General features: G+C 44.6%; 1 long non-coding RNA gene across 1 annotated transcript; it reads left to right on the top strand.

The window, feature by feature from the left end:
* The first annotated feature begins 48,791 nt into the window (after nt 1–48,791).
* Nucleotides 48,792–83,331, top strand: LOC144827415 (uncharacterized). Its single transcript, XR_013610176.1, has 3 exons — nt 48,792–49,432; nt 78,887–78,969; nt 81,777–83,331. It is a non-coding gene; the product is annotated as an uncharacterized LOC144827415 (long non-coding RNA).
* The last annotated feature ends 60,848 nt before the right edge of the window (nt 83,332–144,179 follow it).

Consider the following 144,179-nt stretch of genomic DNA (forward strand, 5'->3'; position numbering starts at 1 on the left):
TTTCATTTTTGGTATGGTGTGATGACCTCTCCTCTCTTCTTGTCCAATTAAAATTAGGGATCCTTACACTTGCAACATTGGGGGGTGGTACACTGACCTGGAAAATAGTATAACTAGGGTAGGCTTAGTTAGCTAATTTGTCCGACTTGTTCGAATAGCTGACCTGTCACTGACTCAACGCACTAAATAGGTAATCGGGAGCAGAGGTGCTGGCGGAGCACTCTGTCAGAAGGTTCGAAACCCATATCGGGGTTTGCAAGCTGAAGTGCTGGCGAAACACTTTGTCGGAGAAATTGATAATTCTTACCAGGTTCTGGCTGTTAGCTGCAGAGAGGGAGTAACGCAGGCGTTGCAACTTTAACTGCGGGTGCCGGTCTTAGCCTGTGGTGGTCCTGTCCTGATCCAATTTGGCTTTACCCGTCCTGATTCTGATCTGCACCTGCCTGCCTTTATGGTGCCTGCAATTTCGGGGTTCTGTCCTTTATACTGACCCGTGGCCAGGGTTAGTTCTTCACACCCTTCTAGGTAAATATTCTATGTGGGTATGTCATTGTTCAGACTCCTTCTCTCTTCCCACCCTAATGTTAAATGATAAAGGTTTTGCATATTGTCGTATGTCCTTGCTCTGATTCCTTCTCTTTCCCTACCCTAAATGACAAATACGTAGAGACTGTCTCATAAAATCTATACATATTTTTATTCTAATCGATATTTTCCTGATTGAGAATGTTCTATTGCTTAATGCTTGGATTAAGACATTTAAAGAATTTTAGAAACACAGTTTAAACATTTCCCGAGTTTGTGGTTATTATATGAGTACAAATGTTAATGTTACCTATTCTCTTTCTAACTCCCTCATCCAATAGGACTTTAGGTACAGGTGACAAGGATTGGTAAGTCAATGGTATAGGTCCTAAATTAAATTTATAAATCACTGATTCATGGGCCCAGGTGAGTATGGTAAACCGAATTGGGTGATCTGCGCGCACTATCAGGAGAAAGAGTTATGAAGTGTAATCAAAACTAGACACACATACTATTCAACTACCACAGTACGTGGGAGCGCTTGCATAAGACACTTAAAAAATGTGAGACCCAACAATTAGGGGCATATTCACAAGAAGCTATCGCCGAATTAACACCACTTTATCGCAGCCAAAATTGTTATAAATGTACCTCCCCATTCACAAGCTGGTGTTAACAGCTCACAGCACCAGTTAACCTACGATAGCAGCCGCAAAAAACATCGCCATGGGGGGTGTGGCTTGGTGGGCCAGCATGGCGGACATGAGCTGAGCGCGCTCCGTCCAGCCTCACCATAATCCTCAATTTATCCTGCCTCTCTGTATGGTCCCTGGTCTGTCTCGCCACCGCCGATTGCTGAGGGCTGCCCTCGGAGCCGGTTGTGGGCGCTGCAGACGGTTTACCGGCGGAGGTGCGGCGGCTGACATATGCGGCCTGCCTGTGATGCAGCCCCATCCTGAGCTGCGGTGTCGCGTAGCTGCTTGCTGCATTGCCTGGCCGCCACGGCGGCGACAGAGGAGGCATGTCTCGTGTGGGCGGCGATGCGGGCCGCGGCCGAGATGTGCTGAGCGGGGCTCACCCTGAAACATTGGTGGTCGCGACGCTGCAACAGAAAGTATCGTCCCTAGAGACTACACAATGGGGACTGGCATCTAGAGTGGAGGACGCGGAGGGGAGTGCGCAACGCAATAATCTGCGTTTTGCTCGTTTCCTGGAAGATTGCGAAAAGGGGAACATGGAGCGATTTCTTACAGACTGGCTTGGGGGCTGACTCCCCCCTAGAGAATTGTCGGCTTGCTTTGTGGTGGAGCGTGCTCATAGGGCCCTGATGCAGAAGCCCCCCCCCCGGGGACCCGACTGAGGCCTATCATCGCCAAGCTCCTTAATTATCACGACAGGGACACAATCCTGAAACAGGCCTGGGCTAGGGAACCACTACTGTTCGACAACTCATGCATCTTAATCTTTCCGGACTACACTAAGCTAGTACAGCAGCGGCAACAGTCCTAGCCGCTAAGGCCCACCTCTGTGAATTTAAGCTCCCCTACACGTTGCTTTATCTGGCCAGGCTGCGGGTGGTGTATCGGTCCCGCACCCACTTCTTTGATACACAAGAGGAGGTATTCCACTGGATGGATGAAAGTGTGCGGCTGCGTCCTCACTCTTCCCCGGTAAGGGAATCCGACTCCTCTTCGGGTGGGCCTGCCCAAAATCAGCACAGGCCCAGGTGGAGAGGGAGAAGGCACTCAAAGTCTAGGTGTCCCTCACAGTCTGCGGGTGCGATGGCTTGGGAGGGGTCCGTTTCTTTGTCTCGTGTATCGGCAGACTGAACCCGGATGATCATGTACCTTTCCAAACCTGAACGATCTGTATAGACTGGAGAAGCATGTGTACTGGCCGGTCTCTCCGTGGGGCTCCACAGAAGGAGAGGAGGCCAATAGATAATGGGCTGTGTTTTGGGGATCCTTTGGCGGGTGAGGGGTGGGACATCCTGTTGGGGTCAGTCTGCTCTGCCTGCCGCAACAGGTACTTCACTGTTTTGGAGGTACAGGGTGGGGGGGTGTTGCTGGGGTGAGTTTTGGGGGGGTGTTTGTGGGGTTGATGCACTGTCTATCAGGGGTTCTGGACTCTGATGTGTTATGCGCAAGATTATTGATGCTGCCATTGTACTGTATAGAACCTGCCTGGCATAGGAATGTCGGTTAACACTTGGGAGGCCTCTGGTCTTATGAGTCCTTAGCTGGAATGTTAGAGGGGCACTCGACAAGATCAAATGAGGGCCATCCTGAAGTCGGCCAAGCGCGCTCACGTAGATGTACTGTTGTTGCAGGAGACCCACCTCATGGGGACTAGGCATTATGTTTCCAGCGCTTTGGATTTACACAGGTCTTTCACTTCGGATTTGTGAGGGGTTCCAGAGGGGTTGCTATTTTAATACACCGTAGAGTTGCATACAGACATGTTAATACCTGGGGGGATATTCAGGGCAGGTATGTGTTTGTGCAGGGCACGGTGGGTGGTGAGACCTTGGTTCTGGGGAGTGTCTATGTGCCCCGCCTCTTTCCTGGGGCTGGCAGAAAATATTATGTCCTTGTGGGTGGATATACCAGAGGGCCTGGCCATTGTTGGAGGGGACTGGACCAATGTGATGGATGTGGCCAGGGACAGACGGAAGTCGGGGGTCTGTCTGAGGCCGCCACCCTACTAAATTATACTCCTTAGTGATGAGTCTCGACTGGATCGACCCCTGGTGCAGGATACATGGTAACACACAGGGCTACATGTATCTCTTGGCAGTTCATGGTTCTTTTTCCTGCCTGGATTATCTGTTTATTCCACGGATCTTTGACAGCAGGGTGGTAGGGGCGGATATCCTCCTGCTGGGAATTTCCGACCACTTCCCGGTGGCACTTACTATACGAGTGGGGGTCCTGTGGGCCGTTCCCATGGCACTTATCTGTCTGGAACCGCCAGAAGGAGGACTCTAGGGAACGACTGGAGGATGCCATTGATCAATATTTGGCTATTAATTTCGGTTCGGTCTCAGAGGCGGAGACTCTTTGGGAGGCTTTGAAGCCCACCATTTGAGGGGTGGACATCTCATTTTGAGATGCTGCCCGAAGACTGCGTAGAGAGGCCCTGGTTCATGCAGAAGCAACTATTCTCGAGTTGGAGACGCGCGGTGGGAAGAGGGGGGGGGCGGCTGGCTTGACATCAGTTATTGTTAGCGCAGCAGGAATACTCACATATCCTCTTAGACAACGCAGGCCAGACGTGGATGGCTACTTGTAGTAGGATCTACCAGTCGGCCAACAAATCTGGTAAAATGTTACATCGAATTTGTCAGTGCTCGCTTCGCCCCCAGGTCCTCCCGGGTGTTCTGTGTTCAGATGGGCTCCCTTTGTCTGGCGTGTCGGCTATTGCATGCAGCTTTGCAGAGTATTACGCTCAATTATATGCCCCCATGGAATGCCTCTCGCCGGAAGTCATTGACCGTTTTTTGCCCGATCTCCCGCCGAAGGCATTGCCGGATGAAGTTAGGGAAGAACTGGAGGGTCCACTTACTGAAGAGGAGCTGGGGGCGGCCCTAGGAGATCTGAACACGGGCAGGGCACCGGGCCCTAATGGCTTTCCGTGCAAATTTGAAAAAAAATATTTTCTTCAGTTGGGGCCCCACTAACGTAGGGTGGTGTAGGAGGCCAGGGCCGGGGGTATCTGCCCAGTGACTGGAGACATGTGGAAATAGTGGTTTTTCATAAGCCCGGTAGAACTCCGGAACAGCACGCATCGTATCGCCCTATCTCCCTCCTGAACATGGAGGCCAAGATCTTAGCTAAGGCATTGGCGAACCGCCTCCACCCCCACATAACCTTATTGGTTCATCCGGACTAGGCAGGGTTTATGCCCCAGCGTGCAACACATCATATTATTAGGTGGGCACATGTGGCTGTCGCGACGGTTCAGGGGTTGGGAGGACGGGCCGCGCTCTTGCTTGCGGATATGGATAGGGCATTTGATTCCTTGAGTTGGGTCTATCTATTCATGCTCCTGTGGCGGTTAAACCTCGGACCATGTTTCTTGTCCTACCTGACCCTGTTATACACTGACCTGACGGCATCGGTACGGGTCGAGGGCTTCGTCTCTTCCGCATTCTCTTTCGGACAGGGCACCAGGCAGGGGTGTCCTCTGTCCCCATATCTTTTCGCTCTAGCAATGGAATCCTTGGCTGGTTGGGTGCGGATGGGCGCTCAGGTGTCCGGTTTTGAATGGGTGCACGGTCTCTCCGATTGCATTGCCCTTCATGCAGATGATGTTTTGTTTTTTCTTACGAACTTGGAGCAAACGGGCCCTCGGTTGTTGTGTATCATGCAGATCTTTGGGGAAACATCAGGTCTTATATAAACCCTCGGAAATCAACCCTGTGGGTATTGGAAAGTCAGGGTGAGCTTGGTTCTTGGGCGCTATCGGTACAGGTAGTAAGTGGGGGCATGAAATATTTGGGGGTCTATTTGTCCGATACCCCCCACAGCTTGGGAGCGGAACCTTGCTCCTGTATGGGAGCGGGTGCGTGAAGATATTAAGACCTCGTCCCACATGCCCCTGTCCATCTACGGCCAGTCGGCCATCTTTAAGATGGTAGCGCTCCTGTGAGTGTTGTAGTAATGACAAAATCATCCCTACCCGATTCCCCCGCGGTGGTTCCGGCAGGTGAGTTCTATCCTGGGACAGTTCCTTTGGAATGGCGGCACGGTGAGGGTGGTGATCTGGAAATTTTTCTTATCCACGTATTGTGGGGGGCTGGCAACCTCCGATATTTGGTCTTTATATGTAGCATCACATCTACTTGTCTTAAACGAGTGGTGGTATGGGGACAGAGTGGACCCGGTGTATGCAGTGGAATGGCGCTCCATGGGTGACTGGTCCCTCCATACTCTTCTCTACTCTGCTCTGTTAAGGCGTCCCCTTAAATCTGCCACGCGGAGGTAGACGTTATGGAGGATGGGCTGGTGGAATAAATTGATTTGATAGACCCCATTATGGCACAACTGCCGCATTCCGCAATTGCTGAATCTCTCTGGGTTTCGCGATCGGGACTACATTAAAATATTTACTCTAGGAGATGTTATGCGAGGCACAATTTTAAAATCCTTTCAAGACATCCAGAAGGATTACCAGATGCCAAAGACGCAATTTTTAATATATCTGCAATTTAGGCATGCTATCTCCCCCAGCTTGGAGGGCCTGGACTAGCTGCCGGAGTTCAGCCCAGTAGAGGCGAAGGTATTTATGGGGGACCTCCTGGACCATAAGATCTCTAACATCTATCAGTCCTTGGTCACGCATTGTTCCCCCTCGTCGCAGAATTTGCAGGAGGTCTGGGAGGGAGATGTGGGTCAGATGGAGGAAGAGGACTGGACAGAAGCCTTGGCTTCCCCGCGAGGGGCGGCTATTGCAATGAGCCTGCGGTTGATTCAATTCAAAACCTCCACCGGGTCTATTTCACCATGGTTAGGCTCTGGGGGGCGGGCTTGGTGGCTTCCTCGGTGTGCCTCTGTTGTGGGCACAAGGAGGGGACTCTGTTACACACCATATGGCCCTGCTCAGAGCTCGCACGATACTGGAGGGGAGTTTTGGCTTGTCTCTCTGAGGTATTGGGATGGGGCTCCCTAGCTCGTCGAAGCTTGTCCTCCTACATGTCATGGAAGGGATTGGGGGTAATATCTATAAGCGTCATCTCATGTTCCTAGGCTTAACTTTAGCGAAGAGGGATATAGCTAGAGCCTGGAAGGACGGTTGTTGCCCCTTCAGTTTCGATTTAGAAAAATGAGCTGGACTTCTGTATGGGCCTCGAACTCCCCATCTTTGAAGCTAGAGGGTGCCCCCGGAAAGACTATAAGATCTGGAGGTGCTGGGCTGATTATCAGGGTCTTGAGCTGGAGCCGCCGCAGGGGGGCCGGCGCTGAGACCCAGAGTAACTTGTTGGCCTCTCCCCTACCTTACATTATTTCCCTGTACTGCTGGCAGTTCCTCGGTGAGAAAGGGTATCGTGAACGTTAAGCTCTTGTGTAGATCAATGGCAGTCCGAGTCTGTGATATATTGTTCCGGAATAAGGAGACGGTGCACTGGGAGGAAGGGAGGGAGGGGGGATGTTGGTTGTTTTACAGAGATTGATTTTATTTTTATTGCCTTTCATAGTCTCCTGTTCATTAATGTGAAAAATCGTCAAAGTCAATTTTTGTATCTTATATGCAGCAGCTGTCTCTGGGACTCAGAGATCTGCATTGTATGTGTTACTCTGACAAACAAAACCTGTTTTGCCAAAAAAAGCATCACCACAGAGGACCTCCGCAACTATCGCTAATGAGATGCAGAGTAGGCATTCATGTGCAAAAGCAGCGAAAACACGACACCTCAACATTCACAACGACCAGCCAGATGTGCGATAAGAACACAAAACATGCTATAGGGCATGTTAGTAGCAGGAAATTAACACCTGCTCTGACCTGGTGTAAAGTCGGAAGGCAGCGTGCACCACAAAAGGGAGCCCAACCCAGGGCGAAATCAGAAGGGACACAGATGCCATGGAGCCACTCATCATTTTTATTTATTTCCTTATTTGTTTATTTATTTATTTGAAAAGTGTTATAAAGCACTGGCTACACCCAGAGGTATCAGAGCGCTTTACATGAGTGGGTAGGATTGCTTTAAAACATAGTCACATAATAACAACAGTTTCAGGTAGGTAGTTACTGGGGATACATGAGTGACAAAGGTATGGATCAGGTGTGGGGAAAAAAACAACAGTCAGGGGAGAGAGAGATTTAGGGGAGGGAGGGATGGAATAGAAGAGGAAGAATGAAAAGTGAGGGAGGGGGAAGGGAACACTACAGGGTGACAAGAAAAGAAACAGTGTCTGACGATCAGGAGGGTAGGTGCCAGCCAGGGGGGGGAACCAAAGCCAAACTCCTCAATAGTTGCGTAGGGCAACTCCACCGGTCATCGGCCAAAGGTTGCTCGGTCGCCGAGGTACATCAGAGGGTTGACTTATCAGCCTCGGGGAGGTCATCAAAAAGATTTCAAAGAGAGCGCCTATCATGGTGTGCGGTGCTGAGTTACCAGCGATAATGGGAACAATCTCAAACCCGTGCTCTGTGTGAAGCCCTTAACACTGTGGACCCTCTCAGAGGGGAATCTGAGACTCAAAGGCATAAATGCAGCCCAGACACCCAAGAGGGCCACAGCACCCACCCAGCAACCCCCCCGGACCACCATAGAGGCAGCACAGAGAAAGACAGCGGCCCCCCAGGAAACGCACCTGCCTCATAGGCCCATCATCTGACAATGTCACTGTCCACTACAGGCTGAAAGGGACAACCATCACATGCATCCTGACCATCATCGCCTAACAGGCCAACGGCACCAACACTGCGGGCAACCAACATCCCACCCCTCACCAAGCTGCTGGCTGTGCTGCACCTGTTGGCCCCTGTCACACCCCAACCAACAACCACCAGAGTCGGAGGAGTTTCACAGCCAGCCACATCCAAGTCCCCCACACCTGTCCTGGACATCACCATCACCCTGGCACCCCAGTCCCCATACGTCCAACACAATGAGCAGGAACTACTGGAGACCAAGCAAGGATCATACGTCATAACCGAAAGCATGCACGTGTTGGGGGCAATCCACTGCACACATGTCCCACCTGTGCCCCCTGGTGACACAGCATACAATCACGGCAACAGGAAGCACACGTCACACATCAATGTGCAGGTAACATCAGAACACCATGGGACCTTCACCAATGTCGCCTCCAAATACACAACCAGTGTGCATGATCCCTCACCCTCTGATAGTCCATCAGCAACCAGTGTTCCCAGGATGGCACCAAGGGAAATGCACAGCCTCTTGGCAAGTTCCAAATTAACACCCCACTCACCTCAAATTCACAACCATGCAATCCACAACTTTGGCAATGCACATGTCACAAAATCACAATCAACATGCACAACAACATGCCAACCCACCAGGCACGGTACAAAAAAGGGTGGTGATGGACGGAGCATCTGAACCAATCAAACACTCACACCCAGTCAAAAGATCTGGGTTTGATCCATCACCGTTCTTTAGCCCACTCTGCCACCCCAGTTCAGACATGGCTATATGCAAATCAGTCTGAACCTGTGCCTCATGGGAACAGTCCAGCCCGAACTGCCAAGCCATGCCTTCCCTGGACCGGAAACACGCTTCCGAGGACCGGTTTCTGGCATTCCAGCCGTCTTCAGCCCGGCTTGCTTGAATCCAGTGGCAAAGTGAGCAAGGGACTCACGTCTGAGCATACCCTGCCACACTTATGGCAGCCAAAAGTGGTACAAAAGGGGGTGGTGATGGACGGAGCATCTGAACCAATCAAACACTCACACCCAGTCAAAAGATCTGGGTTTGATCCATCACCGTTCTTTAGCCCACTCTGCCACCCCAGTTCAGACATGGCTATATGCAAATCAGTCTGACCCTGTGCCTCATGGGAACAGTCCAGCCCGAACTGCCAAGCCATGCCTTCCCTGGACCGGAAACAAGCTTCCGAGGTCCGGTTTCTGGCATTCCAGCCGTCTTCAGCCCGGCTTGCTTGAATCCAGTGGAAAAGTGAGCAAGGGACTCATGTCTGAGCATACCCTTCCACACTTATGGCGGCAAAAAGCGGTACAAAAGGGGGTGGTGATGGACGGAGCATCTTAACCAATCAAACACTCACACCCTGTCAAAAGATCTGGGTTTGATCCATCACCGTTCTTTAGCCCACTCTGCCACCCCAGTTCAGACATGGCTATATGCAAATCAGTCTGACCCTGTGCCTCATGGGAACAGTCCAGCCCGAACTGCCAAGCCATGCCTTCCCTGGGAGAAACAAGCTTCGAGGACCGGTTTCTGGCATTCCAGCCGTCTTTAGCCCGGCTTGCTTGAATCCAGTGGCAAAGTGAGCAAGGGACTCACGTCTGAGCATACCCTGCCACACTTATGGCGGCCAAAAGCGGTACAAAAGGGGGTGGTGATGGACGGAGCATCTGAACCAATCAAACACTCACACCCAGTCAAAAGATCTGGGTTTGATCCATCACCGTTCTTTAGCCCACTCTGCCACCCCAGTTCAGACATGGCTATATGCAAATCAGTCTGACCCTCTGGAACTCAAGAGCTCCAAGAAGAACTGCCGAGCCCTCGAGAAAGTCTGGAGAAGGGAACCTACACCGGACAACAGGACCACCCTCAAGCTGGCCACCCGGAAGCACCACCAGCTGATCCGCGCCGCCAAGAAAACCGCATTTAAGGACCGGTTGGACAACAACGCACACAACTGCAAGGAACTCTTCAACATCGTGAAAGAGCTATCCAACCCCAGCGCAGGAAACAACGACATCACCCCATCGCAAGACCTCTGCAACTCCCTCGCTACATACTTCCACAACAAGATCGCAGACATACACAACAGCTTCAACAACCAACCAACGCACACCAGGACCGAACAACCACCCCCCACCACCACCCTCCACGCCTGGACCCCGATCAGCACCGAAGACACCATCCAAACGATGAACTCCATCCACTCCGGATCTCCGACAGACCCCTGCCCTCACTACGTCTTCAATAAGGCCGACGCTGTCATCGCACCCCACCTGCGAGACATCATCAACACATCCTTCGACACCGCCACCTTCCCTGAGTGCTGGAAGCACGCCGAACTCAGCGCTCTACTCAAGAAACCCACAGCGAACCCCACCGAACTCAAGAATTACCGCCCCATCTCGCTCCTCCCATTTCCAGCCAAAGTCATCGAGAAGACCGTCAACAAGCAGATGGCCGCCTTCCTCGAGACGAATGGATCCCTCGACCCCTCACAGACCGGCTTCCGCGCCAATCACAGCACCGAGACCGCCCTCATCGCCGCCACCGATGACATCCGAACCCTGATGGACAACGGAGAAACAGCGGCCCTCATCCTCCTAGACCTCTCCGCGGCATTCGACACTGTCTGCCACCGCACCCTAGTACAGCGCCTCAGCAACGTCGGAATCCAGGACAAGGCGCTGGAATGGATCATCTCCTTCCTCGACGGAAGAACACAGAGAGTCCGCCTCCCACCGTACAAGTCAGAGGCATCCGAAGTCATCTGCGGCGTCCCTCAAGGATCCTCTCTGAGCCCCACCCTCTTCAACGTCTACATGAGCCCACTCGCGGCCATCGCACGCCAACACAACCTCAGCATAATCTCCTACGCCGACGACACCCAGCTGATCCTCTCCCTGACCAACGACCCAGCCGCCGCCAGAGCCGACCTGCACGAAGGGATGAAAGAGGTAGCCGAGTGGATGACGACCAGCCGCCTGAAACTGAACTCCGACAAGACGGAGGTCCTCATCCTGGGCTCTTCACCCTCCGCCTGGGACGACTCCTGGTGGCCTCCCGCCCTGGGCACCGCACCCAAACCGACAGACCATGCACGCAACCTGGGCTTCATCCTGGACTCCTCCCTCTCCATGACCAGGCAAGTCAACAACGTCTCCTCGGCGTGCTTCAACATCCTACGCATGCTACGGAAGATCTTCTGGTGGATCCCCACCGAGACCAGGAAGACCGTCACCCAGGCCCTCGTCACTAGCCGACTGGACTACGGCAACGCCCTCTACGCCGGTACCACCGCCAAACTCCAGAAAAGACTCCAGCGGATCCAGAACGCCTCTGCCAGACTCAATCTCGACATCCCACGAACCAGCCACATCTCCGGACACCTGAGAGACCTTCACTGGCTCCCCGTCAACAAAAGAATCACCTTCCGCCTCCTCACCCACGCACACAAAGCCCTACACGACCAAGGCCCGAGCTACCTCAACAGCCGAATCAACTTCTACGCTCCCAAACGCCACCTCCGATCAGCCAACCACGCCCTCGCCGCCGTCCCCCGCATCCGAAGAGCGACTACAGGAGGAAGGTCCTTCTCCTACCTGGCCGCCAAGACCTGGAACTCCCTCCCAACCGACCTGCGCCTGACCCAAGACCACCTCTCCTTCAGGAAGAAGCTGAAGACCTGGCTGTTCGAGCAGTAGCGGCACCCCCCCTCCCCCAGCGCCTTGAGACCCTACGGGTATGTAGTGCGCTCTATAAATGTCACTGATTGATTGATTGATTGACCCTGTGCCTCATGGGAACAGTCCAGCCCGAACTGCCAAGCCATGCCTTCCCTGGACCGGAAACATCCATCACCGTTCTTTAGCCCACTCTGCCACCCCAGTTCAGACATGGCTATATGCAAATCAGTCTGACCCTGTGCCTCATGGGAACAGTCCAGCCAGAACTGCCAAGCCATGCCTTCCCTGGGAGAAACAAGCTTCGAGGACCGGTTTCTGGCATTCCAGCCGTCTTTAGCCCAGCTTGCTTGAATCCAGTGGCAAAGTGAGCAAGGGACTCACGTCTGAGCATACCCTGCCACACTTATGGCGGCCAAAAGCGGTACAAAAGGGGGTGGTGATGGATGGAGCATCTAAACCAATCAAACACTCACACCCAGTCAAAAGATCTGGGTTTGATCCATCACCGTTCTTTAGCCCACTCTGCCACCCCAGTTCAGACATGGCTATATGCAAATCAGTCTAACCCTGTGCCTCATGGGAACAGTCCAGCCCGAACTGCCAAGCCATGCCTTCCCTGGACCGGAAACAAGCTTCCGAGGACCGGTTTCTGGCATTCCAGCCGTCTTCAGCCTGGCTTGCTTAAATCCAGTGGCAAAGTGAGCAAGGGACTCACGTCTGAGCATACCCTGCCACACTTATGGCGGCCAAAAGCGATACAAAAGGGGGTGGTGATGGACGGAGCATCTGAACCAATCAAACACTCACACCCAGTCAAAAGATCTGGGTTTGATCCATCACCGTTCTTTAGCCCACTCTGCCACCCCAGTTCAGACATGGCTATATGCAAATCAGTCTGACCCTGTGCCTCATGGGAACAGTCCAGCCCGAACTGCCAAGCCATGCCTTCCCTGGACCGGAAACAAGCTTCCGAGGACGGGTTTCTGGCATTCCAGCCGTCTTCAGCCCGGCTTGCTTTTATACAGTGGCAAAGTGAGCAAGGGACTCACGTCTGAGCATACCCTTCCACACTTATGGCGGCCAAAAGCGGTACAAAAGGGGGTGGTGATGGACGGAGCATCTGAACTAATCAAACACTCACACCCAGTCAAAAGACCTGGGTTTGATCCATCACCGTTCTTTAGCCCACTCTGCCACCCCAGTTCAGACATGGCTATATGCAAATCAGTCTGACCCTGTGCCTCATGGGAACAGTCCAGCCCGAACTGCCAAGTAATGCCTTCCCTGGACCGGACACAAGCTTCCAAGGACCGGTTTCTGGCATTCCAGCCGTCTTCAGCCCGGCTTGCTTGAATCCAGTGGCAAAGTGAGCAAGGGACTCACGTCTGAGCATACCCTGCCACACTTATGGCGGCCAAAAGCGGTACAAAAGGGGGTGGTGATGGACGGAGCATCTGAACCAATCAAACACTCACACCCAGTCAAAAGATCTGGGTTTGATCCATCACCGTTCTGTAGCCCACTCTGCCACCCCAGTTCAGACATGGCTATATGCAAATCAGTCTGACCCTGTGCCTCATGGGAACAGTCCAGCCCGAACTGCCAAGTAATGCCTTCCCTGGACCGGACACAAGCTTCCAAGGACCGGTTTCTGGCATTCCAGCCGTCTTCAGCCCGGCTTGCTTGAATCCAGTGGCAAAGTGAGCATGGGACTCACGTCTGAGCATACCCTGCCACACTTATGGCGGCCAAAAGCGGTACAAAAGGGGGTGGTGATGGACGGAGCATCTGAACCAATCAAACACTCACACCCAGTCAAAAGATCTGGGTTTGATCCATCACCGTTCTGTAGCCCACTCTGCCACCCCAGTTCAGACATGGCTATATGCAAATCAGTCTGACCCTGTGCCTCATAGGAACAGTCCAGCCCGAACTGCCAAGCCATGCCTTCCCTGGACAGGAAACAAGCTTCCGAGGACCAGAAGGCTTTGCCACTGGATTCAAGCAAGCCGGGCTGAAGACGGCTGGAATGCCAGAAACCGGTCCTCGGAAGCTTGTTTCTGGTCCAGGGAAGGCATGGCTTGGCAGTTCGGGCTGGACTGTTCCCATGAGGCACAGGGTCAGACTGATTTGCATATAGCCATGTCTGAACTGGGGTGGCAGAGTGGGATAAAGTACGGTGATGGATTAAACCCAGATCCTTTGACTGGGTGTGAGTGTTTGATTGATTCAGATGCTCCGTCCATCACCACCCCCTTTTGTACCGCTTTTGGCCGCCATAAGTGTGGTAGGGTATGCTCAGACGTGAGTCCCTTGCTCATTTTGCCACTGGATTCAAGCAAGCCGGGCTGAAGACGGCTAGAATGCCAGAAACCGGTCCTCGGAAGCTTGTTTCTGGTCCAGGGAAGGCATGGCTTGGCAGTTCGGGCTGGACTGTTCCCATGAGGCACAGGGTCAGACTGACTTGCATATAGCCATGTCTGAACTTGGGTGGCAGAGTGGGCTAAAGAACGGTGATGGATTAAACCCAGATCCTTTGACTGGGTGTGAGTGTTTGATTGATTCAGATGCTCCGTCCATCACCACCCCCTTTTGTACCGCTTTTGGCCGCCATAAGTGTGGCAGGGTATGCTCAGACGTGAGTCCCTTGCTCACTTTGCCACTGGATTTAAGCAAGCCGGGCTGAAGACGGCTGGAATGCCAGAAACCGTTCCACGGAAGCTTGTTTCCGGTCCAGGGAAGGCACGGCTTGGCAGTTCGGGCTGGACTGTTCCCATGAGGCACAGGGTCAGACTGATTTGCATATAGCCATGTCTGAACTGGGTTGGCAGAGTGGGCTTAAGAACGGTGATGGATTAAACCCAGATCCTTTGACTGTGTGTGAGTGTTTGATTGATTCAGATGCTCCGTCCATCACCACCCCCTTTTGTACCGCTTTTGGCCGCCATAAGTGTGGCAGGGTAGGCTCAGACGTGAGTCCCTTGCTCACTTTGCCACTGGATTCAAGCAAGCTGGGCTGCAGACGGCTGGAATGCCAGAAACCGGTCCTCGGAAGCTTGTTTCCGGTCCAGGGAAGGCATGGCTTGGCAGTTCGGGCTGGACTGTTCCCATGAGGCACAGGGTCAGACTGATTTGCATATAGCCATGTCTGAACTGGGGTGGCAGAGTGGGCTAAAGAACGGTGATGGATTAAACCCAGATCCTTTGACTGGGTGTGAGTGTTCAATTGATTCAGATGCTCCGTCCATCACCACCCCATTTTGTACCGCTTTTGGCCGCCATAAGTGTGGCAGGGTATGCTCAGAGGTGAGTCCCTTGCTCACTTTGTCACTGGATTCAAGCAAGCCGGGCTGAAGACGGCTGGAATGCCAGAAACCGGTCCTCGGAAGCTTGTTTCCGGTCCAGGGATGGCATGGCCTGGCAGTTCGGGCTGGACTGTTCCCATGAGGCACAGGGTCAGACTGATTTGCATATAGCCATGTCTGAACTGGGGTGGCAGAGTGGGCTAAAGAACGGTGATGGATTAAACCCAGATCCTTTGACTGGGTGTGAGTGTTTGATTGATTCAGATGCTCCGTCCATCACCACCCCCTTTTGTACCGCTTTTGGCCGCCATAAGTGTGGCGGGGTATGCTCAGACGTGAGTCCCTTGCTCACTTTGCCACTGGATTGAAGCAAGCCGGGCTGAAGACGGCTGGAATGCCAGAAACCGGTCCTCGGAAGCTTGTTTCCGGTCCAGGGAAGGCATGGCTTGGCAGTTCGGGCTGGACTGTTCCCATGAGGCACAGGGTCAGACTGATTTGCATATAGCCAAGTCTGAACTGGGGTGGCAGAGTGGGCTAAAGAACGGTGATGGATTAAACCCAGATCCTTTGACTGGGTGTGAGTGTTTGATTGATTCAGATGCTCCGTCCATCACCACCCCCTTTTGTACCGCTTTTGGCCGCCATAAGTGTGGCAGGGTATGCTCAGACGTGAGTCCCTTGCTCACTTTGCCACTGGATTGAAGCAAGCCGGGCTGAAGACGGCTGGAATGCCAGAAACCGGTCCTCGGAAGCTTGTTTCCGGTCCAGGGAAGGCATGGCTTGGCAGTTCGGGCTGGACTGTTCCCATGAGGCACAGGGTCAGACTGATTTGCATATAGCCAAGTCTGAACTGGGGTGGCAGAGTGGGCTAAAGAACGGTGATGGATTAAACCCATATCCTTTGACTGGGTGTGAGTGTTTGAATCAGATGCTCCGTCCATCACCACCCCCTTTTGTACCGCTTTTGGCCACCATATGTGTAGCAGGGTATGCTCAGACGTGAGTCCCTTGCTCACTTTGCCACTGGATTCAAGCAAGCCGGGCTGAAGACGGCTGGAATGCCAGAAACCGGTCCTCGGAAGCTTTTTCCGGTCCAGGGAAGGCATGGCTTGGCAGTTCGGGCTGGACTGTTCCCATGAGGCACAGGGGCAGACTGATTTGCATATAGCCATGTCTGAACTGGGGTGGCAGAGTGGGCTAAAGAACGGTGATGGATTAAACCCAGATCCTTTGACTGGGTGTGAGTGTTTGATTGATTCAGATGCTCCGTCCATCACCACCCCCTTTTGTACCGCTTTTGGCCGCCATAAGTGTGGCAGGGTATGCTCAGACGTGAGTCCCTTGCTCACTTTGCCACTGGATTGAAGCAAGCCGGGCTGAAGACGGCTGGAATGCCAGAAACCGGTCCTCGGAAGCTTGTTTCCGGTCCAGGGAAGGCATGGCTTGGCAGTTCGGGCTGGACTGTTCCCATGAGGCACAGGGTCAGACTGATTTGCATATAGCCAAGTCTGAACTGGGGTGGCAGAGTGGGCTAAAGAACGGTGATGGATTAAACCCAGATCCTTTGACTGGGTGTGAGTGTTTGATTGATTCAGATGCTCCGTCCATCACCACCCCCTTTTGTACCGCTTTTGGCCGCCATAAGTGTGGCAGGGTATGCTCAGACGTGAGTCCCTTGCTCACTTTGCCACTGGATTGAAGCAAGCCGGGCTGAAGACGGCTGGAATGCCAGAAACCGGTCCTCGGAAGCTTGTTTCCGGTCCAGGGAAGGCATGGCTTGGCAGTTCGGGCTGGACTGTTCCCATGAGGCACAGGGTCAGACTGATTTGCATATAGCCAAGTCTGAACTGGGGTGGCAGAGTGGGCTAAAGAACGGTGATGGATTAAACCCATATCCTTTGACTGGGTGTGAGTGTTTGAATCAGATGCTCCGTCCATCACCACCCCCTTTTGTACCGCTTTTGGCCACCATATGTGTGGCAGGGTATGCTCAGACGTGAGTCCCTTGCTCACTTTGCCACTGGATTCAAGCAAGCCGGGCTGAAGACGGCTGGAATGCCAGAAACCGGTCCTCGGAAGCTTTTTCCGGTCCAGGGAAGGCATGGCTTGGCAGTTCGGGCTGGACTGTTCCCATGAGGCACAGGGGCAGACTGATTTGCATATAGCCATGTCTGAACTGGGGTGGCAGAGTGGGCTAAAGAACGGTGATGGATTAAACCCAGATCCTTTGACTGGGTGTGAGTGTTTGATTGATTCAGATGCTCCGTCCATCACCACCCCCTTTTGTACCGCAACCCACCAGGCACAACAGAACAATTCACAATGGTAACCTGGGCAAGCCGTGAACATGACCAATCAAAGGCATGGTACCTCAACCACACAATAGCCGAATGTGGGGAGAAGTGGCAACCAGGCATGTGTGAAGGATGCAGTAGAACAATGATTGGGAAAGTACACAATGCCAAGAGTGGCGGTGATGTGCTGGACAGACCGCAGTATTCAGAACACACCCATATCCATGGCGACATACACCTCTGGTGTATGGAGTGTAGTGGGCAGTGGACGGAACCATGTCATACAGACAGTGGGGATTCTCGTGGAAATGTTGCCTGTTACGCCCCCTGTAAGCATGAGCAGAGTGGGATGTAGGGGTGTGAATAAAAAGCACGTAGCCTTGGGTGTGGTCCTCTTCCGGAAAGCCCAACGTCCCTGCCAGGGCGGCGCCTCCCACCCCGCCACGAGGCCGACGCCATCCCCTTCAGCAGAGTTGCCTGCAATCCTGTGTGCCTGCCGTACCCTGGCCCACTAGACAACAAACCCATCAGGCCCGACCCTGCTCAACCAGGCCAAACTGATCACCTGCCTACAGGGGCGTGTGTCAAGGAGGCCCCACCACATGCCTGTGTAAGCTCCAAGCCAGAGGCCCCCGACCAAGCCAGCCTCTCAGACCATCGCTGCCCCCTGACGCTGGCCCACATTACTCCTTCCTCATTTACATACTCCACCGGCGTCCTCTGCGGCCCAGTAGGTCCCATATGTGAAACTGTGTCCTGGCTCCTAAATGTCAGTGACCCTAAATCTGGGCCAGCGGCCACAGCACCAGACCCCCTGATCCGTGAGGCATAGTTTCATATGGGCATCTTGCGACACGTGGTGCCACAAACCCTGTTCAACGCCAGCCGGTGACATGTGGTGCCACAAACCATGTTCAACGCCAGCCGGCGACATGTGCTGCCACAAACCCTGTTCAACGCCAGCCGGTTACATGTGGTGCCACAAACCCAGTTCAATGCCAGCTGGCGACACGTGTTGCCACAAACCCTGTTCAATGCCAGCCGCGACACGTGGTGCCACAAACCCTGATCAACGCCAGCTGGCAACATGGCTGTGGGCCACTGCTGACCGCTGCCCCGGACTGCACTGTGGTCTATTATGTCACAATGTCTTGATTCTGCAATGGCGGAGTTCATATCAGTGTACCGGCATCATTGCAGACTGCATCCCCTCTCTGCCCCGGTGCCACTAAGTCTGTTTCCCAACATTCATGGACACTCTCTGTTCGAACTTTGGTGGTGTCTGAGTCCATGGTGTAGGGGGCAGTTTTCATCCTCATGTAGCTGATACCAAATTGGTGGTGGCAACAAGGCTGTAGCATTCCACACCTCCATTATCTGCTTCTGGATAAAATCAAACATTCCGCATCATGCCCTGGAGGACACCTTCCACTGTCGCCTGCAACCTTCCGCAACATACACCTCGGACATTGATGAGGACCCACTCAGGTTACATGGCCCATCTGACTGCACCGCAAGTCACCGTTCCATGGCTGGAAGCCTGTGCGGGCCGCAGTGCATCCGGGGCCACTAACTCTGTGCTGGTCAGGGCAGGGACCCCTTCTCCTGAGATATTGGATGGCCCCTGAAGCATTGGCCTTGGGGTCATCAACGCCATTTCTCTGTGGCCTTGTGCTGTATGCAGCCTCCAGGCCCAAATGCATCCCACCAGGGCTCACACACCAGAGCAAGTCCAGACCGGCCCGGACGTCGTATCACCGCAGGGGGCACACTCCACCACTGCAAAGACCACCTCCAATCGCCATCTGCCAGAGTCGAAACGGTGGTCCTGACAGACTTACGGAAGTTCTCAGACCTGTCGTGGATGCCATCATCAGCCTGATAACCTGCGCCGCAGACCTCCAAGTGCCAGTGACTCAATGCATCGCAGGCCATTGTCCGTTGCTGATTGTGTTTTGTGCTGTGGAGCGGTTGCGCAGCTATGTCACCGCAAACAGTGTGGGGCTCCTGAGACGTTGATGGGGAAGATGATGCAGGTCTTAAACACCCCACTGCATCTGCATCAGGAATGTATCGAAGGGACACAACCTGAGACTTTTTCTTCACATGAGCGAGCACATCTCAAGTGTCTCAACCCCAGCGAACTGCAACGCACAGGCACTTCTGTTTGCATGTTAGCTGTCCTCTAGACTTTCTCCGGCTCACTCCATGTTGCTCAGCAGTTGACTCTGTGATGCATGTGCTTTCTGTTTTCGTTGCACTGGTGTTCAATGTTCAAGTGGTTCCCAGCACCAGACATTCCGTGCGGAATGGCTTACACTCACCCCACACACATCCAGCAGAGGAGTCACTGTACCTGTGGCCCTGCCAATAAAGGGGCTGGGCGCATGTGCCCATAGCCCGTTCAACATGATATATGCGTGTATCCCTGTGGTCTTGTATGTATGAGGGCCCTGGGCCCTACTACATTACATTGTGCTGTGTACATCGGATGCAGACATGTCACCGAAGGCAGCGGGTTGGAGCTTAGACATGTAGCTTTGTCGTCATCCACTCAATTCGTGAGGGGAGTAACCAGGGCCGTCGTACGCGGAGCCACCATGCGTGTGTGACTTCTATTTGAGTGCCCCTGGGCGTGGTTCTGTACTGTGAATGTGCATCTGCATGTGTCTCTATGGCAGTGTGGGTCTCCTTAGTGGGGTATGGGTGGGCCCTGAAGGGTGATAGACACCTACCTATGTGTCCTGGTTCACATTCCATGGGTTCGGCCCCCACCGACACCTGTTCTGCCACCTCCCTTTGGCGTGCTGACACATGGCATTGGGGTGCCATGTGTGGGTGGGTGAAGTGTCGTGAGCCAGCTGTGCTTGCGGTGCTTCCTGCTGTGTGGTCTATTGCAGGCTCGGTGTTCTCCTCTGAGTTGTTTGGCTGGCCGGGTCCTGGTGCTGGGTTGCATGGGTCCGCTCCGGCATCACAGAAGTGTTGTATTCTGTGGTCTGCTGAAGGTGTTGTGCGCCCCTATGCGATGTGAAGGGGAGATGCATGTTGACTTTGTGTTGACATGTATGTTGGCGCATTGTGCTGGTTTGCATGCAGACTGTATGGCAATGTACATTGTGACTGTTTGGGGGTGCTGAATTCTTCTGCGGGACAGTGTACATTTGGACTACATGATGGATGTGAGGTCGTACGTGTACATTTCCACTTCACAGTTTCCGGCTCCATCAGATGTAGTAGGCATGTTTCTGTGCATGTGCGGAGCCAGTTGTGTCCTCTGTTCTGCAGTGTCGGCTATGCGCATTGTACCACGTTGTCATCAATGTGGGTGTGCTGTTCTTGCTATGTCTGTGTGCTGCAGTGTGCCAAGGGGGTCTGGGACATGATCCTGGGTGATTGTGGGTGTGCAGTGTGCTACACCTCGTTGTGCATGTATGCCATTGTGCCCATCTCCCCTGTCCCCACAGTCCCTGTTCGTTGCACTCCCTGTTGATGTTGTGTCAGGTCCTCTCAAGCTGTGATCGGACTCCCTACCACTTGCACCTTCCCCACACTGATGACCGTGACCTGGGTTTCCTCCAGCTCCTCCGATGGCACTGGCCTGCCACCTCATGTCGCCGTTGCTGCCTTCCTGTTGGCAGCGGGTTGGTGTCTGGTTTAGGTTGCCACATCATGCCGGCGCCTATTGGCCTCCTCGGCACGCCAACTGCAATCCAGGTGGTCTGCTAGTGGGTCAGTTGCTGGTAGTGTTCTGTCACCTCCGTGACGCTGGTCTTGTTTTCCTGCGGTCTGCACCCAACCTTCCTCTCCCTCTTCTCCTTGGCCTTCCCCGACCCAGTTGTTCCTTGCTGGTAGTCTGTGAGGTTTTGGGGTACGAGTTGGCCTCTGCGCTAGGTCAGAGTGCATCCATGTTGCTACGTGCTTTGGCTTGCTTCTGGTGTATTTTGTTTCTGATTTTTATGGTGCATTGTCCCGCCAGGCTCGTGGGATTTGCAGGCCTGTGGCTGGTTTTCACTACTTTTTGGACCGCGGTTGGCCTCATTGCATCTTTTTTTGCGTTCACGTATAACATTTTTGCTGACATTTGACGCGCTATCTGGTGTCTATTGCATGCTACTGCTGCGTTGCGAATTCCACATTGACATGGGGTTATTTTCCTGCGATAGGCTGCGATAGGCTGCGATGTTGAATGTTGTGTTAAGCTACTCTTGCAGTAGTTATCACACGTTCTTGTGAATATACCCCCTAGTCTTTCACTAATTTAGCTCTGGCCAGGAGAACCAAAGTCAAGTCCGACTAAAACACACCCATGATTCACAACAGAAGAAACGCTTATTGTAAATATGCATTATGTTAATGTTCTGCACTAGACCTTAACCTATATCAAGATATTGTGCCTGACACAAAAACGAAATATTACTTAATGAAAATCAATATTACTTAATCATGAATTCATTTATAAGCCTATTTATTTACGACAGACAAGTTAAGATAAGTTGAAGCACTTTTACATGAAGAGAATTGAACAATAACTGTAAGAAGAACATAACATGGGAAGGACCATTACTGTGTTAATATTTGTGTTATAAAAAGGTGGGCCTTGGGATTATCGTGAAAATAATATGTCACTGACCATGTAATGAGTGATGTAATATGTGACGTCATCAGCAGTGCATTGCACGCGCAAGTTATAGTGAGTCCAACTAACTATAACGTGGGAATTTCAATGGTTTTATGCGAGTAAAATTTCCAGCTAACTATAACTGGCGTGAAACCTATGGTTTTTTCAGTGAATTTAATAGGTTTTTTAAATGCTAATTCCTAACTATAACTGGTGTGAAACCTATGGTTTTTTCAGTGAATTTCATAGGTTTTTTAATAGCAAATCTTTATAGGTATAGAAAGTGATTTTTTTTTAATTTTTAACCCGGGGGCGCTCCCGAGGCGCGTACCGGTGAACGCACAGGTAAGCGCAATGTTACGGTGCGCCCTGGGGCACGTACCGGGGAGCGTCCCGGGAGCGCTATTGCCGCGAATGAAAACAACATCGTGACGTATCGCGTACACGCATGATGCGTCATATGACGCACAGCGTAATCGCAACCGAAAGCACGCGATCGCATACGATCGCGAAACGTCCTGACGCGCTTACGCTACGCACCCGCGGGCGCGCCCTGGAGCGCGACTACGGGCACGCCCCGGAGCGCGGCTACGGGCGCGCCCGGGGCGCGTAGCGTAAGCGCGTTGGGTCATGTGACTTGAAAATAACACTTTCTATTGGTGCACAACAGTTTTGGTTTCTAAATGAGTAATGCCTGGGTCTTGTGACCAGCCTGGGTCTTGTGACCTGAAAATAACACTTTCTATTGGTGCAGAACAGTTTTGGTTTCCAAATGAGTAAAGCCTTGGTCTTGTGACCTGAAAATAACACTTCTGATTGGTTCAGCACAGTTTTGTTTTCCAAATGAGAAAAAAAAACACCTTTCTTCCTTACTCTGACTTTGTCCTTTGACTGAGGAAGACCTGTTTGATCTACAGAGACAATTCTTTTCTACTTTGAAATGGCTACTGTAGCAGCAACTGCTGGAGCATCTGTACCACCACCACCACCACCACCACCACCACCACCACCAAGAGGACCACCACAACAATACATTGGTGGTGAAGAAGTGGAGGAGGAGGAAGATGAAGATGAGGAGGGGAGCAGATGGCTGCCTGAAGAAAATAACCCATACAAGCCAAAAGAACACATTGTATGGGAGTTTTTTTCACTTCCAGAGGGGAAGAAAAAAGTTAATGCGGCAAAGGTAACATGTCGAATCTGTGGTGCAGAACTCTCAAGGGGCAATCCAGATAAAAAATATTCATTTGGTAATCATACCATGATTCGGCATATGACCCGGAAACATCCTGCTAACTATTCTCGTGCAGAGATCAGGGAACTGGCCAGTCACCTCCCCCAGTGTTCAAGGACCAGCTCCAAAAGAAAGGAACCCAGTCAATCTGGACCAGAAACATTAGAGATGATGCCTTGTATCCAGGAACGATTTGGTGATTTTAAAGTCACTTGTACTGCATGTGGCAAGCTTATGTCCTATGGGGAAAAGAGTATGAAGCTCATTGTCCTTGCTGGTGACAATCACGATTGCCCCAAAAAAAAAGAAGTAATTTTTTCAGTTTTTTGTTTTTTGCTCCAGTTGAGCCATTTTCAATTCTCTTTCTCTTTGTTTCTTCCCATAAAAAATACAAAAAAAATATAAAACTGTTTTGAAAAGCCAAAAAAAGTACAAAATGTTCAAAAAACAATAAAAAAATTATAAAACAACAAAAAGAAGAAAAAAAACAGTTCTTTTTAGAACTACCTTTCATATATAAAATTAAACCTATATTTTTAATGAATCTCTGTCAATTTTTTTTTCTTAGGGTACGCGTACCAGGGCGCCCACCCCCAAAAATAGAAAAAATAATTAATGAAGGAGTTAGCATGAGGGAAGAACACAAAGAGAGTAATGTTAAGAGAAAGAGAGCTACAGGATGAACACAGAGTGATTGTTTATTACATAGTAAACAATTGAGAAGGTGTAATTGGGTGAAAGTGAGAAAAGTAAAATGACTAAAGGTGCGAAAGAAAGGAAGAGAGAGGAACAACACTAAAGTAGAGATAGTGGGAGAATGTGACTGGCTGTTGAAAAAAAAAAAGAAAGGACAGTAAAAAATGGGGAATAAAGGGTAGTGGCGGAACCGGGATAAATGAAGAACGATGAGGGAAAGTGAGAAAAGACCAGGTAGTATAAGTAAAGAGGGGTGAAAGAGGGGGAAAAATTGAATTAGGATAAGACATGGGGAGTGAGAAAGTGTGTGTGGGGGGAGGTGTGTGTGTGGGATGTGTGAGGTGTGTCTGTGAGGTATCTGTGTGTGCATGTGTGTGTGTTGGGGGGGTGAGGTGTGTATGTGAGTGTGTGTGTGTGTGGGATGTGTGGGTGTGGGTGTGGATGTGTAAGGTGTCGGTGTGGGGGTATGGGGTGTTTGGGTGTGGGTGGAGGTGTGCGTGTGTGAGGTGTGTGTGGGGAGTGTGTAGGTGTGGGGTGTGGGGTTGTGTGCGTGTGGGTGTGTGTGGGACAAACTCCTAGGTACCTAAAACAGTGTGGGTGTGGTGTGTGTGTGTGGGGTGTATGTTAGAGGTGTGTGTATGTGTTGGAAGGAGGATGAGGTGTATGTGTAGGAGTAAGGTAATAATTAAGAAAAAGAGAATGAGTGAAGAAGCAAAGGAAGGGACAGAGGGTAAGTGAACTAAAGAATAGGGATTGAAAGAAGTTGAATATGAGAAGGGAAATAGGGAAATTGGAGTAAACATGGAGAATAAGAATAAGTGGGTAAGCAGAATAAAGACACAGGAGTGAGGTTGGTTGAGAAAATATTAGTAAGCTTAAACACAGGGTGATGACAAAGTAAATTTTTTAGTCATACTTACCATATAATAAATGTAACTTTAAATATTTTTTCTACTGCACTTTGTATCTGTGAAAGAGAGAAGAAAAAATAAGTTATAATTAGTAAAATGTGTATTTTAAATTAAAATATACAAATGAAGAGGTTAAAATCATAACAGTGTATCTAGAAATAAAGTAAGAGTGAAGGACACAGAAAGAGAAATAAAGTAGGGTGGAATGATAAAAAGAGAAAAAAAATAGAATGAGAGCAAATTACTAAGAGTAAGGCATATAGATTCACTGACAGAGAGGAAGAGAAGAACAGAGAAATGAACTAAAGGTAAGAAAGATACTAAAACAATGTGAGTTAGCAAAACTAAATCAGGAAACAGTAGTAAGTAAAAAGATAATAACTGAGACGGAAAACATAAACACAAGTGAACATAACACAAGGAGAGTAGGGCACTGAGGACATAGAAGTAGTGAACGAAAAATAGAGAGAAGAGGTCAAAAGTAAGGAGCAAACAAACATAAGCGAGGGAGAGTGGGTGATTTATAGTGATAGAGTGCGATAATACTGCTGAGTGAGTAAACAGGAATTACTAAAAGAGCAAAGGAGGAAAATACAGAAAAGGGAAGTAAAGCAGACAGACTGAAAGCTGAAAAGTTATGCAAGGGAGAGAGGGCATGCAGACAGTTGAAATGAGAATGAGGGGTTGTCAAAGTAGTGGAGTAAAGGAACGGGGGTTACAGAGAGTGAGAGAAAGACATTATAAGTGAGTAAAAAGAGGTGAAAGAGGATGGAAAAAGGAAAGTGAGTGTCAGAGAATGGGAATACAATTTAATTTACACAATCCAAACTATAGAATAACTTCTACAACATGTTACATAGTTTATTTTTGCTGTTCTCAGAATATATTGAATTTCACTTAAAACAGTGAGTTCAAACTACTCATCATATCACAGCGGGGAAAAAAAAACACAATCTAAAAGATTGTGTTTTAAAAAAAACTTAGATACTGACAAATGACAAATGTACGCTAATCTTTGATTGACTTACTTTTCCTTGAGGCCAAATAGTATATCATGGAGGTCCTTTTCTTGTTGCAAAGTACTTTGCTGTTCACTTAAAAATCCATTTCATCAACTTTCTACAAGAAAAGCTCCAAGAACATCTGAAATATTTTCAATATTTTCATATACTCCTTTTTTTCAGTCATGACTCTTTACTCATTCTTGCACCTTTCCATTTGGCCAAATAGTGTCAGATGTATGAGTATATATATGAGTACTCCTCCCGTCTTCATAGGCCAATTACCTTTACCTAAATTTTGGCTGTAAAAACACTAGGTATGAATTTATAAAGCCAAAAGGCAAACGTTGTTTGAAAGTCAAATGAGTGTTGTTACATTGGGTCCAACCTTTAGAAGTTTTTAAATAGCATGTGTAATGCCCTGATGTTGTAGAAGGACCGGCATGAAAAATAATAGCTACAGTTGTAAAGGTTCTTCCTGATATCGCTAACTGAGAACCCACAAAATTTTTAATAGAAGTTGTCAATTTAGTTCCATCAGGTCTACATCGTTGGAACATTAAAATGACATAGTGACCATAATTTTGTAGAAATAATGTGGACAGCTCCGAGGCTCCAGGGCTCCGAGGCTCCAGGGCTCCAGGGCTCCAGGGCTTCAGGGCTCCAGGGCTCCAGGGCTCCAGGGCTCCAGGGCTCCAGGGCTTCAGGGCTCCAGGGCTCCAGGGCTCCAGGGCTCCAGGGCTCCAGGACTCCAGGGCTCCAGGGCTCGGGGGCTGCAGTGCTCAGGGGGCTGCAGGGCTGCGGGGCTCTGGGGTTGCAGGGCTCAGGAACCATGGAGCCCTTCCCGGGTACTTTCCCACGCCGCGTGCCGGAGGAGGGAGCCCCGGACGCCTGGGAGGTGTTGCCCGGGAACACAGCCCATCTGGTCCCCGGCAGGGAACCGTCAGCCCGGGAGGGGTCCCAGAGTACCTTGTCCCTAGTAATCCGGAGGAAGGCTACCCCTCTTTCTGGGAACAAGTGCGCACCGCACGGCTCAGGGGACCCTAGGCGCAAACGTGCCCGACCTCCTGGTGCCCTGGCTGGGATCCGGGAGGTGAATGGCACCTCATCGGGACTTCAAGGGAAGCCCGGCCATCTGGTCGCCCCATAGGAAAGCATTGCGGCGACCAGATGGCCGAGGGGAGAGGGGCGACCAGATGGCTGGGACCGAAATGACGCCAATCTGCCTGCCCTGAGCCTCCGCGGGAGGGCTCCGGGGCCGCAAGGCTCTGAGGCTCCAGGGCTCCGAGGCTCCAGGGCTCCGAGGCTCCAGGGCTCCAGGGCTCCAGGGCTCCAGGGCTCCGAGGCTCCGAGGCTCCAGGGCTCCAGGGCTCTAGTGCTCCAGGACTCCAGGGCTCGGGGCTGCAGGCTCCGGGGGCGGCAGGGCTGCGGGGCTCCGGGGTTGCAGGGCCCAGGGCCTATGGAGCCCTTCCCGGGTACTTTCCCACGCCGCGGGCCGGAGGAGGGAGCCCCGGACGCCTGGGAGGTGTTGCCCGGGAACACAGCCCATCTGGACCCCGGCAAGGAACCGCCCTCCTGGGAGGGTGTCCCCGCATACCCTTGCCCCTAGTAATCCGGAGGAAAATTACCCCCCTTTCTTGTAATCCGTGCACTCAAGGTGACAGTGGGGTCCCAGGGCGCAAACGTGCCCGACCTCCTGGAGCCCTGCCTTGGATCGGGGATGCGAATGGCACCTCATCTGGACTTCCAGGGAAGCCCGGCCATCTGGTTGCCCCATAGGAAAGCATTGGTCGCGACCATATGTCCGAGGCGAGAGGGGCGACCAGATGGCCGGGACCGAAATGACGCCAATTTGCCTGCCCCGAGCCTCTGCGGGAGGGCTCCAGCCTGCCCTTGCAGGGCTCCGGGGCTCCGGGGCTCGGGACTGCAGTGCTCCGGGGCTACAGGGCTGCAGGGCTGCAGGGGTCCGGGGCTCGGGGACTGCAGGGCTCCGGGGGCTGCAGGGCTCCAGGGCTCGGGAGCTGCAGGGCCCCGGGGGCTTCAGGGCTCCGGGGCTGCAGGGCTCTGGGGCTCCGGGGCTCCAGGGCTCGGGGACTGCAGGGCTCGGGCTGCAGGGCTCTGGGGCTCCGGGGCTGCAGGGCTCCCAGGCTCCAACCAGGCCGGGGAGATCAGGGAATCTGCCCAGGCATGAGGGACCCCTGTCCCGGGCACACGGTCCCTCAGGACGCGCCCCCGTTTTCCACAATTCTTTTTCCAAAATGTTGCATAATGTGCGTAGTGGCACTACGCAAACTACGCCCAGCCCTATTAAAAATCCTCCGGGTGTACCGGGAGCAGCCGAAAAGCTGAATGGATGTCACATTTTGCCATGAGGGCGTCTGTCCCCACCGTCGTGACAAGTCACCATGCCTCATCCACGGAAGTGCCCCTCCGGCAACGACAGATGCTGAATCAGGTGATACTGGCCAGGCTCTTTCTTCGGCACCACTCCTATGGGGGAAATGATCAGGTCCGGAATAGGGCTCTCCCGAAAAGGCCTAGCCATCTGCCCTTCTCTGACCTCCTTGCCGAGTTTGTCCTGGACCACCGCCTTGTGTGTATTGGCAGATTTCAAATCTTCAGCCCACCTTGCAGCTCTTGGACCTTTGTACCCCAGCCAGAAACCCTCCTGAAACCCCTGACGCAGCCAGCAACCCCGTGTCATCAGTCCGTGGATAAGACGCCAAGAAGGTTTCCCGCCGGTCCTGCTTAACCGGTGTATGAGCCCTTTCCCAGAGACCCCTGTCCTCCCCTATCTCCCCTACCCCCGGCTGCTGCTCCGCCGGCGCGTACTGCTGACCCTGACCGCCGCCTCCCATCCCCCAATAATTGTACCACAGGGTGGTGTCCCTCACATTTAGAGCATTCGTGGGGCCGCAACATGTCCGTGCAGCCCACGTCTTTCAAAAGGCGAATTGCCTCGAGCACACGCGGATCCTCTGTGCTCACCATACTCATCATTGTCAGGCTGCTCCTTAGTCCACACTGAAGCTCCCTTTCCTGCCATCACTATACCGTGAGCCCACACGACAACACCGCTCCGGGGACAACACTGAAGCGACTAAATACACCACCACAACACAGAACTGCGACACAAATGAGAGAGTGCATGATCCGCATGCATCAGAAAGAGAAAAGACGAGTGTCCTACAACAACCATTAATTAATTCATTCATTGTACGGTGCTCGCACAAGCAACTTCGACTCCGTCTACCGGACATGGGAACTTTTAAACACAGGGACTGAAGGAATTCTGTGCGCTGCCTACAGGAATGCTAACCTTGAACGTCTCTCTGTAATAAAGTAAGATTATGGAAAGCGTGCACACTGCACGGTGTATGCTGATTTGGTTGTTGCTGCGTACGGTTTGCGTTATTGGGGCTACCCAAGTGCACAAATCGTAATCAGATACATTTTAGAAAGATCCATTTGCTATGCACACAATGCGAGGTGAAATGAGAAACGCTGTGTTTTTTCTGCTAAAGTCAATGAGCATGTTCATGACCATTTTCTGCATGTTCAATGTGCATAACTATAAACAGAAATATCTTCATAGAAAACTCTAAATTGCGCATGAAATTATACACTGCATTTACTGCCGGAATCTGCAATATTGTCTCGCACAAGCTCCCTTGTTGTAATCCCAGCACGCTCCCAACGTGGCTCCGCCAGTGTTTCCTGCTTGCCCCACCCCACCATGGGTGGGCAGGTTTGAAAGGGGCGAGGCGCCAGCGGAAGCTCGCTGGCCGTGTGGATCGTTTTGCTGAACTTTGCCCCTCCCATAGTCTGCTGGTGGAGATCCGAATCGATCTCCCACCATATCGCTTCCAGGTCCCATGCCAAATGCGCCCTGAACTCCTCGTCATAGTGCGAACAAGTGTAACCCCCATAGGGGACCTGCACCTGCCGTATCACATCCACGTATTTAAAGAGCGCATCAGACCTGTCAGGGTACTTCTCACAGTACACACTGGCAAAGATCAAGAAACCCGACGACCAATTCTCAATGTTCACGGACTCCAACTCCTCCTCTTTGACCCCTCTTTCGCCGTGAGCTCGTGATGCAGCAGCTTCAATATATCCACGTACTCGCTCTTCCATATCTTCTCCTAAGTTGCCAAAGGCTTCGTAATGCCCATATATGGCAGCTTGCGCACCGTGACATCGTGGCTCTCCTTACCCTCTTTACCCTCCTTGCCCTTCTTGGAAATCCGCACCGTCGTCCATCCCTCCCAAGACCCCACTCGTGCCTGGACCCACCTCCTCAGTCCCCACCCTGTGTCCCACATGTACGTCCTTTTACTCAAAAGCACCCACGTCCCCCATCTTGCCTCCGTGACAACCGAGACCTTGGGCCGTGGGGCCCCACCCACCTCACTCTCCACTATGTGCCGTGCCTTACCTGACGTCAAGGTCGGCGTCCGCACTGGATCCCGCCGCCTAACCAGTTGTGCTGGTGGAGCTGTCACTTTATCTGCCTTGGATCCTCGATGCACGCCCTGTAACATACTAGGAACAGGATTACTGCAACCCCCCGTCCCGACCTTCCCCCGCCCTTGGTCCACCAATGCCCCATCTTCCACACTCTCCTCATCCTAATCCAATTGAAATGCCTCCCCCCCCTTGGGCTCCAGCCCTGTCAACCCCATGCGTTCCTGCCATAGGCCGCCCTCCGCGGGCTCCAGCATTCTCAATCCTGCCCGCTCCCTGCAGGTGTGGAGCAGGTCTCTCAAGTCCACACTCCCTCTCCTCTTTCCTGCACGTCACTCCTGTGAGTCCTGCTCCGTACTTTCAAACCTCCGTCCCATCCCCTAGTGGCCGCATCAACCTGTCGGGGAGGGACTGGTGGGGACTACTGCGTGGCCTGCCCCTTGGCGGCCTTCAGGCCATAACTGCGGCTACGACGCCACTAGCTGCCCCAGGGGGGGGCCTCACCTACACGTTGGCCCGCAACATGTCCCTGCAGCCCACATCTTTCAAAAGGCGAATCGCCTCGAGCACACGCGGATCCTCTGTGCTCGCCATACTCATCATTGTCAGGCTGCTCCTTAGTCCGCACTGAAGCTCCCTTTCCTGCCATCACTATACCGGAGCCCACACGACAACACTGCTCCGGGGACAACACTGAGGCGACTAAATACACCACCACAACACAGAACTGCTACACAAAAACTGGCTACCCACGATTCTCCCCCACCGGCTGTGGTGTCACGAACCACCAAAATGGTGGTCCGTGACACAAAATGGCCAGCTACATACCCCAACAGCCCAAAGTAGCCCAACCCAAGCCCAAAAAAGGCCAAACATAGCCCAAAAAGCCCAACCGGCCCACTTGGCTCCGGCTGCCCCCCGGCCCAAAAACCCCGGGAGGGGCAGGCCTCCCGATGGTCGGCTGCCCCTCCCAAAGCCCTATTCTTCGTCACAGAGGAGCGTGATAAGAATACAAGAAGATTTCATCCAGAACAGGGACCCCCAGCTCGGCAACATCAGCCATCTCCCAGGCATACAGCAGCTGCCACTGTGTTGCTTAGATGTTCTGGCACCCATAACGTTTCTCACCAAAATGAACAACACTAATAGCATTCGACCCTCACACCACACACACGCCTCAACGGGTCGGGCCAAACCTGACTACTTAACTTGAAAATGGTCACGTCCCAGGGAGGACTACTATACAAAAAACACAACACAAGTCAAGAATCAGGAGAAACATTGAAAATGCTCCTCTGGTAAATCATTGGAAATTGAAAGGACACTCAGAAAGAGATTTGAAATGGACGGTAATATCTAAGGCTGAGGTAGATGCATGTAGAGGTGACACCAATGCCAGGCTTTCCCAACGTGAGGCTCTACTAATCATGAAATTCAACACAGCCATCTATAGACTTAATGAAGTCTCGGAACTATTCAAACTGCAATAGGATATGTCCCGTGTGAATTTGCTGGTCCTAATGCGGGGGCCAAGTTATGTCTACCTTGCCCATAGAGATGACACCGATGCCCGGTTGCCCCAATGTGTGACCCTACTAATGATTCAATTAAAAAAAATTTACCTTTGGATTCTATGAAGTCTTTGCTCCAAACTGTAAGAGGGTATGTCCCGTTTATGTTGCTGGTCATAATACGGGGGCCAGTGTATAATTTGCTTGCTGATGACCTATCATTAGGCACCATAGAGGATGATGTGTCATACAGGGATGACATTCAGCGTTCTGGCTATTTGCCAACATTTATTTGTGTTTGCGTCGTGACGGGGGGCCCGAGCAGTCAGTAGTGATAAATGGCCAAAGTAGAGATAGGGTCTTGGATGCCCTTTTATTCCACAGAGTATGTTAAGTTTGCGCACTGTAATATTGACTCCAGTTCTAGTTTAAGTTACATTTTGCTAATACACATCTAGTTTAGTTGCAGCATTATAGCTTTAGATACATGTTTGTTGCCATCGTTGCAACGTGATCGTCGTGTTTTAATAAAGTTGGTTGTGAAACAGCGGAGAGTTTGCGCACTGTAATAGTGACTCCGGTTTTAGTCTAGGCTACATTTCGCTTTAAGAAACATGTCTGTTACCACTGTTGCAACATCGATTGTCGGGTCTTTATAAAGTTTGTTGTGAAATAGCAGAGAGTTTTTAAGACTTCACTTCCCAGCTGCCCTAGCTATCCCAGAAAGCCTTGTGACGCGCCGCTTCAGATGCCGGAGTTGTGGATGGGCAGACGGGCGAGTAACGATTTCTTCAATTCCAAATATTTAGGTGAGTGCGGCATTGCGATGTTGCCAAATATACAATGGACATTGTGTAGCCTTGACGTTTGACGAGTCAGCAACTGGAATTAAGAGACATTTTTGTTCGTTTACAGTATTGTTGAAATTCCGGATACAAGGAAAACAGCCCTTGGTGATCGTTTTGTTCACTTCGTGGACACCTAGTGAAAAAGGTATGCCCAACCGCTTTTCACATAAGTATGTGTGTTTAATGTAATTGGAGCATGAGCAAGTCCTAAAAACGCATGTACTTGCCTGGCAGGTGTTACGGATTTCATTTTGGCAATCCTGCATACAAGTAGTGACGGGAAGACCTCTTGGAGACACTCTGCAAGTCTCTGCAATGGCTAACTAAAAGTATACATTTTGTGACAGTATAAGATGGACGTTTTTTGAAAGACTGTTGTGTTGTCAATATGCTTTCTTTTAGACACTCCCTTTTTACGTCGTTCCTAGCATAGCAGACTTGGTCTCCCGCTTGACTAAGGTAGGCTGAGTGCACCGTGGTTGGTGTTTCTTTACCGATGGATAAATAGTTACTGTCCAACTGAATAAGAGTATGTGTTTCTCTCTCTATTTTAGATTTTGTGGTCCTGATGAGAACCCTGTTAACTGTTGGGTTCGAAACTTGTCGACCTTTGCATTGTGTTTTGTCAAACAAACCTGTTGTAAATTAGGTTATCCACTGGCGCACTGTAAATAATTGTTGTATGTTGTGATATTTGGAAGTTTTGATTTGGGTGTGTGCCATTGTGAGATTGTGGTCTAATCTTTTGGTTGCTTGCCTTTTTTGTATAGTAGTCCTCCCTGGGATGTGGCCATTTTCAAGTTAAGTAGTCAGGTTTGGCCCGACCCGGTGAGGCGTGTTTGTGGTGTGAGGGTTGAATGCTATTAGTGTTGTGAATGATTGGGGGAATGAATGAAGGGATGCTTTGAGTGGTTGTAGGTGTCTCTGTGGTGAAGTGTTTTCATTAAGTATATTTTTCATATCTTTTCTGTAATTAGAATTTTGTATGTGTTTAGAGCGTTTTCATAAGCAATTTAAAAAAGCTTGTTGCCAAATAAAATGAAAAACGGCACTTTGAATAGTGTGGACCTGTTGGTTTAGTTTCATGGGTCTAGATATCAAATGATTTAGTAAATGGTACGCAGTACTGGCATTTTGTTATGTTTTGTTGAAACTTCAATAGAGTCATCAATGCATTGCAGGTGTTCCTGACCTAATGATTTGTGCAACCTACATAAAAAAGACACATAGGTGTTAATGTTTACAAAGAGATGATGGAGCACGGAGCTGTGGTAAATTTTGTAGTGCCACACTCTACCATTTCCAAAACGCAGGGATGCACTGTATTTTCAACAATATGGCACACCCTGTGTTTTCCCTAGCACTGGTGCTAAAATTAGCTGCCTGGCCCCAAAACAGACACCCTTGCGCCATAGTGAAAGGGTGCCTTCAATACTGGGAATGATTGTTTATGTTCAGGAAGCTGTCCCTTCCTGCACTTAGAGAATCAATAACGACTATTTTTTACTTCCATTTTACTTGCATTCTGCAGCACACATAGAAGAAGCAAATTAACATTACTTAATGATTGTTTATGTGAAGGAAGAGACACCTACCTGCACATAAACAATCATTACTGGCATTTTACTCTTTCTTCAGAATGCAGCACACATTTTCAACACACTTTTTTATTGAGTTTCAATTTGCAAATATGCATACACATTCAGTAAATTATTGAACACATGGCATAATAACATCTAGATGCACCATTACATAAGGGTATATCTGTCCTTGCTCGCACAGGACCATCAGAGCAAGAAGTGAAACTCAAGTTTTCTTTATAAGTGAACCACATAACATAAAAAGCCAGTCAGTCAGTCAAAAATTCTTTATTCGATAAAATTAATATCATAAAAGACATGGTACAATCATTTTAAATAGCAAAAAAAACATTTACAGAAATAACCAATAAAGTTAAAACAATTCATGGTCATTATTAAGAAATACAGTACATTAAAAAATACAGTAAATTAAAAAAAAAATGTTATAACACCATAAGATTGGTACCTTTAAAATCCTTTAAGACTACAAACCTTAGTACGCAAGTATATTACATAATTTTGCAAAGTATATCACTCAAAGCAACTTTGAATCTGCGGTAAGCTAGTATTGTTTTTCCTTACATGAATGGCTGCCGTCAAAAAACTAGTTACAGAGAACATAATGTAAGGGCTACCCAGTTGCATTAAGTATACTAAAGCTGGTCTGACCTGAACAAAGCCCGCCTTCTTCAAGAGTGGTAACAAATATTTCCTTCTGCACTGTTCATAATATGTACAGAACATTACAAAATGTAGTGTGTTTTGTGATGAAAAATAATCACAGGAACAAGGGTCTGCTTTATCCGGGGTACACCAAGTACGGTAAGAGCCCAGGGTGTAATGAATCAAATTTAGGCGAAATCTTGTCAGGAGGTATCGATGGTACCGGTTATTTACCACTGATAGGTATGGTTCAGGGCCTGAGCAGCTAACCAGCCCATAATTAGCTCTTACAAGAGGTTTTCTCAGCTCGATCTCCTCCCGTTCTAGTGTTAAGAGATCCATTAGAGCGTTTTTTGTTAGGGCGATGTCTTTTTTGGTTATTGTGTCGGGGGAGTAAAACAGGGCTGGACGGCCTATCTTCTGGAAACCCTTTTTGATATAGGTCAACCAGGCAATATTAGCAACCATCTCCAGATGTAAACAGTCTTTGATAATAGTGTGATTTAAGGTAATTTCCTCGTTAAGCCAGATTTTTAACCAGTATAATAGGGGTGTTATTTTAATTTGGTCTGAGACGTATCTGATCCCCACTTCAGTGTGTGTGGTAAAAGTGGGGGTTGACTGGGGGACTGAGAGGAGCCCTCTTAAGAATTTATTTTCCACCAGTTGGATTTTATTAGTCAGGGTATGGCCCCATATTTGGGATCCATATGAGGCCACGGCCAAACACTTTGCTTTATAAACCTTAATAATGGCTTCAACTGGTCTACCTCCCAGTTTTTTGGCAAACCCCATGAGGCCCGAAACACTCCTACTAAAAGCCACACTACAGCTTGTGTTTTGAGGGCGCCATGTGCCCTTTTCGTCGAATACTACCCCAAGATAGGGAAACGAGGAGACCCTACATACTACTTCATTATTACAATAAAAACTTTTTGATTTCCCCTTATTTTTACCCCTCCCTGCAATTAAGACCTGGGACTTTTTTGCGTTTACCTTGAGGTCAAGGTTGCCCATGAAGGTACCAAAGGCATTCAACAATTTTTGGAGGCCCACCCCGGTACGAGCCATGAGTACAGCATCATCCGCGTATAGGAGAACTGGTATAACCTGTTCCCCTATACGCGGAATATCCAGGGAAACCTCCCCCAGCTCTGTCTCAAGGGCGTTTATGTAGAGGGTAAACAACAGGGGTGCCAAAATGCACCCCTGTCTTACCCCTCTTTCAGATCTAAATGGCCTAGTGCAACGCCCCTCAGTATTCACTCTAATTTTTGTGGAGAGATTCGTGTGTAGGTTTGCCAAGAAATGTACTAAAGGAGGATCAAGACCTAACTCAAGGAGCCTTATCCAAAGCTTTGACCTATTAACTAGGTCAAACGCCGAGGATAAGTCCATGAAACCCATATATAGGTTGCCTTCCTTGGCCACCGTATACTTGCTAACTAAAAGGTGCAAGTTTAAACATTGGTCAATGGTACCTTTATTTGACCTAAAACCATATTGCACATTAGACAGGACCCCTTTCTCCCTCAACCATTCACTCAGTCTGTGCAGGACCACCCGACCTAAGACCTTTACAGAAGAGTCAATCAAGGAGATTGGTCTATAGCAGGAGGGATCCTGCCTAGAACCTTTTTTATAGACCGGGATGATAGTTGAGGTTAACCATGATGAAGGAATACTGTCTTGGCTAATGGAGTTAAAAAGGTTTGCTAAAATTTTTGACCACATACCAGGGGCAGCTTTAAACAAATCGGCGGGACCCCGTCCGGTCCTGGCGCCTTGTTTTTGGACATTTCCTCAATGGCTTTTGCAACCTCTGAGGTTTCAAATTTCAATAGTGGCAAGGTGTTTTCGGGTAGATGGGCCTCAGCGTTAGGGCATTTGGAAGGCAAGCTATAAATCTCTTCAAAATGTGCAATCCAGACCACATCTGTAATATTGCAATCCAGAGACGCATTGTCTGTATTTGCAAAGAGAGGTTGATTTACTGTAGCCCAGAATTTGCAGCTGTCTCTCAAAACTTCAGGTGACAATAGTTTGTGCCCAGCTTCTTCCCTTAATTCCCGCTTCCTATCAGTTATCGCTAGCTTGTATGCCAATCTATGCTTGGTTACTAATCCCTTGTCCCTGGGGGTAACTTTAAGGGCTTTGAGAAGTGCAGCGTGCGCGTTTGAGCAACTTTTGTCAAACCACCTCTCGCCATACCCAGTTTTTAGCTTTCCTTTGATGGTTAGATTATCATTTACATATGAGCAGATAACATTATAAGCATTTACAATGTCGGGACCAATTGCCTCATTATCTAAACATATGGTTATCTCTGCCCTTGTCGATACCAACAAGTCCGCTATGAAAGTGTCAGGTACCACTTTCGTCCACTTCAATCTTCTGCCTTGATCTTTTAAGGCAATATCACTTTGTACCCTAAGTTGTGGATTTCTAAAAGACAAAGATCCCCCCGTTACCAAATCCATTAATACAGGGTTGTGGTCACTAAAGGTCGAGACCTCCACACAATATTTTGAGACAGAACATAACAAATAAGATGTAACAAAAACATAATCAATGATTGTACCCCTGTCCTTTCCCTTAAACGTGGGGTTCCTGAATTCTCCCATCCCACAACATGACTCATAGAGGTTCCAGTTAGCTAGGAATAATTCCAGGTTCTCCCCCTCTTTTGTGTGTTCAAAGTGGGATGGCGCAGAGAACTGTGGCCCCTCATAATCCTTGCTCCCACTTTGGTTCACACAAGGGTGGATGTTTAGGTCCCCCATAAACAGAATCTCAAAAGAATATGACTTCCTGCTATAGCTATAGACAAATTGGTCTAATAGATCAAGGTTGTTTTCTGTTTCCACAGCGTTATAAAAATGTAAAAATAATAACTTGTTTGTGTCAGACACAGAGAGTTCTACCGCTAGGCAGTTCTGACTACCTGTGTCTAGCTGCTTAAGAGAGCCTTTGAGCTCCAAAGAGAACAATGACAATAGTCCACCCTTAGCTCTACCTGCAATACTTTGCCTAGCGGGAATATAAAAATGACAGAAACCATCCAATGAGAAGGAATTATGGAGGTCCCAGGTTTCTTGTAGGGATATGATGTCAAATTCAGAGATATATTCCCTCCATATCTGATCCCCCATTTTGGCCCTTCAACCAGCTATATTCCAACTTATCATTTTGCATACAGGATGTAGTGTCACGGGATCAGTTATCGGTGGGCACTGCTTGTTTAGTCAGTCGTTCTCAGAGAGGTTCGAGAGTGGTGCAAAACGATTGGTCAGGGTGCAACCCAGGGGGTTAGATGTCCCCATACTGGAGGTGCCCTCCCCCAGCAGTGTCCTCTCTCTTGGATCAGGCTGAGTATCCATTGGGGTGTGTGTTTTAGGTGCTTTTACCCCACTCACAGGGTGGGCCACAACTAGTTGGGGCCTCCTTAATCTGTAGTGAGGGGGTGGGTAGAAATAGCCAAGGGGGAGAGGTCTGATGCCCGGGTGTAATAAGTCAGACCCATCCCAAAAAAGCCGATCCGCCACAAAACGTGTTTTGAAATTAATCACTACACAATCCCCTTTTACAGTTTTCTCCCTGGGTCCAACCCAGCCCACTCTTCTCGCAGTGATAATGTCTAGTGCGATGTCCTCATCCCCGCTGCAATACTGTTGGCACCATTTTTTAGTTCTTTCTAAGAGATCCCTTGGGCTCTCACTCACGTTAATTTGCAAAGGCGGGACACCCACTAGCACAGCTACCAGGGGAACGGCTTGGGGCGGGAGGTGTAGCTTGATGCTACACGGCGTTGTCCCTATAGCTGTATTGGGTGCTAAAGCATCTATCTTACTAGCTACGCTGGGTATAGATCCGTCTTTAATTGCATTTTTATCTGATGGGCATACCCTTGTAGACTTATCACGTGCTGTCCCTTTTTCCTCCCTTGTGCCTGATAATAAACAGCGATTTTCCCTTGGAGCATCACTGGCGATGGCTACAGTAGAACCCCCCTCGGGCTGAAGTGTCACTGCTAGTTTACTTTTTAAAAGGTCCTGCTGCTCCTGCATAAAAGATTCAATATGGTTACATTTCTTTAACAGCCCTGACACACATGTATTAAGGACATCAACGATATCCTTGGCTATATTAGTGAGTATTGGTTCCAGGTGAAGATTTATGAGCCCTTCAATTCTATTGCGGAGTCTGGCTACCAAATCCTCTTCCATCGACTCAGTTATATTGGCTAAGTGTTTAGTCTTTTTGGTACACTTTTTTGTGCCCATTAACCTGTTGGTAGGTGGAGCGTGTGTTGCTACCTGTACCGATGGAATACCCAGCCCACTTCCAGTCACCCCTGTATTAGGAGTTTCTCCTGGGTCTCCTTCAGGCAAAGTTACAGAGAGTTTGTCATGCTGTATATCAGGTGGTGTTAAACCATTGTCTTGTGTATCCTCTATTAATACAGGGTCAGACAGCTGTAAAGCAGTTGTTGTAATTCCCAGTTATTTTTACGCATGGGCAATCTCTTTAGTGATGACCCCTACGGCTGATGTCAGATATGAAATGATTGTGTCAGCCTTACGTGGGATCTTTGCCTTCTGAGAGTGCGAGGACCCATTACAAAAGTTCTTGCGCTTACCCATATCGACGTCTTAAGGGGGAAGCCCGTCCCGTCCTCTGTCGTCCCCGGACAGCCACAGACAGCCCGCCCTCTGCCCGGGCTCCGCCCGGCGACACCCGCGCGCGCGAAGCGGGAGGAAGTACTCAGCTTTTATCCCCGTGAGGCAGGAAGTGGGTCCTGGCCGGCGTCGCCCCAGGCGCTCGGGGTGCTGGGAGATGTAGTCCCAACAGCACCTAACCCCACTCAGCGGCCGCGATGGAGTTGCGGCGGCGGGGGTTAGCAGCGCTCAGAGGTTGCAGGCAGCTGTCGGCAGGTCAGTGGTGGCGAAAAGGCCCACGCCGTGGATTCCCCCCCCCCATAAAAAGCAATAACAAGAGGCAAAATTAAAATAAAGAAGAAAAAGGGGAACCCCCACGCAAAAAATACCCCTGTCCCCTACCTGGTCCATTAGTCCACACAATACATTAAGGTTTAGGAGGAAAAAAAAGGGGGTTATGTACATGTCACAATTATAAAAAGGAGTTTAAAGAGGGAATCAAACTCCAACAGGTGGAATAGGCAATATTATACATTTCTGGGCATCAACAATAGATTATAATAGATTGCTACTCAGTGTCAAGCGAATCAGCCATGGGGGGGGGGTTCAGGTGATATGGACTCAGGTGGCGACACCGGGGGGGGCGGTGAGTGAGTCAAGGGCTTTAAGCGTCTTACACCTGCTATTGCATAGCATTCGTTTTTGGCACTGCCTCAGATTTACACCTCCCTGTACATCTGGGACAGTGTAAAAAGCAATGAGTGAGGCCGTGGAACGGCACAGCAACACCCATTGCATGCCTCTTTCATACAGATACCTGTGTGAAAGGGTACCGTATATAAAAAGATAAAAAGTAGCATTAAGCCACAAAAAGTGGCTTAACGTCATTTTAAAATATGGTGCAGGGCATTGCGTCACTGGAACATCAAAAAGTGATGTTCTGGTGGTGCAATCCACTTGTAAATATGCCCCATAAGCCAAAGTAATGATTGTTACTTGAATTGCAGAGTAGGTTGAATTCCCGGTGATGTAAACAGATGAACATGACATTTGACATGAAAACCCAATAGAAACATCAACAAGAAGCTAAGGAAATTAAAAACAAGTCTGGTTGTCTGAAACCTACAGATGTATAAATTCTATTCAGTTGGTGGATAATGAAATATTTGTGAAACACTAATTTGCATATACCAGTCCAAAAAAAACACGAGCCCTTGCGGTTTAATTTTGCATCAGCAGAGCATTATGCACTCCTTTTATCATGGAATTATGGCCAATAACAAAGCACGACATGGTAACATAGCCATCTACAAATAGAAAGGCAGTCAAGCTTAAAATAGCTTATAAAAGTGTTAGCAGGATTATTCCATTTTAATTAGAAATCCGTGCTGCGAGAATAAGGAGTTATTCCTTCTCGATTCGCATGCCAAGAAACCGTGACTGCTGGCCAAAATGTGCGCCCTTACGATTTTTAGTAAAAAAATAGCCTTTTAAGCTCAACGATCACGTTTGCATAATGCACATCTATTATATTATTTTTGCAGCCCACATTTATAGTGCACGTTGGGCTACTTCTGAAAACGCAGCATATAGGCTACCAAGGTACGACGCCTAAAGATGGAAATGCACATTTTGTGCCATTTTTGAATTGTGAAAAAAGTTTTAAAAATGCTTAAGTTAGCAAAAGCCAAGGAGTTCCTTTGTAAGCCACACAACTTTGTCTTATTTACCACTGGATGTTAACGGACAATCATTATATTGTGGCAAATGCGCTTAATGTGATAGCATTTCTTGTGTGATATGGCTGATACAGTGAGGTGTTAGAGTCTTTCCTTCAGTTTCAAAACTTTTTTCAAAGATCAGAGGACTTTCTATTAGCACCGCACTATAAACCAAGACCTTGGATAGTTTCTTCTCCTGTCTCCATCAGTACCCTCACCTTTAATTAGCTGTCAAACACACAAACACTCTCACACCAACTCACACACGCAATCTCACACCCACTCTGACACCCATATAGGCAAAACACAAAGCTATGATGCACAATATACCCGCTAACCATTTTGAAGGCAAGGAGAAGTAGCACGCAGGAGAAGGCTGGTGCTGAATGAGACAGTTTTCAAAATGAAAGGAAATCACCTAATTTATAAAAAAAACTATTTGATTTGATTGTGTAAATATGCAAGTAGCTAAAATTAGGTAGTGATTTTGAGAAAAAAGTAACTAGATCTGTGATTGGCTCTGGAAAAATTAAACAAATGTTCTGCTATCAGTCAACCACTCCTGCTATAGTTGAATTTGAAGCCAGTATGTTGCTCCAAGAATGTGTTGTGAACCTTTGAGCTTCTTGTACAAGAGAGTTTCCAAAGGCAGTTGCTGTAGAAACTGTGCAAAGGCAATGTGGGGAAAGGGTTTGGAAGAGACTGTACTTTCAAATGTAAAAGTAGAGTGGTTTAAACACATTCCTTATTATGGAGGAGTTGTTTTCTAAATCACTCCTATCTTATAAAGTTAAATGTGGGAGCAGACCTATAGTAGTATAATTTTAAATGGTTTAACGTACTCCAGCATAGATTTGCAAATCCACAGTAAAGTTACACCGGGGCCATGCGGAGTACCGTGAGGATTTTTAGATGTGTGTAAAAAACAACCAAATTGGGCTTCTTCGCAGTCAGTCATACAGTCAGGCAGGCTCTACGGACCCAGTTACACTCCTACAAAAAGACTTATATTCCCATCACACATATAGCCAGACAGGGACTGCCACACTCACTCACACCCCCATAAGACCATTCACACACTCATTTACTCACCTGTACGTCCAAGTTTGAGCACTAGTTTGCCCTTGCAGTCTGGGAGGACATCCGCAGAAAGCAATCTGCACCACTAAAAGAGTTTTAGGTGGACTACTTTAGCACTCTTGAGAAGGGAGAACTCTGATTGTAGGTGACCTTGGAATCAGGGCCACTAAAGGTACTGGCTCTGAGTAGGAGGGAAAGAAGTAGAGAAATCAGGGCCACTCACGGTACTGGCTCTGTGTAGGAGGAAAAAGAGTACACTGCTTAATGAAGTCTAATAAGGGGCACGTGGCACAAATTTTCATCATTTTGTTCTTTTCTTTTGATAGTGCTCTGATGGACCCATTATTATCTTTATCCACAGACGCAAACACCATCCCTAAGCATGCTACCATGGATTCTTTTTTAGCGTGTGCCTTGGGAGTTATATCCAAAGAAATTGACTTAGCAGAAAGGCACTTGTCATTGATTATGTTTGGGTCAAATGGGCAGATTAATTTCAAAAAGGGGGTGGTGATGACCATGTGGTGCATAATGAGGACCTTGAATCTGGATGGGTAATGGGCAGGAGAATCATAGTTTCAGGGCTGCCGAGGTTTTGGACTGTGTTATTAATCACAAACCCCCAATTGTGTCCGATTCTGTAACTGCTTCTTCTCTACCTACCTTAGCTTCTACATCTCCAGTTTGCCCAAGTGGAGCTAAACGTAAAAGAAAGGCATGAAAGTATTTAGGGGCATATTATCAAGAACGGCGTTAAAAAGTATCACCGGTTTAGCGGCAGAAAACTGCCGCTAAAGCGGTGATAATGAGCTTGATAATATGCCCTTGAGAATTCCAATAGAAGTCCACGTTCTGATGTGAACATGGGCACTAATTGGAATCCTCCAGGGCATATTATCAAGCCCATTATCGCCGCTGTAGCTAAACCAGCGATAATTTTAATGCCATCCTTGATAATATGCCCCTTAGTGACCAATTCCAGTCTCACTAACCTTTCTGTTTGTCAAGGGGTGGTTGATTATCTTATCCCTACTGATGAACCTCTTTGGACTCCTTTTTGGAACAAATTAACAGCTACCATTAATGACCTATTGATGATTCTTAGAACAAAGTTGGATACGTTGGATGGTGATTTGAGAAATGTAACTTCTTTTTGTTAGAAAGTGACTATTTAGAACAGAATTGGTGCTAGTGTTGGTGAGTTATCCTTTTGAAAAACTAGGAAGGATAACTCTGTTAATATCCCTGCACTGATTTGCCAGAATGCTACGGTCTTACCTGGGGTTTGAATTGTACCAGGGCAGATCTTAGCAAGTACTGAGGGAGGATGTGTGGAGGGGGTGAATCGTGTGCCCCTTGTACAGACATCCACCATGGGCCATTCTCACCAGAGTAAATCACCTTTTTCTAGCACCTATATGGTGTCAGATAAGCACACTAATTCTAATTCCACTATATCTCTTCATAACCCAGTAATGATCGATCTTCCTCCTGCGTGTTTCCCCTCTGTTGTGGTTCTGTTTAATATCCCCCCCTTGAAACCTGGTGTTAGCAAGACTTCTGAATCCTTGAAGAATAAGGTTGAACACTGGCTTAGTTCTAATCGTATCATTCCATCTGCTAGAACACATCATATTGTATTCACTAAAAGCATGCGATTGAATGGACCCTTAAAGAAAAACCTTAAGGGATTGTGTAGCTATGAATTTTCAACACCCTAGTATTCCCGGAGAAATCTTTGCTAGAGCAGTGTCACCCTCCCCGCTCATACAGAATAAGCCTTGTTTTCCCTGGGTTTTTTGAATCACCATTTAAACAGCCATGACCAAACTCCTAATGCTGTATGGGATTTGCTAAGGCCCCATCCGCCTTTTTGCATTTTTTTTAAAAAGCAAAGGTGCACCACCCAGAAATTCTACCAGTAAAAGCAATTCAATTGTCCATAACCAAAAAATAGAAAAGTCTTCGGTGTTTCTTTTTTCTTTATTTTTATTCCAGGAAAAACACAGCGTACAACACAACGGACAGCCAACACGTTTAGTCCATTTACAGGACTTCTTCAGGGCGTAATATTATGATAGGGTCAAGCCCTTCCAGGCGTTTTGGGAAGATCGGGGGATTTCTTACTGGATATTGTTCCCCGTCGAAGGCGGTATTGTATTCAGAGTAGTAACCCTGTATGTATCTTGATAAGAGGTAAAATTGACCTGCAGGGCCACGTCCAAGTTTAAAGGCGTTGTTCCCCGACACAAAAAGGTATTGTATTAAGAGATGTTACCCTGAATATATGTCTCAATAAATGTTAAAAATAACCAGCAGGGCCATGTCCAAGTATACAGGCGTCTTAATCAGCCAAGCTCAAACAGGGTTCAAAAAATGTGACAGCAGCCAGAAATATCTTACTAAGACGGTTCATTTAACATCCCGTCACGTCCATATAATGATCCCTTAATGCAGGATGTGTGCCTAGTATAATGGGAACCGTATTACACCTTTCAAAAACGATTCAGATTGCGTTCCATAGCGCTCTTAGGGAGATTCCTTTTGTACACAATGTGAGCCTAATAGTGTCAGTATCGTGTAGCACCTACAATTATTAAATACAAAGTGGGCGTCCCCATACAAATCAGCTTGTCGGATGTTATTCCCAATGGCATCTCAAAACCAGCCAGAATACGGGCAAGGTAATGCAGATGGTCACTGTGGAACGAAACAGCAAGAACAGCAGTTTTTGCTTTTATCTAGCTGAATTTAATAAATATCAGATTTTGAGGTCTTTAGAAGATAATGATTGACTTAGTTATGGTAGGCAGATTGATATGAGGTTTGGAGATGTTAATTTTGGGGACACCGATGTGTCCCGCAGTTACCCTTTAGATACAGCTGGGATGGAAATGGTCCGTATTATGGGTAAACAAGAGCCTACTGTTAATGACTCTGATGGTACCACCAATTTAAGAATTTTACACACCTACACTCCAGTAATGGATATTAGTCATACTTAGAATGGGAGCTTTAAATTTGCAACCTGGAATGTGGGTGGGCTTTAAGTAAGCTAGGTAATGCCAATTGGCTTAATACTAATACTATACCTAGCTTTGAGGTAATCTGTATTCAAGAAACCTGGTGGTCAACCATGACTTTTGTGGAGGGGTTTTCCTCACATTTCTTGGGTGCTATTGCCTCCCAAACTGGGCGGGCTAAAGGGGGCATCAGATTATTATTTCCAATAAGCTCTTCGTAAATGTTAAGAAGATTACAGTGGTGGCGCCTCATTCCCAATTGTGGTTGAATGCAAAGGAAGGAAGAGACCTGACATTAGTGAATTTCTATGGTAGCATCTTTGATGCTATGTGCAGTAGAGGGGCTACAGCCCTTGATTGTGGTCTCAAGTTTTTTTCACGCTCCATGCATTTCAATATTTGTATTATTATAGGCAGGTATTTTAACATCCAGGCTTGTGCACTATAAGCCACATGTGTATGTGGCTTTACCTATCAGGTAGGTATAGGGTGTGATCACTGTTGTCATAATGAATATCGGGAAGCATTGAACTCCATCATTTCTAAATATGATTTACAGTTACTGAGATGGGCTGCGATGTTAATAGGGAACAAGTTTAATCATTTACTAAAAGAAATTAATCTACAATGTTTGACCATGTAATACTGTCTGACACGGCAAGTGCTATGTGTGATACCCCTAGTATTGTCCCCTCATTATTTAGTCATCATAATCCCTTTATTCCGCCTTTTTGGGGGGAGTAAGGATTGTGAATCATTCCCTATAGTAAATAATATTACTGCTTTTAGGACAAATGGTGTATGAATCAAGTGGGCTGGCATTGAACCTATTAGTATGTTACAAAACATAGTATAGACAAACTCTACAGAAATAAGATACTGTCTACAAGAGAAGGTTTCCCTAAACTTTGAGGTGGATCATTTTAATCACATTATTAGTTCCAGTCAAACCTATTTGATGCTTTCCCCCAGCACCATACAGGAAATTACCAGAGGATGGTTTGACCACACCTGCACCCAGGCCTCACGGTCACTGAAGCAGGCTTTATGTTGTTTCCCTCTGGATACTGTGGTTGTTAAGCTTCTTCGACAACAATACGAAAAGGCCCTGGCCGCTAAGAAAAAACACTCCAGGTTGAGGTTTGAAATAATTTGACTTTTGCTGCAGACACCAAGGACCCTAAGTTATTTTGGGATACTGTCAATGCACCGTTTTAGAAAATGAAGGTATCCCGGAGCTTTGTTCACTTGTCCCTTGTGATGCTTGGGTGGCACCTTTTCTAAATATTTTAGACAGAGCATGATTGCTGTCTAATATTAAGATTGTGAGGTGATGCGTGTAAGAGGATTCCTCCCACTGGATATTCCTAATGAAGAGGTTTCTTTGCTCTACAATCCAGTGTCTGGGGATGGCCCCTGGACCCAATGGGGTACTGGTAAATGTATTTAAATCTGCTACCGAACTCAGGGGGCCCATCTTTAAGAGAGTGTTCAATGCAGCTACCATCAAAAGGATCCCACCTTCCTGGGGAGCCTCTATAATTGTACCCATTTATAAAAAGAGTGACAAAGCAGACCTTAAATATGATTGTCCTATTTCTCTCCTAGATTCATCAGTGAAAGTGATGAGTAGAGTTTTATTATTCAGGTTAGAGGAATGGGCACAAGAAAAATCTTCTTTATTCCCAGCACATTATGGTAGCAGATAGCTGATGGGGACTATTGCACAATGACTTAATTCTGAATTGCTAATTGGGAAATATACTAGAACCTAGTTGTGCCCTGTACCTTTGTTTTTGCAGATTTAAGAAGTGCTTTCGATTTGGAATACCATAATCTTCTTTGGTCAACATTGATTCCCTTAGGTGGGCCTAGGCCAAGTATAAGGTTTCTTTCTCATCTGCATGAGAACCTATCCAGTAAAGTTTGCTTTGTGCCCCAGGGCGAATGCTCGCCTACGTTCAAAGTAGGGCGAGGCATTTGACAAGGATGTGTGCTAGCCCTGCTACTATTTTTACTTTTTATTAATGGGGTGGATTTCCATTTGCAAGCGAATGCTACTTGGGCTGCCAGGCACCATATTCAAGTATTGTTATATGCTGATGATGCTGCTTTGTTATCGAGGACCCTGGTAGGCCTACAAAGACTGATGAATGCTTTGGGGAGTATATGTTCACTAAGAAATGGTGATTAACAAATTCAAAACATTTACCATGGTTTGCAGGCCAAAGCATAAACAATGTAGCACATTTTATATCGATACTACCCCTATTGCTACAGTAAATATATTTTGTTATCTGAATGTTTTATTTACAGGCAACGGTTCATGGGCTCATCAGTTCTTAAACACTAAAGCCAAAATAAGTAGAGTTTCACAAGGGAGTTTTACATTTTCATCCAAGGAAGGTAGCCATCCCATTAAGAAAATGGTTGAAATTTACTAGGCTAGAGGAGTGTCCACTGCCACAGTTGGAGCTGGTCTCTGCAAGTGGAGGAAAATATTTTTTTTAAATGGCTACTTTGCTTACCTGCTTCAGTCTATGATTGTCCATTAGGAGCTTGACCATACGCTTGATAAGACCTTCTGTTGTTGGTTATCCCTATTGGCAAAAGAGGATCTCAGTTCTACCAGATCAATTATTTTAGATTGTCTAGTATCGGATAAGGCTTAGAATATCCCATGGTTATCCTATATTAATCCCTCCTTTAGTATGTTGCTTAATCTGCCCATATGGTCAGACCCTGTATAGGTGTTATCACTAACTAAGAGGACGATCAAAGATACGTATTTCCTGTATAGATCTGAACAGCGAAGGGCTGTTAATAATTCAAAACTGTCAATCATCAATTGTTTTATATAGGTCATGTGCTCTAGAGGAGGATGGATACAGTTAACTATCTGGTGTAACAAGTATGCAGCATTGCTTTGTTTTGGTAAGATTGAGTTGTAATTTTGTGTATTACTCGGTGGCCCTCCCAATTATGAAGTATTGTCCTTCTGATCAAACCCCCTGCCCATGTGATGGACAAAGTAAGTACATTTTATGAGAATGTTAGGAATTTTTATCTTAAACCTATCCTTGTTAGACAAAATACTAGATCATATAAAGCTGATATGAAGTACTTGATTGCACTAAGTAAACCCACTGTCTTACAATGTTGCCCTTTTTATTCTGAAAGCCATCCAAATGAAGAAAAGCCATTTGTATTAGTGGGCTTTTGATTTTAAATCATGTTTGGCATTCAATTTATATAATGGATATAAGTAATGGATAATATTTTAATGAGATGTTTTTTAATAGATTTATTTAATCTTAACGGACTTTTATGGCTGCTTTAACTAGCCAAATAAAGTTTATGAACCAAACTGAGTAGAGAAGTGACGGCAAGGTTCCAGAGGAGAGAGGGGATCCCCAGAGAGAGAAAGAGTTGTTTCTGGAGATTCTGGGAAGCCTGCTGCCATTTCACAGGGTGTGGTATCCCGGTCTACTCACCAGGTCGGCGAGGACGTCCTTGCTGGTCCCTATCCATGTGGAGAGAGCCACCGTGGGAGAGACTACCGCTACTTGAACTCAAAGTCCCATAATCCCTGCTGTGTAGCACAGGTGGAGTGGATCAACAACGCCTCTTAGATCACTTTGCAGTCACGCAGCGCGGAGCTGCTGCTGAAAATTATGGGAAGCCTACTGCCATTTTCCAGGGTTTGGTGTCCCGGTCTACTCAACAGGTTCCTATCCGTGTTGGGAGAGACCGCCGCCGCTGTGGACTCAAAGCTCTATAATCCCTGCTGTGTAGCACAGATGGTGTGGATCAAAAACATCTCTTAAGGTGCTTTGTAGTCACGCAGTGCGGGTGCTGCTGCTGGAGATTCTGGGAAGCCTGCTGCCGTTTCACAGGGTGTGGTATCCATGTCTACTCGCCAGGTCTGCGCGGAATTCCTTGCTGGTCCCTATGCGTGTGGGGAGAGCCGCCGCGGGAGAGACTGCCGCTGCTTGGACTCAAAGTCCCATAATCCCTGCTGTGTAGCACAGGTGGAGTGGATGGAGCAACAAAACCTCTTAAGGCGCTTCGCATCACACAGCGCGGGCCGAATGAATCCTAAGCCTAAACCCGGGCCAGGGGCTGGGTCAGCCTGCACCCGTCGGCGACAGGAAGAGGCAGGGCCACCCCCCTTGGTTCTGATGTTTTGCAGCACCATCTGTTCGCCTGGTAAGACTTTGCTGTCCACCCCTTATTTTTTGTCCTCTTGGCAGGAAATGGACATTGCTCAAATCATCCCGTTTGTAACTTTAGGCTGAAATCTGTTTGCCTCCCAAAACCCTAACTGACATGGAACTTAAATACGACGCAGTTGGGTAAATACTTGGAATAGTTGGGCACTCCTTTAAACACTACCCATGTTGGGAGACTGCTTTGAAATATTTATTATATTCAGCGAGGGGGGGGGGGGGGGGCGGGGCAAACTTTAAACCTTGGTTGCTGTGACTGACAAACGCATAGTAGAGGTTTGACTTAAAGGGGCCCGACAGACTGTTCAAAAAGCAATAATATTAATTGTCTCTGAAACGTTGCATTACCTATATACTACTATGCTATCTTTTTTAAAAGAAAAGGGAGAATCATTAAGTGATCGAGTAGGGGGTTAGCAGGAGATGGACTCCCTCGCCCACATTTTACTAATAAATCTACTTATATGGGTAAGCAGAAAGCTACGGAGGGACCAGAAATGGGGAAAACATCCAAAATAAGGTAAAGTGCAGCTGAGAACTGTACCATGGAGGAGATTGATGAATTGTTAGAAGAAGTAGAGTCGTCACTAAGTAATAAACGTAAAACAGCCAGTAAGCACAAATCCAAGATGACTGCATTTTTTAGAAAATGCGAGGCAAGACCCCATAATAAAAGCATCCCAAGACCAGGTGAAACATGTGCAATTTTTGAGATCCCATCCCCTGAAATAGTTATTCCTGCTGCTAGTATCAACGCCACCCCCTGAAAGTGACACAGAAATATTACAGATAAGAAACTCCTCAGCCTCAGAGGGCCTAAATTACAATGTTAGGGCTAAGGAGGTCACGCCGACAATCACGTGTTGAAATAGGTATTTATTACTAGCCTGCAACAATTCCAGATGATGGAACCGCTCATCCTCTAACTCAAAATCCTAATTTAGTTATTCCTGCTGCTAGTATCAACGCCACCCCTGAAAGTGACAGAAATATTACAGATAAGAAACTCCTCAGAGGGCCTAAATTACAATGTTGGGGCTAAGGCGGTCACGCCGACAATCACGTGTTGTAATAGGTATTTATAACTAGCCTGCAACAATTCCAGATGATGGAACCGCTCATCCTCTAACTCAAAATCCTAATTTTACTATGTCCTCACATCATAGTAACCAGCAAGCCCAAACAAAATTAAACTCCTGTCCTTTGAGTGAGCTCGTAACATCAGTTCACCGGGTACAAACTAATACTAGTGTTCAGTTAGTAACAGAGCTCGTACAGAGGTTAGATGCCCTAACAAAGCAAATTGCCAATTAAAAAATACTAAATGGGAATCTTATATCCCAAGGTAACATGGAGAGGAAGGACGTCCCAGAGGAAGGGCAAGGATATAATAGGAAGTTACAGGATGACCCCCAGGTAGCCAAAATTAGTAAAGGAAGGATACAACCTTATATTCACACAATCACACTGGTAGGGATCTCTAATGTTGACTTGCAAGATCTAGATTGTGCTGATGGAAAAAGTTGGGAGGAGAGGAACACCGACTTGCAGGCAGGTCGCCCCCAGGCTGCTGCTCGTCACCTGATTGCCCTTGCTGCCTCCGTGTTTCCGGAGTTTTTTTCTCTCCTTCCCCCTGCCCGTACACCAGTTCACACCCCTCCCGTTCCGATCCTCCTGCCCCTGCTTCCTTGCGGCACACCCATTCACCTCCCCGCTCCCGCCTCCCACCTGCTCTTCCCTCCCAAGCCACCTCATATGCAGGCCGAGAAGCGGCCGTGCAGCGGAAGTGCCCAGCGGGTGCGCCGAAGGCACGCCTAAGGCAAGCCCATCTGCGCCTGGACCGCACCCAGCGCCAGAACCTCTGGACCCCGTGAACGCCACAACACCAGAATCCACTACAACGCCAGCACCCTCCACGCACTCGACACCAGCCGAAACCACACCTGCTTCCAGGCCTCTCCGAAACGGACCCACGGACCCTTCTCCTGCCACACCTGCAGCTTCACCTGCGACAGAAGGACCAAACCTCCAAAGACTGGACCCAACCACCTCTGCTGCATACTCCTCAACACCTGCTCCGCACGCAAACACGCCATCGAGCTCTGGGATCTGCTCGACACATCCGTCCCAAACGTGGCCTTCCTGACCGAGACCTGGTGGAACGACTCCTTGGCGCCCGACATCGCCATAGCCATCCCAGACGGCTACAAGATCACCCGCAGGGAGCGCGCCAATGGAATCGGAGGAAAAATAGCCATTGTCCACAAGTCCACCCTCAAGGTCACCTCCCACGCTGACGACACCCTCAACACCGCCACACACCTGCACTTCCGGATCCACACCGACCCCAACACCACCCTCAGAGGAACACTCATCTACAGACCCCCTGGACCCCGGGCTCAGTTCAGCGACTCCATTGCCGACTTCGCCAGCACCCACGCACTTTCCTCCATGGACTACATCCTCCTCTGGGACCTGAACTTCCACCTCGAGAACAACAACAACAATGCCAACTCCGCCACCCTGATCGACAACCTCGGCCTCAGACAACTCGTCACCGCACCCATCCACGCCGCCGGCCACATGCTTTACCCCATCTTCTCCACTAGGTCCCACGTCGCCTTCGACCACACCACCGAACTCCACTGGACCGACCACCACTGCATCCGTTTAACCTTCAAGAAACCAATCCCGCACCACCGCACCCAACGGCTGCCTCGTCGCTGCTGGAGCAAAGTCACCGAAGACCAGCTGATCACCTCCCTCGTCAAGAACCCACCCACCGACCCCACCAACCCAGACGCCGCAGCCCGCAACCTCAGACAGTGGATCGTTGACTGCGCCAACACCCTCGCCCCGCTCAAGAAACTCTCCAACAGCTGCGCCAACAAGAGAGCCACCTGGTTCACCAACGAGCTCCAGGCCTCCAAACGCGCATGCCGGAAACTGGAGAAGACCTGGCTCCACAAATGCACACCGGACAACCACGCAGCCCACAAGGACGCCACCCGCAGACATCACCTCCTCATCAGATTAGCCAAAATATCCTCCTTCAAAGACCGCTTGGATAACAACGCACACGACAGCAAAGAGCTCTTCAGCATCGTAAAGGAACTCTCCAACCCCAGTGCCAACGTCAACAACATCCTGCCCTCACAAGAACTGTGCGACTCACTAGCCTTCTTCTTCCACCGCAAGATCGTTGACATTCACGACAGCTTCAACACCATGACTGCCCCAACTATGCCAGACTCCACCCCCCCTGTGAACACCACCAGCGCCAACCGCCTAACCTCCTGGTCCAACGACAACGAAACACGCAAGGTCATGAACTCCATCCACTCAGGATCTCCGTCTAACCCATGCCCACACCACGTATTCAACAAAGCAGATGCTGCCATCGCACCCCAACTATGGAAGGTCATCAACATCTCCTTCGAAACAGCAACATTCCCGGAAAGCTGGAAGCACGCCGCAATCAACGCCCTCCTCAAGAAGCCCAAAGCGGACCCCAACGACCTCAAGAACGTCCGGCCCACCTCCCTGCTCCCGTTCCCGGCAAAGGACATCAAGAAAATTGTCAACATACAACTGACCCGCCACCTGGAAGACAACAACATCTTGGACCCATCCCAGTCCGGATTCAGATGAAACCACAGCACTGAAACGGCTCTCATCGCCACCACTGACGACATCAGGCACCAACTAGACAATGGCAAAACATCAGGCCTCATCCTCCTGGACCTGTCAGCTGCCTTGGACACGATCTGCCATCGCCCTCTAAAGACACGCCTTCTAGAAGCCGGAATCCCAGAGCAGGCTCTTGACTGGACCACATCCTTCCTCTCAGGCAGAACCCAGAGCTTCCGCCTCCCACCCTTCCGATCCGAAGCCACCGACATCATCTGCGGCGTCCCCCAGGGTTCATCCCTCAGCCCGATGCTGTTCAATGTCTACATGGCCCCCCTCGCACAAGTGGCCCACCATCACGACCTCAACATTATCTCCGACGACACCCAGCCCATCCTCTCCCTCACCAAGGACCCATGCACCGCCAAAACCAACCTCCACGAGGAAATGAAGGCTGTCGCCAACTGGATGAGGAGCAGCCATCTGAAGCTGAACTCGGACAAGACAGAGGTCCTCATCCTCTGACCCACCCCCTCAGCCAGGGTTTAACTCCTGGTGGCTGACCACACTGGGAACAGCACCAAAACCCACCGACCATGCACGCAATCTAGAATTCATCCTTGACTCCTCCCTCTCCATGTCGAAGCAGGTCAACGCTGTCTCCTCCTCCTGCTACAACACCCTCCGCATGCTACGCAGGATTTACAGGTGGATCCCCATCGAAACAAGAACTGTGACACAGGTCCTCGGCAGCAGCAGACTGGACTACGGCAACGCACTCTATGCAGGAATCCCAGCCAAACACCTACGACGACTATAACTCATCCAAAACGCCTCCTCCCAACTGATCAACGTCCCCCGCCGCAGCCACATCACCCCCCACCTGAGAGACCTACACTGGCTCCCCGTCGACAAGAGGATCACCTTCAAGCTCCTCACGCACGCACACAAAGCACTCCACAACGCCGGACCAGCCTACCTGAACAGCAAACTCAGATTTCACCCCCCCACCCTCAAGCTCCGCTCTGCCAGCCTCGCCCTCGCACCTGCCGCCCACATCCAACGAATGACCTCCGGCGGCAGATCCTTCTCCTACCTCGCCGCCAAGACCTGGAACACCCTCCCTAGCCACATACGGCAGACCCAAGACCTTCTCGCCTTCAGAAGGCTCCTCAAGACCTGGCTCTTCGAGCAGTAGCAGCATCTCCTCCCTCCCCCCCCAGCACCTTGAGACCCTTACGGGTGGGTAGCGCGCTATACAAGTACTCTGATTGATTGAGTGACATTATAGCTGAAAAGCAGGAGAGAGGGGATGTGCAAAAGAGAAGGTTGAATGTTGGGCAAAATTACATTGATAACAATAAACTGCAATACAATTACAATCTGTGGGGGCATTTCAATTCAACAGCAGGAATCACAATAAATGGAAGTAGGGAGCAGGACCTACAAATTGTGCAGTTGAAGTAATGCTCAAACAATAGAAATTATGATTTCGGGCAAATTCCAATTAGCAATACAAATGAAGATAGATTTAGAGAGGCGGATTGGAAAGTTTTCATGATTAATGTCCTAAACTAACTCTTCCTCCCACAGGGAAGATGAAGAGTCAATAAAAAATAATGTAGTACACTGGATAAGACATCAAATGTGAGTGCCTATCACTAATACGGTGTGATGTAATGAAAGCGGAACGTTTATCGAATAAAAATTAATCCTTTGACACCATACTTCTTGTCCTTAAAACAAAGAGCTTAGTTGACGGTTTGATTGCACTGGACTTAAGAGCATGCACAACGTCCAACTCCATGGTAAGATTCAAGTTAAATAGACCCAGTATTGAAGTAAAAGAGAACCAAATAATGCCTGTAAATCTTGAAAGATCATCAAAATCTAACTACACCCAAAACGATTTGGAGGCAGTCGACTGACTAGTAATGCAGAAAATCACACATACGCAATGTGACAGGTCCTCGCGTACATTATTACAGCCTAAGTAAAAAGCTAAAGGAAAGCCATTTTTAGAAAACAATAAACAAAAGCATCAAGGATGTCCCAAAGTGAGGGGTGAGGCGCTAGAAGTAGATGTTGCACAAACTAGTCCTCCATACTGCAACAAGGAATCCCTGCAAGCTACGAAACATCTAGTATCAAGGAATATAGTGTGGTTCAAACAAAAATGAATAGTTCTAGAATGGCAAGAGTACATGAATGAATACAGCTTTTGCCTATTACAAGAAACCTAGGCTTTGGATCCACCTCACAATTTGTGTTATAAGACATTTAGTGCCAATGTAGTACCCTCAATAAGAGGTAGACCATCAGGAGACCTAGTTATATGGACCAAAATCTCTTTAAAGATAGAAAGAAATCAACTGGAATTACCATCAGCAGACATTATTTGGATAAACATAAAAGCACATAACAAAGCAGATATTTATCTGCTAAATGTTTATATTAGACTAAACACAGCTAGTGGGGAATCACCAGAGCTAGAGATATTGGATAACTCTGTATGTTCTATTGACTGTAGGGTATCAGTAATTATAGCCGGAAATTTTAATTGTAAGTTCGAGCCTGTTGTGGGCCTGGAAACCATTTTAGAAGAAGAGAATACGACAAGAGTCATTTCACCTTTGGAGACTGGTACCCCTGTCCCTTGCAGAATTGTAGTGATTCAACTGGTCTGTTTTGTCCGAGGGCAAGGTTTGAGGGCCAGTAATGGCAGACTGTCGTCGGACAGCTCATGTGCATACACATTCAAAAGAGGTACCACTAAGAGTAAACTTGATTATATATTGGCCAGTGTCAACCTATGGGGTAATTTAATCAATTAAAAAGGAGAGTCGAGAAGGTGGTGGCCACTTCCCACTGTGCCTAACATTGGAGGGAACCCTTTTTGAAACTTGGGCTTTGGGAAAAAACTCTAACAATAGAATCTATTACAACAATTGGTTATTAAAAACTGCAAATCACTAAAATGGTCATACATTGAAGGTAATCCTGAAGTTATGAAAAGACTTTATAATAACTTTTAAGATGTTCTATCACCTTATACAAGCACTGCCTCATGTAAGATCCCTATTATACAGATCCATTGCACTATGGCAGAGAAATTGAAACTGCTTCTGAGTAAAATTCCCCGAGAACATGAACCAGTGAACATCACTAAATACCCTCCTCACAATCCTTGGTTCACTAAGGATTGTCATGAAGCAATGCACCAACTACTGGCAGCTGTAAGGTCTAATACCATAGTAAAAATAGGAGCCAAAAGGACAAAGTACAAGAAAATATTAGTGATGTGTCCTATGTAGAAAGACACCAGGAGCCTGGATGTATATTTAGGTCTTCTTTATTAAGTCTTCAGTTCAGCTTATATCTGTCTTGACTCCAGCCAGGCTAGTGTGGTACCAGCCCCACCAGGAGCAGCCTCCCTAGCTGCTCAGGCAATCTCCAACTGCCACATTCATCCCACTCAGTCACCCAAGCATTCCAAGCATCACAGGCACACCAACATTCTAAGACCAAGTCACACTCTGGCTGAGCAGCTAGAGGCAGCAGGGCTAAAGTACATGTTATACATTTAAGTAGGGTATAACATTATCCCTTTTTCCTTAAACAAAAGCAAAAAGGAAACTAGAGAACTAAGCACGGGTAAAGTAATAGTACAAATCTCTAGGATGCAGCAATGAAGATAAAACATCACAAGAGAAAGAACCATTAGGTAAAGAAAGGATGGTTAAGATAAATACAATAGAATAGCAATATCCCCCATCCCCCTTAAAAAGAGAATTTTAAACATATTTCAGTACATAACATTTTGTACCATGTAATGTAAAGCACTACAACACAAGGGTAAAAGACCCCACATCACAAATGTCCAAGAGCATAACATTGAATAGTGCTAAAGGTAAAATACCCTGCAACTTCAATCCCAAGAGTAAGGGAAACAAAATGTATATGGGTCGTCACCCATAGAAACACCATTGTAGGGCTGTACTTTGGTACTGCGCGCAACTTGAAATGGAGACTAAGTCCATTTCCCAACCCAGAATAAGGGTTAACCTAGGTACATATGAACGGGAACTAACCCATGTCCCAAACCCCTTGTAGAGGTTACATACCCCCAAGAAGAATAAATATGGAATTTAGACCCAAAACCATCCCTCGTGTAAGGGAACTGTGAAAACCACCCAGAAGTAATAAAGGGAAACCTATACTAAAATAAATGTATACCTGTGGCATCACGACTCCAAAAACACTGGAAAAAAAACCATCTTAAACTCAAAGTAATTAAAATACTAAAGTACTTTAACATCATACAGTAGGCAAACTAGAAAAGACACATGCGACATGCCGGTGAGCAACCTCTCACCTGAGTTGTGCCTGAAATAAAGAACTTCCCTTGGGTAGTAGGGTACAAAGGTTAATGCACACACACAAGCTGAATAAAAAAAAAATAGAGTAAACAGTTGGTGAATAAATGAAGCACGTCCTTGTGTGCAGAATAACCCAAAAGATCTGTTGTAGCAGATTCAATACACAGTCAGCTAGTCATAAACAGCACACGTCACAACCTCAGTCAAGATGTGAGTGAAGAAGTCACAGCCAAAGAAAATGCTGCAAAGAAGACTAGCTGGTGGCAGGAAAAAAAAAAACAGCTTGTAGCAGGAAAATTGGTTGAGACGTGTGGCAAGCAGGCACACCACTATAGTAACAATAGTCAAAGTACAATACCTCCGACATCCATGAAACAGACGATCTACAAAGAAAAGCCAAGATAGACGTTGTGAAGACTCCGCATTGTTCCCGGCCCTCCTGTCGACTTCCAGAAACTTTATTGACAATAAGAACGAACAGCGTGGTTGGCACAGCGTGTCCGTAGGTGACTGCAATGTTTGAATGGAGAAATAGACAGCAGCCACCAAACACAAGATGGCTGTGCTACAGCGGAACTCCAAAAATCATTTCTAATCAGTATCACCTTTTCCCTGAAACCTCCTGACACATATTCATACGTCAGTGGGGCCCATAACACTGCACATTTACTCAATTCACTTAACTCTGCTTCAAGGTTTGGTGAAACATGAAGGAGTAATGCTGTAACATTTGGCGGAGTTTCTAAACCTATTTAACTAGTTAATATTTACACCTACATTTTTCTACGATTTACCATGGTTTAAATCAAACATGAATTTTATTCAGACACACCACCATAGTGGCAATGGATCTGCTAGAAAGAAATTCAGGCGTAGGAAAATCACAAAACCAGCTTTAATATTCCATTTTCCCGATTTTATTAAAAGCAAAATTTTAATATGTCTGACAATTAGGCATTAATTAATTCTGTATTCAGCAAACATCTTAAACTTTATTTCAAAATGATCATTTTATTTAGACCTCAGAAAAAGGTCATTTATTTAGAAGTCAGTTAAAAGTTTAGCAAAGATTAGATGCTTCCAAACTCATTCCCTCCTAACATCCCTAACTAACACCCTCATCTTATCCTTCAGTCCTGCAAAGCAAACAAGAAATAAATCAAAGAGTCTTGCATCCAGGAATCGATCTGCAATCCGACAGCACTTCGAGAGGAAATCGAAAGAGCGCCCCCTCTAAGTAAAATCAGGGTTTTTTATACACTAATTTCCTAACTTAATCTATCTAAAAAGTATCTAACATCACCAATTCGGGTTCTGATTGGACAAGTTAGGTATGGGTGAGCATCTCCTCACCATTACAAAATCATATTCACGGTGAATCAGCATTTTAATAAAGGGGTATTGTTTAGGACAGTCTTTGGCCTGGTCACTTCCTTGACTTGCAACTTCGCATTATATTCCCACGTTCAGAACACTCGACTGTCCATGTTTTGGCAATCATCCTGACTTCCAGGGCATAGTAGCCTTGAACTTCCCATCTGAGCACAGGCTGTTCACTCTCGCTTGCAGACTTTGGGCGCGCATGCGCAGTCCAGCACTTGCTCGCAGTTTATCAGAGCAGCCATGTTTTCACTAGGCCTCAGAAGCTACTTTTGGGACTATCATAGAAACAAATACAAATTCATGTTAAATATGGAACTAAAGCCCTTCTGTTTACCTCCCACCATACTAATGTTTCCCTATTAGTTGTTACCTAGCAAGTAAGCCACATAAATGCATTTCATACTTACATATCCAGCGACTTTCTAGCATGATAACGTGTACAATAAGCACAATCATATTGCGTTTATTTATATTTAAGCTGTGCATTAGTTCACAACACAATAACAATACAAATTAGTTAATTATATTGCTTCATGCAGGCAAAATTAGTATTCCCGTGTGTGCATCTTATACTATTGTTGGTTATTTCACCACAATACATCATTAGTAAATGTTAACGTTATGGAAAATTGATTTCGCGAGGGGTACACAAAATTTTGTTTTGCCACCTTGCTCCATCAATTCCCTCATCTGGTGATTTTATCACCAAACATATCTCAAAATTTTGAAAAATTTAGTAGAACATGTTTCGAATTCTTCATATTAGTACCATCTACACTCTAGTATCTTTCTCCTTTGAATCTTTAAATATCTTCTCTCTGATTTCTTCCATTTCTATTTCATTCTTTCTCTTTCCCTTGCATTTCGTTCTTGAATTGTCTTCTTTATTGCCTTTCTAAAATCTCTCCTTCCTTTGCATATACAGCATAATCTTATCAGGAAAATCACTATCACTAAAATTGTTATTGGAATTAGTATTTTACCTATAATTAAACTACCTTTTTCTTGGAACCAATGCTTAATTGCTGAGAAACTTTTGCCCAACTTGTTAAGAACACCTTCAACCTCCAGTGGTTCAATTTCTTTATGTAAATCTGTAATATTTATAATATACTTTTCAAGATTCTGACTTTTATCTGGGATAGAAGTACAACAATGTTGCACCATTAAAATCCCACAGACTCAGCGTTTACTCATCAGTATTCCTGAACCTACGAGGAAGCCAACATTAATGCGACAATAGGCATTGTGTTAATAACTGTTGTACAAAACAATAATGTTGATGATTCTTGTCCTGATGATGATGTCACAAATGTAAAAAGGCATCGAAACGTCGTTGACTAAAAAAAACCCATATGCAATATGATAATGCTATATTATTTGCAATGGTATGGTTATGTTTAAGAGATTGAGTCTGTAGCACTGACCACAAGTATACAGACAGATTTTCGCTTTGCCCTTTTGGCCATTTCTTTGTTGTTTTGTCTTGACTGTTGTGGGTCACGGCTGTGCCCACTTGTTATCTTTTTTGGTTCTTAAAATTCACTTTATCAACCAGAACATTTAAAATACATTTTCTTGTCCGGCTGGACAAAAGACATACTACTTATCAGGTGTATGATTAATGATTTTTGTATGTTATCTTGTCCACACGTAGGGATCACTGTTTTTTGTAAATTGATACTGGCCAAGGTCCCTATGGCATATCTTTCGGGTTCCCTTGTCTTTGTGAAAACGTAATCCAGTATGATGTCAACAACTTATCAACAGGTACATAGGCCTGCCTCATCACCCTGCCCATCAGAATCTCATGTGGACTTAGTCCAGTTTTCCTGTCAGGTATGCTTCTTAGTGCCATTAAGATAAGCGGCAAGGCATCGGGCCACTTAAGTCCTGTTGCCAGACACATTTTTGCAATTCTGTTCTTAATTGTTCCATTCACTTGTTCCACTACTCCTGAAGCCTCAGGTCTGTAAGCACAATGCAGCTTCTGGCAAATATCCAGAGCTTCACAGATCATTTGCATAAGTTAATTTTGGAAATGAGGGCCTCGGTCTGACTCAATCATCACCGGGAACCCGAAACGTGGTATTATCTCACATAAAAACAGTTTAGCAACAGTCAACCCATCGTTCCTTCTCGTGGGAAAAGCTTCCACCCATTGGGAGAACAAACAGATTATTACAAGAATGTACCTAAACCTGTTGATTGGAGGCAACTCCACGAAATCCATCTGAACCCTTGTAAATGGACCACCCTCCCGTCCTATGGTTCCCAAACTTACAATCGTTCTCCTGTTTGGATTGAATTGTTGGCATACTAAACACCTTTGGCACAAGCTTTCAGCAATCATCCTAAACTTGGGATTATACGAAGTCTGCCTAAAGAGACGAATCATGGCATCTCTACCAATGTGGGCCTAACCATGGTACATTCGGGCCATGTCTGAAATCATGCTATCTGGCATTACTGGTCTTTCATCTTTGTAAACCCAAATTTCATCTTCCTCTCTTTGTCTGCATCCTGCTTTTAGCCAAATATCTTTTTCCTCTGCTTCTGCCTCTTCCTGTATCTGTTTCACTTCCTGCCAAGTCTCAACTACAGTGGTTAGCATTAAAGGACTCGGAACATGTTCTTTTAACTTTTCTCGAATGATTGAAATTTGATTTTTCGCACAATGCTTTGCAATTGCATCTATATGTAATCCTCACTCTTTTTATGGGATGAACATTTTACAACGGCTATTTTCTCAAGTAGATGGATCACATCTATTAGTGGTCTCACAAATTCAGCATTCCGGATAGGTGTTCCTGCAGAAGTCAAATAACCTCTTTGGGACCAAAAAGCTGTCCATAATCATGAACAACTCCGTAGCCATATTGACTATCAGTCACTATGGTTACTTTCACCTCGTTCCCCAATCAAAGCAATTAACTCCGCTACTTGAGCAGAATGAATTCCTTTCAGACAAGATGCTTCCAACACTTCTGCCACAGTACAAACGGCATATGCAGCACTTAGAACACCACTCTCTGTTCTCAGGCATGATCCATCCACAAACATCACAAAATCTGTATCAGGTGAAGGTTCATCTCGGATATCTGGTCTGGGTTTTGTGCAATATTCCAGAACATCCAAACATTTGTGATCAAGCTCACCTTTTACTTCTGCTTCAATGGTGTCCGGTAACAATGTAGAAGGATTAACGTTTACACATCTGGTAACGGTCACATTCTCCGCTCCCAAAATAATTTTCTCACATCTGGTTATTCTGCTGTTGGTCATATACTGCGTTTTAGCTCTAGTGAGGAGAATCGCCACAGAATGAGGTACATACACCCTCAGAGGAAATCCCATCACTATTCCTTCATTTTGCTCCGAACTTACACTAGTAGCTGCTACTGCTTTCAGACATCCTGGCAAAGCTTTTGATACAGGATCCAAAACAGCTGAGAAATATGCAATTTGTTTTCTCAGTCGTCCATGTCTCTGAACCAACACTGACAATGCACATCCTTCTCTCTCACTGCAGTACAGTTCAAATTCCTTCTCATAATCAGGCATTCCTAAAGCTGGTGCTTCACACAGTTTTGTTTTCAGCTGTTCAAATGCTTCCATTTCTGTTTTGGTCAAAACAATGGGATCTCTGATATCTGCCTTTGTCAATCTCTGTAATGGTTTTGCAATCAATGAAAATCCACTAATCCACTGTCTACAATAACCTACCATTCCCAAGAACATTCTCACCTGTCTTTGAGTTTTAGGTGGCTGCATTCCTTGTATCATTTTGATACTTTCTGTTGTGACTTTCTGATCCCTTTAGCAATCTTGTGACCTAAATATTGTACTTCATTTTGACAAAACTGCAATTTTGATGGAGACACTTTGTCCCTCTTCAGCCAAATGATTCAACAATGCTACGGTGTCAGTTACACATGCATCCTTTGTTTTCGATGCAACCAAAAGATCATCAATGTATTGTACTAACAGACTCTCCAGGCATGCTCAAGTTTTCTAATGATTTCTTTAGCAGCTGATTAAAAATCGATGGACTCTCCGTGTACCCTTGTGGGATTCTACACCATGCTAGGATACAATTTTGGAATCTGAACGCAAAAATTGGTTGGCTTTCTGGATGCAATGGAACAGTAAAGAACGCATTGTACAGGTCAATCACAGTGTACCATTCTACATCATTAGGAATTTGGTACAGAATCACTGCCGGATTCCGAACAATCCGACAACATGGGACAACAATTTTATTAACCTTTCTAAGGTCTTGCACAATTCTAAATGTTCCGTTAGGCTTTTTCAACAATCCCATAATTGGTGAATTTCAAGGACTGCTTTCTATTTCTCTCAGTATTCCCTGCTCAATCATTTTGTCAATCACTGGAGTTATTCCTTCAATTACTTCTGCAGTCATCTTATACTGAGGTATATTTGGGTAACTTGCACCTTCTTTTACTGTGACTTTCACAGGATCAATCCCCTTCATCAATCCTATATCTTTTCCAGTGAAATTCCATACTCCTTCTTACACTGCCTCTTTCAGTTCAACAGGAATCTTTTCTCCGTCAAAAACAGGAAATAGCTTGCTTTGCTCTGCCTCAATCAAGAGCATTGTCATTATATACAAACTATCCTCATCTGGAGTTTGCAATTCTATGCCATCTGGTGAGCAGTATATGGCACAATTCATCTTGCACAGTATATCCCTTCCTAACAAACTAACAGGACTGCTATCGTACACCACAAATCGATGCATATCTTTGAAAGTTCCAATTTCTATTTCGACTGGTTTTGTTAAGGGAGTTTTTATCTGTCTGTTAGCTACACCTACAACTTGAATTGTCTCTCCCGAGAGAGGAAGATTTTGAACTTTCACTGATCTAACAGTAGAACGGGTGGCACCAGTGTCCACTAGGAAAGTTATTTCCACATCATTCACCTTTCCGCTCACAAATGGACCAGACTGATCTACCTCAAGAGTGGCTCCAAGCTCACACTCTTCTTCCCCTCTCAGGCACCGTCAGAAACTTTCATCCGGCTCACTGCCATCCTCCTCTTGTAACCAATACGGAGGACACGCATTCACTCTCTGCGGTCTTTTTACCTGTTCACCTCCGCTGAATCATGTCTCTGCACTGTACCTCTGCTGGTTTACACTGTATGGCAGTGGCAGTTGTGGCACCAGACTTTGCTGATTTGCTATCTGCTGTTGCGGTTGCTGTTGATTTACCTCAAACTGCACCTGCGGATTCAATGATGTATTTTCCCCATTAAGTCTTGGCGGACATTTACACACTTTCTTCCAATGCCCTAACTTGCTGCAATTAAAACATGGGCATTTCTTCTTCAATTCATCAATATTTCCCACTAACTTTAGGTTTACCCTTAAAATTTCCTTGATTCCCTACATTCTTGCTCTCCATTTGCGCTACTTGTTGTTCCGCTACCTTCACTTGTGCCCACATGGCTTTCTCTTTTAACTTTTTCTGTTTTGCATCAATTTCTTCACTGCAATATTTCGCCTGTCTCAGTACTTTATCTACTGAGCTCGACTGCCATCCTATCATGCTGTGTCTGATCATGTCTGAAATTTCTGGTCTCAAACCATATACGAATCTATATATAAAATGGCTCATATCCTTCTCATTCAGTTCCTCATAACCGCTATTCTGATTGAAAACTAACAACAATCTTTCATAAAATTAATGTACAGTTTGTTTTGGCTCTTGTGTGGTCCTGTCTATTTTCACCCAATCAGTTTCCTTTGGAGGTATTTTATTTTTCAGCCATACTATCACTTGTTCGTACTTTCGCATTACATCTAGTGATGGCACTCCTGTTACTTTATCTCTGGGATACTCCTCCCTTGGCCAATCTACAGATATTTTGCATTCTGTCCATAAGTCTGCTGGCACCACTATGTCAAACAATCCATCCAGATCAATCCATAAAACTTTTGACACTTTTACAAATCTGTCTACCTGTCAATACCATTCCACTGGTTTCTCTCTCAGCCTAGGAAAATCATTTGTAAATGATATGTATTGTCTGCTCCAAGGAACATGTACATATCCTCCTCCAGGTATCTCTCTCATGGGAAACTCAGTTGCCACTGTCTCTTTTTCCCTGATTGGAAAAGCTAATGTGGATTTATCACTAATTTCTTCTTTCTTCTTTGCCCACTTAACCGTCCATTTACTTAAATCTCCACATTTTCGCAACAACACAATCAACTCTTTTATTTATGCTAACCTTCCAGCAGTATTCATGTTCTCAATGTCTCTTTCTGCAAAATCCACTCTATGATTTCTGCAATGACTTAATTTTTGAAAATTCGCTTGCCAATTCTTCCAACTGATCATAAACCGTTTTGGCCTTCCATGTTATGCTTTTACACAAAAACATAAGCTCATCATCCTGATACGTTTTTAGTCTGTCTTTTCCAATAGTTCCAATGATTAATTCTTCAATGTCTACTTTTAATTTTGCCACATCCAGCACTTTTGATTCCTGCTCCTTTCATTTTAAAGTTTTAATCCAATCACTCAATTCTTTATCTGATGGTCCTACAGGTGTATGCGTTACATCTATTTTATCTACACTTCTCTCTGGGGTTGCAGAGTCAGATTCTGCTACAGTCGGGTATCTGCATGACGAACTTTGATTAAAAGTCAATTCAGGTGGATTCACATTTATATTCTGCTTTATTTCTGATAAATATTCTCTTTTACTTTCTGCAAACTTTGTTGCAATGGAATTGTTAAGCTTGGCTCTTTTATTCTTTGATTTTCGAATACTGGTATTACAGGTCCTATTGTTACTGGGGCGGTTACTGCGTCCATATTCTGAGTAAGGTTTTGAAGCAGCTCACGTGTAGAACGTTCATAATCAGAAATATCTAGTTGTGCATCATTTCGCTTTTCAGTACTTGGAACAGTTTTATGCGAGTCATTACTTTGTACAGGAGTACCTGAAATTCTAGCTTCTCCTATTGGTGTACTTGGAATGTATCTTGTTTCTACTCTTTCAAGGAACTCTCGGAAATTTTATGGTTGTCTCGGAGTGTCACTAACTCTCTCATCTGCTATTGAAGCATTCAGGGTAGTCCATAAAGAACCTGGTTGATATGGTGGCGGTCTCCTGTTTAATCTTTCCTCCAATACAGCACCCTCTGGTTCGCTTTCACCATAACTTTGGTTAGCTATCTCTTTGTTCTTTTTTTTTTTTCTGTGCATTTCTGTCCCTCATATTCTTCCACTAATCTAACCGGATACATACCATCACACATGTTCCATTTCTCCATCTACGCATTCTACTTTCATGTGTTTCTCCCCATAAATCTCCACCTCTACCTCTTGGTCTGATATGCCTGGTTAACCTCTCACTTTCCAATTCATGCATCTCATCTTCCCATTCAACCAGTGCCTCAAATTGAGTCGGTCTAGGTCTCGGCTCAAGCTTCATCATTCTGTTGCTCAGATTTCTCAAAATTGCCATATCAAAAGATTCTCCTTCTGGAAAAGCTAACACCCCATCATCCTTGGTATACCGTACCCAATTCTCTAACCAAACACATGTATGGTAACCATATTTTGACCTCAAAGAAAGGGAGGTTCCCCTGTCATATATGCCAGGGAGGGGAATGTTCAGTCACAGAAAATTGGAAGTCCCTGTTATGGTTGTAGCAGACTAGGATCGCTGAAAGAAAGCTAGGGGGGGGGTTTGCTTAGGTTTTTGTCTTTATATCAACTAGTAGGGATTTTACAAGGCAAACTTAATAGCTAAATACAATCCAGTTAATAAAGTACACAAGAGTAAATGGCACTGCTACATAGAATTATAAAAGTATGCCAAATTTATTTTTAGCCTCCCAACTGCGTCACATTCTAAAACATAATACAAAACATTTAAAATACCACCTAAAGTGGTAACACAATAAAATTACAGTCAAAGTATAAAAGGTCAAATACAGTCAAAGTATAAAAGGTCGACGCAGCGTTTCGGTGCTAATCAATCTTGACACCTTCATCAGGACATTAAGGACATTTGACTCCGTATCTGTATCTTGGGTTGAGAGAGCTTTTCAATTGCTATCCAACTTGATGTGAACTTTTCGAATAGTTATCACCGTTGTTTTTATAAAAAAGAGAGTCTTGACGATAGAACTTAATATTATCTCACTGCACGGAGGAACCACCGCTGACAATAGAAATGGGTCCTTTTCGGACAGCTTTAATATTTCGAAAAAGTCTTTCTTCTTATCGAAATGAAGGGAACAGCACGGAGGAACAGGGAGGCCGATTCCAGACTATGATATCGAAAATCCTGTTCATGAAAAGATCCGGATGGGCGGGGAAGACTGATTAATTCAACCGCACCCATAGACCATACTCAGACTAAGCTGGTCACGAAGGAAGACTTTTTCGAAATATTAAAGCTGTCTGAAAAGGACCCATTTCTATTGTCAGCGGTGGGTCCTCCGTGCAGTGAGATAATATTAAGTTCTATCGTCAAGACTCTCTTTTTTATAAAAACAACGGTGATAACTATTCGAAAAGTTCACATCAAGTTGGATAGCAATTGAAAAGCTCTCTCAACCCAAGATACAGATACGGAGTCAAATGTCCTTAATGTCCTGATGAAGGTGTCAAGATTGATTAGCACCGAAACGCTGCGTCGACCTTTTATACTTTGACTGTATTTGACCTTTTATACTTTGACTGTAATTTTATTGTGTTACCACTTTAGGTGGTATTTTAAATGTTTTGTATTATGTTTTAGAATGTGACCCAGTTGGGAGGCTAAAAATAAATTTTGCATACTTTTATAATTCTATGTAGCAGTGCCATTTACTCTTGTCTACTTTATTAACTTGATTGTATTTAGCAATTAAGTTTGCCTTGTAAAATCCCTACTAGTTGATATAAAGACAAAAACCTAAGCAACCCCCTCCTAGCTTTCTTTCAGCGATCCTAGTCTGCTACAACCATAACAGGGACTTCCAATTTTCTGTAACCATATTTTGACAACATCAGAGAAGCAGGGGTCTTTGGCGGAGGAAGTATTTTTCCCTCTCTCGTAACTACTTTTGTCTTATATGAACATATTTTTCAACTTTTTAAACCATGAAGGTTTCTTTTTGTCTTCGTCATAATAGTGGTAAGCCATTTTCAACAAATCTCCTGTTTTCAAAAAATCGCGTACTATTCTATTGCTGTTTCCGTAACACCAACCTATCACCGCGCGGTTCGCACTAATGTACCAATTCGAACACGATACGTCACTAGAGTGCTTAACCAATAGCTTTTGCTGCTTTTCGTGATGCACCAATCAGCCTCTACTCTGTCTTGGTCACGAGAACCAATCCCAGCGCGACACTTTTGACGTCACCAGCACTCCGGCTTCTGCAGCGCTAGCTGACCCCTCCTTTACAGGGTTTTTTCAAAAATCCGTATTTACATGATATTTTACAAAATCAGTTAGTAACTTGCACAAAACAATACCATTTGCCTGTTTCTCTAATAAAGTGATAGAATTTCTCAATCACACAAGTATTCTGTAGGAGTAGACGACGCTTACCTCCACAGAATGTTAGACTCGTTGATAAAGTAGCACTACCCTCTACCTTACCCTTTTATCGGGCAATAACGAACTCGTTTTTCCAGGAAAGCACTTACAGAGATCTTTTTCACCTCCTTAGACACAATCTCAGAGTTTCCACAGAACACGTATTGCAATTTCATTTACACACTTTCAAACAGAAATCCCTATTCATATACACATGAATTCTGTATCTCCAGTAGGCAGCGCTTACCTCTAGCCCACCACAGAATTCCTCTATCGTTAGTAAAGTAGACGACACTCCTTTACCCTTCTATCAAGCTCGGGTTAAGTCCTACTACTCTCCCAGCAGTAAGTTTTAATCAGGATACGCAATTATCCCTGTACTTGAAGGCTAAGATTTTATAGTCTGTCCTCCCTAAACATTTATCCTTTCACACCTACTGTCCCTAAACAGTGATATGCCACAATACCACCGGAGTATACGACGATACTACTTCTTTGAAAAAGACCAATGCACTGTGCGATTTTACTTGCCACACTTCCTCTGCCTGCAGACAGAGGCACTAGCTTCATGCTACACATGGAAGCCTTTTCAGAACTACATATAACGTGATACGAACTGAACAGATGTTAGTTCATAATTTTGTACATCAAATTCTATATAGTCCTTTATACATAACCCTAGCTAATTTCCTTAGCAACCACTACTCTGCTACCAAGATATAACTGCTACAGCGGAACTCCAAAAATCATTCCTAATCAGTATCCCCTTTTCCCTGAAACCTCCTTACACATATTCATACGTCAGTGGGGCCTATAACACTGCACATTTACTCAATTCACTTAACTCGGCTTCAAGGTTTGGTGAAACATGAAGGAGTAATGCTGTAACATTTGGCGGAGTTTCTAAACCTATTTAACTAGTTAATATTTACATCTACAGTTTTATACGATTTACCATGGTTTAAATCAAACATGAATTTTATTCAGACACACCACCATAGTGGCAATGGATCTGCTAGAAAGAAAATCAGGAGTAGGAAAATCCCAAGACCAGCTTTAATATTCCATTTTCCCAATTTTATTAAAAGCAACATTTTAATATGTCTGACAATTAGGCATTAATTAATTCTTTATTCAGCAAAAATCTTAAACTTTATTTCAAAATGATCATTTTATTTAGAGCTCAGAAAACAGTCATTTATTTAGAAGTCAGTTAAAAGTTTAGCAAAGAATAGGTAGTTCCAAACTCATTCTCTCCTAACATCCCTAACATCCCTAACTAACGCCCTCATCTTATCCTTCAGTCCTGCAAAGCAAACAAGAAATAAATCAAAGAGTCTTACATCCAGGAATCGATCTGCAATCCGACAGCACTTCGAGAGGAAATCGAAAGAGCGCCCCCTCTAAGTAAAATCAAGGTTTTTTATACACTAATTTCCTAACTTAATCTATCTAAAAAGTATCTAACATCACCAATTCGGGTTCTGATTGGACAAGTTTGGGAAGGGTGAGCATCTCCTCACCATTACAACATCATATTCAGGGTGAAACAGCATTTTAATAAAGGGGTATTGTTTAGGACAGTCTTTGGCCTGGTCACTTCCTTGACTTGCAACTTTGCATTATATTCCCACGTTCAGAACACTTGACTGTCCATGTTTTGACAATCATCCTGACTTCCAGGGCATAGTAGCCTTGAACTTCCCATCCGAGCACAGGCCGTTCATTCTCGCTTGCAGATTTTGGGCGCACATGCGCAGTCCAGCACTTGCTCGCAGTTTATCAGAGCAGCCATGTTTTCACTAGGCCTCAGAGGCTACTTTTGGGACTATCATAGAAACAAACACAAATTCATGTTAAAAATGGAACTAAAGCCCTTCTGTTTACCTCCCACCATACTAATGTTTCCCTATTAGTTGTTACCTAGCAAGTAAGACACATAAATGCGTTTCATACTTACATATCAGACGACTTTCTAGCACAATAAAGTGTACAATAAGCACATTCATATTGCGATTTATTTATATTTAGGCTGTGCATTAGTTCACAACACAATAACAATACAAATTAGTTAATAATATTTCTTCATGCAGGCAAAATTAGTATTCCCACGTGTGCATGTGTGTGCATCTTATAATATTGTTGGTTATTTCACCACAATACATCATTAGTAAATGTTAAAGGTATGGAACATTGATTTTGCGAGGGGTACACAAAATTGTGTTTTGCCACCTTGCTCCATCAGCTGCACGTAATTACACGTCCTGCCGGGTGGCTCACGGCACGCCCGTGCATGCTGCTACTGGAGACAGCAAAGCAGCGCGAGCATGTTAGGACGTGACTCGAAATCCATGGTGACTTGAAGGAAGATAGAGAGGAGGTAAGGCTGCAAGCGGACAATAGATGGCGCGTGCATAGATTTTCAAACCGCTTAACAGCGGTTGAACTGACAAAGAAAAAAACAGCACCGACAAAGGTGATTACAAAAAGCTTTAAACAAACAAAAAACTTTTTTTTTTTTAATATTGCTCTCCTCATTGTGTTGCCAGCAAAGCAAAGTCCCATGAAAACACCCGCAACAGTGCTACTCATGTGCCAGAAAAACGCCAAATTCGCAAGGCCACACTGCTCCTGAGTAGAACAAGTGCGCACCCACGTAAGTTCAAAAACAAACATGAAAATGTGGGACTTCAAGAGTAATCCACGAGAGCAGGGACTGCACGCAGTGTCCTAACAGCTGCACTCACTTTGGTTCCTGAAGACATGGTAGAATTGGGGTTTGCAACTGCTGTACTCACTTTGGTCACTGAAGTCATGGTAGAATTTAAGTTTGAAACTGCTGCATAATAGAACAGTGTGGTTAAAATTGCTGTCATCCTACCTCCATGCTTGACTTGCCCTGTGCTTGGGAGACACACGGGCCAGACTTTGCGCTTGCTCAGGTGCAGCCAGGAACCATTACGCTCTCTCTTAAATGCTCTTACGTAGAGGCTGACACCCATTTTCAAAACCACATTATCACGTAGTGCCAACCTTGTGCTATCAAGATCTCTGTGCCAATGTAGACCGAATCAAACGTGTTGGATCCAAAGGGTGCCCAAAGACACAGAGCTGACACTTCGCCTCAGGAGCTGACATCTAGAGACCTCTTTAAACCTTCTTGTGCTGCAATAAGCTTCTGTGCAGCAACTATACGTTATTAGTTCTGACATCCCAAATTGTGCCTTTTCATTTTATTCACCTTTAAATCTTTTAAAGGCACTCTTCACACATTAGTGCGATGTGGCTGGAACGCCAACACCTGGTTGAAGAGAGGCTACCCATCCAACTCACAAACACTTTTGTACGTTACCATGTGGCTGGAACACCAGATGTGGCTGTAGTTGAACTACTCCTCCAACTCACTGTAATCCTTTTTGTGGCTGGAACACCAATGCGGTTGTAGTTGAACTACTCCTCCAACTCACTGTTGCTGTAGTATTCCCAGGCTGTAGTGTCAGTTGGTGGTGACACTGCTCATTGGGGCTGTCCAATGGGAGGACACTGGTGGGGCTTGCGCTGGCTTGCCTGGAAATACTTTCTTAGTAGATCTAGTTGCTTGTAGGATCTCTTGGTTAATCTTTTAGTTCCTTAGTTTCTTTGTTTCAGTGCTGTACCAAGAGTCTCAAGGGTCCAATCCCCTCCTTGTCGCCAAAAATATGTTGTATCCTATGTAGAAAGACACCAGGAGCCAGGATGTATATTTAGGTCTTCTTTATTAAGTCTTCAGTTCAGGTTACATCTGTCTTGACTCCAGCCAGTCTAGTGTGGTACCAGTCCCACCAGGAGCAGCCTCCCTAGCTGCTCAGCCCATCTCCAACTGCCACTTTCATCCCACTCAGTCACCCAGGCATTCCACGCATCACAGGCACACCAACATTCTAAGACTAAGTCACACTCTGGCTGAGCAGCTAGAGGCAGCAGGGCTAGAGTACATGTTATACATTTAAGTAGGGTATAACATTAAGCACAATCAAAAAAGGACTGGAATGACTGCATCTGGAATGACTTGATTGGTGCAGCTAAAAACAAGGACCACACTGGCTACTGGAAAATATTAACCCAGGGAAATAAAACTTGAAACTACAACCTGGATTTTCAATAGATCCAGGCACCTGGAGAAGACATTTCTCAGCATTATACTCTGATGCTGCAGATCCACCAATAACTAACCATCCTATTAAGGGAACAAGTCCCCTGGAAACTTCCTGGCACAGATTAAACACCACTCCTTATTTCAATCTAGACAACACAGTGGCAGCAATAAAAGCTGTCAAGCCAGGGAAAGCCCCAGGCCTTGATAAGATACCACACAACCTTTTGAGGCATGATAAAACAGTCTGGGCACTTTATGTAAATTTACTCTGCAACACTTTGGCTGCAGGAGCACCAATACCAAAATCATGGAAAGGGGCTGAAATAATTCCCATTTTTAAGAAGGGCAATCGTCAAGATCCTGCCAACTATAGACCAATAAATTTAATGGACACCGTACAAAAGATCTATGCAAAACAGATTTTATCTAAGCTTAATAATTGGCTGGAGGAAAATAACATCCTGTCTCAGTACCAAGCCTGGCTTAGAGTAAGAACAAGCACAATAGACCAGATTTTTAGACTATAATGCATAGCTTGGAAGTATACAATATTTAAAGGGAGGACATCTGTACATAGCTTTTATAGACCTGAAGGCTGCTTTGGATCTTATCCCTAGGAATGCCCTCTGGAACTCCTTAAAAATTCAGGGATTGCCTGAGGATCTACTGATGCAAATAGTATGGGTACACAAAGATAACTATGCAAAAGTCAGATGGGGACGGACCCGAGGTGAACTCACAGACTATCCCAATAAAAAGAGGAGTAGTCATGTCAAGTCAAAATCCACTTTATTCGATTATTTTAAAATCATACAAGTATGCTATTCAATCACAGGATAAAATCAAAGGTACAAAAATACATTAAAATTATTTTACAAAAATGTAAATTTCATATATGCAAAACACAGTGGTGTCGAATTGATTATTATACAATATAGCTTGCAAATTATACGAGATCGACACTGATTCAATACATGTTTTAAAAGCTACACATTTAGCGTCATGTATAATCTCAATTAATTGGTGGGAATAATTTCAATTTGGGATATTAGATATTCCGAGGATGTTTGTCCCAATGATCTTAGTTTCTTGTTACTGATAGATGCTACTAAGAAGTTTGCTACCCCAAACATGACAGCGGAGGATTCCATTAATTGGAGATATAGTAATGCAGGTTTAACCTGCAGGAACCCCCTATGTTTTAATAATGGGGTGATAAACTTTTTCCTGCCTCCCATATAAAATGGGCAGAAGAACACAAAGTGCATCGTATCCTGATATGAATATGAATGATCGTCACATTTGCAAGGAGCAGAATCCTCTGGTTTACACCACTCGCTAAAAGATCCCAATAGTAAATGCGACTGATCAAAGCGGAATTTAGTAAGCAACCATCGGTGGAAGGGTTTAGTGACAATTGACAGATATGGTTGAGAAGGCAAAGATAGTAACAACATGCAATGGGCCCTCACAGTTGGTTTAGTTATTTCTGTAGCTTCACAATCCATTTCTCTTGATCTTATAAAGTTTATTTTTACCCAGTTGATGTCAGCTTTTGTTAAACCTACTGGGTTAGTATAAATCTCTGGACGCCCTAAGATAATAGATGTAGATTTAATGAAGGACAGCCATTGGATTTCCGTTACTTTATCGAGTAGCATACAGTCCCTGATGATCTTATGGTTCAGTGTGAGATTGGGGTTCAGCCAGGTTCTGATCCATAGTAGGATGGGGGCCATGTTTAATAGGTCTGTAATATATCCCATCCCAAGCTCCAAGTGTACTGCATATTTATTTATTTATTTATTTGCATGTTTATATAGCGCTATGAATAAACTCCCGTAGGCGTATCTCCGCGCTGCAGACAACCGGTACAGAAACTGATAAAAGAAGCAATAAAGTTTAAAAAGTGCTGTGAAGCTCCTATAAGCCTACAGAGGTGCTAGTTAAAATAAACTAAACAGAAAAGTTTTCAAGTATTTTCTGAATTGAAGGTGGTTATGGCATTGCCTCAATGAAAGCGGGAGTGAGTTCCAGAGGTTGGGACCTACTACAGACAGGGCCCTGCCACCTAGCCTAGATTTAGTTATCTTAGGGACACTCAATAACAACTGGTCGCTGGATCTAAGGGCACGAGTGGGGACATAAGGAACAAATTTGTTCGCCAAATACTCTGGTCCTAATTGATTGAGGCCTTTATGAATAATGCAGCAGGTCTTAAACTTCACTCGTTGGCGTATTGGTAACCAGTGAAGTTTATGAAGTAGCGGTTTGGAGGAGGATCTGGGGGGTGCATTTAGCACCAACCTAGCTGCTGTATTTTGCACCACCTGTAGACGATCCAAAACCTCCTCACTTGCACCTGCCAGAAGACCATTACAATAATCAAGCCGGCTGATAACCAGAGCCTGAACTAAGGTTTTCCTATGGGAGTCAGGGAGGAAGGGAAAGATTCTACGGAGGAGACCAATCACATGGAAGCAAGATCCCACAGTAGTATTGACATTTTGCTTCATGGTCAGCTCCGGCTCCAATCTAACTCCCAAGTTCTTGATCATTGTTTTAGGCTCAGGAACTGGGCCCAAATCAAGAGGCCACCAATCGGGGGACCATTGGACCCTGGCTTCCCCGAAGAGCATCACCTCTGTCTTTCCAACATTACATTGAAGAAAGTTGGAAGACATCCACCTTGCAACTGCCTTCATCCCATCGGAAAAAGATTGTATAATTTCCGGGGTAAGTTGTTTAAAAGGGAAGAGCAGCTGCGTATCATCAGCGTAGGACACTGGGCAGAATCCAAAAGCTCTAGTAACATCTGCCAAGGGAGCCACATAGGTATTAAATAAGGCAGTTGATTGAGGGAGCCCTAATAGGATGCTCAGGAATTTATTTTCATCTCTCTGAATGAGAGTTGTATCTTTATATCCCCATATTGCTGCCCCATATCTTGCAATGGCCAGAGTTTTAGCTTTATAGATGGACAATATTGCCTCAGCTGGTTTGCCACCCAGTCTCTTTGCAAAACCTAAAATAGCAGCCGAAGATCTTTTTACGGCAGCTACTTTATTCAGGATTTGGGGGGCCCATGAGCCTACATCGTCAAACACGACCCCAAGGTACGTGAAGACTTTTACTTTAGATATTACTGAGTCGCTGCATGAAACAGTTTTAAAACACTTCCTCTTGTTCCCGAATGACATAACCTGCGACTTCTCAGTATTAATGACTAGATCCAGTTTTTTCATAAACTCCCCAAAGGAGTTAAGAAGACGTAATGCATTTGGCGTCCTAGCCAATAGCACTGTATCGTCCGCGTATAGGAGTACAGGGATGGACGTTCCTCCCATACGCGGAATATCAGTTGTTGTTGTTCTCAAAACATCTTCCAGGAAGTTTATGTATAATGTGAATAGCATTGGGGCCAGGATACACCCCTGGCGCACCCCCCTGCCCGATTTAAACCCAGCTGTGCACCTTCCTTCTTGTGACATCCTGATAGATGCAGACAGGTCTCTATGCAATTCTGCCAAAAAATGTACAAAGGCCTGGTCAAGACCTAGCTCCAGTAACATCATCCACAGCTTTGACCTATTAACTAGGTCAAAAGCTGTGGATAGGTCCATGAATGCCAAAAAGATTGGGCCCTTAGCTGCAACCTTATATTTGTTAATTATAAGATGTAAATTTAGGCACTGATCTTCTGTGCCTCTCCCGGCTCTAAAGCCATATTGGGCATTGCTTAAGATGGAGTTTTCTGTGGCCCAGGCTGTTATCCTGGCTAAAATTACTTTCCCCAGAATTTTTACTGAGGAATCAATCAAAGATATTGGCCGGTAGCATCTTGGATCCCCCCTTTGGCCCTTTTTGAAAACTGGAATTATGATAGAGCGGGACCAAGAGGTGGGGAAGGTGACAGGGGTGGAGCAGGCTGCTATATTGAAAACATTTGTAAGAATTATAGACCAAAAACCGAATTTGCCTTATACATGTCAGATGGTACCCCATCCGGGCCCGGGGCTTTTTGTCCAGCCGTATCCACTATTGCTTTATGGACTTCTTTTATAGTAAAGCTCGGGGAAAACCTCATTGACTCTCTAGCATGTGGCACGTAAATATCGAGCTCTAAGTTGCTTCCATAAATACTCTCAAAATGGTTTAGCCATTCCCTTTCCGTGATATTGACTTCTAGCGGGGCATTATTTTCACCACTGAACAAAGGGGAATTAATAATTGACCAAAATTTGGAGCTATTCTTCAAGGTGGCTTTCTCATGTAATGAGTCCCACGCCTCTTTCTTAATTTCATTTTTACGTGTTTGGAGGGTGGTTTTATATTTCTTCCTTATACGAGCTACTTCAATCTTATCTCTAGGTTTCTTGTTAAGTGCTCTGAGAAGCTCACTGTGATTTTCTGTGCAGGTATGGTCAAACCATCCATGCACCGTTTTTTTGTTATGTTGTACCTTCACTGTGAGATCGCTTGACACCTGTTGACAGATTACTTCGTATGAGGATATAACATCCCCTCCATACCTAAGCGGGTCGCTGCAGGAGTTCTTTCTGGACCTTAGATTTGATTGTATTAAAGAAGTCCTCAGGGGTGATTTTATTCCATTTCAATCTCCTGACCTGGTCCTGTATTACAACCTCTACAGCAGCCTCTGGGAACTCGATTTTGTTAAAGCAAACTAAATTTATTTTCGAGTTCCAGCACCACTGGATTATGATCACTAAAAGTGGATTGGATAGCATTATAAAATATAACGGAACTTAACAAGCCAGGAGATAAGAACATATAATCTATGATGGTTTCGCTATCCCTGGCACTAACAAATCTATGTCTGAGAGCAGATCTTCCAGGGCAGCTCCCTTATCGCTATGTTCAAAATGCTGATAGGATAAATGAACCGGGTGATTATAATCTCTGTATTGGCAGTTTGAGTCACATAAATGAATATTAAAATCACCCATCAAAATAACATGGAAAAAAGTGGTTTGAGCTTCCTTATAAGTAGTTAAAAAGTTAGCTAATGATTTGAGGTGCTCATTTGGGCGTACTCCCTGCGTTGCATTATAAAAGTTAATATATAAGATTTTATTGTTATTTGGCAGGGTAACTTCGAGTACTAAGTAATTAGAAGAAGTGGAGTTAAGCACCTTCACTATGCCCTGAATATTAACCGAAATTAAAAACATAAGTCCTCCTCTATTTCTTCCTGACGTGGACATAAGAGCAGCTACAGAATATGAATATGAAGTGAACCCATCCACCCAAAAATTGCAGTCCCTCTCCCAAGTCTCTTGTTTCGCCCGACATCATATTGCCTCACGAGTTCTATCCATGTTTTATCATCCCTCTTGGAGCGTAAACCAGCGATGTTCCAGCTCAACAATTTTACATGTTTCCCCCTCCCTTCTAGATTTAATGGATTACATTTGGGTTGGTATAATGGACTATCTTGGGTCATTCAAAGGAGGAGTAATGCAGGGATGTGTATTGACACTCACCCTCTTCTCACTATATGTAAATGATGCTGTGCAACATCTTCAGTGTTGCAAGCATGATTCTCCAAAGTTAGGAGGGGTGCCAGTACAGGCATTACTCTTCGCTGACGATATGATTTTAACATCATAAACAGCTAAGGGACTACAAAACCATTTAGATTGCTTAAGTGATTTTTGTACTATAAAAGGCCTTGAAATAAATTTAAATAAAACTGAATATATGGCCGTAAACCTGCATAAATCTTTTTTTAAAAAAAATCATTGTTCAAAAGCAAAACCTGAAATATGTAGCCAACTTCAACTCTCTGGGTATTATATTCTATACGAACCTTTCATGGAAACCACACATACACAAATGCAAGGCTACCTTGCTCCAAAACTATATGGCAATTTGTGAAAAAGCAACAGAAAAGCTTGACAAAGGCCATCCACCCTGGAAGTTTATAAGGACAGGACAAAATCTGCAACCCGCAACCCTTTACGGTGCAGAACTCGAGGGGGCTAATAGTCAGAATATGCTTACTAGGGAGGAAAACAAATTTATAAGGATGTTACTGCGTCCACCAGTACACGCACACATGATCCCCATCATCCAAGATATAAACATTAGGCGACTTGAGCCTCAAGCCACATTAAGACCATTGCTATTTTATGTCTGTTTGTGGACCATGCAAAATAGCATGCATCATTGCCCAAAAATAGGAAGGCTGACGCTGCAGTTTTTATCTATAGAACCATCTTCTACTTTTGAAGTATACCTCGAGAAAATACAACCTCAATTGGCCATGTCACTATACATGAAGTTTTGCTTTGATGTTTTACAGATTAAATCCAACACATCCAAGTGGACGTACAATAATACTGATGGCTAGAGGTTTCCTGCACCCATGCTCACAAAATGCTGCAGGTAATGACTTCCACATATTATTCTTTTGACCAGCGTATGCTATTTCTAGGAAAAAATGGATTAACCAATTTGTCGTGATATTGGAATTGGGTCACACCTAGGAGCATTAAGAAGTTTAAAAACAACAGATCCCATAAAATTGTTTTTACGCTAAGTAGATACTTATTTGCTATAAACTTAGTACGTAAGGGAAAATGCTTGCAACTATAATTCACTGCGGTCTGTTTTTACTACCAAATTTAGTATTGTCAATCAATCATTGCATTTCTAAAGCGCGCTACATACACTTGAGGGTCTCAAGGCGCTGGGGGGGAGGGCTGCTACTGATCGAAGAGCCAGGTCTTGAGAAGTCTTCTGAAGGCCAGCAGGTTCTGAGTCTGTCGTAGGTTGGTAGGGCGAGTGTTCCAGGTCTTGGTGGCGAGGTAGGAGAAGGATCTGCCGCCGGCGGTGGATTTCTGGATACGAGGAACTGTGGCGAGGGCGATGTTGGCTGAGCGGAGGCTTCGGGGGGGGGTGTGGAAGCTGAGTCGGTTGTTGAGGTATGTGGGTCCGGTGTTGTGTAGTGCTTTGTGTGCGTGGATGAGGAGTTTGAAGGTGATCCTCTTGTTGACGGGGAGCCAGTGCAGGCCTCTCAAGTGGGGTGTGATGTGGCTGCGTCGGGGGATGTCAAGGATCAGTCATGCCGAGGCGTTCTGGATTCGTTGTAGTCGTCTCAGGAGCTTGGTTGGTTTTCCTGAACAGAGGGCGTTCCCGTAGTCCAGTCTGCTGGTGATGAGGGCCTGGGTGATGTTCTTTCTTGTGTCGGGGGGGATTCATTTGAAGATCCTCCGGAGCATACGGAGAGTGTTGAAGCAGGACGCGGAGATGGCGTTGACTTGCCTGGTCATGGAGAGGGTTGAGTCGAGGATGACCCCCAGGTTGCGTGCGTGGTCTGTGGGTTCTGGGGCTGTGCCTAGCACTGTAGGCCACCAAGAGTCATCCCAGGTTGATGGGGTGGGTCCGAGAATGAGGACCTCCATCTTGTCTGAATTCAGCTTCAGTCTGCTGTCCTTCATCCGGTCGGCTACGGCCTTCATTCCTCTGTGGAGGTTGGCTTTGGCGGTGTGGGGGTCTTCGGTGAGGGATATGATCAGCTGGGTGTCGTCGGCGTAGGAGATGATCTTCAGTCTGCTGTCCTTCATTCCTCTGTGGAGGTTGGCTTTGGCGGTGTGGGGGTCTTCGGTGAGGGATATGAACAGCTGGGTGTCGTCGGCGTAGGAGATGATGGTGAGGTTATGTTGTCGTGCGACGTGGGCGAGCGGTTTCATGTAGATATTTAACAGCGTTGGGCTGAGGGAGGATCCCTGTGGGACGCCACAGATGATCTCAGTGGTTTTTGAGCGGAAGGGTGGGAGGCGGACGCTCTGGGTTTTAACGGAGAGGAAGGATGTGGTCCAGGCCAGGGCTTTCTCTTGGATTCCGGCGTCATGGAGGCGTGCTGATAGGGTGCGGTGGCAGACTGAGTCAAAGGCTGCTGATGGGTCCAGGAGGATGAGGGCGGCTGTTTCTCCTTTGTCCATCAGGATCCTGATGTCGTCAGTGGCGGCGATGAGGGCGGTCTCGGTGCTGTGGTTGCTGCGAAAGCCGGATTGGGAAGGGTCCAGGATGTTGTTGTCTTCGAGGTAGCGGGTTAGCTGTTTGTTGACAATCTTCTGTCACTTTTGCCGGGAACGGGAGCAGGGAGATGGGCCGGAAGTTCTTGAGGTCCTTGGGGTCCGCCTTGGGCTTCTTCAGAAGGGCGTTGATCTCGGCGTGCTTCCAGCTTTCCGGGAAGGTTACTGTCTTGATTTGTATATTTTATATGTGTTTGTTGATTTTATATTAGAAAGTGAATAATGTGTCTGTTGCACTTTACTAATTTCATGAATTTAATTAGTATTTTACTTCTAATTGAACGGGCATTATAATACTACTATTTGTATACAGTATTTCTTTATATCTTTAATTGAGCCCAACCTTTACAGATCTTAAACTGAGCATTAAGTAATTGTATTGATTTCTGATACATGTGGGAGTGTATGTATATCTTATTTTTATTTGACATGCATGAAATGTTTACATTTGTATCTTATATGGTTTATCAAACTGTATAAAGATAAATATGAATGAGAAAGTTCCCTTCTGGATTTGCTGCAGGAAATAGTGTCCCCAAACAAACCCAGGCCCCTGGGGAGTTCAAGGACAGACAGACTGAGAGGGACCTGAGGCTGCAGCTGGCCCAGGTGGCTGCAGAGGAAAGAAAAGCTGAGGTTGGGAGAGCCTTAGAGGAGAAAAGGATCTTGTTGGTTCTTGAACTGACTGTCAAGGAGGAGGACGCGAAGGCCTAATGGCCATTGGAGTCTAGCAAAATTGGTGGGAGCAAAACTACTGTGTCCAGTGACGAACAAAGAGTCAATATACCCAGAGACTTGGTGCATGACTGTAAGGAGGGGAGGTGCTATAGAGCGGTTGTTTCAGGCATATGAAGTAGCTGTAGATGTACAGATGATCTCTGATGAGGGTTGGGGAGCTGGCCTTTAGAGTCAACTTCCAGGTGATGGAAGGGATGCCCTAGTGGCCCTAGAGAAGGGGAAGAGGATGAGGTATCCCATCATAAAGGAAGCTCTTGTCAGTAAGTATGACGTCACTCCAGAGGACCACAGGATGGAATACAGGAGCAGTCAGAAAGAGTGTTACCAGTCCTGGAAGGATTTTGTGGGGTACTTTTGAAATGATTGTTAAAAGTACTGTTGTTTTTTTAAGAAGCCTTTTCTATTTCTTTTTTTCAGTAACTAGGAAGAAAGAACTTGGTTCAGACTGTGACAAAAATGAAGTTTCAATGGGGAGCGAAGGAGACCAAGATTTCTGCCGACTATACTTTGAACATGGATGTGAATGGAAACCCAGTACTTCCTGCTTTATGCTTTTTTCCTCAGTGTATTTTGGAATGGTACATGTCACATAATGTTCTATGTCAGAAAGTACAGACTCATCTGTGCCTGTTCCAAATTTAGCTGCATATTTTACCCAAAAGAGCATATGAATATGAGGTGCACCTCTTGCTTGGTACTCTTTTTGCATAAAGAAATCGGTAATTTCTCCAAGAAGTGGATTTTTTTTGTTACAGATAAAGGATAGCATACTTTCAAATCTGTGCTTAAAGTATCTGCAAACATTTGTTAGATCCAAAGAGCAAAGTTCTCCTGGTGCCTTGAATTTGAGGTCTTTAATATTTCAGCTTATTTGTGTGAAAAGATATGTAAGTTATCCCATATATATTCTACACAGCTTAGCATTAGAAACCAAGTTTTAATGTTTTTTGCACAATATTTATAATTGTTTATCTCCACTGTTCATTGATTACTCTTTTAACAGTGCATCACTTTTGGTGCATGGGTATAGAACTAGCGAACAATACAAAAAGGAAATATGCACCGAATATGCACCCACTGAAGACATGTGTACGGTGGGAAGCATGTGCCATTTTTCACCGTGAGTAAGCATCTCACTTAAATTTTTGAGGGCAGGTGCTATCATAATGACTGCAGCTGGTGGTGGTTCTCAGAAGGGTACTGTACTGGTGGACTATGCTGCTGCACCTACTTTGTCCTGTATGATTTAATTGTGGCCCCTTTCCGGAATTGTTTAAGTGCTTCTGCATGGAAGTTGTCCCATGAAAATACTGCTTTGTAGTGTCCCTGGATAAATGCTTGCTGCAAGTATTGCAGTACAGATATTGATCTATAATCTTATTCCCTTGATGGTATTGTAAGATGCTTTAAAACAACACTTTGTTTTGTGCTTCCTGAAGTACTTGTGCAAAAAATGTATTTGTAAATAGTTAATTTATGTTATGTTTATTTATTAATTGTTTGGTTTAAATTATTTTGTACACACCCACATGTATACTGATACAGGGATTCAAAATCCCACACGGTCAGTCAAACACCCATTTAAACATGGAAACTGCTACTTAGACAGCCATTCACATACTGACTCACACACTCATACAGTAACTTGCACACCAAGGTGCACACTGATAAAAATGACTCGTATAACCAGCTATACACTAATACACATGCTCTCACACCCAAACACATACACCAATACAGGTACTCTCATAACGAGTCATACACTGATTAAACTATAAAGAGACTGACACATTCATGGACAGACCAAATCAGCCACTGACACACCCAGGCACTCACTGATACAGTCACTGACAGACCCAGGCTCACACTAATATAACCTCTGACACACCTACGGACACACCGATACAGCCACTGAAATACTCAGATGCACACTGATACAATTACTGATACACACAGCCACACTACGATCCAGAAATTGACACACTCGGACACATACTCATACAGGCAATGACACTCCCAGTCTTATAGTTATACAGCCACTTTGACATTCATCCAAACACTGTAACAGCATCTCAAACACCCATATGCATACCGATACAGCCAGTTACACAGCCAGTTACACACCAAACCACACAATATACAGACACTAACACAGCCAGCCAAATGCTAATGCATCCAATAATGAAATGAAATGATTACGCTCTTGTATAGCGCACGACTACCCGTAGGCATCTCGGCGCTTGCTTAGGGAACCCGTCCTGGTATTCCCCTGTGAGATACCCCGGCAGGGTGTCCACAAGGAGAAAGCCAGGCATCCCGCCGCGAGGGGCCGTAGTGGAGATTAAGCAAGCTATTGCCCAGAGTCGCAAAGTGTGACCCCGTGAGTTGAGTAGGCACCGGAACGAGTATTATCGAGTCCGTGGAATTTTTTGAGCCCGAGACCCGCCGAGGCGGGGAATCGAACCCTGGTCCACGGCTGATCTCAGCTTCCAGGTCTGCCGCCTCTAACCACTGAGCCACGCTTCTCCACGCTTCATAATACACCCCTGTACACACTGATGCATACACTAAAACGCCCAAGCTTACACCAATGCAGGCACTGACACAGCCAGGTATACAGCAAAGCAAAGACTGACACACCCAGCTAAACATTAATGCATTGACCCATGGCGGAGGTCGTGGAATTGCACTACGCGGAACTCCGCGAAAGGCAAAAAAACTCCACTGCACTTCGCGGATCTCCGCAAGTGATGCAATGCGATAGAAAAATGCTGTTTGCGGTGATTGTGCAATCATCGTGAACGGCACCGTGCACAGCTTTCCTTTTCTGCCGCTTGAGTAGATTTTTACTTGAGCAGCAACTTTCCCAACGTGGACGGGCTGTTTCTCAACGTGAGTGGTCGTGAGCATATGCGACCCCTCGCAGTAAGAAACCTGACCCCACTGTGTTGAGAAATCTCGCCGGGAGGTTAATTTTCCACACTCATGCTCACCAACTAGACTGTGAGGAGCAGAGCGAAGTGTTTCGGAACTCCGCGAGCTCCGCGTGACGCGCAGTGCAGAAAACTCTGCAAACTTCACGAGCTGAGTTCACCGCCCAGGGTTATTATGAATCCAAAAATACACCCAGGCACAGACTAATGCATACACTGAGATGGCTAGCATGCACTCATCCATACACTAACACACTCAGTCACACACAAATGCCAGAAACACACTAATGCATCACCTAACCCACCCAGGCACACATTGACACATACACTAACACACCCAGGGACACACCAGCGCAGACACTGACACACCCAGGCACACAGCAGTGCAGACATTGATACACCCAGTCAAACACTACTGCATCTAATACCACAGCAAGGCACACACTGACACATGCAGGCATACACTGATACATCTAGGCATACAGCAATGCAGACACTGGCACACCCAGCCAAACACTAATGCATACAATAACACACTTAGGCGCACACTGATGCATACACTGACACATTGACGCATACACTGATGCAGACACTGACACACCCAAGCATACATCAAAGCAGAAACTCGCACACCCAGTTATTCATTAATGCATACAATAACACACCCAGACACACATATATTTATATATATATATATATATATATATAATATATATCTCTATCTATATATATATCTATCTATATATATATATATATATATATATATATCTATATATATATATATCTATCTATCTATATATACTCACACACCCATGGGAATACCAGTACAGACCCTGACACACCCAGGCATAAACCAAGGCAGACACTAAAACACCCATCCAAACACGAATACAACCAAGCACACACCCAGGCATATACTAATGCACACAGTGACACGCCCACTCTCACACAGATACAGTCACTGACATATTAAAAGCACAGAGTTAGCTCTTTGGTTGACCAAATGGTAATTCTAACAAGTATGTTTCTTTTTCTATAAGGATTTTCTAACAGTGTTTTTCATTTTTTTCTTCTTTTCTGTTTTTTTTAATGAAAAGAGAACAGGGTAGTAAACAGGATAAGGATGGAAAAATTCAAAGAAGCAACAGTCTTCAGTCTTCAAAAAACATCAGTAAACATTATGTGGTTACTGCAAGCAATAAACAAAAAACAATCAGCAATGCTTCTTCACTGTATCCAAGAATGAATTGTTGGCATTACCTCTGGATAACTGCTTGCCGCAAATATTGCCCTGCACATATTTTGCTGTTACCTTCTTTTCCTCAGAAGCTATAGTAAAGTTCTTCCACACATCACTTATTTTTCTGCAAGGTGGTGTGTCCTCCTCCTCATCCTCGACAAGTTGTAGATCCTCATCTTGGACAGAAGATGTAGCTTCAGGCATTGTGTAAAAGCAAAAAATGGTAATGAGGATGCATACAAATTTTCCTCTCACTCCTTCAGAAAATCCTCATCGAGGTCATCGAAAGTGGGAAAAATTAATATCCTCAAGGAAGTAAGTTAGAAAAACTTTGGAAGAATTTCATAAACTGGAAAAGGCTGGACAGGGAGAAATGTCCATAATTATAATTTGACACAAGAAGAGCAAGTGGAACTAAGGTATTTGAGATCTGATGATAGCATAGTGATTCGAGAAGCCGACAAAAGTTGTAATATTGTCATTATGAATAGATCAGACTACTGCAGGGAAATTTCTAGACAATTAGAGGATACTACATGCTATGTGAAGGTTCAAGGGAATCCCATAAGAGAAGCATCGAGACAAATAACTGAGGTTATTCACATGGAAAGAGGAAGGCTTACTTGACAAAGCCGAATACAAGTATCTAAATGTGACCAATCCCACTTATCCTTTTATTTATATCTTGCCTAAAGTACATAAATCTAGAACAAACTCTCCAGGGAGACCAATAGTTTCTGGCATTGGCAGGGTAATGAAACATTTGTCAGAATTTGTAGACTCTTTTTAAAAACCTTTAGTAGTGAACTTACCATCTTACATAAGAGATACTATGGATGTCTTAAATTGCAAGATGTGAAATGGGAAGAAAGATTGATTCTTGTTACACTAGATGTAGTAGGATTATATACATGCATAGATACTATGAAAGAAATACAGGCTTTGAATCACTTTTCGGGAAGCCGCAGTGCGAGTCTAAGGGACCATTCAAAAATGTTAGAAGAAATGAGTGTGTTGATTTTAAAGAATAACTACTTTCTTTACGAATGTAAATGGTTCCATCAGATCAGGGGACTGCAATGGGCTCCAGGTTTTCTCCCTTTTACGCCAACCTATTTATGGGTTGGTTTGAGAGGCAGCATGCCTAGAGCCAAGGAGCATTTAAATGGACAGATCATATTTTGTTTTGGGTTCTTTTATTGACAACATTTTATTGATATGGAAGGGCACTCAACTAGAACTGATGGAATATTTTGACTACTTGAATATTAATGAATTTAATTTTACGGTCGCAATGAATTGTAATTTTGAAAGAATAGAATATCTGGACGTAGAATTGTCCATAGATGGAGACATAATTAAATTATATAGAAAAAGTACTGCTACTTATTCTATATTAAGAGCAGATAGTGCCCATCGGTATCAGTAATTAGAGGGATCCCCTTCGGGGCGATGATCAGAATACGCAGGAACTGCAGCAAAGATGACTATTTCAGAACTGAATTGGACAATTTACAATTGAGAGAGAGAATCCACTTTGGAGCAAAAACACAAGGACTATTCTAAAGAACGAGGAGTGTACAGGTTTGACAAATGTGATCAGCGATAAACCGGGGGTGATTTTTAAATGAAGTCCGACAATTAAAGAAATGGTCACTGGGAACTATATAGAGCCCAAAAAATAGCAGATACAAGTTGGCTACCTAAGCCTCCAAATGGATTTTATGTTTGTGGAGCTTGTAGTGTTTGTTACTATGGGCCATATGCATGAACACATTTTCCTATAGACACAGAATGGGCAAAACCCTTTGATGCATCTGGCCCTTAGACATTAACAGAATAATGGATTTTTCATATAACACCAATCGAAGTTATGCTATTAAGGAGTTCATCAATTGTAATAGTACTGGGGTAATTTATGCCATTGTATGCGAATGTAAAAAAGTATACATTGGCAGCACAAAAAGAATGCTCAAATTAAAAATACAAGAACATAAATGGGCTATTATTCATCAAGATCTTAAATCACCATTAGATCAGCATATTAAAGAAAATCATAGTACACAGGTTAACATCAAGTTCCATGGCACACAAAGGATTATCCCTAGAAGGCGGGGAGGCGATTGGAAACTCAGTATTAGGCAGCAGGAAGCCAGATGGATAAGTAGGTGTAGAACTGTGGCTAGAGGTCTGAACAGTGACAGGGAACTACATTATTTTCTGTAGTAAGATCAGTGGTACATATATCAATGGGTATATGATAATGTTATCTTTGGGATTGGCCTTTAAACAATGAGGATTTTCAGAGTACTTTGGTTTTCTTTTCAATATAATGAATTCTTATCTGGAGAATAATTGAGTGATTATACAGATATGAAAACTGTAGTTGATGTTAGGAAAAACTTTAACATTTAACTGTCTTTAAAAACATATTATGATGTGCGTATTTTTATATTTATTTAAGGGAATAAATGATACTCCACAATCGGATTTGAGTTATTTCCGATAGCACGCAGCATCAGAATTGGTAATAATGGTTGGAGCTCATGCTTTGAATGACCAGGAGATAGGTTGTACAGAGATATTTAAAATTCCTACTTCTACAATACTAACCTACTGGCTAACTTTTAGTGGGATTTTGTAAGGGTGTTAAACGCAGTTAAATAATAGTGATCTACCCGGATGGAGTTAGGGCAGTTATACACTTTAGCACATAAAATGGTATTGATCTAACAAATGCACATTTGTTAGTTTAATTGGGCCTTTGGAACATGGAAGTTATTACATAACAAAGAATAAGTGGCACCGTAATGAGTTGCACTATCATTGTGAAAGTACGTGAGTGATGGATCGTCGGAGGTATAATGTGGGAATAGGCCCCCCAACAATAATGCAAAGTTTGGGTTTATATATATTGTCTTCGTTGCGGGATAGCATCAAAAGGTGTATCAGCAATGAGCAGATTTTTAGGAAACTATTTTCGTTAGTACTCACGAAGGATAAGTGGCACTGTAAGGAGTTGCACAATCTTTGTGGAAGTATGTTGAACAATGGCTCTTTAGAGGCATAATGCAGGAATAGGATTTACAATAATAATGCAAAGTTTGGGTTTGTATATATTGTTTTTGATGCAGGATAGCATCGAACCATGTATCGGCAACAAGCAGATTATCAGCAAACTATTTTCGTGGGATATCCCGTTTCGCCTGAATTATAAACAAAATGGTGGCGAAAGGCGATTGGATAATATAGGTATTTCCGGTAACATCCAACGGAGAAGAGCGGAAAACAGATAGCGGACCAGAAGGAGAATAGGATGGTTACGAAATGTTCATTCATGATTGGTCAATTCAGGCATGTGACAGTTGAGGGCTTGAACTATGATTTGATTGGACGCTACAATAGCGGACCAGAGTGGAACATTAATTGGAGGTAGTTAAGATTTGAAACGCGCAAATAGGGTTGGTGGTTGGGGTGTTTAAAAAGACGGAATAGCACGGTTTCATAGTCGCAGCAGATTTATCAGGACCCGCTGGCGACGCCGACTACAAGTGAAAAGGATTTGGATTTCAAGGTGATTATTAGATAAATAGGTATTCTCTTATACTCTGTAGTTGCACACAGTTAATATTAGAAATATCTCTGTGACCGATATTTGATGCGAGTGCCTTTATTTTTGTACTTGGCTTTATCTTAACAGACTAACATTGGGCAAATGTGCTCAGGACTATAAATTACGGAGCCTGAAATAAGAAATATCGCCTTTGGAAATACTGAAAGTTCTAATTGTAAGTGTTTTATAATTACATTAAGGACTTGAATTGTACTGGAATTGATGTAGGGAGTAAAATGACTTAATTCAGGGAATATTAAGAGTTTTGGCTCCTAACAGTATGATGGATATGGGATTAATTGAGCCCCAGCATAGTTTTTATGCAGCGGTAGCCTCTTGCTATTTAAGGGTTCCGGTCTGGAGGGGACAACATAGTGAGAAATTCGTTATAATGATTATTTTTTGTGGAATTGAAACATTTGAATTTGATTATGAATTTATAACATGAAATGACAGATTATCTGTAAACACAGGCTCCATTTCGAATTATTTTGAGGTGAATGAATAAGGAGAAGTAGTATACAGTACCAGCAGCTATAAACTAAAAGTTGATGAGGTACGTTCATTTCGAATTGAAGAGTACAATGATTGAACATTATGTGTTTTGAGGAATGATGAGAAACATGTTATTAAGGTGGGTGGATGAAGTGCATTTTAGACTGTTAAATAGGCAGGACTAACGGGTATCTTAAATTGTTTAATTTCATTTTAATTTGCAGTTTCAGAATGAAAAATTGATAAAAATGTTTCAGTAATTTCAAAAAACGGATTGTGATTTCTTTTTTATTTGTTCTTTACTTTGCAGGCCTGATGATGTCTTAAGGAGGACGAAACGCGTAGGCTGCTATTAAACAAAGGCTGTTCTGTTTGTGTAATTAATCATCTGGATGGAACAATTGTTATACTGATTGGATTTATGTATTGATGAACTTTTTTGTTGGAATTCTAATTTGGACTTCCTGCATTTTCTTGCCTTGGATTGTGGAGTATTATAATTGACGAATAAAGAAATCTAATAAGAAAGAAACTGATACGGACTTCAATATTTGATTGATAAAAATATTTTACGTTTTGAATTAGACTCTCCTTCCATTACCATTTTTTGTTTCTGGCACGTTATTAGTCGCAACGGTCGGCCATAGGAAGTGGAGCGCCATAACTAATAAGGACTCGATTAAACTGCCATAAAATATCTCACCAGTGCATACTAAGTGCTTCCCTCATCGTTGTTGAATTGTTTATTGTGTAAAAGCAGAGCACCACTGGTTCTCAATTCTCCTACCAGAAACTTCACTAGAGAAGTAACTATTTTTGATGCGATTGTCCATGTGCATGGATGCGGTGCTAATAAATCCAATCAGAAGACAGGGTTTGGGTGTGTTTTCGAATATACTTGTAAACCTGGTCCATACCTTTGTTGATTTGCGTAACTGGTAAAATGGGTAGCTTTGTTGATAAACAGATATAAGGTGTTTTATATGTACATGTAAATATACTCACACTGATGTCATTAATGACAATGGAGGGTTGTACATATTAGTAGTAATTTATAGAATTGTTGGTGAGTCAGCTGCTTCTGATTTGCAGATTTGTTCCAATGATGTGATCAGGTGTAACCCCTTTGGTACTCACGTCATGGTGGGCATGTGCTAAGGACGTCTGGGGGGCCGTGCACACCGTGCCTGCTCAAGGGCTGATAAACTATAGAGTTGCAGTCAATCTTTGTTTACTGACCCTTTAATGTAACCAGGTACCCCCAAAACATTTTTTACAACATAACATTTCTTTAATTACATTTAAAAAGCTACATATAATTCATATTAAGTACATATGTGATTTTTATGTTTTTAAACATAAAAAGTTAATTTATAAAAGTCTACAGTAGAATTTTTTTTATTAAAAATCGAAATAAATTGCAGCACACATGGGGGCTGATTACTAGGGGTGGGCGGAAGTCGCGTAAGGGACTTACGCGGAGAGGCACGGAGATTGAACCAATCTCCGTGCCTCTCCCGCATATTTCCGTTACGTGCCGCCCATCTCCTGCTCGCCCTCCGCCGCAATATTAAATGACATTAAAAAGCCTAAAATAAGATTTCAATAAAACTTAACTTATCGCGGGGTCATCCTTGTCCATCTACCCTTCTTCCTAGAAATGTGCATGCACGGGAGCCTGCGCATGCGCATTCTAATTAAAATGATGCAGTAGGTTAATACATGTCTTTAAGTCTCAGAAACATTTATAAATACTAACACTCACTAGATAATGCTATTAGTGATGTCATAAGTGATGCCATTTGAGTTGTCATCAGTGATGTCCTCCGTGATGTCAGACCATGTCATGAGTAATGTAATATGTGAAGTCATTACAGTGCATTGCGGGGGCAAACGTTATAGTTAACCTTAGTTTTTTCAGTGAATATATAGGGGAAGTGTTTTTGCCCCCGTAAGGTGCATAGCGAATTGCCCATCCAGGGCTTAATTAAGCAAGGTCTTGATTATAATTAATTTTAGGGATCACATCAAGGTTGAAAAAATTGGATTCAATTTTGGACTGAGATTGTGCATTGATGAAATATAAATATGTATTTATTCATTTATAAGCAAGAATCATGTGAGCCTTTTCACTGCTGGTCATATTATCTTATTTGCAATTCCAATTTGCACATCATGCTCTAATGTGGCCTCTATTTCACTATTGTCACCGCTACATTTTGCTTTAAGTTTGTTTTCTGTATCTATTGAAATGACCCGGAAGTGCTTCTGTATGCCCCGGATATAATGACTGTTTTCATGACTGCCTCTTGTTTAGTCGAAAAAGGCAGTTTGCCGAAACCGATCCTGTCAAAACTTTGATTTAAATAAATCACGAACTGAGTGCCTTTTAGAGTGCGGTCCCTTCATTCCGCGCTGTGGAAGTGGAGTTTGGAGCTGTGTGTGTGTATATGTATATGTATGTGTGTATATATTCACTGAAAAAACATAGGTTTCACACGTTCTAGTTAACTGGACATTTCACCCATACAAAACCTTTGAAATTCCCCCGTTATAGTTAGTTCAGCTAACTATAACTCGCGTGACCGCAATGCACTGCTGATGACGTCACATATTACATCACTCATGACATGGTCAGTGACATCACTGATGACATCTCAAATGACATCACTGATGACATCATCCAGTGAATGTGTATCTTTCTGAAAAATAAATATTTTTTATACATGTATATCTAAAGATTGATGGAAGAATAAATGGGTAAATAAGTGTCTAAATGGAAGATTTTTTTGTAAAATTGATTGGTTAACTGACTTAAGTGCATCTTAGTGAATATATATATATTAGTGAGTAATGTTTAAATATCTGTGTCTCACTTTGTGTGTAAGTGGCTGCATAGTTTGGTGAGTAGCTACATGAGTGTGTATATGGGTTATTAGTTGTTTTTTTGAGTATCAGTATGAGTGTCTGTATGGTTCGGTGGGGGATAATACTTAGCGAACAGATCCATGAATGAGTGACTCATTGTTTGGATGTGTTTTGAAGACCGCATGTGTGAAAGACTGTATAGGTGGATGATTGTGTGTATGGGTGGGTTAGTGAGTGAATGACTGTCTCAATAGTGTATTCATGAGTAACTACATATGTTTTAAACTAGTATATGTGAGTATTGATGTATATAATTGAGTGTATGTGAGAGTGAGAGTTTGGAAGAGTACCTGTATAAATAAGTATGTGTTTTTATAATTGATTGTTTAAGAGAGTAAATATGTGTATGTTTCTGTAGAAGTAAGTGTAGTGGTGTGTATATAGCAGTATAATCAAGTAATGGATATTTGCATGCGTGAATACGTGTGAGTAACTATATGGATGAGTGTGTAACAGGAGGTATAGGTGTATGAGTACATATAATGAATAAGTACATGTATGAGTGACTATATAGAACTGTTGGTGAATGAATGGATGTGTATGTAGATGTTGGAATTACCTAATAGGTTGTTGTAATTGGTATTGGTATTTCCATTTTTTTTTAAATTGAAGTTTTCATTTTAGAATGTGTGTATCAAAGGTTATATTAGGGTGAAAGGAGGTCTGCCACTCTTTCACAAGGATGATGTCATCAGTGATGTCACTGACCATGTCATGGGTGATGTAATATGTGACATCATCAGCAGTGCATTGCGGTCGCATGAGTTATAGTTAGCTGAACTAACTATAACGGGGGAATTTCATAGGTTTTGTATGAGTGAAATGTCCAGCTAACTATAACATGTGTGAAACCCAAGTTTTTTTCAGTGAATTTGCAAGGTTTTTTAAATGCTAATTCCTAACTATAACGTGTGTGAAACCTATGTTTTTTTTAAGTGAATATAAATATATATACATTTTTATATATATATATATATATATATATATATATATATACACATATTCAATGAACACAACGGTTCTTTTTAGAGCCAACCAACATCTAAACACTCAAACTTGTTATTTAACTGTATTTTTTTTGTTTTATTTTTTCTGACGTGCGCGCACCTCGGTTTAAAAAAATATATATATATTTTTTGTCCTTCAGGGACCCCCTGAGAAGGCCTAGGGGGGTCAGGGAGTCTCTACCCTGCCCCTTTTTCACGTTCTGCACTTTTGTTTTTGATTCACTTCTGCCTCGAGGGTGCGTGCAACGTGCCCGCACCTCGCGATTTTTTTTAAATTAAAAAAATGTTTTTTTTTGCCCTTCTGGGTCCTTCAGGGACCCCATGAGAAGGCCTAGGGTGTCAGGGAGACTCTTCCCTGTCTCCTTTTCACGTTTTTAAAAACATTTACAAAAATCGGGTAAAACGTCATTCATATGCGACGGTCGCGCACCGTGCGCGCACGTAAAGTCATGTGGAGAAGCGTGGAGTAGCGTGGCTCAGTGGTTAGAGGCGGCAGACCCGGAAGCTGAGATCGGCCGTGGACCAGGGTTCGATTCCCCGCCTCGGTGGGTCTCGGGCTCAAAATTCCACGGACTCGACAATTCTCGCTCCGGTGCCTACTCGACTCACAGGTTCACACTCTGCGACTCTGGGCAATAGCTTGCTTAATCTCCACTACGGCCCCTCGCGGCGGGATGCCTGGCTTTCACCTTGTGGATACCCTGCCGGGGTATCTCACAGGGGAATACCAGGACGGGTTCCCTAAGCAAGCGCCTTGATACCTTCGGGTGATACGTGCGCTATATAAGTCGCAATACATACATACATACATACATGTGACTTGAAAACAACACTTTTGATTGGTTCATAGTAGTTTCTTTTCCAAATCTTCAAAAACCCCACCCACTTCCCTCATAATCTGTTTTACTTTCTTTAGAGAAGGATCTTCAGTCTTTTCTTGAAGAATTCGACATGGCAGAACAGCAGCAGCCACAGGATTCTTCAGATAGTGATGTGGAGTTTGTACTCGAGGACCCCAAGGTGAAGAAGACCAAAGACTCTCTTTTATTTGGAAATTCTTTTCATATCCAGAAGGGCAAAAAAAAGTAAATGCTCCCAAAGTAGCATGCAAAATCTGTGGAAGTGTACTATCAAGAGGTGATCCTAAGAAGCATTATTCTTTTAGCATTCACACAATGATTCGGCATGTTAAAAATGTGCATCCAAATAACTTTGCTCGGGCATCAACACAAGCCCTTGCAGCCAATCCTCCAGCTGCTGTCCCCAGCACCTCTTCTGCGGGAGCATCACCTTCTACAAGAGCTTAAGATATCCGGCTGGATTTTGCTAATGTACACACACGCTACAACTACTGCAACTAAATATTATGCTATGGCGAACAAAGCATAGACTTAATTGAGGCAAAGATCAAGCAGCACAGATGCCCCCGTCGTAAAAAAAAATTCTTTTATATTTGTTCCTGTTGAGCAGTTTTTGTTTACCTGTTTTCTTTTTTGTTATAAAAAAACAAAAAATATATAAAATTGTTCAAAGGACAAAAAAAAATTTAAACAAAAAAATCAGTTCTTATAAGAACTAACTTCACTTCTCAAAGAAGAGCTATATCTCATATACCGTGTCATACTTTTTTTGAATGAATGTGTAGTGTATAAATGAATGACTGAAATGACTGAGTGAAGGGGAGGAAGGGACTGAGGAAATGAGTGAGGAAAATGTAGTATGGTGAGTGAGTAAAGGGGAGTCAAAGAGTGACTGAAACAAGGGGACTAAGAGTAGGGGAGTAAGGTAAGGGGAGTGAAAGAGTAAGGGAAGGGCAGTAAGGAAAGTGAGGGAGGGGGAGAGAGAAAAGGGGAGCAGGGAAGGTAAGTAAGAGACGGAGAGGGAGAAGTAGAGCAGGGTAAAGGGAGTGAAGGTAAGAAGTGGAGTGACGGTGAGGGAAGGGGTATGAGGATGAGAAAAGGGGGGTAAGGGAAAGTGAGAGATGGGGGAGTGAGGGAGAGAGAAGTGGAATGAGGGGATGGAGGGAGTTAGAAAAGGGGAGTGAGAGAAGGGGCGTAAGGAATGGAGTGAGAGAAGGAGAGCGAGGGGGAGTGAGGAAAAGGGAGCGGGAAAGTGAAGGGGTGAGAAATACAGATAGGATGAAGTACAGAGGGGGAAAGGGAGTGACGGTGGGTGAAGGGCAGTGACAGTTATGGAAGGAGTATGAGGGTGAGGGAAGATGAATGAGGGAGAAGGAAGAACATTAAGAGAGAGGGAAAGTGAGTGAGGAAGAGAGGAGGAGTGATAGAGAGAGGAAAGGAGTTTAAGGGTAAGGGAGAGAGAGGGACAGAGAGAGGGGGAGAGCAAGGAACTGAGAAGGAGTGAGGCAGTTAGTGAGTGAGACAGAGGGAGACATGGAGAGAAAAATGGATGAAAAAAAGTGAGGGAAGGAATAAACGAAGGGGAGTAAGTGAGATGGAGTGAGGGAAAGGGGAGTGAAGGAGAGTGAGGGAAGGTGAGTGAGGGAAAAGTACTGAGGGTGAGTGAAAGGCAATAACAGTGAGAGAAGGGGTATGAAGGTGACAAAAGGGGAATGAGGGAAAAGGAAGGAGATTAAGAGAGTGGAAAGGGGACTGAGGGATAAAGTAGGAGTGAAGGAAACAAAGAGAAAGACAGGAAGGGTGAGCGAGAGAGAGTGAGAGAGAAAGAGATGGAGAGCGAGTGACTTAGAGGGAGTGAGGTGGTTAGACTGAGTGAGACAGAGGTAGAGAGGGAGAGAGAAATGGAGTGAAAGGGAGTGGGGACTAAAGGAATGGGAGTTAGCAAAAGTGAATGAGGAAAGGGGAGTAAGGGAAGGGGACTGATTGATGGAGTGAGGGAAAGAGAGTGAGGGGGAGTGAGGGAATGGGAGCAGGTGAAAGGGAATGGGAGTGATGCAGAGAGAGGAGAATATGAAATAGGAGAAGAGGAGTGAGATTGAGTGAAGGGCAGTGACAGTGAGGGGAAAAAGAAGCATATTAAGATAGAGGAAAAAGTAGTGAGTGAGAGAGGAGAATTTATGGAAAGAGAGAGGAAAGAAAAGGAAGATTGGGAGAGTGAGGGGCTGTGAGGGAGTGAGGCAGTTATAGTGACTAAGACAGAGGAAGAGACTTAGAGACGGATGGAGGAAAGGGGAGTGAGGGAATAAAGGAAGGGGAGTGAGCAAAAGGAAGTGAGGGAATAAGAGAAGGGGAGTGACTGAAAGTGAGTGAGGGATGGTGTGAAGGAAAGAGTGAGGGGGGAGAGAGGAAAGAGTGAGGGATAGAGCAAAAGAAGGGTAGTGATGGAGGAAGAAAGAAAAGAGAAGTGAGGGTCACAGAGAGGAAAGAGGGAGCAGGAGAAGGTAAGTGAGGGTGAGGGAAGGGTACTGATTGTGAGAGAAGGAGTGTAAAGGTAAATTAAGGGGAGTAAAGAGTGAGGGAAGGAGAGTAAGATGAGCAAAGGAAGTGGAGTAAGACAGAGTGAAGAAAGTGAAAAAGGGAAAGAAGTAAGAGTGATGAGAAAATATTTTTGTTTGTCATACTCACCTTATAAGTAATGAAAAGTTAATAATATATTTTTTATAAATATAATATCCGTGGAAGAGAAGAAAAAATTGAGTTATAATATATATTTCACAATACAAAATAATTTGTACAATATGTTATGTATTTTATTTTGCTGTTCTCAGAATATATTGAATTTCACTGAAAACAGGGAGTTCAGTAGTACTCATCATATAACAGCGGGCAAAAAAAAAAAGACAATCAATAAGATTCTTTAAAAAACCCATTCAACATTTTCATTAAGAATGTAATAATTAGAAAAAAACATATCTTACATGTTTTTTTCGAACAGCAATTTTTTATGTACGTATTGGATATCTCCAACAATCACAAAGTAACAAAACATTATTACTTCTTTTTTATACACTCTAAATAAAGTAATGTACAAATATATGCTAACAACATTTACCCAAAATAGTCCTTTTTTGTTTCAAATACCATTCCTCATGGCCAAATAGTATGTGTGAAATCCCTAGTTTGGAAGATACTTAATAGTACTCTTAAGCGCCCGTTTCCCAACCTTCTGAATCAAAAGCACCAACATATTTTGTACCATCTAACAATGGTTGTACCTCCACCCAATGCTATTTATCATGTACATAGAACCTTAAACAACTAGCATGCTATCAGAATCTCAACATCATCTGGTATGCCAATGACACTCTGCTCATCCTTTATCTTACCAAGGAGCTGTATACCATTAAATGAAACCTCTACAAGGGAATAAAAAATGTCACCAACATCTCCAACAACTACAACAAATCAAAAACACCTCTGCCTCACTGATGATCAACATCTCCTGTGATAGCCACATCACCCACTATCTGATACACTTACACTACCTCTACGTCAACTACAAGAATTTTTTGAACCTCATCACCCTCACTCACAAAGTACTGTTCAACACCAGACTACCCTTTATTAACAGCAGTAATTTTCCCAGGCCAATTATTTCCCCTAAAATTTGGGTTGTAAAAACACTAGGTAAGAATTTGGTAAGTCATAAGGCAAACGTTGTTTAAATATCAATTGAGTATCATTACAATGAGTCCAGCCTTTTGTATATTTTAAATAAGCTGTGTAATGTCCTGATGTTGTAGAAGGACCATCATGGAAAATAATTGCTACAGTTTAAAAAGTTCTTCCTGATATTGATAGTTGAGAAGCCACAACATTTTTTATTAAAGTTGTCAGTTTTGTTCCATCAGGTCTGCATCGCTGCAGCATTAAAATTACATACTGTCCATATCTTTGTATAAATAATGTAGATAACGTTTGTGTGAGAAGTTGGCCTGATGTATGATGTCTCCAATTCTGGGGGCACCTTGTATCAGTCCAAACAATCCCTTATGGTGGTGGTTGCAAGTCAACCTTGTAGACAAGCTATCCTAATGGTAGCATGGACTAAGCAGTCTTAGGCTAAACTCAAGAGGGCATGTGAAGCCAGCTGTTTTACCATATGCAATCCTGTAATATCAAATGAAAGGACACCACACAAGTTATATATTATAAAAATATATGTATTTATTACTAGAATAATCCTCTGTACTCTTTATGAAGGCAGAGGCACAAGCATTTAAACAAAAGCACAGTTAAACATACACAAGTTGCACAATTTTGGATGAGCCCGGTGGCCACTCTAACCATATACTAAAATAGTGGTATAAGTACCACCTCTCGAACAATGGTAGGGCCTAGGGCCTTGTGAATCGCTGGGACTAACAGTGATGAAGTCAGGCGTGGCCTGCGGGACACGGGTGCAGTGCCTAAAGCACACGCATGCACCAATGCAAAGTCAATGGCGCGTAAAAGTTAGAAAGTTACTGTTTTGGAAGTCTTCCGACTGGAATAGATTACCCCACTTTAAACTAAGACACTAGAGGTGTAAACCACTACAGGAGCACCGGTGTTTGATTGTTCCCTCACCCACAGGAAGTGGGTGCATGGGTGCCAAAGTGTGTCGGGGTTCGGCGTGGAGTTCTATGGAGCCTGAAGATGAAGATGCTGCAGGCGGCCAGGAGAGAAGAGTCCGGTTGGATCCAAGGGTGGATCAAAGATGTAGAGTACCTGAAAGCAGAGGGGACAGAGTCTCGGTCACTAGCCAGTAACCAGGAAGGAACCAAGCAATGTTGGGCGCAATCAGGTGGTTGTTGAGAAGCTTGTCTCCACTGCCACGTGGACTCTGGGGCATCGAGGGCGTCCAGGAGTAGATCACGGGCTGTCCCACAAAGCCTCTCACTGTCGGCGGTATCGGCTTCCGGATCGGGGTCAACAGGCCTTGGCAAATGCAACGCATGCAGGATTTGAAGATTGCTTCTTACTCGGACCAGCAAGGTCAGATAGATTGCTCCTTTTCAGGGGAGCGAGGGCCATTCTGGAGAAACCAGACTAGCAGAGTAAATTCAAGGATTCTTTGGTACTGGGGCCAAGCAAGCCGGGCTGAGATTCAAGCAAGCCGGGCTGAAGACGGCTGGAATGCCAGAAACCGGTCGATTGCCAGCAACGCCGCCGCCACTCTGTGACCTGAGGCGGACGGCGAAAACTACACTACCCAGAACGCCCTGCGGCCGGACGCCGCACACGGAGCTTCCGCGCCCGCCGGTGCTCAAAAGTGAGCCTGCACCTCGGTGGAGCGGGGGCTTACCAGCAAACAGGAGCAGGGGGCTTCTGACTGCGTCAGCATCAGCATCCACTGGGGGACCTCTGGGTGATTGCCAGCAATGCCACCGCCACTCTGTTACCTGAGGCGGACGGCAAAAACTACACTACCGAGAACGCCCTGTGGCTGGACGCCGCACACGGAGCTTCCGCGCCCACCGGCGCTCAAAAGTGAGCCTGCACCTCGGTGGAACGGGGGCTTACCAGCAAACAGGAGCAGGGGGCTTCTGACAGCATCAGCAGCCACTGGGGGACCTCTGGGTGATTGCCAGCAACGCCGCCGCCCCAACTCTGTGACCTGAGGCGGACGGCGAAAACTACACTACCCAGAACGCCCTGCAGCCGGACGCCGCAGACGGAGCTTCCGCGCCCGCCGGCGCTCAAAAGTGAGCCTGCACCTCCGTGTCGCGGGACCGCGCGTGGGCATCGCCGGGCTGAGCCCGGGCAGAGGGCGGGCCGTCTGAGGCCGTCTAGGGACGACGAGGGACGGGACGGGTCACTCCCCTAAGCCTCATATTCAAGCATGGGTAAGCGAAAGTTACAAACATCTATTACTGGGGGTACTGGGAAAATAAAAATCCCACGTAAATCTACAACATCTGCCAATATTATGACATACCTCACTACAGCTGTGGGAAAATTAAACCAAGAGATTGCTGACAAAGAACGGGAATTGGGGCTTGAAACTACACCACCAGCTACTTTGGAGTCCCTCCCACAAAATAGACAAGTTGTCCCCTTGGAACCTAAGATTCATATTATCACAGCTAAGGATATTATACCCCAAGCCCAAGGCACATCTGACCCTGAAAAGCCTAATCCAATTAACGAAGCTAATGAGCAAGATCGCACACGGGAGGTGGCAAGTCCGGTCAATAAAAGAGCTACAAGGTTCAGAAAAAGGCTGAAAACGCAAACTTTGCAACACCATAAAAAAGTATGTTATATCCCAAGTAATCTTGAAGGCTCGATAAGAGACATGGTTGAAAGGGTGCTCTCGGATAAAATAGAAACCACCCTTGTTCAGATCTCAAATGACATTATTGACACCCTAAAAGAATGTGTGTCTGAGATATTGGGCAAATGTGATAGGATTAATACATTGTTATCAACAAAAATGCCTGAACACTTGCCCTCTAAGATACCTGGGACCCTGGATCTTCAAGGCGCAAACTATGGAGGTGATAAGAAATGTATCATCGATAGCTTCCCATCTCCTACCTGCCCCCCCAATGCTAAAGCCGCCTACAATAACCACGCCAGCTCTGTACACTACGGGCGCAAAGATACCTGGACAGAGTATATTCAAACCCAGTATCCCCTCCACAAAGGCTAATGGGCATAATGAAGGAGATCTACATGGGGGAAAAAGACAGCATACAAAGCTCCGGGTCAACTAACCTCCGGAGGCTACCCCTTTTGTTGCCGTTTTGGTAAATGTTCCCGCTCTGAAACCAGGGGAGGTAGAATCCCAGGGTACTTTACTGGAAAACATTAAGTCATGGTGCGATATAAACTGTACAGGCCCAAGGAACATATCCTCGAACATAAGTACAGGGAGAAGAGTTGACTGGTTGGGCCATACGGAAAAAAACGTACCTGAGGATTGCCTTATAGTAAATTTCAACAGACCCCATGTGTGTACTCGATTATTCTGGGATGCCACTGAGGTAAAGAAAGGAGAAATCCGAGCTGTACCCTTGGGTTTCTTCTGTCCTTCGCCCAAGCATCATAATTATCCTCATGTCTGGAATGGACATCATACTATCTCGAGACACAGCACTTGTCTATCATCTTGGGCAACACAAACACCATATTTTACTCCAAAACCTATTAAAGACATCGCACCAGTAACTAGACCTGACTTGGAGCTATCAAACAGATTCACAGCCCTATCACAATTAGATGAAAACGATTGACTGACCTGCTCTGCGAGCTCGGAAAATCAGATACAATGCAGCCCCACTAATATAGAGGTAAGAGGGAAAGTTGTGAAACTTATGAGCTGGAACATTGCTGGTCTTCGTTCAAAAAGGGAAGATAGAATATGGCTCGAGAAGTTCAAGGGCTGTGATGTTGTAGCTTTACAGGAGACTTGGGACACTGAATGTAATTTCCGGATAGATGGCTAAGTATCTTACTTCCTAGCAGCCCAAGCTTCAACCCCAGGGAGAGATAGAGGAGGGCTTATGTTTTTAATTTCTGTTAGACATATGGGGGTCATTAAGGTATTAAACACCACCTCCCCTAACTATATGGCTTTGGAAGTAACTATGCCTAATAAGCATAAAATTGTGTATGTTAACTTCTATAATGCCCCACACGGCACCTATGGTAATGAGAATATTGACTTACTTGCTAAATTTTTTATTGATTATAAAGAGGGTCAAACGTCTTTTGTTCATCTCATCCTTCTTGGAGATTTTAATACACATTTATGTAATTTGCACTGTCAATATGGAGCCTATGTAGATGCGGATTATCTGCCCCACTCTCATTTTGAACACTCGGCAAAAGGGGTTGCCCTGGAAGAATTATTGACAGACATAGATTTGTCCGAGCCAGAGTTTATTGACACTAATGATAGAGTGGCAACATATAGTGCTAGGGGCAGTAATACTATAATAGACTTCATTTTTGTATCTCCAGGCTTGTTACGCAATGTTATTTCTTATAATGCTACCCCTGCAACATTCAGCGACCACAACCTGGTGATCATGGAACTGATCAACAATAACCCAATCCTAATAAATGAAGAAGTTAATAGAGATTACCCCTTAAAGGTAGAGGTATATGACCAGGGAAGACGGGTAAAGTGGAGCAAAATTATCCCAGATGACTTTTTTGATGAATTTTCTGAAAAAGTGGGTAAAGAATTCAATACCTGTCGAGACCCGTTAAAGTATGGAGGGAATGTCACGATTGCCTTTGAAATAATTTGCCAACAAGTGGCTCTGGATCTATTGTGTAAGCCGAACCATAAGGCACAAAAAGTGTATGGGTGGTTTAACACGGAGTGTTCCAAAGCCCATAAAGACCTAAGGGAGGCACAAAAAAGGGTACCTCGAGATACTCAGGAAGTGGCTATGTTAAGGAAAAAATATAAAACTACGGTAGAGACCCGTTAGAATGAAATGAAGACTAATGCATGGGAGTCCCTTTTTGAAAGATCAACCTTGAGGGATAGTGCTAAATTTTGGTCTATTGTTAATACACCTCTTTTTAATGGTAAAGAAAATGACAATTTAGAGCTTAATATCACAGAACGGCAATGGTTGGACCACTTCGAGAAAATCTATGGTAGTGATATCGCTGTAGAGCCCTATACACCCAAAATACCTGAGCGCTCAGAGCCCCCTCTGAGTTTTTCAGTTAAGGAGGTGCAGAAGGCTATAGATGACACGGTGGGACATAAGGCGCCGGGCCCAGATGGGGTGCCGGCAGATATGTATAAAGCCAATCCCTATATTTGGTCCCTCGTCCTTACAAATGTTTTTAATGTAGCCTGCACAGATAACACTAGATTGCCTACATCTTTGTCCCGGTCCATTATAATCCCTGTCTTTAAGAAGGGCCAAAGGGGGATCCAAGGTGTTATAGGCCGATATCCTTAATTGATTCATCCTTTAAAATATATGGGAAAGTTATCCTGGCAAAGATTTCCACATGGGCTAATAACAACGGTATCTTGTGTAATGCGCAGTATGGGTTCAGAACTGGGAGAGGCACAGAAGATCAGTGTCTAAATTTGCATCTTATAATCAATAAATATACTGTTGCGTCTAAGGGGTCAGTTCACCTGGCCTTCATGGACTTGTCCACAGCTTTTGACCTAGTTAATAGGTCAAAGCTGTGGATAATGCTCTTGGATCTGGGTTTGGATCGGGCCCTTGTGAACTTCCTGGCAGAACTCCACAGAGACCTGAAAGCGTCAATACGCATGACACAGGAGGGGAAGTGTACTGCTGGCTTTAAGTCGGGTAGAGGTGTGCGCCAGGAGTGCATTTTGGCTCCAATGTTATTTTCTATTTATATCAACTCACTAGGAAATACCTTGGCTACAGCTACCGTTGATTTCCCATACATGGGGGGGCCCCATTGCCTGCTTTATTGTATGCTGATGATACGGTCCTGATATCAAGGACCTCCATCGGCTTACAACATCTCCTTAACTCCTTTGGGGCTTTTATGCACAAAATAGACCTTGTGGTAAATATGGAGAAATCCCATGTTATGTCCCTGGGGAAAGGGAAGAATAATACTAAAACACACTCCTGTAATGGCGTTGTATTATCAAAAGTTAAAGTCTTTACCTACCTTGGAGTGGTGTTTGATGACATGGGCTCCTGGGCACACCAAGTTTCTAATAGAGTAGCTGCCGTGAGAAGATCGTCGACTGCTATGTTAGGCTTCGCAAAAAGACTGGGTGGGAAACCAGCAGAGGCCATACTGGCTATATATAGAGCTAAAACTACAGCCATAGCCATAGCAAGGTATGGAGCAGCAATATGGGGCTATAAAGACTCTGCCCAAATACAGAGAGAGGAAAATAAATTCCTTCGTTCACTCTTAGGGCTGCCCCACTCCACGTCAACCTTTGCAGCACATATGGAACATGGGGCTGGGTTACATTGAGGATACCCTTAACATGGCACCACTCTTGTTTTGGATCAAAACATGGTTGAACCCAAACCTTAAACTAAACCACAAGATCATTAAGGACTGTATGGGACGGGATAGAGCACAGGATATCCAGTGGCTGTCATTTATCAAAGCCACAGCAATGCAACTGGGTCGGCCTGAATTATACCTTAATCCTGAAAACCTAAGCAAGGATGATATTCCATGGGTAAAGAAACACTTTGTTGGTAACAGAGAAATAGAGCGTGAAGCCCGAGAAATTGTTAAGCCAACAGTAAGGGTACATTATTCCCTGATTACGACAATGTCTATACAACCTTACTTGACCATTGTCACAAGACCCTACCACCGGTGGCTTTTAACAAAATGTCGTTTTAATCAGGCACATTTTTTGCTGGGCTATTACGTGAAGTGGTGTAGACCAATGGAGAATGAACCATGTAAATGCGATAGTTTCTCTGACCAAGATCTAATACATTTTATGTTTTTTTGCCCTTTTTTTGTGGAAGGACGGAAAAAGTATATTGTACCATTGCTAAGGGATAAGGGGTTTATACAGTTAAAACCTGCACTGCTATACTTACAACTTATGGAGTCCCCAGTAGTGATGTTTGGGGTTGCGAACTTTTTGATAGCATCTATCCGTGCTAGACGGAACAGACTAAGGGATATTACATCATTGGAACCGAAAAATGTTTAATTGCCACAGCTATCATAAATGAACTCCCATGTATATAATAAATTAATAACGCTACAAAGTCAGAAAATATTTGTTAATTAGATAATGAATACTTTTGTAAAAAAAAAAAATCCTAGAACCATGTATATAGGCCGCTGCTTTTATATCCATGTACTGTATTGTTTTTATCAAATCGTTTTTATATACTATATAATTTTGAAAGTCATCATGTATAGGTATAGCATACTTTTTTATGATTTTCAAATAATCGAATAAAGTGATTTTGACTCTGACTCTGGTACTGGGGCCACTAGCCAACGGGCAAGTGACCGGACCAACGCGTCGAGCAGGAAAATGCAAAAGGGCCCCACACAGCACTCGGTGAGTGTGGAGGGGAGATCTTCAGTGCAAAAGCTGCTCGGAGCTGGGGCTTCTTAAACCCCAATGCACAGCTTTGAGGAAGCCTCGGGAGCTGCACGGTCAGCACTTCGTAGTTTTTCCAAGATGGCCGGCTCCACGCTTCACGTCGCCTCCACGGGTCTCAGATTCACTGGGACTGTGGATCGGGCTGTTAGAAGTTGAGGAAGCTGGGTCTCGTTGATCTCTGTTGCTCGAGTTCTGGCGGGAACTGCAACAAAGCAAACCATTGGGCGCTGGATGGTGCCTGTTTGCACAGGGTGGTCACTCCTTGACCACAAGGGAGATTCTTCAGTCTTCCACGTCGAGTGGGATGTCGAAGGGTCCAGAGTTCTGTATCTAAGTTCCAGTCAGGATAATCTGATGTGCACTGGCACAGCTCCTACCTTTATTCCAAATCAAGGCGCAGGATTACCTGCTAGGTCCCTCCTATGGGTGGGACCCAGGAAGGGGGTGGTTACACCCCTTTCCCTTTGTCCAGTTTCGCGCCAGAGCTGGGGCTGGAGTGCCCCAGAACCGGTTTGACTGGATTTTGCATGGGACACCTTGTGTGCCCCAGGCAGTGTCTAGTTTCATTCAGCCCTCCCTGCCCCAATCCACTATCTCCTGTTTGGGGAGGTGTAGCACCTCCCTTTGACAGGAAACCCTTTGTACAAGCCTTCCCTGGCAGGTTTCGGTCAGCAGCAGGAGGCCAGACTTGTGGCTGTGGTAGCAGCATCCATTTTGTGGTGCTGAGGCTCTGGTTAGATTTAACCGTGTTTAAGTAAAGTAACATGGCTTTTCCCTCTAGAAGGGTGGAATGCTACCCCCGTCGCCAGAACTGGCGAGGGGGTAGTATTCCAAAGTGTATGACACCTTACACGACATGTTTTGATAAAGCCAAACCAAAGTTAGCAATAACCGCGAGGATTATAATGCACTTAAGAGTATATGGTATGGCAATATCCTGGAACAGCAGTAAGGAAATGGTTCCGAAAGCTGCAGACAGGCTCAGCTCATGCTAGAGCCCCATCTAACATAAAACCAAGCACTCTGCCTCCAGGATTGTTAAGGCCTGCCATAGGAGTTACTTATAGGTATATATGTGTCCAGATATAGGTTTAGATATAGGTATAGTATATCTGAGCAAGGGGTGATTACACGACCTTGCCCCAGCTGAGTGATCAGCGAGTTGTGTCTGTTTGAATAGCCAGCCAGGGGTGGCAAAAGATATGCTCCAGCCCCTGGTAGGCCTTGGATGCACCTATGCCCTGGGTACCTATAGTACACTGTACAGGGGCTGGCAAGGTGTCCAATACCAAATTGGTGATGTACCTATAGTACATGGATATGAATTTAGAGAGAGAACAGCAGGATGTGGGTCTGATTAGCAGGCCCACAGCCACATTAAGTCAAAAACCAGTGAAGCAAAAATTGGGGTGACCATAGGATAGAAGATCCTACTCTCCTACAGTTGTTTGTGAGTTACATTTGGGTACAGACCCTGTTTTGCTTCTCTAACTAGATTATTAAAAGACACTGATTTGCAGTCTGGTAAAGTCAAATATATAAATCTTTCAGTACTACTTGAAAACGAAAAATTGTCACAGTCATGTTGCCATTTATAAGAAAGTCCAAAAAGATTTTCAATATCTATACCTTCATCTTGCCATACAACAAGCATATACATTAGAAATTCCTGACAATCTTGCTGAATATTCTGTGAAAATTGATTTAAACCAGAACATATGTCTAAAACACGTCGAATATCAAACATTTTCTATTTTAGTTTTATCACTCCTACATTTCTCAAACACAGAATTCAACATACAACAAAATCTTTTGTCCCGATTTTCAACAATTTGTTGTAGTAAAGTTTCAAGAAAAAAAACATTAACCACTACATTAGCATAGCAGTTGACACCAGAACTGTTTTCAAACTGAAAACCAACAAACTCTTCAATAGAATCCTTTTTCTTTATGCTTACTATCACTGGTTCATCTAGTTTTTTTCTTTTCTCTGCAACCTCGCTACAATTTTTCTCATATCTTCTTTTTCGACTTACCACATGTTTTTCAAATACTGGATATTGAGGTAAATTGGGAGCATGTTCTCTTCTTAACCTATTATACTCTTTTACACAATTTACATCTGCACTAATCTTTGTGTCATCAAAATCAATCGGGTATAATCCAGATAAAGTTCCGACTCGAGATAAAGCAACATATGCCATACCCTCTTTAAACACAGTACTTCCAATATTCACCAAAGCACAATATACACTTAAACTTTGAGATTTATGAATAGTCACTGCATATGCCAAACAAACAGGAAACTGTTTTCTGTGGACATATAAATCTTTTACAAGCAAAAATCGAGCTGAACAATGACTCACTTGTTGTACTTCTTCAATTTCATCAAATTTGATTTTCAAAAATTCAATGTCATCTCTATTTGGGTAATTCACAAAATCAACATTACCCATTGCTCCATTTACGAAACCTCTTTCCACATGTAAATTACGTCCTAAAATTATCCGACAATTTATACATGCATATAGATTCTTTTCTAAACCAGCAGTTTTAGATGTTGATTTCTCTAAAGAATCCCATTTTGACTTCAACTTTTCTGACAAAATAAAAGTAGCTCCTTCATGCTCTATTCTATCAATAGCTTCCAGTTTTATAATTTCTTGATTTCCTAACTTTAGCATTTTTTCATTAAATATTGAACATTCTTGCAGAGTTGGCATCAAGCATATCACTGATTTCTTTTCTGCAATTTTTCTATATATATTCTCTGGGAGAATATTTTCGTTTGGAAACAAATTTGTTAGTAATCGTGCCTGTAAAGCTTCTTTGCCGTGTTCACTCACTTTTCCAATTCTTATATCTTGAAGAATACTTTTATAATCAGCGTCCTTTGCCTGTCGCATATTTGTAATGAGTTCTGAATATTCGAAATATGACCAAATATTAACATTTCCAATGCTTCCCAGGCACTTTCTGGTGTCTTCATGTGTAACTGTTTTAAATACTGGCTGTCCTTTCACAGGAGTTAGTTGTAGTAGATCTCCGAAAACTCTGACGTGTTTGCCTCCAAATAACACATCATACTCTGTTTTAAGGATTTGTTGCATTCTTAAATGCACAAAGGCAAGCATTACATTTGAAACCATGCTTACCTCATCAATAATGAGAAGTTTCATTTTTCTTCAAGACTCTAGAAACTTCACAACAAGCTTCTCCAGATAGCTGGAACTCTAGGAGAAACATGGCGGCAGCTAGCTGAGCTGCTGCAGCGCTCCGCTCTGAGTTCCCGTTTGGTATCACCGACCGGCATGAATATGCTTTTCTACCGGCCAAACATGTTGTGAGTTTGATTGCTACTTGCCGTGTAACTTAGTTTACCTCGGATTATTTTGCTTCTCTTTTTGTGGATTTGCTGCTTCACTTTGCTTTCCTGCACGGCGAGGTCATGTGTATCAATGGGGCGTGCCAGCCCTGCAAGGCGTCTGTGGCGTGTATTGCCGCACAGCTCCCGCCTCCTCAGCCCGAGCAGCAGTTCCAGTTTGGATTCAAGCCGTTCCCAGCCCAGTCCTTGCAATCGAGTTTCTCATCTTTATGTCTGCCGATATCAACGCAGGGCACGCGGCAGGCTGCTTCAGGCTTGCTGCTCTGGTACTTGGCAGCGCTGGAGCTCCGTCGTGGAAGAAAGACCCAAAGCCTCCTTCCGGGTCTCCGAGGTGGTGCAGGGGGGTCCAGCTCTAGCTCTAGATCCAGTTTTTTCCTACGTACCGGTAAGGGACGGCTGAAGAGGGTGGAGGAGGAGGAAGCTTTCAAGGTAGGATTTGAGGAGGGGGCTGTCGCGGCTGGAGCTGCGCAATCTGAGGTTCAGAGGCAGCAGAGGGGGCAAGACGTCTACGGCTGTGAGTCAGTAATTGGAGACCCGGAGGCTCCCGGCTTGCTGCTAGCCTCTGGTAGCTTTTCCAACCTAAATCCAATACAGATAGATAGAGAAGTGGAAAAATGTACTCCTATTAGAGAGGAGATTAATAACGCTGGTAAACTAGGGACAGAGCTGGGCACAAGATCAGAGTCCTATAGCGGCAGAAGCAATCACCGGGTACTTGACTCACGTCATATAGTATCGGGTACAACTCAAAGAAGAAGATATCATCATACCTATCTGGGGAAGTTAAAGCAAAAAGAGCTTTCACCTATAAATTAGCAAAGAGCTCTAAAACTCCCAAAGCAGCAGCTAATGCTGGATCCAAAATAACACCATCGTTGCAGTCTTATTTCAAGGCAGTTCCGCAGATTTTGCGCCTTTCCGACCAGCAGCTTTTCGAGGATTCCTCTAATCTAATGGCTTCACTGGAACCCACAGAGTCCAGTCCACCAACTATTCCGGAAACCGAATTAACCGTTTCCTCCATGGCAAATGCCATTCAGGATACAACTGATCCCAGTGAACCATCGCTCTCCCAATGTGGGACTGAAGAGGTAGATAGAGTGAGGGTTATGAGTGGATTCAAGGGGGAGGCCGTCAACAATAAAGCGGGCCCCTCAATTTCGAGGGAGATCCCAGTGGGTGCGATGATTCCTTCCCCTACTTCTACCACTACCACTACCCAGGTGGTACAGCCCCCGCATCCCCCTGGGGAACTGACTCTCTTACCTTCCTCGGCATTAAATATACCATCGCTTGAACCACATTTGGAACCTCACCTATCCCCACGGCCATTTGGGCTTCTAAACAATAATGTGCCTTCGGAAGAGGATGGGTTACGGGGGGCAGCAGCTTTTCCGGATACCAATATCGGAGATGGAGTCAACCAAGCCTTGACCTCATATTTACAATTAATGTTCTCATCTTTGTCAGCAGACATTAAGAAAGGATTTGAGGCGTCATCTTCCATTCAATCGGAAATTCAGAATTTTTGTGAGTCCTTGGATAACAAAGTTGATGCTCTTGCATCAAGAACTGAAGGACTGGAAGATACAGTGTCGGGTCTTTCATTGCATCTGGACGAAGCGAAGACAGACATAGTAAAGCTCAGGAAGGCGGATCAGATTCTGTCGGAGAGATTGGAGTCATTGGAGAAAAAAGCACATTGGAGTAATCTCCGCATTCTTAATGTCCCAGAGGGCAGTGAAGGGTCCGACATTAAGCTATACATTATTCAACTGTTAAAAGACTCCCTGAAATTAGACCAATCGGTGGAAGAACTGTCTTTGGATATCCAACGGATCCATAGAGATCCCTTCAGGAAATACCCTCAAAGATCAAAGCCGAGGAAAATATTAATGAATTTCCACACCTATACTTTCAAAGAGACTATCTTAGGTTTGGCCCTCAAGCAGAAGTCTCTAAGCGGGAAAGGCTTCAACTTTCAAATTAGGTCCGACCTTTCGAGGGCAACGCTAGATAAACAATGGGAGTTTGGTAGAAGACTTGAAGCCTTTAGGTCCCTAGGGGCAGTAGCCCAACTAGTCTTCCCGGCTGCCTTGCAAGTTATGCATAATAACACAATGCATAACATCAGGTCAGTACAGGCAGCAGATGACCTGTTGCTGTCTTTGGGGAGAGAAAAAGACAAAAACAAAAATAAGGGGTCTTTAAGTTAAACTAAGAAAGTTTTTAGCAGAGTAGTACTCTTGGAGGAGAAAAGCTAGCTTGAATTTAGATTGGGTTGAGGAGGTATAAAAGAAACAAACAAAAAGTAAGTAAGTAAAAAATAAAAAATAAATATAAAATAAAAAAAGGGGGAAATAATATATATATATATATATATATATATATATATATATATATATATATATATATAAAAATTACATATATACTATAATATGCACAATTGGTTAAGCCACCAAAGGAATTATAAATATTTTGTGAAAATTCAATACATATGACCTTGTTTCTCCTCTCTTTTGAAAATAGTCTTGATCTTCCCTTCTTTACCTCTTTCTCTCTTCAAATATGATTAAAGGTTTAAAACCACACAGGACGGGATCTCAGTAGGGGTGCTATCTTCTGGATTATCCAGATAGATAGAGTAGGGGTTTCCCATGGGAAGGGGTGGGTCTAGGGGAGCACGGGGGGATGTCACGGGGGAAAAATTCTTAAAGTCCTCATTTTCGGTTTAGTTTTATTTTTTCGTTTTTGTATTGGAGAGCTATATATCTAAAGGCAAAAATCAGCTCTAACATCAAGGGTCTTTCTGTGTCGAACATTGGTAATGGGGTGGAGAGGAGGATGTTCCTATGGAGAAATTAAAAATTCTTTCCTGGAATATAAATGGCCTGCGCACTTGCCCAAGAAAATGGAAAATACTGCAGTATCTGCGTGATTTAGATGCTCAGATAATTGTACTTCATGAGACCCATCTTACTGAGTCTGAGATTTCCTTTATTGTTAAAAAGAACAGATGGGTCGATTTCTGTGTGTCTACTACACAATCTTTAAATTCCAGAGGGGTGGCGATCATCTTTAAAAGATCTTTAAAGGCAAGGCTAGTCGATAAACTTGTTGATCCAGGGGGCAGATGGCTTATTGTCTCTGTAGTGATTGCGGGGACTCCGTTTACGATAGTGGGTTACTACGGGCCTAATCATGATGACCCTTCAGTTTTGAACACCGTTATTTCCCCACCTGCTTTCTTATCCGGAGCCAACAATACTGGCTGGAGACTTTAATATAGTACTAGACCCCAAAATTGATAAATCCCCAACTAATAGATCAATAGTCCCCTCTAAAACAAGGGCCTTTTTACTGGATAAAATGAAGGAATTCGGCTATGTAGACATTTGGAGGTTAAGATCCGGGCTTCAACAAGGTGTCTCATTTCACAATTATAAATACCACCATAAGTCGAGAATAGATTATATCTTGATTAGCCAGCAACTAGTTAAGTACGTGCAAAACATCTCTCATCTCCCTTTCCACTTATCCGATCACGCGGCTATATGTTTAGAATTGGATGGGATGTTAAAAACCCCGCCTAGAATATGGTCATTCGATCGGTCATTACTTACTACTCCCGATGATATTATTGTTTTAAAAACTGAAGCACAATTTTTTTTTACAACAACAATGGGTCGGCTTCCCTAGGCTGTGTATGGGATGCATTCAACGCCTTTTTACGAGGCGTAATAACAAACAAGGCCTCATATAAAAATAAAATCTACAGAGAAACTGTCACCTTATTGGAAGCTGATATGGCTAGGGTACAAAAGAAAATCTTGTCGCATCTGGCCGTTTCCTCGGAAACTTTGAAAGGTTGGCAAGATGAGTTATCGACCTTAAAAGGAGAGTTTGGTTCAGTTTTAAATGCGCGAGTCCTTCAGAGATGGGAGGCCAGTAAGCTAGCGCATTTTGAATATGGAGAGGGGGCCGGGAAACTTCTGGCTTGGAAAGCCAAAACTGATTGTGTTAGGAACAACATAGCTCAAATCAATGTAGATCAGGTGACTTATTCATCTGATGCTGACATTAGAAGTGCCTTTCGTGATTTAAGAACATCTATCACGAGGACAAACATATCGAAGCGAAGCAAGTTGATGATTGGTTGAATAGGGTACCTCTTCCCTCTCTTTCATCTGAACAGAGGGCCATCTTAGATAGACCTATTTCGCAGGAAGAGGTTAATCGCGCCATCTCAGATAGCTAGAAGGGTAAGGCATCTGGCCCTAATGGCCTCCCTTCAGAGATTTGCCTGTCATTGGCACCAATAATAGTTTCCCCTCTGACTTTGCTGTTTAATCAGATCTTTCAGACAGGGATGTCTCCCCCTAACTCGTGGAATGACGCTTCTATTACTTTGATTTTGAAGCCAGGTAAACCAGCAGTAAGCTGTAAGTCTTATAGACCGATTTCCATCCTGAACGCGGACTATAAGCTTTTTACGTCTGTTCTTGCTAACAGATTAGCTGCAGTGGCACCTTCTATCTTACATCAGGACCAGCAGGGCTTTGTGAGAGGCCGCCAATTGTTTGAATTAACTTATGATCTCATGGGAGCTATAGACATGGCGACTGTGGACTCCCTTCCCCTTGCTGTCATCACGTTGGATGCCACCAAGGCCTTCGACAGGGTGAATTGGACATTCCTGTCGGGGGTCTTGGATAAATTCAACATCTGGGAGGGCTTTTGTAGAGCGGTGAGTCTACTTTATCAGAGGCCTACTGCCTCTTTATTGGTCGATGACGAACTGTCAGCCCCATTTAACATCACGCGGGGTACCCGGCAGGGCTGCCCCCTCTCCCCGCTCCTATTTGACTTATATATAGAACCCTTCGCCCAACGGCTTAGGGACGATTGCAACATCAAGTCTTTTTCTTATAGGGGATGGGAGAGGAAGGTGGCCCTGTATGCGGATGACATTCTCATCTTTTCATCAGACCTCCGTACCGCTCTCCCCTCGGTAATTGCTCTGGCTTATGATTATGGTGAGATATCCGGATATCAAATCAACGCATCTAAAACTGAGATGATGCTGTGAAATGACCCTGAGACGGTGGCAGGGGCTCAGTTGAGTCATTCCATGCGTTACCTTGGTCTCACCATTGTCAAAGACATAGACAAAATTGCAACGCTAAACTTCTCTATGGTAGCAAGAGAGTGTAGAAGACTTATGAAGTCCTGGTCTTCACTCCCGCTTTCTATTCTGGGTAGAGTTGGCCTTGTTAAAATGTCTATTTTGCCCAAAATCTCATTCCTGTTTATTACTGTCCCACTTTATTTTGAGCCTTCCATCATAGCAAAATTGCAAAGTGATATTAGTTCTTTTATTTGGAATAATCGCACATCTCGAATAGCATGGAAAAAAATCAGGCATAGGAGAGAAAAAGGGGGTCTTGCAGCCCCAGATCTACAACTATATGCGTGGGCTTTTCAATACTCCCATGCCAGGATGCTGCTTAAGATGCCTTCGAACCTGGGATTGGGTTCTATGTTTTCTGCATTACTTAGAGGAGAGGGAGTGGGCCAACAGGGTTTTTTGTTTAAATTTGGGGATCATAAGTTTTTTAAAAAGGTGAAGCTGAAAATTCTGTTGGGACTGACAAAAACGTGGGTTAAGCTAAGAAGCTCCATAAAAGTGGGCTACTTTTCAGGCTGTTCTCCTTTGTGGAATTCTCCGGGATGTCCGGGTTGGCTTCTCGACAGCCTGGCAACACCGTTGAGAGTGACAGGTCTGGAGGTCTGGGGGGATCTGTTTATTAACGGTTCTCTCCTCCCTTGGGATACCTTACTAGCCAGAGTTGGGCCCAGTTTCTCCAGATTCAAATATCTTCAGATGGCGAGTTGGGCCTGCTCACAGAGCTTAGTTAGGGGGAGGTACCAACTTGGAGGTCAGAGCAGCTTAGTGTCCCTGATGCTGGACAAACCTCCAGTAAGCAAGGAGATTTCAGCCTGTTATAATTTATTATTGGAAGAAGCAGACGGTGATTTCATCTTACCGGAGACTTTGTGGAGCTCTTCCTTTATCGACCAGGATCTTGACAACATCTGGCACTCTTCATTTAAAATCTTGTGGGACATTGTGAAACCAGCTTGGCTGCGCAGGAATCATCTTTTTTCCCTACATAGGGCATATTATTCACCACAGCGGTTATCGAAATTCTCAACAGATTCCCCTGTAGCTTGTCCCAAATGCGGGTTGTCAGCTGCCTCTGACATACATATGTTCTTTGAATGTCCTTTGTTGCTTTCCTACTGGGATTCAATTAGCAAATTCCTGACAACATCTCTGGGCCTAGCAATCTCAATTAATGCAATGACTGCAATTTTTGGAATATGCTTAGGAGTTGGAGGGCCTGTTAAAAATCTTCTCTTCTACTGCATGTTATTGGCCAGAAGAGAAATTTGTAGGAAATGGAAAGATCCAGCACCTCCTTCATTCTTAGATTGGCGCATTTCAGTCCTGCAAACATCTAAATTCGACCTTACAAGATCTGGCAACCCCGATAAACGTAACTTTTGGCTCCTCTTGAATTGGAATTAGTCATTATTTGACTGTCGTTTTTTTTCACCCACAGTCCTATGATTAAGCTGCTTGGTCTACTCCTCCTCGTCTTCGATGTACCCAATGTTTCCCCCAAACGGCACTGGGCATCGAATTGCAGCAACATTACCCTGCTATGGTCATATTGTGGTGCTTTATGGAGAGGTGTGATAATAGTGAGTGCCAATTCCGGTCTGACGTTCAAGGCACTACCAGTATATCTGAGACAGTATATTCCTCTCTCCTAGTGCCTGATGCGATATACCAAGGGCGAAAATGAGGACAAAGAAAAAAAAAAAACGCTTCTCCAGATAGCTTGTGGTATTCGAATTTATTTTCATGCTCTACTGGCAGCATCGATAAACGATGTAAAGTAATCCCTTTAATGTTATGTGCTGCCAACCCAGTTACAACACAAGAGAGTGACGACTCAGTTCTTTTCTGTAGATAAGTTGCAATTCCTTTAATTAGAAAACTTTTTCCAGTTCCTGCTTCTCCACTCACGTACAGTCGGACAGGCTTAAATGACATACATGAGCACTCTTTTTTCTCGTGATATAAACCATGCTCAATCTGTTCTGTCACTTGATCCTATATTTGTTTTTACTCAACATTTAGTTGTTTTTCCAATTCTTCTAAGTTTATTACATCCTCTTGAGCTTGTTGCATTGCTGTTTCCACCTCATCCATGGCAGTTGCTGCTTCCTTTTGAATAATTGGTTCTCCTAGTGGATCCTAACTCAACGAAGCAGAACTTTGACTGTCTTGAGAACTGTCTCTAGAAATCTCTGCTGCAATTGTAGCTTCTTGCTGTATTTCGTTGGTTAAACATTTTCAGATAATTAGTAAAAACAGGACATTCTATAGTATTTTTAGTTGCGTTGAATGAATCTTCATAACAGTCAAAATCTCCAAGTAGTTCCAGTTCTGTACGCCATGGCTTAAAGAGTTGCAAAAGAGCTAAATAGTAAAATTCCCTTTTGTCAGGAGTTTCGCAACTCCGCTTTCGGTGATTAATCAAATGTCCTTTTCTTTGTTTCACTAAACATCCTTCAGATCCAATCACAGCATATACTCCTTTATTGATATCTTCTGTTATATTCCTCTTAAAAGTATAGCTTTGCAGTACTTCATAGAGACAACCGTTCTCAAGATAATTACTTCTTTTTGGATAGCATGTATCCAACATATTTGTCTTCAAAATATCTGTACTGTCTGGTTCTCTCTCTGCTAAATACTCAATTTCTTCTACAGATTTCAAAACTCGGTTTTGTGTTCTTCCAAGACCTAAACTCACCCAAATGATTGTTCTAGATTTGGAGTATAGACTTGAAGATAAGGGATCTGAACATTCAAATGCTCCGATTTCTCGATGAGACAACATCTTCAAACTGTAGCTGTACAATTTCTTACTTAGGCTCTTCATGAGAAATTTCTTCCCACATTTCCTTTAGTTTCGTCTTTTCAGATTTAGTAATGTAAGACGTTACATATCGAGCCACAGCAATGGAGTTGTCTGCAACATATTGAATATCCATGTTAGCATTCCACATGTACAAAATGACTGGGTTATAGTCATTTATGTATTTTGACTCTTCATTTCTTCTTAAGTTGTAGGTATTTGTGGGTGATTTTCTTGTGACAGTATGTCGCAAAGATGGCATCAAATTATTCACTCTTCCTTTTGATAATATGGGACGTGGAAATGCAAATCGACATTTTGTGTAGAACTTATCCTTAGATTTGTATTTTCGACGACAGTATTTTCCACAACGATGGGTTTGAAACCGTAAGACTTGATGTCTTAAATTCTTTTGTTCTGTACTTTTTGGTACAGCACATGTAGAATATTGTTCAATAAAACTCATCACTGTGTCATCTGAATCTGTTCCAAATTTGGGAGCATCTTTGATCCATAGCAGCATATGTATGTGAGGAGCACCTCTTGCTTGATACTCCTTTCTCCAAAAGAAATCCAGAACCTCTCCAAGAGGAGGATTTTTTTTGTTTGTGATAAAAGACATCATAGCTTCAAATCTATGATTCAAATACCTGCATACATTAACTGGATCCAAAGAGCACAGTTCTCCAGGTGTCTTGTATTCTATATTTTCTATGTTTGCATTTGCCTCTCGTAGAAATGTAAGTAAATCTTCCCAAGCATACTCTGCACAGCTTAGAGTAAGGAACCATGTAGGAGTACCTAAGTTTCTTAGCATACATTTCAATTCCCCATGATGACGGTACCAATACTCATTCGTACCACGCTGACATGCTATGAGATTAATTAGCTGCGATTCCAAAACAGTATCTTTCTGTTGGACTTTATCCATAAAGTCCTTTGCCGAAAATTTTTGCAGATGTACTCCACTTTTTAGTATATGGTTCACTGCATAAGAAAGTCCAGACAAGTTACTCTCAAATAGAAGATGAAGCAAATATGGAATACATTGGCGAAACCTTAGATCTTCTGCATATAATCTTGATGTCCGGTATTCAGATGCAGGAATCTGCACAGGTCGTTCATCATATCGTCCACCTTTGCCTGTTGGAAATAACTGAGGGAAACAACGAGCTTCCAAGCTTTCTTCCCATAAACGAATGGGACTTCCTTTCGCTTCTTTCATTTGGAATACCTCAATAGTATTCCCCATCACTTCTTTAGAGTGAAGTGGATGCACACTATAATGTTCATACATTTCTTCAATTCTGGACACATCCACTTTTTCAATTTGTGCAGTTGACAAATCACTGTCCTCTTCTACAGTTGTTTCCTCCTCTCCTACATCTACATTTTTATAGTATTGATTATTGTTTACTAAATACAACATTGCCTTTTTCACTTTCCTAACATCCACTAATTCTTGCCAGATTTTCTTACTCTTCGTAGTAACGCCATTAACTAGAATAACTAGAGGTTCCTCTTCCACATTTTCTACACAAACTGTTTCAATATTTTTCTTTAAATCTAGAGGCAAATATACAAATTTTCCCTTTAATCCTCTCTGTAAATCTGAAGGAGGCAATTTCCCTGTCTTAGGCTCCATGTGAACAATAGCCTGAAATGGATGCACACATTGAATAAGAATAGACTCATAAGTATTTAAATCCATCAGTACAGAAGGAATATTTACCAACTCAAGATTATTATGTACAGCTTTAGCAGGCATTTCCATCAGTTCAGAAGGAATATTTACCAACTCAAGATTATTATGTACAGCTCTAGCAGGCATTTTGTTTTCATTTAATTTGTTATAACAATATTTAAAAATACGTTGATGAGAACCCAAATCAAAACAATTCTCTACCAACAAATAAGTTGCAAAATCCTTTCACTCATTATTATTCTCCTTTTCACTTTTTAAATATAGATCAACTAACCTGGTCTGATTTCTATATCCTCAGCGAATGCCCCTATAATGTTGAAACACCACTGCACTGCCCTAAACCCTGAAACAGCACTCCCTGCATGATCTCCTACAGTGCCCGGACACTGCTGCTGTGCCTTAAAGTCTGAAAGAACACCTCCTGCTATACCCCCTACACTGGGTGAATACTAGTGTAGTTTTCTAAACCCTGAAAGAGCACTCCCAGCAAGACCCTCTTTCACTGTAGTAATCATTTTAAAATCATTTAAAAAAGCACTCCATGTCCTAAAGCCTGACTCACTCCATGAGTACATGTATTCCCATGTCTGCAAACACATGCACCAAGGAAGTGATTCTGTCACAATATTCCCAAAAACACACTGACTCTCATTCTGTTTCTAAACAAATCAAAATATCCCTTGCAATTCACTGAAATGATAACTACGTGCTACTGAAAGATTTTCTATGGCATTTGTGCAGCACACCCAGGATCTCTATTACACAGCATGGAGACTATTTGGGAATTAAGAGGCCTGACACACATGCTGCATAGGACTTTCTAGCACTACATGTCCTAAAGCCTGACTCACTTCATGAGTACATGTATACCCATATTTTTAAACACATCAACTAAGCAAATTATTCCGCCACAATTTTCTGAAATGAATACTAACTCACAGAGTGATCTTACACAAATGACAGTATCCCTTGCAATTCAGTAAAATAAACTAAATGAGTGCAAGAGGAGTGACAGGATGTTTGCTGGAGTGTTTAGATATTGACTGGAGAATTAAAACTGTGAAACACAAGTGTGTAGGTGGTTAAAGGACTGCATGTGAATTGGAGAGGGGTTTGTAGCAGTATATGTGTTAAGGCCTGGATCACTACATCAGTACTTAGGTACTAACTGACTGATTAAAGTACTGCAAGGAGAGTACCTACTGAATTTTTAATAGCTTCATTTTTACCACAGTGCATACAAACAGACATTCTCGTGAATACCTCTGTACAATAGGAAGTCAACAATCACATAGACTTTGCTAAAAGTCAAACAATATACACCTGGAAATAAAAACTATGCTGTAAGACTCAGTTTATACCACAATAACTTGGCTACTAGCTCAAAGATTACAATAAGACTCTCTCAAATCATTTTAAATTTGTAATCATAAAATTATTCTTGTAACATTTCATATTGTAATAGAACATCTAGCATGTGTTCATCAGAAATGTAATTGGCTTCTTCATAAACTTCAAAACTTGTGACATTAAACTCAATATCATCTAATGCTTCAATTAATTAATTGTCCAAACTTTCATCCAAAAAATCACAGGTTATATCTCCTGCACCAATATGTTGTTCTTCATTGCTGCTGTCCACAAAAGGTACATTTAAGTCCTCTATCAGAGTGTTAGAAATTTCAAAAGTGACTTCAATGTTGTTCTGATTTTGATCCATAATAAATTGTATTATGCTGTACCTTGCAGAAAAATATAAACACTTTATTTTATTATTTTTACTAATAGATAATACAAAACTAGCTTTATCAATTGCATGAGTACATGTATTCCCATATTTTTAAACACATCAACTAAGCAAATTATTCTGCCAAATTTTTCTGATATGAATACTGACTCACACTATGATCTTAGACACATGACAGTATCCCTTGCAATTCAGTATAATGATTACTACAATGAAAGGGGGTCTTGCTGGGAGTGCTGTTTCAGGGTTTAGAGCAGTGCAGTAGTGTTGAAAGAGTTTAGCAGATTTTGTTATGGATGGTGTATCAGTGTTTAGGACAGTGCAGTGGTGTTCAGGCAGTGTAGGGGGTCATGGTGGGATTGATATTTCTGAGTTTAGAGCAAAACAGTTGTGTTTGGGCAATGTATAGTATCATGCAAGGACTAGGAGTTTAAAGCACTGCATGTCCTAAAGCCTAACTCACTTCATGAGTACATGTATTTCCATATTTTTAAACACATCAACTAAGCAATTTATTCTGCCACATTTTACAGAAATGAATACTGACTCACACTGTGATCTTAGACACATGACAGTATCCCTTGCAATTCAGTAAAATGATTACTACAGTGGAAGGGGGTCTTGCTGGGAGTGCTGTTTCAGGGTTTAGAGCAGTGCAGTAGTATTGAAAGAGTTTAGGAGGTTTTGCTAGGAATGGTGTATCAGGGTTTAGGACAGTGCAGTGGTGTTCAGGCAGTGTAGAGGGTCAAGGTGAGACTGAGAATGTAGAAATGAGAATTCACTGAAATGATTACTACATGCTACAGAGACAGTTGCTATGCAATTTCTACAGCACACCCAGGATCTTTATTACACAGCATGGAGACTATTTGGGCATTTGGAGGTCTGGCACCCATGCTGCATAGGACTTTGTAGCACTAAATGTCCTAAGGCATGACTCACTCCATGAGTACATGCATACCCATATTATTCCGCCACATTGTTCTGAAATGAATCCTGACTCACACTGTGATCTTAGACACATGACAGTATCCCTTGCAATTCAGTAAAATGATTACTACAGTGGAAGGGGGTCTTGCTGGGAGTGCTGTTTCAGGGTTTAGAGCAGTACAGTAGTGTTGAAAGAGTTTAGCAGGTTTTGGTACATATGGTCTTTCAGGGTTTAGGACAGTGCAGTGGTGTTCAGGCAGTGTAGGGGGTCATGGTGGGACTGAGAATGTAGAAATGAAAATTCACTGAAATGATTACTACATGCTACAGAGAGAGTTGCTATGGTATTTCTACAGCACACCCAGGATCTTTATTACACAGCATGGAGACTATTTGGGAATTGAGAGGCCTGACACACAAGCTGCATAGGACTTTCTACCAATACATGTTCTAAAGCCTGACTCACTTCATGCGTACATGTATACCCATATTTTTAAACACATCAACTAAACAAATTATTCTGCCACATTTTTCTAAAATGAATTCTGACTCACACTGTGATCTTAGACACATGACAGTATCCCTTGCAATTCAGAAAAATGATTACTATCTGCTACTGAAAGATTTTCTATGGCATTTGTGCAGCACACCCAGAATGTTTACTAGACTGCAAGGAGACTATCTGAGAATTCTAACCCTGATATACAAGTGTATAAGTGGTTAGACCACTTCATATACAAACTCTACATTTTTAACAACAGCACTGTACTGCAAAAAAATATCTCCTCAAACACATCAACATACCAAATGCTCCTTTCACAATGTTTTTCCCAAAGTAGACAAATTCAAAATCAGACTCTATACAAATAAACTCCTGCTTCCACATTAGAATACATTTTTCAATTCAACTTAAAATGCACAACATAGACCCCCTTACAAATTAACAACTCACCTTTAAAAATGCTTTTGTAGTTTTAGAACAGTGTTTATGTTTATGTTTATGTTTTGGCGATTTTTAGAGCATGCAAATACCCAGGGGTGTCTCGGCGCTTAACTGAACAGATGATGGCTATGGCAGATTTTAATGTGGGAACAGCCAAGTTTTTAATTTTTTCCTAAAACTAAGGAGAGTTGGGGCCGTTTTGATGGTGAGAGGGAGTGAATTCCATAGTCTGGCTGTGGAAATCATAAAACATCTGTCACCCCAGTTGGCTTTCCTTGTGCGTTGGACATAGAGCAATTTTGCCGAAGATGAACGAAGAGTTCTGTGGTTTTCAAGAGGATGAAGGGCGTCTTTGAGAAACTGCGGTCCTGAGTTGTTAATAGATTTGTATGCAATGCACAGTGCCTTAAATTTTGTGCGGCTTTTAACAGGAAGCCAATGAAGCTGTCGAAGATACGGGGTGATGGAAGTGAACTTAGGGATGCCCAGTAAAATTCTGGCTGAGGCGTTTTGTACTAATTGGAGCTTTTTAAGGACGTTTTCTTGGGCATTGAGAAGAAGGGCATTGCAGTAATCGGTTCTGGCAAAGACGAGGGTACTTATCAAAGTTTTACCAGATGAGGTAGGAAGATATGGGAGGAGCTTCTTGATCTTCTTCAATGTGAAGAAGGAGGTAGAGACTACCGAGTTGACGTGGTGGTGGAAAAGCAATCAATCGTCAAATCACACACCAAATTTTCTTAAGCAGAATCTCTGAATTGTGCACCAGTCACTGCAACCACATAATGGCATAGCTTCCCGCTCATTTTACAAAGATATTCTTGGAGATAACCAATCAAATATCTTCCCATGCAAATTCAACGCCAAACTAACATTTTAATTGGTTCTACATTGAAACACTTTCAATCTCACATAATATTCAACCTTCCCCCACTGCTCTCTCTGCCTGTTCCCATGGTAACACTCCATAGAACACCTAACTGAACACACTGGTGAAAAGTTCATCTGCAAAGCAAACCAGCAAGGGTGTTTGACTTTTTAATACAGCAGCGTATCCTGTGCAATGTTCCTTTCAATCACTTTCTCGCAACCATTAGCATTTCTCCTTAAAAAAAACAGTAGCATGCACCCTAGTTTTCAATGTTGAATTTTCAGAAACCACCAATCATTTAATTTTTTCAAGTGCACTGAATCTCATCCACATTTTTTTCTAAACACCTACTTTTCAAACTGCCATTTCATTTCCAGAGCCCATCTGAGTACAACCAGATCTCCCTTGAAGATGCTTAGAGTGTGGATTGTAGGACACCGCTATATTTTCTGGAGTGAAAGGTATGCAGCAAATAGATGCTTTCTCAACCTTGATTTACCAAATGTGGATAGTATGTGGATTGGTCAGAGAGGATTAAGATCTCACCAATTGATGCCATAGGTAAAATCCTTTTTGCATCTCCTACAACCTGACCTCATAATTGTGCACTGTGGTGGCAATGACCTAGGCACTTTGACTGGGGTAGGTCTGGACATGCTTTTAAAGAACACCTTTGGGCAATTGATGTAACTTTTTCCACAAACTACCTTTGTATATTCTAATATATGCCAAAGGCAAAAATGGAACTGGTCCAACCAATATTGTCCACAGATTGAGAAAGCAAGGAAACATGTGAATAGGTCTGTTTCTGCTTTCCTCAGAGACTATGGTATGGGTTCTATATACCACAACAACTTGCGTTACAATATGCAAGGCATTTATAGAGGAGACGGTGTACATTTCACAGATGAGGGAAACAGAGTTTTCCTCTTGAACTTTAGACTTTGCTTAGGTACTTACTTGTAGGTACAAAAAACACTCAATGAACACAACGGCTCTTTTTAGAGCCAACCAACATCTAAACACTCAAACTTGTTATTTAACTGTATTTTTTTTTGTTTTGTTTTTTCTGACGTGCGCACAACCTGCGCGCACCTCGCGATTAAAAAAAAATATATTGATTTTTTGTTGCCCTTCGGGGTCCTTCAGGGACCCCCTGAGAAGGCCTAGGGGGTCAGGGAGTCTCTACTCTGCCCACTTTTCACGTTCTCCACTTTTGTTTTTGATTCTCTTCTGCCTCGGGGTGCGTGCAACGTGCGCGCACCCCGCACATTTTTCAGAATTTTAATTTTTTATTTTTGGGCTTTTAGGGTCCTTCAGGGACCCCTTGAGAAGACCTAGGGGGTCAGGGAGTCTCTACCCTGCCCCCTTTTCACGTTTTCCACTTTTCTTATCCGCTCTCGTCTGTCTCGGACACAAAATGGCGAAGATTCATTAACCGACGGCAAAGTTATTCCCAATAGAATGTTGCGGATTTCCTATGGAAACTAGATCCTAACTATAACTACCTACTGGCGACCGCCAGTAGGTAATATATATAATCTCGGAAACTCCACTGCCTGCTGGCTTTTGCAGTAATACAAAGTAGGAGCACGGAGCACCATTAAGTGCGCAGAATCTCCTTTATTTGGGTTGTACTCTGTCGGCCATTACGCGTTTCAGCACCGAAGTGCCTTATCACATGACACGTGAGCCAGTCACCTGACTTCTTTTATATCAACACTTTTTTTTTCTTTCTTTTTGTGATTTTTTCACCATTTAAAGTGACAGTGCATTTTGTATTTTTATATTATTGCATGAGTAATACATTTGACATTTACAATATTGCAAATTCTGGCAACTCAATTTCATCAACAGTCGTGGTATAAATACCAATTTGATCAATGATATCATGTGTCTAGAACCAATACTTGTGCAAGAATACGCAATGTTCAACAAAGTGCAAAGTGCAACACAGTACGACCTATATATAAATAAATAAATAGATCTAAAAAATGTATCTTTTAGAAATCTATTTAAAAATGTCATGCATTGAACCCAAATATGTCTTTAAAAGTTTAGAACTGTGCAATTGAGGTTGTAAATACCCTTAGTTAGATGTTGTAGTCCATATAAAATTCAATTTAACATTTTACACATGGATATGGACTTCCTTTCTAATGCTGGTGGGAACACTACTAATATCTGTGTGGTCCTTTGAGTCCATCTGCCTCATATGATAGTTCAATTCAACTGTATTGATTTATATTGTAACATTCCCCACATGTTATTGCATGTTGGGTATGATTGTGTACAGTCCCTGTAGTGAATGTTAAGGGTATTCGTTGTTTGTTGCCTTCTATTCATGCAATAAAAATTACTGATCTACAGAAGCCTCTGTCTTCAGTAATGTGCATATAAGTGAAATAAAAGTTTAGTGTGTAAAAAAAACCCCTAAAAGATCTATATAAACACACGATAAAAGCCTTTATCATCTAATCAGTTACTAAGATCTTAGCCCATGAGTAAAATAAGGTCTGATATTTGCATCAGGCCCAATTTTTATGTTCTGAAATCAAAACATTTCCACTTGGCATGTCAATCGTGACCCTGTTTTTTAAAAATTTAAATACTGTATTATTAGTGAGACTCTCAAGTTATCCAGAATGAACCTACCCTAGATAAAACCTGATCTTAACATGTTAAGATCTAGTTAATGCTTATAGACAAGTGTATAGATCTTCTGTGATGTTGAGGCCATTTGGGTGTTTAGAATCCAGTTATAAAATGTATCTGGTTTCTAGATTACGCAGAGTCCCCTCTCTGTTGCTCCCTCTCCTATTAATAGGTACACTTCCAATAATGTAGTATTTTAAAAACTTGGGGTCTGCTTGGTGATTTTCATTGAAATGGCGGGCAACAGGGTACACCGGGTCACGATTCTTGATTGCTCTGATATGTTGTAAAATCCTCTTATGCCCCTGCAGCTTGGTACTTCCCACGTTTCTAAGCCTGCAGGGGCACTCAAGGACATACACAACATATTTCGATTTGCATGACAGAGATTTTGTAATCTTGTGTTCTCCTCCTCCAAATGCTTTTGGAATGCTGGTGGTATTAACTCCATTTTGGCAGGCTTTGCAGCTTTTGCCCCTGTAAAAGCCCTTCCTTTGGCTTAGCCAGTTTAATTTAGGTTGCTCTATTGGATTGTTGACCACCAGTTTGTCTCTCATATTGGGGGCCCGTCTGTTTGTGACAGAGGGTCTAGCTGGTAGAGTGGGTACCGAGACTGAATCAGTTTTAACTAATGGCCAGTTCCTCTGTATAATGTGATTGATCTCTTTGTGTTGCTTGCTGTAACCCAAAATCATCCTAAATTCTTTTGTGGGTTGATTTGTGGTTTCTATTGGTTGTGCAGCAATGTTCACATCAGCATTAGTGTCTGGCCCTGATAGCTTTAGGAGCTTGTCTCTGTCTGCTTTTTGGCTTTTAAGAATCACGATATCTATGCATTTTGCATTGTACCCTCGGGCCAGAAATCTCTTTTTACATTCTAGTTGGGCTTTCACTAGATCATTTTCAGTGCTGCAAATCCGTTTTATGCGTAGCGTTTCCCCATCGGGGATGCTTTGAACCAAATGCTTTGGATGGTGACTATGTGCATGTAATACTGAGTTGAGTGCACTTGGTTTTCTATGCATTTTGGTTTCAATCTTGCCCTCCTCTATATATACTTCTACGTCCAGAAAGAGGACACGCTCAGCACTGACTTCAGAAGTGAATTTCAGGTTCATGTCATTTTGGTTTAACTGCTGAATAAATTATGTTGCCTCAGATTTAGAACCATGCCAAATGAAAAACAGGTTGTCTATGTAACGCCACCAGCATTTAACTTGTTGGTTAAGGGTGCTGGTAAATTCTCTATGGAGAACCAGTTCCTCCCACCAGCCCATGTGAAGGCAGGCATAACTGGGGGAGAAATTGGCCCCCACAGCACCACCCCGAAACTGCTGGTATAGTACATGTTGAAATAAAAAGACATTGTTATTCAAACAGAAATCAATCATGTCCATGATCATTTTGCTATGATGTTTATGCACATTTGGTCTTTGTCCCAAGTAATGATCACCCTCATACCGTCCTTATGGCTTATACTAGTATATAGAGCGGCTATGTCCATAGTTATCAATAAATAATCCTTATGCCATTCACAATTATGTAATTTAGCCAAAATGTCACTGGTGGGGGCGTGACCGGGCAAGATGGCCGAACAGATGTGATCTGTGTCGGCTCCCAGTCCACTCTTGGCTCTTGCAGCGCTTTTGGGCGGTTTTGCTAACCCACGGTCCTTTTGAGTGGGTACATGGTGTGCTGGATGCGGGGCTGAACGAGAGGGTGCCTTTTCCCCTGCACGGTACCGGTGGAGTGTGACTAATGTGCTCTGATACTGGCGCGGAGCCCGCCGGCGGCTGACCTCTAAATGGCGGACGTGTGACTGCCGCGCTGAATCCCTCATCTTTCCCCGGGACCCAACGGCTCCACTGGCAGCGCTGATTTGAACATCTGCGACGGACACGGGTTCCAGAGGTAGGGGCGGATGTCCAGGGGAGCCTTCACACTGTGTTGTGGCAATCAGCCACATGTGCCTGACCCTAACATGGCGGGCGTCTTGCCCTGGAAGAGAAAATTGCGGCGCTGAAGACCCCTGCGATGCGGCCTGCTGATTGTTTGGAGCCACGCACTGTTTCATTCGACTGGCTGGTCCCGTCTGCAGGCTATTCCACCACAGATGACATGGGAAGATAAGTACTCTGCCTCTGAGGCCACCTGATCTTACCTCCTGCGCTGACGCTGAGGGCGTCGAACTATAGTCCCTCCGGCGCTGCCCACCTCCTCTCTTAACATGTCTGTCCCTGGGTGACGGTCCCCCGGGGTACGCATTATTGGCTCTGCTGTAATGTGAGGGCACCTGCGGGCTTACCAGATCGGCTGTTTCCACACCACAACACTGAGGCGCGGTGAGGGGGCCCCCACTGGAGGGGAGCTCTACTGGTCGCCACCTCTCACACCTGCTCCCATAAGCGACATCTTGGACCTCTCACGCTTTGGCTGAGTGCAATGCTCCCCGGGGGACACTGCCATATGCCGCCTAAGAAATCGACGACAAAGACGTACATCAAGGTTTCGGATTTTTTCTCATCTCCCGAAAAGCGTGACTCACTGCGAGGTGACCCTGGTGCACCGCCAATGGCGCTTACAAAAGCGGTCCTTCTGAGCATGTTCAAAGACTTCAAGACGGACCTGCATAAAGACATCACTCAGGACATTAAATCCTCCATTGATCAATTTCGGTCTGATCTCTGAGCGTCTCTCCACTCTACAGCAGGATGTTGACTCCGTGGGTACGAGGGTCCTTGATCTTGAGGAGCACCATCGGGAGGAGGAACGCCGCATCCTTGAATTGCAGGGAGATGTCAAGTCACTCAAGGATCAACGGTTCCAGACACATCTTAAAGCGGAGGATCTTGAGAACAGGGCCCGAAGAGAGAATCTCCGTATTAGGGACCTGGAGGAGAGTGCTGAGGGGTCGGACCTCGAGGCCTTCATGGTGGGCCTCTTTTCAGAAATAATTGCCCCATAGTCTCTTTAGATAAAGTTGGACAGGGTGCACTGGGCGGGGCCTCAGCAGCAGTGTGAGAGGAGGCGACCGTGAGACATCTTAGCGAAATTCCACTCCTACAAGACCAAGGAGGAAATCCTACAGGTGGCGCGAGCTAAAGATAATATCTCCTTTCAGATTTTCTCATGCAGCATTTTCCAAGATGTCGCTCCCGCAACGCTAGCTCGGAGGCAGTTGCTCATGCCGATGACTTCCAAACTGTGTGTCGACAACATTAGGTACCGATGGACTTACCCCATTGGGCTCAGGTTTGACCTTCAGAACGAAAGACGCCATATCACCGATCTTCAGGAGGGGCTGGATCTGCTTGGCATCTCTGTCCCTACAGAGTCACCATCGTCGGGCACTGCTGGCGGGCCGTCTATAGGCGGACCCTCCGCCTCTGCCTGGTCTCGCCACTCGAGACGCTGATATGCTCTTCATGCTCGGTGAGAGGCTATTCTGCCCCTCCACAGCCGGGCGCCACGTCCTAAGGTGTCTCCTCTTATGAGCTGATCTTGGTGGGGGCCTGCATCTACGGGTGAGCCGAGGGGACCACTCCCTTAAGCCCTGCTGCGGCCCCTGCCTCTCTGACTTTGGGACTCCACGTCTACAGCTGGTCCCCCGTTACCATGGGTCCAGCCTTCATGGATGGACGCTGCACAGGCAGAACTTGACTTTTTTTGGACCCTCCACTGGCAGGCTTGTATAATAAGATTGTTAGCACTGATCATGCTTTTGACTGACTAGTTTGTGGTTTTCACTTCGACCCTTACCGATGGTCTGGAGGGAAGTTATAATGTGCCTATCTGATGATTGACCATTTCATTGCTACGTTCTTAGTTACCGCCATGCATGGTTTCTGACTAACTAGTCCACTGGAGCGGGCGTGGACCGGGTCCTCGGACCCGAAGTCCTTGATGATCTCAAGGGGGTCCTACCGACCCTGTTTTGAGATCGCCATTTTTGTTTCTCTCTATTTTTGTGGGGAGATCTGGAAATGGTCTCTTTGTTGCTTTTTTGTTCATCTTGGTTTTTGGTTTTGTACTGGGTTGGGGGGGAGGTAGGGAAATGATGGTGGCCTTTGCAATGGGGACAATTGGGGGGTTTCCTGCTCCTTATATCGGTTCAGTAGTTCTGCACTCCTTTGGCTGGGCAGTTAGAGGGGGAGCAGGGTTGGGGGTTGGGATGCGGTTGATGGTGCGCTGGGTGAGAAGTACAAGGTTCCCATAATACAATGCCGATAACGTTGGCACCTGGAACGTTAAAGGTCTAAATTCCCCTAAAAAACGCCCGAAAATATGGAAGTATATAGTCGATCACCACTTAGACATAGTGGCCCTTCAGGAAACCCACCTAGCTCGGGCCGAGGATACATGTCTTAAACACAAACACTACCCGCTCATTTATAAGTCCTCAGCTCCCCCAAAACATAGGGGGGTGGCACTTATGTTCCGATCCACTATACAATTTCAGCCCCTGGGGCTACAGAGCGATAGGGAGTGTCGCTGGATTATGGTCAAGGGACGTCTGAAGGGGGGGATATGTACTTTTGTAGCACTCTACGCCCCTAATGCTGGACAGACGGGCTTCCTGCATGCTTTGCTGGGGAAAATAACAGACTTTGCTGAGGGGCCTATGTTCCTTATGGGGGATTTCAACTTGGTATGGCAGACAGACCTGGATAGTACACACACACACCGCTCTGAACTAGGCTCTTTTACTAGTGACACACAAAGACGTATTCAGGATCTGGGCTTGTTGGACACTTGGCGTGCTCTTTATCCCCAAACTCGGGATTATACCTTCTTCTCCCACGTCCATCATTCCTACTCCTGATTGGACTACATCTTTGCCAGCCAATCCCTGCAGGGTGGCCTCCGAGAGGCCAAGATATTCCCCTTGTCTGTCTCAGATCATAGTCTATACTCTATCTGTCTTAATTGGTATGGGAATGCCCCGACTGCCCCTAGATGGTACTTCCCGGCCTCGTTGGCTCGGGACAAAGATTCGTGTACCCAGCTCCGCGTAGCTATCAAAGAATTTTTTGCTTTTAATCAGCCGGAGGACACTTCAGAATACACTACTTGGGACTCATTTAAGGCTGTGTTGCGAGGTAAATGTATCGCTTTCAATACGGCCTTGAACAGACAGCGCGCTAGGGAGAGGGAACAACTAGAGGCGGAACTATCGGCCCTTGAACATACCCATAAACTTGACCGCCCTAGACAGACCTTCCGCTAACTCACGGCGACCAGAGGTAAACTCCGGGCTATCTCTACCAATAGGGCGGAGTTCACGCTTCTTAAACTTCGTCACTTGTCCTATACACAAGGTAATAAAATTGGGAGACATCTTGCTAGGCAATTAATAGATAAGCGGGAGAGGGAGTTTATAGGGGGTATTCAAGACCCTTTGGGAGACATTGCTTATAGCGACGAGGATAAAGCTGAGATTTTTGGGGCTTTTATAAAACTCTATACTCTGGGGACTCCCTAGATTCAGACAAGCAGCAAGACTTCCTTTGAACGCTGCCCACACCTCAGGTCTTCCCTGCATGAAATGAGGCGCTCACAACCCCAATCCCTCTAGATGAGGTCACTTCGGCTATTAAGCCCTTGAAACCCCATAAAGTGTCTGGCAATAATGGGTATACCGCTATTTTTTATAAGACATTTTCCTCTGACATCAGCCCTCACATAGTTAGGCTTTTTAATAGAATGGCTGCTGATGGGGAAACTTCTGGCTCTATGTCTGAAGCCGTGATCTTGGTGATTCCCAAACCAGGGAAGGACCCCCTACACTGCACCTCCTATAGGCCTATTGCCCACCTGAACCTGGACACGAAATTGTATTCCTCTATCCTCGCTAAGAGGTTGAATAACCTCATTTTTTTGTTTGAATATTTTTATTAGGGTTTTCTGCATATCCAGGATAGGTCGCAATACAATCAACATAGATGCAATCATTACATGACAATACAGATGTGGTACGAAGACGACAGGTTGGCTTATGCTCCCAGAATGTGTCCGTCATGTATGAAGTTCCTGAGTTCGTCAGTGGGCTATCGTAAAGCAGGATGCCATGTCTCAGTGCACCTAATCCTGTGGTTGGTATGATCACGGGGTTGTGAGGGACTGTTTCCCACCCACAGCGTTCCACCCTATGCAGTTTATGCCAACAGTGATGTGTACGTGTAACTTGTCGGACTCGAACTTGCCGACTGAAACTGAACCGGGATCTGCGGGATGGGGGGCTTCCCCCTCGGGGTGTAGGGGAAAGGAGCGAGAGGAGGGCATCGCCCGGTGAGAACTGGTAGTGCGTGTCATAGGGGAGGGTTAGCACGTTAACGGGGGTAGAAGGTACCGCGGCCGCGGGTATCGGTCACCGCCTCTGGGTGGGTCATCGCGATGCGTCTGCTACCCTACAGGGGGCACTATGTGTGTGGTATTGGTTGCGTTCGTGGGCTGGGGTCTCGAGGGGGGTCGTCAGGCTGGGCTTGTGTTGGTTCGGGGGAGTCGTGGACTGTCGTTTCGTGTTTAAACTGTATCAGTAGTTGTGCCCATTCCATAGAGATAGGGTGTTTGCGTGTCCCTTTTACCTCTTCATCCCTCAGTATCTCCTCCTCCGCCGCACCCCATTTGTTTATGGCTCCCACCCAGGCCGTGTCCGGCGGCCCTGTCGGGGCCTGCCAGTGCATGGCTATATTCCGTTTGGCCAGGAGAATGGCCAAAGATGCGAATGAGGTTGAATGACCTCATGCCGATCCTTATTCATCCGGACCAATCTGGCTTCATTGCGGGTCGCCAGAAACGTGACAGCACCCGCCGCATTATTCACTTGATAGAGAAGGCTAATAGATTTAAGAGGTACTAGGCAGGGATGCCCTTTATCTCCCCTGCTCTTTGCTCTCAGTATTGAACCAGTAGCACTAGTGGTCAGAGCGAACCCTGGGATTAAGGGCTTGCCTTTCACAGGAGAATCCCATAAGATCTCTCTATTTGCGGACGATGTCCTCCTGTATCTTTCCGACCCGGCGGCGTCTCTCCCACAACAGCAAGGGGAACTGAAACGCTTTGAGGCAGTGGCGGGCTTCAAAATTAATTTAGATAAATCCTACATACTCAGCCTCACCCTCTCACAGAAGGAGGTCCTTCGACTCCAGTCCCTTACACCTTTGCCGTGGGCCACTTCCACAATCCAATACTTAGGTATCCTGCTGACATCAACAGTAGGGAAATTATATTCGGCCAACTTTCCACCCATCCTCACTCGCATTTAAATAGACCTTACGAGATGGAAGCCTCTCTTTTTGTCCTGGCTGGGTCGCGTACATGCAATAAAAATGACTCTTCTCCCTAAACTGCTATATTTATTCCAGGCCTTACCGATAGAACTAGAGGGGGACTTTTTTAGGCGTGTGCAAGCTATGATCCTGCGCTTTATTTGGCAAAGGGGGCGTGTCCATTTTTCCTTTTCTCTGTTGCGCCACTCCCATCGGGATGGGGGAGTTGGTCTACCTGATATCCATCTATACTACAAAGTGGCACAACTCCGAGTGTTAGTTGAATGGTCACAAAAGGAATCTGAAAAGCACTGCCTCCATATGGATCGTAGTGTGGCTGGCAGGACCATATGGGACTTAATTTGGTGCCCGAAAAACGATAGACCCAAAAATGTCTACATTAGCACTCCTACACGCACCACCTTACGAGTCTGGGACTCCGTGGCGGGAGATGATAGCTGGACTACCTTCCCTTCACCATTTACACCACTCCACTTTACCACGGCATTCCCCCCGGCTTTACAGGAGGGGCCCTTTGATGCTTGGAGGGAGGGGGATGTCTTGCCCTGACTCACCTATTCCACAACTATGACCCCCTTACTTTTGATAATTGTAAGAGAGAATATGGAGTTGGGGATACGGAACGATACCATTACACCCAATTAATGCATTTGGCACGTACACCTCAGGTGCGCGAAGGAGCCACTCGTCCCCTTACTAAATTCAAAGCCTTTCTTACCCATACTTCCTCTATGAAGGGAGTAATTTTGTTCCTGTACAAATTTCTTCTCTCCACTACACTCTCTCCTCGTCCGAGGTATATGTCCATGTGGGAGGGGCTGGTTCAGCGAGACATTACGGACGAGGAATGGTCACATTTGTGGTCCGATATCTTCAAATTTAATCAATCCACGGACCTACGCGAGGCACATATGAAGACAAGGATGGACTGGTATCTACACCCCTCAAAACTTTCTCAGATATTTCCCGGCACCTCAGACAGATGCTGGCGGGGGTGTGGTCTGCTTGGAGACTTCCAGCATATATGGTGGGATTGCCCAACTATTCGGCCCTTCCTGGAGGAAATTCTGGCACAGGTAAAAGACATGCTTGGGTACTCCATCCCCACATCTATGGCAGAGGTCCTTCTGGGCCTCCGAGATCCTTCTCTAGAACAACCAGACCAGAGCGCATAAAAGGATAATGTGGCTTAGTATTGGAGCGGCTAAGATTACTTTAGCAGCGGCATGGAAGAGGAAGGAAGTGCCGCCAATCTCTTTGTGGCACTCCCGCCTCTGGAAATTGCTTAGCCTGGAGCGCATGTCTGATATCTTTAAAGATGATTTTAAGAATTTTGAGTTTAGGTGGGGTTCGCTGGTCTCCTTCCTTTCACAAGGTCTTCCATCGGCCCTCTGTCCTGCTACGGTTAGGGCTCTTCATCTCTTCCAATATTGAGTAGACCCCACTGTTGTAGGCTAGTTCTAGATTTCGTATTGCCACCACCATGGTAGGGGAGGGGGATGGGAATCAGGGGGGGGGGGGGGTTTCAGTTGGTTCCTTTGTGTGATTTAAAGAAAACATATATTTTTTTTTTCCGTCCCCTAAGGGGAGGGTCATGCTATGACAGCACCCACCGTGGATTCGATCCACCGGTGGGGATGTCAAGAGGATTAAGCTCGACAGAGAAGAAGTCGGTTTACCATAAGCCACTATTGATATTCCTTCTCTATCCATCTGTATTATGAACCCATACGTATTAGAAGCGGTACCCCTCAGTTAAGCTACTTGCTATAATCGGGACTGCTAATATGCAAGACAATGTTCTCTGCCATTTATTTGTGTACTTGCTACTGTATGCTTCTCCCCTGCGTGGGATATTGTGCGGATTTTGTTTTGATTTCATGTTGGAAAATCAATAAAAATATCTTTGACAAAAAAGTCACTGGTATCTTTTAGATATGAGGGTAATTTTTGTACAAAGTCCTGTAAATAATGCTCAATATATTGCGATGCATGCTCTGTTAAGCTATTTCTGGCAGAAATAATGGGGCGTCCTGGGGGTTGAATCAGATCTTTGTGCAGCTTGGGTATAAAGTAAAGTACCGGTGTTGTTGGTGTGTTGTTTTTTAAAAACAAATATTCCTCTTTACTCAACAGTCCCAATGCTTTCCAAGCCATCAATTTAATGTAAAAACTTTCATATGTTGCCTTTAACATGGACTGGTCACATCGGCAATAGCATTCCTTGTCTGAAAGTTGTTTTTGAGCTTCTTTGATGCAATCTGTTTTGCTCCATATTACTAGGTTTCCAACTTTGTCTGCATTGCGTATTATAATTTCCTTGTTTGATAGCTTGCTCATCAATTGATGGTATTTGATTTCCTGCTTGTTTTTTAAATAGTTTTTTTGTTTGTTGGTCCTGTAGTTTAACTGTTTCAATTCTTTAATTATCTGATCATGATAGACATCTATATTGCCTCTTGGCATAATTGCGACAAAGGTGGAGCAAGGCTTGAATTTCTTGCTTTGTTTGGAATTGTCTTTATCCATAGCCATTTGTTCCTCTCAACTTGTGCTTGGTGGCTCATCATGGGCCAGTGATTGTAAGTCAGTAAGCAGCAGCATGTCTTGGCTTGTAAGGTCATGATATACTGCTATTTCCACTAATGGTGGTGAGCTTGCTGACACTGGATCGTTAGATTGGTCCGCTGTGTCTTTCAGGAGGTGATATTTTTTTCAATTTTAGTTTTCTTATACCCCTATAAATATACGTTCTTGTGGCTGCATAGTCAAAGGTACTTTCAGGTGCAAATGATAGGCCTAAGGACAATAGCTGTACCTCAGCTTGATTTAGTTATGTTTGATAGATTTGTTACTGTGATGGTTATGTACTTATGTTTTTGCAAGTTGTCTTCACTGCTTATTTCCGATTCCACCTCCGCGTTTGATACTGTCTGGTGGTTTCGCCTTTGCCTTGCCCTTCGCCTTTCTCTGCGTTTACGGGTGCTGGTTTTAGTTGCTGTTTCTTTGGGCGCAGTGTCTGTTTGCGCTCCTCCACTAAAAAATCCAATTCTTCTGCTAGTGAGATTGTCGTTGGTACTCTCCTGTCTCTTGTGTCTTCAGTTTCGCTTTCTACTGCCGAACTCCATTCTGAGGCAGATGATTCACCCTGAGCTGACCCTCGATTGCCTCTAGCTGCATTTAGGATGTTCCGCTGAATTTTGATATTTTCATACTTTCGTATTTTTTTGAGAAAGTGAAGACTCGCCCGCATTCATAATTGGTCTTGTCTCTGTGATATTTGTAGGTCTTGCGTTCTCTTATTCTGTCCTCCTCTATTTTTTAGGCGTGAGGTCATTTCTTTCCTCAATTTATTTTCCTCCTCGCTTTGTCCCATTTTTTTGATGTCTTCATTTAGATTTTCAATTTGTGTTTGTATTTTCAAACAATGTGATTCAGCATATTTTACAAGTATCACCATCAGTTTCCTGGATGGCTCTAGATTAGTTTCCACCTTCATCACTTGGGGGTCGGGTGTCTCATAGCTTGGCGCAATTAATATGCGAAATCCCCATGTCTAAATAGCGTTGGAGCGAGTGACCCTCCCACCATTTACTCTGTTCACATTTATTAAATTTTTCAAGGGTGCAAAATTTGTCCTGGAGCGTGCTGTTTGTTGCTCGGCTAGGTGCATTCTGGGAATTATAGTTCACTGGCGGCGAGTTCTGATCATCGAACATTTCTACAGCGGCGGCCTCGCCGTCTCTTAACGTGTCGGCTGACATTGTTCAACCCTCTTTGTGGCAATCTTCTACTGAGTTTATCACGATCGGTGTAACCTGTGAATGTTCTTCCACTCGATCCTGCAACTCAGTTTCGGCACACCCTTCACCCAACGTAATCGCGCTGCTTGTGCTCCTACCTTCGGCTCTTGACAATTTCTCCCGGGTCCTCCGACACAGGTTCGTTGTCCCGCTTACTGTTGTAGGAGTCCAATGATTTGGCGTTGATGGGGGGCTGTTCACAGACTGAATCCTCCTGGATTGAGATGCAGTTTTTCGTCCGTTGCCAGACGGTATCTTCCTTTCGAGATGTCAACCCTTTGAATGTCGAAGGGGGGTCCGTGTGAAATGGGAGAAGACAGAAAACTCGTTTTAAATATCTCGGAAACTCCACTACCAGCCGGCTTTTGCAGTAATATAAAGTAGGAGCACGGACCACCATTAAGTGCACAGAATCTCCTTTATTTGGGTTGTACTCTGTCAGCCATTACGCGTTTCAGCACCGAAGTGCCTTGATCACATGACACGTGAGTCAGTTACCTGACTTCTTTTATACCCACACTTTTTTTCTTTCTTTTTCTTTTTGTGATTTCTTCACCATTTAAAGTGACAGTGCATTTTGTATTTTTATATTATTGCATGAGTAATACATTTGATATATACAATATTGCAAATTCTGGCAACCCAATTTCATCAACAGTCGTGGTATAAATACCAATTTGATCAATGATATCATGTGTCTAGAACCAATACTTGTGCAAGATTACGCAATGAGCCTTGAAGAGTGCGGTCCCTTTATTTCGCGCTGTGGAAGTGGAGTTTGGAGCTGTGTGTATGTGTATATATAGACCACTGGGGTGAACCACTCAAGAACTCCATGTACCAGAGTCCCTAGGGGCGTCCGGAGGAGGGGCTAGCGGTGTGCGCTTCATTGCGATTGCTTCTACAAATAGGCTGCCTTGAGCTTTGAGCCGACGGGCTCCTGGACGACGCACCTGCGTGCCGGTTCTGGCATCGAGGCCTTTGACGGTTGTTTGGCGGCCTTCTCTTCCACCCCTAACTATTTTCTCTACTGATGAGGGAAGTTATCCCGAAACCCGAGCCATGTCTCGGGCGATACCCAAAAACCCGGGACATGTATCGGGTCTAGAGATCATCAGTTCTACAAGTACCGACTTGCACCCACTGGGGTGAACCACTCAAGAACTCCATGTACCAGAGTCCCTAGGGGCGATCCGGAGGAGGGGCTAGCGGTGTGCGCTCCATTGCGATTGCTTCTACAAATAGGCTCCCTTGAGCTTTGAGCCGACGGGCTCCTGGACGACGCACCTGCGTGCCGGTTCTGGCATCGAGGCCTTTGACGGTTGTTTGGCGGCCTTCTCTTCCACCCCTAACTATTTTCTCTACTGATGAGGGAAGTTATCCCGAAACCCGAGCCATGTCTTGGGCGATACACAAAAACCCGGGACATGTATCGGGTCTAGAGATCATCAGTTCTACAAGTACCGACTTGCACCCACTGGGGTGAACCACTCAAGAACTCCATGTACCAAAGTCCCTAGGGGCGATCCGGAGGAGGGGCTAGCGGTGTGCGCTCCATTGCGATTGCTTCTACAAATAGGCTCCCTTGAGCTTTGAGCCGGCAGGCTCCTGGACGACGCACCTGCGTGCCGGTTCTGGCATCGAGGCCTTTGACGGTTGTTTGGCGGCCTTCTCTTCCACCCCTAACTATTTTCTCTACTGATGAGGGAAGTTATCCTGAAACACGAGCCATGTCTCGGGCGATACCCAAAAACCCGGGACATGTATCGGGTCTAGAGATCATCAGTTCTACAAGTACCGACTTGCACCCACTGGGGTGAACCACTCAAGAACTCCATGTACCAGAGTCCCTAGGGGCGATCCGGAGGAGGGGCTAGCGGTGTGCGCTCCATTGAGATTGCTTCTACATATAGACCAGGACTATCCAGAGGTCAAATAGACGGCGCAGTGCTTGGCGAGAATTGGGAAGGTGAAATCACATACCGGGGCACACTGGAGTGCCTTAATTATCACAGTGGTGCCGGATTCAACTACTGTGATCTTGTGAAAAATTACGGCAGAACCCACTGTGGGTGTTTCAAAATACTGAACTACATGTCCCAAAATTCTATGCTACCAAGCTGATACGCCTACAGCTGACTCTACTAAAGACAGCTGAGGCAAAGGACTGTGAACAGTTAAATATACCGAAATTGCCGGAGCCTAGGACGAAGGAGCAGACAGCTCAGAAACGCATTGGCAAGCAAGGTTTAAAGAACGGATGTGAAGCCACCCTCGATGCCAATAAATGAGGTGAAACCTAAATGCTGTGGAGTGCTTTTCTAAAAGCTGAGCCTTGGATAAAAAACATTTCACCACGACAGCTTCATCGTGGGAAAGGCACCACCCTGACGTAATGAAGGAGGAAGCCTCTGGAGGAAGGGGCCGTCAGGCCAGGACTATCCAGAGGTCAAATAGACGGCGCAGCAATTGGCGAGAATTGGGAAGGTGAAATCACATACCGGGGCACACTGGAGTGCCTTAATTATCACAGTGGTGCCGGATTCAACTACTGTGATCTTGTGAAAAATTACGGCAAAACGGAACCCACTGTGGGTGTTTCAAAATACTGAACTACATGTCCCAAAATTCTATGCTACCAAGCGGATACGCCTACAGCTGACACTACTAAAGACAGCTGAGGCAAAGGACTGCGAACAGTTAAATATACCGAAATTGCCGGAGCCTAGGAGGAAGGAGCAGACAGCTCAGAAACACGTTGGCAAGCAAGGTTTAAAGAACGGATGTGAAGCCACCCTCGATGCCAATAAATGAGGTGAAACCTAAACACTGTGGAGTGCTTTTCTAAAAGCTGAGCCTTGGATAAAAAACATTTCAACACGACAGCTTCGTCGTGGGAAAGGCACCACCCTGACGTAATGAAGGAGGAAGCCTCTGGAGGAAGGGGCCGTCAGGCCAGGACTATCCAGAGGTCAAATAGACGGCGCAGCAATTGGCGAGAATTGAGAAGGTGAAATCACATACCAGGGCACACTGGAGTGCCTTAATTATCACAGTGGTGCCGGATTCAACTACTGTGATCTTGTGAAAAATTACGGCAAAACGGAACCCACTGTGGGTGTTTCAAAATACTGAACTACATGTCCCAAAATTCTATGCTACCAAGCTGATACGCCTACAGCTGACACTACTAAAGACAGCTGAGGCAAAGGACTGTGAACAGTTAAATATACCAAAATTGCCGGAGCCTAGGACGAAGGAGCAGACAGCTCAGAAACGCGTTGGCAAGCAAGGTTTAAAGAACGGATGTGAAGCCACCCTCGATGCCAATAAATGAGTTGAAACCTAAACGCTGTGGAGTGCTTTTCTAAAAGCTGAGCCTTGGATAAAAAAAAAAATATATATATATATACAGAATTTGTGCCACTATTTTACTAGAATTCATTCAGTTATTCACTTTTTGTGTCAGGGAAGCTTAAGCCACGTTAACACCATGTGTCTTTTTTCCCCTATCCCGAGCTTATGCCAGTATATACGTAATGATAGTATGTTTTCCGTGGTTATAGGTGTCACATGGTATACACATGCAGCTTAAAAGTTCAGGTGTGAGGGGTTTCTAATTGACTGTGATCAAGGGCACCCGCCCGAAACGCGTCAGTTTTCTCTCTCTGTTAAGCGTTGCTTAAATAAATAATCTTGCCTGATACTGGATTCGTGGAGTTGTCTGTTTTCCTGGGGACCCGGGACGGCAGTTTTGCTTCTTCTTGTTTCTGAGACTTATTCCGCGGAAGGTGGTTGCTTCCGCAACGATTCCACTCCTTTAAAGTGGTCCGACGTCGTCAACCAGGTCTGGCTCTCTGTGCGAACAGGAATTTGACGACGGACCCTGCCTTGATGAAGTAACACGCCTTGCTGGGGAAGAAAAGCATTTACCCGCCCACAAACGCCGAGCGCTGAAGGAAGCCCGTCAAGTGTAGCATTCTGAACACTACGAGCGAGTAAGCTGCTGTCGGCATATCGTGGAAGGCTTCCCTGCAGGCGGTGAGTGAACATTCTTGGCGGTGAGGAGGAAAAAGGCATTCTGCGGGAGGGCGGTGTTATTATATCGTCCCCGCTGTATTTAAAAACTGAAGCATACACGCTTGTTAACAGAGACTGAACTCGAGATGTCGGAAGACACAGTAAAGGGGCGGGAGGCGGCCTCGCTTTTACTATTTACCAACTTGCCGAAAATTCCTCAAAGAGGAGCTTCTAATACAGCTGGTACATCGGGGGCTATACAATCACAACCCCCATCAGATGAAACGAAAATAAAGGCACTCATGAAACGCTTGGAGAAAGTGATGAAAAATGAGGTCACCAAATGGTGGGAACACAAATCATTGACAATGTACATAGCGGAAGAGCGTGTTCCACGAGGGTTACGCATATTATTGGCACCTAATTACGAGAAACCCCACCCAGAAATGTTGAAAAAATGGGGGAAAAGCAATTTGGAGGCCTCAAAATCTAATCCTCATTCTAATAGAGTATGCTGAGATAGACCGTGATATTTTGCTAAAAGAATTAGCGACAATTAATGAGGAACTGCTCAAGTTTGAACCAAATGATTTAATTACTTCATTGAGAAAGGAAATTCAGGAGAGAGTCAATGCACATGAGGAGAAAATTAAAACTCGCAAAGCGTGGAAATTCGCACGTGATAAAGATGATTACGAGCATGGTAGAATTTACACGTTTGCACGTAAGTTCGAGGATGCAAAGCGCCTGAAAATTAATCAAAACAAGGCACTGCCGCCAACTGATGGGGGAGCATCCTCGAGTCAATCAAACACAAGAGAGCAACCAAGAGAGCACTCACCCAGTACAAGTGACTCTAACTCCAATTTGAGCAGTATTTATAGTGACAATTCAACAACTGGTGAAGATGGGGATGAGCCATCAATGGTGCTTGATTTGGGCGAAGAAATTGATTTTTTAGTCAACGCCCGACTGCAAACCTTGCGCCCGCGCAAGCAGCTACAAAAGCAGCAGAAAAAAGGGCCAGAATCAACCGCCGCAGGAAAGAGCGACGCCGAAAAAACAGATGCAAGAAACAACAACAAAAAGAAAAAATTCTGGCACAAGAAGAAGAATCAAGCGAGAAAACAATAATCAATCTCTCACCCCAAACTTTAACAATAGCGGAACAGCAATTACTCAGTCTTGGTCTAACTTATTGTCCTCTCACGGACTTTAATTATTCGACTACAAGAATAGATATATTCCGCTATATTCGAAAACTCAAATTGTCCAAATTCTTTAAAATCAAGCATAATCCGAGTACATTGGAATCAGACTCAGCTACGCCATCCACTTCTAATCTCCAAGCCAGTGATGTAAGAGGTTTACTCACTCTTTGCCAGTTGGATCAAGGTACAAATGACATGGATGGCAACATATCAACTCAGGAAGAACTAAGAACTGCTGAAATCCCACAGATGGGAGCAGGATCAAGCCCATTTAAACCATCATCTACATTTATGCCCATCATGCCTAAGGATGCAATTGATTCATTTCATGATGTGGTAATATCAGACCTGAAGAAGTTACACCAACAGGTCAAACATCGTGGCAGGATAAAACAAGATAAAGAAAAACAATACTGGGACTTGGTATCAAGATTAAAAAACGACCATCGCAATATAGTGTGCAGCTCCGATAAAGGCGGCAATATTGTTATATGGCCACAAGAACAATATATTGCTGAAGCTATTAAACAATTATCGGATCCATCATGCTATACAAAAACAGATGTCAAAATGTACGACAAGGCAAGGGATAAATTGAGAAAACTCCTCTTCCAGTACAAAAGGGAGGGTTTAATCTCTATTCAAGAATTCAAATTCCTGCATGTCGAATTACCCAGCATGGCACGTTTTTATCTAATACCTAAAGTCCACAAGGAAGTAACACCTGTGCCGGGACGGCCAATTATTTCAGCTATAGACAGTATGGGTGAACACCTTGCTCAGTATATAGACTACTTCTTGCAACCACTGGTGGTTAAATTACCGACATACATCAAAGATACTGGACATTTTTTGAATAAAATTCATAACACCACCTGGACAGATAACTCTCTGCTAATTACGCTAGACATTGAGGCTCTGTATACGAGCATTGAACATCAGAAAGGTTTAAAGGCCCTAGAATTTTTTCTAGGGACAAGGCCGGTTGAATGTTACAACCACAGTAAAATGCTCATCACACTGACAGCATGGAGTCTCAATCATAATTTCTTTATGTTTGGCAAAGATATATATCTGCAGCAGAGAGGGGTGGCAATGGGGGCCTGCTTTTCTCCAAGCTACGCGTGCCTCCACGTGGGGTTTTGGGAGAGGCAAGTCCTCATGGGAACACATCAAAAAATCTTTAAGGAACATGTCCAGATGTGGGTAAGATTCATAGATGACGTGTTTTTAATTTGGAGAGGAGATGTTTCTAGTGCACTTGCGTTTATTGATCAACTTAATGACAATGATTATAATTTGAAATTCACTCATCATATCAGTGAACAATCGGTTGATTTTCTAGATGTGAAGGTATACCACAAATCTGGCAAAATTGCAACTACCCTTCACAGAAAGACTACTGCTGGCAATGCAACCCTGCATGCCAGCAGTGCCCACCCGCAGCACACAATAGAAAATATCCCCTATGGAGAACTGCTCCGGCTTAAAAGAATTTGCAGCAGTGAGGATGAATTGGAGAGATGCACTATTGAGGCATTGAATAGATTCAGAAGGAGAGGGTATCATGCTGACATTTTAAAGAGGGCAGTTCAAAAAGTTAACAACAAATCTAGGGACTGCCTTCTACAGCAAAACAGTGGAAGTTCAACCACTGAAGCAAACCCTGAACAATCTGAATTAAGATTCATTACACCGTACAGTTGCCAGAATAGGAAAATTAGATCAATCCTTACCAAAAGCTGGCCAATCTTACAGACAGACAATGTTATAGCATCTGACCTCCCTGATAACCCCAGAATCACCTTCAGGAGAGGGCCGACTCTCCGCAATCATGTCACCAATGCATTTCCCGAAATCCTCAAACAAAAAACATGGTTCTCGCAACATCAGGGCTTCTTCAAATGCTCCAGTTGCCGGGCTTGTAAGTTTGGTGTAAATACCAGTACTTACATGACTCCGTTTAGCCCCACACCTGTCAAAATCAAAGGCAAATACGATTGCAGAACGGAGTTTGCTGTGTATGTCCTGACGTGCACTTGCGGCCTGAGGTACGTTGGGAGTACTCGGCTTGCGGTGCACGT

The sequence above is a fragment of the Lissotriton helveticus genome, chromosome 4_1 (genome assembly GCF_964261635.1).
Source record: "Lissotriton helveticus chromosome 4_1, aLisHel1.1, whole genome shotgun sequence".
Lineage (NCBI taxonomy): Eukaryota > Metazoa > Chordata > Amphibia > Caudata > Salamandridae > Lissotriton > Lissotriton helveticus.